The sequence below is a fragment of the Engystomops pustulosus genome, chromosome 9 (genome assembly GCF_040894005.1).
Source record: "Engystomops pustulosus chromosome 9, aEngPut4.maternal, whole genome shotgun sequence".
In the NCBI taxonomy this organism is placed as follows: domain Eukaryota; kingdom Metazoa; phylum Chordata; class Amphibia; order Anura; family Leptodactylidae; genus Engystomops; species Engystomops pustulosus.
In genome coordinates, this window is record NC_092419.1 from 2,445,926 (window position 1) to 2,556,652 (window position 110,727).

A 110,727-nucleotide genomic window follows, 5' to 3' on the forward strand; every position below is an offset into this window, starting at 1 on the left:
GAGAAACCCCCGAGCAAGAGGAGAGCCCCCCAGCAGAGGGGGGGATGAAACTAGAGGGGGAGACCCACAAGCAGAGGAGAGACCCCAAGCAGAGAGGGATGGAAACTAGAGGAGAAACCCCCGAGCAGAGGAGAGACCCCCAAGCAGAGGGGGGATGGAAACTAGAGGAGAAACCCCCGAGCAGAGGAGAGGACCCCAAGCAGAGGGGGGATGGAAACTAGAGGAGAAACCCCAGAGAGAAGGAGAGACCCCCAAGCAGAGGGGGATGGAAACTAGAGGAAGAAACCCCGAGCAGAGAGAGACCCCCAAGCAGAGGGGGATGGAAACTAGAGGAGAAACCCCCGAGCAGAGGAGAGACCCCCAAGCAGAGGGGGGATGGAAACTGAGGAGAAACCCCCGAGCAGAGGAGAGACCCCAAGCAGAGGGGATGGAAACTAGAGGAAGAACCCCCGAGCAGGAGGAAACCCCCAAGCAGAGGGGGATGGAAACTAGAGGAGAAACCCCCGAGCAGAGGAGAGACCCCCAAGCAGAGGAGATGGAAACTAGATGAACCCCGCAAGAAGACACACCCCAAACAGAGGGGGATGGAAACTAGAGGAGAGACCCCCAAGCAGATGGGGTTGGAAACTAGAGGGGAGACTCCAAGCAGAGGAGAGACCCCAGAGCAGAGGGGGATGGAAACTAGAGGGGAGACCCCAACAGAGGAGAGACCCCCAAGCAGAGGGGGATGGAAACTAGAGAGAGAGACCACCAACAGAGGGGGATGGAAACTAGAGGGGAGACCCCCGAGCAGAGGGGGATGGAAACTAAACCTTATGGAGTATACAGGACACCCCTTTATTGACAGCAAGCAGAGATCTTCAAACCAAGAAAGAATGGGTGCAGACTACACGCAGCTTATCATGGAGAAGGGGGAAAGGGGAAGGTCAGGAAGGAATTAGTTCTCCTTATGGAGATGAACGTTTCCTGTGTAGCTCCGCTGGGGATTCTGGGTAAGGAAATGCAAATATATATATCTAGACAAATCACTTGGACAAACAATAAAAACAATTAAAACACAACAGAAGCAGAAGAACTGCTTCCGTGATAAAACGTAGCAGGTGCAGTCATGCGATAGTGACTGACCCCCTGCAAAAGGACCCCCTAGGACCAACACTTGTGGAAAAAATAAGTATATCACTGAAGTATTCCAGTATGAGCCAGCATGAAACAGCACAATGAAATCAATGGACAAAAAAGTCTCAAAAAGCGAGTAAGAAAAATAGCAAGGTGCAAGCTGCTGAAGACTAAACTGGAAGGTGTACAGTTACCCAAATGTAGGAGGTCCAAGGAGGGTCCAAAACAGTGCCCCACGCGTATCGCCGCAGAACGCGGCTTCCTCAGGGGTGCCCAAATGACAGGATGTCTGAGTTTAAATACCTGTGGATTGATGAACCGTACAGCGCTGCTGGTGTGTGGGCCTGGTGTAATGGCGGCGCCCGTAACGGAACACGCCAGGGCAGGTCACATGATCTAATGATGTCACTTCCGGTGACATGTGTGCTCGCGCATGCGCACCTGCGTGAGGTGGCCGGGCCCAATGTAGTATGAGTGCCGAAAGGAGGCGGAGCCTGACGATCGGTAAAATGAAAAAATTAATAAAGTGCCAGTGCAGTTTGCAGCTGGAAAATAGCCCAGCATAACAAATGATAATAAATAGTGGTCGATTTATACAACAAAGTGTAAATAAAAAGATGTGATAACGCTAAAAGTATGTACCGGACCGAATGGCAAAAAAAATATAAAGAATTAAATCAACATGAAAATAGCATAAATAGAGACCAGACACAAAAACATTACATGAATAAATAAATAACTATATAATAGATAAATAAATTATTAGTGCAAGTAATCAAAACCATTCATACAAAACACTCACACGCATGGGCCCATGCACAACCATACCCACACACTCAAGTAGCGCATAACCGGACACCCAATCCTTATAAAAATGGAGAAGTGTAAAAATGTAGTTTTTGCTTCTTGTCGCCGTGTGCACCAAGGCAGATGAGAAGAGTAGGTTGAGAGGCGGAGAACCATATTATTATTAGTGGATGGATGGCATGGAGAGTAGAAAATGCCATGGCAATAGCCTAAGAATGAAAAGCAATTATGGATAAGAAATGGGTATAAACTTGAGGATTGGAAATAAACTTGAATATTTGATGAATATTGGTGAAGAGAATTGGGACGAGCCAATATGCTATGTGAGGAACAAAGAGTGCTGTGATATGTGATTAGAATGGCCAACTAGTAATAAGTGGTGAGTGATGGGAGTGACGTGAGATACATAAATTATAGAATAGAACTGGAGTATAAATGCTAAGGAAAAGGGGAGGAAGGGCAGGGGAGGGAGGGGGGAAAGGGGGGGGGGCGAGGGGAAGAAAGGGGGGGGAGGGAAAAGAGGGGGGGGAAGGGGGAGGGAAAGAGGGAAAGGAGGGGGGGGGGGTGGGGGAAGGAATGTGAGGGAGTGACGTAGAAAGAAGTGAGGAAAGAGAGGTGAGGGGGCCTGTAAAAAAGGAGTTATATGCAGGATGAGTGCGTGTGCCCGAACTGTGTCAGGTGGTGAGTGTAGGTGCCAAAAGTGTGTGAGTGGTGCCAAACCGAGTATGGGTCAAAGGAGAAAGAAATGTTTGACCAGTTGTGGAAAGTGATGCAAAGAAAAAATAACTGTGAACGTGAAAAAACGTGCATGGAAGATGAGAATAAATAAATGTAAATGAGCCATACCTCATTGAGAACTTGTGAATGGCTACTTTCAATTCTTTTATTTCTTGTAGTAACCAGAAAAAAGCATGTCCTCGTTCAGCCCGTCTGGGGCCAAGGAGGAAAGGTCAAAAATCCATTTTGCTTCCAGACGCAGGAGTGCTGGTGTGACATCCCCACCACGTATATTTTGTTGGAACTTGTCCAGACCCACAACTCGTAAGCCCACTGGATTTCCCCGATGGGTTTGGAGAAAATGTTTCGCCACTGTAGATAGCTGTTTGCCATTTGAGGCATCTTGTGCTGCCTTGTTAATGGTCGAGACGTGCTTTTGAATTCTTTTGCGCAGCTCTTGGCCAGTTTGCCCCACGTAGAGCTTCGGACATGGACACAGTAGACCGTAGATGATATTACGGGATCGGCAATTTATATAGGATCGCAGTCGTATGTTTTTGGAGTTAGCAGGATTCACAAATTCCGTTCCACCCAAAATGAGGGGGCATACAGTACAATCACCACAGGGATACGATCCCACTACTCGCTGTCCGTGGCCAAGGGCTCTGGATGGTCTCTGAAAATGACTCCTCGTCAAATTGTCGCGTAAGTTTCTGGCTCGTCTGGCTATCATTCTAGGCCCAGATGGAATATGTGGCTGCAATCTCGGGTCACTCCTGAGAATCCCCCAATTCTTATGTAGCAACTTGTAAATATCTGACCACTGATTGTGGTAAGGTGTTATGATGCAGGGCTTTCCCTCCACAGCTCTCGGCTTGGAAATGAAAGTGTCTTCTCTGCGGGTTCTTTTGGCCCGCATGAAGGCCTTGGATATAACTTTTTTCGGGTAAGCTCGTTCTCTGAATCTCTGTGTTAGCTCCTCCGCATGTCGTGCGAACTCCTTTTGTGTCGTACAATTTCTTTTTACTCGTAAGAACTGACCAATCGGTATCCCATTTTTGAGGTGATGGGGGTGAAAACTTTTGTAATGCAGCAAGCTATTCGTTGCGGTCTCTTTTCTGTACAGCGTGGTCTCCACTTTTTTCTGATGGATCGAAATGCGCAGGTCAAGGAAGCTAACTTCTGCTTGGGAGAAAACAGGTGTTAGGCGTATCTGCCAAGGATTGGTGTTGAGTTCGTCCACAAAGGCTTGACAGGTCTCGAGTGTGCCCCTCCAAAAAACGAGCACGTCGTCAATATAGCGGAACCAACCGACGACATGTCGTTGGAAGGGCCCGGATGGGTACACGCTGGTCTCCTCCCACCAACCCAAAAAAAGGTTGGCGTAGGAAGGAGCACAGCGTGCACCCATCGCGGTACCCGAGACCTGTCTGTAGTATGTACGATCAAAAATGAAGTAGTTATGCCTCAGGACAAAACTCAAGAGATCCAATAGGAACATGTGATGACGTTCATCCCCCATCTGATCCTGTTGTAGAAAAAAGGCCACTGCATTGATACCAACCTCATGAAGTATGTTGGTATAGAGTGACTCCACGTCCATGGAAATAATCCAAATGTCGTCTTCAATGGTCGCCAACTCCATCTGTTCCAAGCGTCTAAGTAGATGAGACGAATCTCTCACGTAGGAGGTCAATTTGGTGACGCGTTCCTGCAGGAAAAAATCAATGTAAATACACGCCTTCTCAGATAAGCCGCCGATCCCCGCCACGATAGGTCTACCTGGAGGGTTCTGTAAGGTCTTATGCACCTTTGGTAGCATATAGAAGGTGGGTGTTACCGGAGTTTTGACCGTGAGGAAGTTTTTTTCCCGTTGAGAGATAGTGCCCTGCCTCCATGTTGTTTCGACAAGGCAATCAAATTTAGCTTTGAAAATGCTGGTGGGGTCTGAGGGTAAAGAGGAATAATAACTTTGATTACACAATTGACGCTTAGCTTCCTGAATATACAAGAAACGGGGATTACGGAATCGGTGGTCACCGAACTACAAGAGGGATCCTCAGCGCCACAAGCACAACAACCAATAAGGGAAGGTAAGGACAATTTGGAAATTATTAATCTTTCTTCTTACCAATTGTCTGATGTTGAGCGCTTGGTCCTAAGTAAAGGTCTAAATTTGTCCCCCATGCAAAGGCTGGACAAGTTCTCTCTGGTCAAAGACATCTACCTCTACTGTAGGCAGTTATGTTTTAAATTACTTTACCACCAACCATCTATTATTGACGCACTTTCGGACGTGGATCGGAGGACTTTTACGGATCTTATGGACCTGCTCCGGGAAAATGAACAAGACGCAACAGGTAGGCCACAATTCACACTTCGTACCCCCTCCCAGGCTACCCCTAATCTACGTTTATTCCCAGCAGTACAGATATTTTTTGACTGCATGGTTCGGGATATTCGCGATCTGAAGGAAGAACCACGGATGCACGAAAATCTGACCAGAACTGAACGTCAAGCCATCACTGCTCTACGTAATAACACCACTTTTATCATTAAAGAGGCAGACAAGGGGGGGAACGTGGTATTGTGGCCTACCGAACTATATATTCAGGAAGCTAAGCGTCAATTGTGTAATCAAAGTTATTATTCCTCTTTACCCTCAGACCCCACCAGCATTTTCAAAGCTAAATTTGATTGCCTTGTCGAAACAACATGGAGGCAGGGCACTATCTCTCAACGGGAAAAAAACTTCCTCACGGTCAAAACTCCGGTAACACCCACCTTCTATATGCTACCAAAGGTGCATAAGACCTTACAGAACCCTCCAGGTAGACCTATCGTGGCGGGGATCGGCGGCTTATCTGAGAAGGCGTGTATTTACATTGATTTTTTCCTGCAGGAACGCGTCACCAAATTGACCTCCTACGTGAGAGATTCGTCTCATCTACTTAGACGCTTGGAACAGATGGAGTTGGCGACCATTGAAGACGACATTTGGATTATTTCCATGGACGTGGAGTCACTCTATACCAACATACTTCATGAGGTTGGTATCAATGCAGTGGCCTTTTTTCTACAACAGGATCAGATGGGGGATGAACGTCATCACATGTTCCTATTGGATCTCTTGAGTTTTGTCCTGAGGCATAACTACTTCATTTTTGATCGTACATACTACAGACAGGTCTCGGGTACCGCGATGGGTGCACGCTGTGCTCCTTCCTACGCCAACCTTTTTTTGGGTTGGTGGGAGGAGACCAGCGTGTACCCATCCGGGCCCTTCCAACGACATGTCGTCGGTTGGTTCCGCTATATTGACGACGTGCTCGTTTTTTGGAGGGGCACACTCGAGACCTGTCAAGCCTTTGTGGACGAACTCAACACCAATCCTTGGCAGATACGCCTAACACCTGTTTTCTCCCAAGCAGAAGTTAGCTTCCTTGACCTGCGCATTTCGATCCATCAGAAAAAAGTGGAGACCACGCTGTACAGAAAAGAGACCGCAACGAATAGCTTGCTGCATTACAAAAGTTTTCACCCCCATCACCTCAAAAATGGGATACCGATTGGTCAGTTCTTACGAGTAAAAAGAAATTGTACGACACAAAAGGAGTTCGCACGACATGCGGAGGAGCTAACACAGAGATTCAGAGAACGAGCTTACCCGAAAAAAGTTATATCCAAGGCCTTCATGCGGGCCAAAAGAACCCGCAGAGAAGACACTTTCATTTCCAAGCCGAGAGCTGTGGAGGGAAAGCCCTGCATCATAACACCTTACCACAATCAGTGGTCAGATATTTACAAGTTGCTACATAAGAATTGGGGGATTCTCAGGAGTGACCCGAGATTGCAGCCACATATTCCATCTGGGCCTAGAATGATAGCCAGACGAGCCAGAAACTTACGCGACAATTTGACGAGGAGTCATTTTCAGAGACCATCCAGAGCCCTTGGCCACGGACAGCGAGTAGTGGGATCGTATCCCTGTGGTGATTGTACTGTATGCCCCCTCATTTTGGGTGGAACGGAATTTGTGAATCCTGCTAACTCCAAAAACATACGACTGCGATCCTATATAAATTGCCGATCCCGTAATATCATCTACGGTCTACTGTGTCCATGTCCGAAGCTCTACGTGGGGCAAACTGGCCAAGAGCTGCGCAAAAGAATTCAAAAGCACGTCTCGACCATTAACAAGGCAGCACAAGATGCCTCAAATGGCAAACAGCTATCTACAGTGGCGAAACATTTTCTCCAAACCCATCGGGGAAATCCAGTGGGCTTACGAGTTGTGGGTCTGGACAAGTTCCAACAAAATATACGTGGTGGGGATGTCACACCAGCACTCCTGCGTCTGGAAGCAAAATGGATTTTTGACCTTTCCTCCTTGGCCCCAGACGGGCTGAACGAGGACATGCTTTTTTCTGGTTACTACAAGAAATAAAAGAATTGAAAGTAGCCATTCACAAGTTCTCAATGAGGTATGGCTCATTTACATTTATTTATTCTCATCTTCCATGCACGTTTTTTCACGTTCACAGTTATTTTTTCTTTGCATCACTTTCCACAACTGGTCAAACATTTCTTTCTCCTTTGACCCATACTCGGTTTGGCACCACTCACACACTTTTGGCACCTACACTCACCACCTGACACAGTTCGGGCACACGCACTCATCCTGCATATAACTCCTTTTTTACAGGCCCCCTCACCTCTCTTTCCTCACTTCTTTCTACGTCACTCCCTCACATTCCTTCCCCCACCCCCACCCCCTCCTTTCCCTCTTTCCCTCCCCCTTCCCCCCCCCTCTTTTCCCTCCCCCCCCCTTTCTTCCCCTCGCCCCCCCCCCTTTCCCCCTCCCTCCCCTGCCCTTCCTCCCCTTTTCCTTAGCATTTATACTCCAGTTCTATTCTATAATTTATGTATCTCACGTCACTCCCATCACTCACCACTTATTACTAGTTGGCCATTCTAATCACATATCACAGCACTCTTTGTTCCTCACATAGCATATTGGCTCGTCCCAATTCTCTTCACCAATATTCATCAAATATTCAAGTTTATTTCCAATCCTCAAGTTTATACCCATTTCTTATCCATAATTGCTTTTCATTCTTAGGCTATTGCCATGGCATTTTCTACTCTCCATGCCATCCATCCACTAATAATAATATGGTTCTCCGCCTCTCAACCTACTCTTCTCATCTGCCTTGGTGCACACGGCGACAAGAAGCAAAAACTACATTTTTACACTTCTCCATTTTTATAAGGATTGGGTGTCCGGTTATGCGCTACTTGAGTGTGTGGGTATGGTTGTGCATGGGCCCATGCGTGTGAGTGTTTTGTATGAATGGTTTTGATTACTTGCACTAATAATTTATTTATCTATTATATAGTTATTTATTTATTCATGTAATGTTTTTGTGTCTGGTCTCTATTTATGCTATTTTCATGTTGATTTAATTCTTTATATTTTTTTTGGCCATTCGGTCCGGTACATACTTTTAGCGTTATCACATCTTTTTATTTACACTTTGTTGTATAAATCGACCACTATTTATTATCATTTGTTATGCTGGGCTATTTTCCAGCTGCAAACTGCACTGGCACTTTATTAATTTTTTCATTTTACCGATCGTCAGGCTCCGCCTCCTTTCGGCACTCATACTACATTGGGCCCGGCCACCTCACGCAGGTGCGCATGCGCGAGCACACATGTCACCGGAAGTGACATCATTAGATCATGTGACCTGCCCTGGCGTGTTCCGTTACGGGCGCCGCCATTACACCAGGCCCACACACCAGCAGCGCTGTACGGTTCATCAATCCACAGGTATTTAAACTCAGACATCCTGTCATTTGGGCACCCCTGAGGAAGCCGCGTTCTGCGGCGATACGCGTGGGGCACTGTTTTGGACCCTCCTTGGACCTCCTACATTTGGGTAACTGTACACCTTCCAGTTTAGTCTTCAGCAGCTTGCACCTTGCTATTTTTCTTACTCGCTTTTTGAGACTTTTTTGTCCATTGATTTCATTGTGCTGTTTCATGCTGGCTCATACTGGAATACTTCAGTGATATACTTATTTTTTCCACAAGTGTTGGTCCTAGGGGGTCCTTTTGCAGGGGGTCAGTCACTATCGCATGACTGCACCTGCTACGTTTTATCACGGAAGCAGTTCTTCTGCTTCTGTTGTGTTTTAATTGTTTTTATTGTTTGTCCAAGTGATTTGTCTAGATATATATTTGTAATAAAGGATTTTCTTAGCTACTTGACACATGTGTTCTTTTTCTATTTTCATGTGCTACCTTGTTCATGTGTGTAGCATTATTTCTGTGGCTATTGCATCAGGATTTGATTCCGTTCTGAACCAATTAGGAAATGCAAATATGCGACTTCCAAGACCCCGTCCATAAGAACAAGGACATAATAGCCAGGGGTCCTGGAGCGCACCCTCCAGCAGCAGTGACAGCCGGCCCCTTCATGACTACAGGCCCTGCAAGTGGCGTCACTGTCTACGGGACGTGTCTTATGTACAGAGAAATCTCAGATTATCAGAGTTTATGGCTGATCCGGCAGAAGACTCCAATTTCTGTTCTTTTCATTTTTTATTCTAGGAATATTCCGGGATACAAACGTGTAAATGATCAGGACATGAGTCGGGACATGACGGCGGAGGAGCAGATTATACATCACGGATATGAAGAGCGCACGCTAATGTGGTAGAATTGTCAGCTGGTTACAGTAACACGGAGGATCATTGGTACACCCCCCCCCCCCTCCTCCTCTCTTCAGGTTATTCCATGTCCATTAGCTGGATGGTTTCTTCCACCACATGGAAATGGGTTGTGGTCTCTCCCAGGATGGCGGTGGTGCCGCGCTTGTAGCGGTATGAAGAGGACCTGGAATAAGAGCGGGCAGGATTATACACAGGTTACACACAGTCCTGCTTAGAGAGGTAGATACTCGGGCAGCAGATCTCTCTCTAGTATATGGTCTCCTGAGGTTTAACTTGAAGCCTCAGTGGCTCCTTCTACCGTCTCTATCATATGTGGGAGCCCCGGTGTGTGCAGGTGCCAGTGTCTGCCCTTCCTTTAGTGAGGGACGTTATATATGTACATAATACAGCGAATAAGCTTCATATACATAAAACTTGAATATCCACTAATCTGATGATGTGACAGTCCTGCACCCGTGAAGCCATCATGAGGCCTCCTAAAAAGAGAGGGTTCCCTTATAAACATGTCCGGATACATATTACCTTTTTCAGGAACTTACCTTGGCCCTTTAGTCTCCGCCTGAGTGTAACCCCTGAATATCTGTGCCCCTTCTTTTGTGATGATGCATAGATCCACCCCGCTGCCGGATCCGAGGTCACACATGATGCCCGCCGTCACTGAATCCGTCACCAGCCTCTTTGCCTCCTCCAGCTGAGAGAGAGGGGGAATATAGATGTGAATAGGAAAACCACTGGCGGCTAATCCCTATCCCTAACCCGGCCGCCTTAACCAATGACACTGCCATCTGTTATGGAAATGTTCACTGGACTCTGACTGTTAGCAGGATACGGACTGCAGCTCATGGCCTCACAGGCAGCATGTGACCTGTTGCTGAGGCTTGTGCACCTTCTTCCAGACTTTTAGGTGAATGTGGCTGCACTTTATGTACATGCTCAGTAGTGAAGCTCCTCCGCCGCAGATCAGAAAAATAATTCACTGAGAAGGATTTCCCGGAGTCAGAGTAGGGGAACATTTTGGTTGGAGTCGGAAATGTGGCTAACCAACTTCATAGCCCTGCTGTACTCACCCCAATATTTCATACATTCATAGAGTCATGTGGGGGTGCTGAGAGTGCCCAGGCCCAGGAGCCTTATGGTCTATAGGGTCTCTATTCCCCATTTGGGGGTTAGGGCTTTACCTGAATGGTAAAATACCAGGATGATTTTTCGGTCCTGACTTGCTTGTGCTGAGGGACTTTGCTAAGCAGAGCAGGGACCAGTGATACACAGGGGTCACAGGCCATCAGAGACTAGGGGACCCCTGACCCTACAGGGTGAATCCCTTTATAATTGCAGGGGTTCCCTGGATGTGGCACAGAATGTAGGACGTGTGTATGTGTGAACGTGGCCTTGATCTGGGGTGATGTGTATGTGGCTCCCTGTATGAATATTACATGACATGAGGACAGACGGTAGATATGAGGCGCTCACCTCCAGGCCAGGTTTGTATTCATCCTCTAAAACAGCGATGGCGGCACTCGCTCCGGATCCTAGAAGCAATGGCGGACATGTAAAACTAGTGCAAGAGGAAACATAACCTCCAATCACCCTGCAGCTTTCATTCAAAAATAAGGTCTATGAAAGACCTGACTGTTCCCAAAAAGTATCTTACAGAAGTGATCTCAATTACAATATATGTCCCCCCTTGTAAGGGAGGGGAGTAAGCAGGATGAGGGGCACAGTGGGGGTGTAAGCAGGGGTAGGGTTATAGCAGGGGGGTAAGAAGGGGAAGGGGCACAGCTGGGGGTGTAAGCAGTGTGAGGGGCACAGCTGGGGGTGTAAGAAGGGTGAGGGGCACAGCTGGGGATGTAAGGAGGGTGAGGGGCACAGCTTGGGGTGTAAGGAGGGTGCGGGGCACAGCTGGGGGTGTAAGCACTGTGAGGGGCACAGTTAGGGTGTAAGGAGGGTGAGGGGCACAGCTGGGGGTGTAAGCAGTGTGAGGGGCACAGCTGGGGGTGTATGCACTGTGAGGGGCACAGCTGGGGGTGTAAGAAGGGTGAGGGGCACAGCTGGGGATGTAAGAAGGGTGAGGGGCACAGCTGGGGATGTAAGCAGTGTGAGGGGCACAGCTGGGGGTGTAAGAAGGGTGAGGGGCACAGCTGGGGGTGTAAGCAGTGTGAGGGGCACAGCTGGGGGTGTAAGCAGTGTGAGGGGCACAGCTGGGGGTGTAAGAAGGGTGAGGGGCACAGCTGGGGATGTAAGCAGGGGTAGGGTTACAGCAGGGGGGTAAGAGGGGTGAGGGGCACAGCTGGGGGTGTAAGCAGTGTGAGGGGCACAGCTGGGGGTGTAAGAAGGGTGAGGGGCACAGCTGGGGGTGTAAGCAGTGTGAGGGGCACAGCTGGGGGTGTAAGCAGTGTGAGGGGCACAGCTGGGGGTGTAAGAAGGGTGAGGGGCACAGCTGGGGATGTAAGCAGGGGTAGGGTTACAGCAGGGGGGTAAGAAGGGTGAGGGGCACAGCTGGGGGTGTAAGGAGGGTGAGGGGCACAGCTGGGGACGTAAGGAGGGTGAGGGGCACAGCTGGGGGTGTAAGCAGTGTGAGGGGCACAGCTGGGGGGGTAAGAAGGGTGAGGGGCACAGCTGGGGATGTAAGGAGGGTGAGGGGCACAGCTGGGGGTGTAAGGAGATTGAGGGGCACAGCTGGGGATGTAAAGAGGGTGAGGGGCACAGCTGGGGGTGTAAGAAGGGTGAGGGGCACAGCTGGGGGTGTAAGGAGGGTGCAGGGCACAGCCGGGGGTGTAAGTAAGGTGAGGGGCACAGCTGTGGGTGTAAGTAAGGTGAGGGGCACAGTGGGGGCTGCTCCCTATCTTGTCTCACCTAGAGCCGTGTAGAGAATGGTGTCGGTGGATCCATGTGGATGGACACTGGTGAGATGAGGTCCATGTGCATCCACCCCCCCTATGATGATGGAGGCTCCGATGTGACCCTGATATCTGTGGGACATGAAGAGAGAAAAACATAAGGCTGGACCAGCATCATGGCAGCCACGTCCTCCGGAATTACACATTTGGCCACAGTTTGTGCTCCAGAAATGTTCTTCCTTAAAACAGAAAGTGTCACCTACCTTCGCCCCCTCTATTTCACTACTTTTGGTCAGTGTCACCTACCTTCGCCCCTCTATTTCACTCCTTTTGGTCAGTGTCACCTACCTTCGCCCCTCTATTTCACTCCTTTTGGTCAGTGTCACCTACCTTCGCCCCTCTATCTCACTCCTTTTGGTCAGTGTCACCTACCTTCATCCATCTATTTCTTTGGTCATTGTCGCCTCCTGTACCCACCTGAACAGCTGCTGTTTCAGCATGCGGGTTGCAGTGCATACACGTGGCGGTCTTCCCGTGGACAAAGCATGCAGCTCCAGGTTGGAGGACAAAACCTGGGTTACATTTTCGGCATCGGCAGCCACCCCCGCTCCACAGCAACTGGGCAAGAGGTCAAATATTCCATGTTAGGTGTGATAAAGGAGACCTGTTTACGAGCCCCATGTCATTGTCTCTGTATTCCTTTTTAGTAAAATCCTTCCCCGTTGAGTTATGGCCCCATAAGTTTATATGTGAATTAGCGCCTAAAAGCCAAGGGGGAGGTTCTTGTCCCCCCGAGGAGTCTAATATTTGGTGCCCATTAGACCAGATCTGTGATCTCCAGCCACCCCTTTAAGAGATGGGGCGTGTGTGAGCAGTGTCCCAGTATCGGGTTGTACTTACTATATCTGCTTTGAGAGGTAGTGGATCTTGGCGCAGTTTTTATCGGCCACCACCATGTCGTCGGTGGCTCTTCTATCTGCTCCTAGGACAACACCGTCCTACATAATCAACCAAACATCAGTCAGGAACCCTCAGTCCCTGGACAACCCGACCTTGACCGTTCCAACCTACCTTGAATATGATCCCAGCAATGGTGGTCCCCGTTTTACGAGCTTTTGGAGGCTTCATCCCAAGACCTTCCCCAGTTGCCTCTAGGGCGCTATTCCTGGTGACATACACAGGGCACACATAAGGTACATCCCCAATAAAGCCACATAATCCCGCCCACCGATATTTGTCTCATGGTCTCATTGGTTGTTATGAAGTCCATGGAAACAGACTACAGTTCAGTCCCATCTTGTTGTCAGATTTGTGACCTGTGTAGGAACTTTCAAGTGATTACAGAAAATAAATGTTCCTTATGATAAATACAAGAGGAAACCAAATAGTATGTGCAACACCCCTGCCAATGCATCGGGTGGGTGGTTGTTGCAAATAGCGCCCTCTCCTGGTCATGATCTATCTGCTGAGTCTTGGGTCTTAGTCTGGTTCAGTCTAGTCAGAGAGAGCAGCACATGCCAGTGCTGCTACAGCCAGTGTCCACTACCAGGAACCACAGGTGCCTCAGGCCATTGCCTGGCACCCAGGGTAAGTCCGGAGACTAAGGCCCAGAGCCGAGATCCACCACCCAGACTCTGCTCCATCTCTACCAGCCCAACCTGAAGCTTGTACCAGGCTGCGGGTAACCTTCCTGCGGACCAGGAATCTGCTGTTTATCATTGCCTGCTGTAAGAACTGTAAGTTGATTTGCACAATGTTGCCTCCGTCTGATCCCTAGATACAGCTGTTACCACCACGGGCTCCCCATCCATTACCCAGGGACCTATCTTACAGACACTCAGGGGCTGCCCCAGGGAGAACCAGTACATCAGCCTCTCCCTCCATATTTCTTGCGCACACCACCTGCACCGTGACCACAGCGTGCCCTAGGCCGCAACCGCCAGCCACTCTAGGCCACCGAGGAAAAGCTAGGATCCGGTGGGGGGTGTTGCATATATATCAGTCAGTGTTAGGTATTGTCCCTGGATAGATGTGTAATCAGACCTTTGTGTATGTTGTTAGTAGCAGCAGGACTGTGATATATGATTTATATTCTAGGATTGTGCTTCGGTCATTTCCTCACACTGCTGTTCCCTTGTGCTATACTCTCATCTCTCACATCGTACCCTCCACAGCTCCTCCCTGCTAAATAGAAGCAGTAGCTGGACTAGAGTAGAGGGGAGGGCTACTAAGCAGAGAGCTCAGAGCACAGCAGTGTGAGGACAAAGCCTACTACAATCCTGGAACACACAGACTAACAGATTCCCCTTATAGGCAGACCGGAGCGTATAGTCTGAGGACGCGGCATTCAGCAGGAGCCGCCATTTTGATACCTGATGCGGGGGACATTTTGTGGCTGAGGTGAAAGTGAAACTGCTGAGAGCTGAAGACTGAGACCTCTTCTGCCAGGACCGGATGGAGACCCCAAACCTTGCATTGTCGTGTTGGGCCACACCAATATGAGGAGACCCCCGGCCTGTCACCGGCCCTGCCAGTATATCTTCCGTTAGTCAGTATTATACACGGGGGCTAATCCCGGATTGAGGATCCTCCATTGCCCCTCTATATACTGCCCCCTCCCCATTGTCCGGGGCAGGGGGGGGGCACCCTGTACATGGCATTGTGGCCCCTGTCATTGGAATCATCTACAGGAGGGGATCCCTATTTTTCCATGTACCCCTCCCATAATGGCGCCCCAGGAGCCTGCCCCCTTCGCTGTTCTGTTACCCATCAATGTGACCCCCCTCCTGACACCTCAGAACTACCTGCTCCTAGTTAAAGGGATTTTCCATGTCGTACCTCAAGCAGTTCTCGAAACTGAACCCTCCTTGTGGGGTGTCGTATTTGGCAGCTGCTGACAACATTTCGGCTGTCGGGTGCCGTCCTCGCTGTCGCCCTCTTGGGTGCTCGGTATTAACCCTTTCTTTTCTCTCCTCTCAGCTCCTTCTCTATCGTCTCATCTCCCTCCCCTTCGATTCAGAACAACGAATTCTGCTTTCACTTTCATCTTCTTGGCATTAACCTGATGTGTACAGACATATCGTATCACACGCCGCGCTCCGAGGTGACTCCCCCAGAGTATATTACAATGGCGTAACCCTTTCATGACCGGGGGGGGGGGGGGAGGGTGTCTGGTTATTTCTGACAGAGCGACATCACCTTTTTCTTACACTTTGCTTTAAAGATGAAATTCTTACATAACTAGCGCCACCCCTGAGCAGTGGCCATGTGTGGTATTGCCAGCCCGACTCTTTTGTTGCAGTATAAGGTTCAGTTTCATGCACAACCTACGGACGGGTTTGGCCGAGTTTATGGAAGGAAGCAGCCAAAAAAATCCCTTTACAGCCCCCCCTCCCAACCCAAGGTTGGACATGATTATAGTGACATGGATTGATTTTTTCCCTAAACAGCGCCACATCTGTCTACAGGCTCGGTCAGGTATTGCACCTACCTCTACTGTAGTTAATGTGGCTGAGCTGCAATACCGCACACAACCTGTGGACATGGGTGGCAGTGTTTATCAGATCCCTGTATAGGCTGTGGATGTACCAGGCTCAGGGTCCTGGATAAAGTTCTTAAAGGGCTTTTTTCTCTCACTTTGGATCTTTTCCCTGTGATATTTATAAAGGACTGCAGGTCAGAGGCGCTGTATGACCCGGCCATAAAGGGTTAACGTCGCACGGCCAAATCGGAGGTGGAGAAATTATTTATGGCCTTGATCTGGAGACGCGTCCTGGCAGGGGGTTTCCACAAAAGTGACTTTCGGTTTTGCAGGAGAAGGAGGAAGTGTGAGCTAAAGTATAAAATCTGTGCAGTGATTGTGCGATGATGGAGGAGGAGGAGGAGTCACTGTCTCTACATTTCCCTCATTACGCCGCCGTGTAAGGGAACCTGTCAGCTATGCAGTAACATATGACCTTGTAGGCGAGGTCACCTGCATCACAACGCTGTCTCCTGTGACCTGAATCCAGAGAAATCGCAGGTGTATTTTATATGCAAATTAGAATTTTGGTGCACTATGGGTGTGGCTTCAAGCTCAGGTGCACCCTCTCTCTGGTCTAGAAAGGGGGAGGGGCAAGCCACTACCAATCAGGCAAAGAAACTAGGGGAAAGGGTGCACCTGACCTTCTGGCCACGCCCACAGTGCACCAAAATGCTAATATTCATAAAAATAAAAATGAAGACTCCTCTTCAGGCCAAATCATTTCTCTGGAAAGACTTGATGAGGGACATTTTTAAGGGTATTGGGTGACTTCCTCCTCATAATATTGAGGCTGCAGGTGTTTGAACTTTACTCCGAAGGGGTTTTTAGGTTTTTAGGAGTTATCCTGCTGGGAGGTCCGACACCTTGCATAAAGATTGGACCTAATATCTACAACCTGAAAAATCCCTTTAAATAGCCCTTCCCATGATGCATTCTGGCGCCCGTCAGATGCTTTCTGAGCCTCATGTCTGGCGTCCTGTTAGTGCCCGTCCTATAAGGTCTGAGGCGAGGTTGTCATGGTAACACAGGCCTCGGCTGCGGCCCAGTAGGACAGTCATGGAGCTTCTGTATTTGGGGAACGAGGCAGAACAAGCCAAAGCAAAAATACTGCCATGTCTTTTTTAATCTGTATCATGATGTAAAAAGTTTGTACTAAGGGTACATTCACACAGCGGTATGCCCGCCGTGCGGGCATACCGCCGTGTGCTGGAGAGGAGGAGGAGGTGACCCCTCCTCCCTCCATAGAGAATAGCGCCGCATGGCCGCACACACGCCAAAAGATAGAGCATGCTCTATCTTTTTGCGGTGTGCGGGCCGGATCGGTGCCACACATGTGTGGCACCGCATCTGCGCCGCGCCGCTATTGCCGTCTATGGGGACGTACATGCGGCCGCAAATTTGCGGCCGCATGTACGTCCCCGCAGACTGCCATGTGAATGTGCCCTAAGGGCCCGAATCGCGTTTTTTCGTCGGTTTGCACGGAAATTACCGATTTGTGCCGAATTGCCCCGGGTTTTTGGCGCACGCGATCAGATTGTGGCGCATCGGCGCCAGCATGCACGCGACGGAAATCGGGGGGGCGTGGCCATCGGAAAACCAGACGGATTCTGAAAAAACGCAGTATTTAAAAAAAAAAAAATGTGTCGCTCGACATGCACTTACCTGCACCCAGGATAGGAAGGTGAACTTCAGTGAACTCCGACGGACTTCAGCGCAGCAGCGACACCTGGTGGACATCGGGTGCACAACCTGGCCGGACCCGAATCAACGTCAGAGAACGCGCCGCTGGATCGCGAATGGACTGGGTAAGTAAATGTGCCCCAATAAGTCTTCTAGGATCACCAAGATGGTGGCCAGGTGGGCTGTTGTTGAGTTACTAATAAGATGCAGCCCACCGGATCCCCAAGATGCCATAGTTAGTATTGACAGCGGCATCCAAGGGGTTGAACGGCCAATATAAGTGTCATCTCTGATCTCTGCAGCAGGAAACTGGCTGAATCTAAAAGCCAATAGCCAACTTCCACTCTGCATGGAGGGGCGCAGCGCCTGTGCCAGGTGCCATGCTCGAGACCAAATCTGTGAGGCAGAGCTAGCCGGGCACCAGATATTGGGGGCAGAGCCACGACGGGCACCAGATATCGGGGCAGAGCCACGACGGGCACCAGATATCGGGGCAGAGCCACGCCGGGCACCAGATATCGGGGCAGAGCCACGCCGGGCACCAGATATCGGGACAGAGCCACGCCGGGCACCAGATATCGGGGCAGAGCCACGCCGGGCACCAGATATCGGGGCAGAGCCATGCCAGGCACCAGATATCGGAGGCAGAGCCACGCCGGGCCCAAGATATCAGATGTAGACGAGTGATAGAACAAATTCAACAAGAAAATGGAGAGGTCACCACAATGTTGAAAGAGAGGGCGCCCCTTTTGGTTATAAGTTGGCTCAGATGATTTGTATACTAATCTGGGTCAGGCTCTGTGTAATATGCTGATGTGATTCGGTGACCAAAAGTATTGGCACCCCTGCAATTCTGTCAGATAATTTCTGCAATCAGAAATTCTTGGGTATTAATTTAATTTAATCATTTAATTTGTCTTCAATGGAAAACCACAAAAAGAATTGTCAAAAAGCCAAATTGGATATAATTCCAGACCAAACATAAAAAGGGGGTGGACAGAAGTATCGGCATTGTCTGAGAAATCCTGTGATGCTTCTGTAATTGGTGTAATTACCAGCGCTTGTAACTTACCTGTGGCACCTACCAGGTGGTGGCAATAACTACATCACACTTGCAGTCAGAAGAAATGGATTAAAGTTGACTCAACCTCGTCCTGTGTCCTTGTGTGTCCCACATTGAGCATGGAGAAAAGAAAGACCAAAGAAGGACTTGTGAGGAAGCCTGAGCAACCTCAAGGCTACAAGTCCATCTCCAAAGACCTGAAGTGTAGAGCAACTGGCACTGTGGCTCCTCCCTAGATGAAGAAGTGTAAAGCCCCTGGCGCTGTGGCCCCTCCCTAGATGAAGAAGTGTAAAGCCCCTTGCACTGTGGCTCCTCCCTAGATGAACAAGTGTAAAGCTCCTGGCGCTGTGGCCCCTCCCTAGATGAAGAAGTGTAAAGCCCCTTGCACTGTGGCTCCTCCCTAGATGAACAAGTGTAAAGCTCCTGGCACTGTGGTACCTCCCTAGATGAAGAAGTGTAAAGCCCCTGGCACTGTGGCTCCTCCCTAGATGAACAAGTGTAAAGCCCCTGGCACTGTGGCTCCTCCCTAGATGAACAAGTGTAAAGCTCCTGGCACTGTGGCTCCTCCCTAGATGAAGAAGTGTAAAGCTCCTGGCACTGTGGCTCCTCCCTAGATGAACAAGTGTAAAGCTCCTGGCACTGTGGCTCCTCCCTAGATGAAGAAGTGTAAAGCCCCTGGCACTGTGGCTCCTCCCTAGATGAAGAAGTGTAAAGCCCCTTGGAACTGCGGTACTATCCACCGGTGTCTGAATGAGAAGAGACTGTATGGTGGGACACCCAGGAAGACCCCACTTCTTACACAGAAACATAAAAAGCCAAAACTTACCTGAAAACCTAAAACGTTTTGGGAGAACGTTTACAGGAAAAAAAAGAGGCCTTCAAAGAAAAGACCCCGGTCAGACATGGCAGAGGGTCCCTGATGTTTTGGGGAGACTTTGCTGCCTCTGGACTGTGTGACCGTGTGCCGGGCATTATGAAGCCTGCAGCATAATGTAGGGCCCAGCATGAGAAAGCTGGGGCTCCCTCAGAGGTCATGGGGATCCCCCAGAGGTCATGGGGCTCCCCCAGAGGTCATGGCGCTTCCCCAGAGGTCATGGCGCTCCCCCAGAGGTCATGGGGCTTCCAGCAGGACAATGACCCAAAACATACATCAAAGAGCCCTAGAATGTGGTGTGAGAGAAAGCGCTGGAGACTTGTGAAGTTGCAGCGATGAGTCCAGACCTGAATCCCATAGAACCAGTGGAGAGATCTCACAGCCTGGAGAAGTCACCTTTAACCTTTTATACCTTTTTGGTTTGAGAGCACCCCCCCCCCCCCATAAAAGACAAGATTTTATCGACTCCACAGTTGATGGTTCTGATCTTACGTACTTGGATCTGTAGAAGAATGAGATGTAGAGGCCCAAATCAAGCAGACAACCTGGAGGCCATCCTGACCACAGAAGAGACCACAGACGAGACCACACCAGAGACCACACAAGAGACCACACCATAGACCACACCAGAGACCACACCAGAGACCCCACTAGAGACCCCACAAGAGATTACACCATAGACCACACCAGAGACCACACCAGAGACCACACAAGAGACCACACCATAGACCACACCAGAGACCACACCAGAGACCCACCAGAGACCCCACAAGAGATTACACCATAGACCACACCAGAGACCACACCAGAGACCACACAAGAGACCACACCAGAGACCACACCAGAGACCACACCAGAGACCACACCAGAGACCACACAAGAGACCCCACTAGAGACCCCACTAGAGACCACACAAGAGACCACACAAGAGACCACACCAGAGACCACACTAGAGACCACACCAGAGACCACACTAGAGACCCCACAAGAGATTACACAAGAGACCACACTAGAGATTGTTAGTTTATTGAAGTGATAACAAGTAAAGAAGAAATCTACAATAATACTGAGATATTGCTGAGATGATAAGTCCATGGTCACCTCATGTGGTCACCCTCTCCCGCTCTGTGGTCACCCTCTGCCGCTCTGTGGTTACCCTCTGCTGCTCTGTGGTCATCCTCTGCCGCTCGCACGTTACCACCCTGCGGTTACACCTTACATCCATGCTCTCGGTAGTCATCTATGAAGTTGGTCATCTCGTTGCATGCGTTCCGGTTACGGGTAGCTTTACACACTTGGGGTCCTGCTAGTTCCTCGACCCATGAGTTGCTTTCCAGTAAGTATCTCATTCTACAGGAGAGAAAGTGTATAAAGGAAAACGTTAGAAAGAAGAAGTGACAATCAGGTCCCAAAGTAGAGCTTAAAAATTGTAGGTCCCTTTAAGTTACCAACATCTGTATAGGAGGTGCCTCCAACCCATTTCCTAGACCATGCAAAACAGTACGTGAGTGTGTCCTCACACTGCTGTGCCCTTATCTCTCTGCATTGAGCTGATTCACAGCCCCTCCCCTCTGCTCTGAGTAAACGCTGTTGCAGACTCCTGGTTGAATAAGAAAGGAATTAGAGGAGAGTTGCAGTGAAGTAGTTTGGTCCTTACAGCCGTGAACACAGCAGTGTGAGGACAAGCCCACAGTACAATTTTTCCACAGTCCTGCTGCTACTACAACATACACAAAGATATGATGACACATCTCTCCAGGGACAATACCACTGGACCAGATTCCTTTTAATATTGTCCCCTCTCTATCCAGGACCACACGGGAGAGACCATCATGATGACCATGGAGCCACCACCCACCGTCCTTCCTGGTCCTTGGTTTGCCCGTCTTGACCCATGATCAGATACTCCTTGTTGTTACTGAGTTGCATCTTGCAGGATGAGCGCTGGTAGAAGTATCGGGTCTCTCCTTCTCTGATCTTCTCATCTGCATCTGAGGGGGGAAATATAAAACATATAAAGCAAAGATCTTACTGTATGAAGGGTCCCCACATCCGCTCATGATTCGGGTACATACATCATACACGCTCACGGCAGCACAGAGTATTTCAGGAGGACATTGTATACTGATGTCTCTTGCCTTGGGCTCTGCTCAGTTTATGTAAAAAGTTTGGAAGTCAAGCAACTTTCTAAAATACTCTTTAGATTTAACTCTTTAGATCTCTGCTTGCTGTCAGTGAGAAGAACATACAAGGATATTTAGCAATTCTTCCTGTTGTCCCACTGAAACGGCTCAGTTGGAATTTATTCTCTAGCGTCGACCATTCCCGAGAAATCAGGGCTGTTAGTTTTGGCTACAAATATGCTAATTAGGTGGGCGGGGCCAGGATGACAGCATCACCCCCGGGACCACCCATCTTAGAAAGTAGAGGCCAATTAGAATATTTGGTGTTGAAACTAATGGCTTATAATGGAATATAACTAAAGCTGTGCTGCCCTAGGCAGGAGCCTGTGTTGCCTCCATGATGATCAGGTGATGGCAGCCGGTGACTCACGTTTCTGCAGAACTTCATTAATGTGAACAGTGTAGACAGTAAACGCTTCCTCCTTTCTGGTATCCACCACAGTCACGCGGTATCCTGTATTATAGAGGAAAGATGGCGCCGGGTGATACGGATGTACATAGTGGTCCACACTCTCCCCAATCCCCGCCCCAGTTACTCCTCTCACCAAATACCACTCGGGGGGAGTAACAGGCAAATTGTCGCCGATCTTCCTTCAAGTCCACAGAGCGTCGCCTTGTAGGACATGAACCTGTGCAGGAGGGAGAAGTTATCAGTCACAGAGAACCTTCACACGTGGAAATGTTGCGGCTCTCACAACAATCACTTCCTGTTCTGTGTTCTTTTAGCTTTGTTGAATAGACTGGGACATAGGGTGCAGAGCCACCTCATCAACTAGAAGTGTAGAATATGATGGGATAGTATTCAGCTCTCCTGATTTTGGGGTAGGGTTAGGGTTACTTCATCACTTCAGCTGCAATAATCATACACAGCGCTGCCTATAAACCTCCCACCGAGCTCTGAACTTGCAGCTCCACAAGCTGACACTAAGCTGCAGTACCAGACACAGCCTATCTACAAGGGTGGCACTGTTTATGGAGAGACAAATAGACCATCTCATACAATCCCTAAAAAACAGCAATTAATGTGGGAGATGCGATCATGGAGGGTTCTCAGAGATCTGTCGCAGTTGTATCCACTTTATGTTTTTGCTATCTTTTAGTTTTGTGGAACTTCTCCCAACCTTCCCCAAGAGCCCCAGCTGTTCCAGTCCAGCATTAGTAACCTATACACTTACCCTCTGCACACTGACACACAGCCCCCGAGCACAGTGTGCTTATGGAGATGGATTTATCTGGACCCCCATAGAAAACTCTGCATTGATTTTCTGTAGGATGACAATTTTTGTACATAATTAACCATAACAATCTGTATGAGTACAGGATAAGTAATGTCATGTATGTACAGTGACTGCACCAGCAGCAGAATAGTGAGTGCAGCTCTGGGGTATAATACAGGATGTAACTCAGGATCAGTACAGGATAAGTAATGTCATGTATGTACACAGTGACTGCACCAGCAGCAGAATAGTGAGTGCAGCTCTGGAGTATAATACAGGATGTAACTCAGGATCAGTACAGGATAAGTAATGTCATGTATGTACACAGTGACTGCACCAGCAGCAGATAGTGAGTGCATCTCTGGAGCTCGTTAGCTCGTTATCTCTGTCTGTTGCTGTGAGAGGCTGTGTGCTGCTGCTGCTCTGAGCTCCAGGAATAATCCACCTCCACCTGGGACCTGCTCTCTCCCTTCCCAGGGAGGGGGTGGGTTTCCAGGCATGAGCCAGAGCGGCAAGCCCCAGGCTCCTGCTTCCCGGGCCAGGCCGGCGGGGGGCAGGGGTAGCCAGGAACCGGCCAGTGCTATGGAGGACTCAGGGGTGAGACGTTCCACCAGGAGTCGTAGTAATACTGCTCCTGCTCCCCCTGAGTCTGGTGTGAGGCGGCGCGGCAAGAACCTGGATGTCCATGATGGTGCGGGTGACAGCGGTCCTTCCGGGGCTGGAACTATGAAGCGGAGTGCTCACAGAGGTATCGCTGACCATGCGGGGGGAGGCTGGGCGGTGCAGGGGCCCCGGGAGTTTTTGTCCACCTATGCCTCCCGGGTCCAGAGCCACCTCTGTGAGTACGAAGAGGCAACCAAGACCATCAGGAGGCTCCGGGAGGAGCTGCGATGTGCCCGCGCCAGGGCGAACACGGCGCCAAAGAAGCGCAAGACGGAGGTTAAAGGAGAGATTAATCACCTAAAGGCAGAGATTGACAAGCTGACAAAAAGAAAGACCTTTATTTGTGATAACAGCGGACCATTTAAGGAAAAACTGATTAATGATGACCGATTTGCTCAGATGGCTGATAACAGAGAGCAAAGGCTGATGGGGTTGCAGCCTGCAAGCCAGGTGGAGGAGGAGGAGGATGATGATGATGATGACGATCAGCAGGACACACCTGGCGGCCTGCAGGAAGATCAGCAGGCCTCGTGCAGTGGGCCCCCTGCAGGACAGCCAGCAGTAACACCTCGCTCGGGGGAGGACAGTGACACCGGCAGCCAGGGAGGGGCGCTCATGGCGGAGATCGGCTGCTCGAGTCCCCAGTGCGCATGGAAAACTTTTCTTTTGGCGATGAACTCCCAGAGGAAGCCGCTGGGGGGAGCAGCCGGAGGAAGGCGAAGAAGACCAGGCCAAAGCAGCAAGAAGAGGTATGTTTCATCTTTACCCCCCTCCCTGTAAACCCCCCCGGGCAAAGCGCAGGGTCAGCTCACTGTGCAAGCCCTGCTACCCAAACCCCCCCGAGTTCTGCTGTGGACCCGGTGCAAAGGTGCAGGGAGATTACAGGTGTGACATCTGATGTGGCGATGGGCTCCGTCTCTGTTTGTGGTAACAGTGGGGGAGCAGGGGAGGCATCGGCCGCAAGGCCGGACAGTCAGGACGGCTCGGCAGTGGCGATAACATCAAAATCCAGTGCTGTGGTTCGTCCCCCGCTGGGAAGGGGGGACAGCCCGGCACTGGTGGCAGCTTCCGGTGCCTCGGCGCCTCTTCATGCTGTTGCTGCTGATCACTTGGTTATGGAGCGGCGGCAGTGTGGAGGGGTCGCTGAGGCTGAGGGCTCCGGACCTCCCAGACAAAAAGTGTTATTCTGTGTTGGTGTTGGGGATAATTTGAATTCTGTGGAAATTGAAGATCAGCGGCGCCTCACACCAGCTAAAGAGCAGCGGCGAATGTTACCAAGCCCCAGGAGAAGTAAAATAACATCTGCTACCGATGATGCGGAGGGCACAAGTGTGACAAGAGTTGTGGTCCCCTCTGGGCGATGCGCTGCGGGGGGACCCCCGTCCCTTGTGCCTGAAGATGCGGAGGTGGTCATGTCCCCTGATGTTGGTGCTGGTCCAGCCAGTGTGAGTGGAGTCAGTAATGTTGTGGTGGATAATGTGAATGGTGTGAGTGGTGCTGAATCTTTTCCAGCTTTGGGGGTGGGTGATGGAGGGACTGGTGGTGTGAGTGGCGCGGCTGAGTGTAACATGCAGGTGGGTAGTGTTAATGTGGTGGGTGCAGGGGTTGGTCCGGTTGCTCCCCCAGTGGCGGCCCCTATTAAGAGCTATGCCAGTGTCGCTGCTGGGGGAAGTAGGGGTCCATCATCCTCGTCTCTGGGCTCTGGGGACGGCTTTTTGCAACGGCGCCTCCTGCAGGCCTTACAGAAGGGAGAAAGGACGATCAATGTAGCGGGGCAGGAGGTTGATTTGTCGTTTTGGATAGAGAGGCACGGCCTGTCTGCCTTCCGAGAGCAAAGAGGCAGGGAGACATCATGGTCGCTCCCGACAACCGGGCCGGGTGCTAACCGTAGGAATGTGGTCCGTCTTCGGTGGCGTGGCAGTGATGTGTGTCCCCCTCGGGCACGGGTAGTTGAGCTGCTGCTGAAGATGGACTTCAAGGCGGCTGACATCTTTGCCTTGATCCATCCCTATGGTACATCTGAGTTTGATGTCAGCTTTGTTCGGCCGGAGGGGCTTGAGCTCTTCTGGTCCAACTATGAGCTGAGATACAACGAGCCCGAGTGGCGGGACTTTGCTGTGCAAGCAGTGTCCCGCCAGAGCGAACTCAAGAAAGTGACCGTTCTTACCCGTAACGAATCACTATCTTGCTTTGACATCATGACCTGGATGAATCGTTATGGAGAGGTACTGGAAGTACCCGAGAAAAATCGTGATGAGTATGGTATCTGGTCAGGGGCCTGGACCTTCATGGTGAAGTTGAGGCGTTCAGGTAACTCAGTCGCCCACATCCCTTCATCAGCCTTCCTGGGGAGGGATCGGATCCTGATCTTCTACCGGGGGCAGCCTAAGCTGTGTCACAGGTGCGGTGACCCCACACATTTCAGCGCAAACTGCACCGTGCAGAAGTGTGCGTTGTGTGGGGGTGTCGGCCATCTCGCTGCATCCTGTACAGGGCAGATTAGGTGTAACCTGTGTGGTGATCTCGGTCACCCGTACAGTCGTTGTCCTCTTTCCTTCGCTAATGCGGGCTCAGCCTCAGCGGATGAAAGCCATGAGGCTGAATCTGCTGGGGAGGGGACTAGCAGAGGTGGAGGAATGGAGGGGCCAGGGAAGAAAGACAGGAAAAAGACGCCTGCCCAGCTAAGGCGTCTAGAGAAGCGTCAACAGGAGAGAGAGCGGGGGGAGTCTCGGGCTACTCGGACAACCTCTGGCGCTCTCCTGGAGACCACACCTGTCGCTGAGGCCCCAGGGGATGATGTACTGGATGAGGAGGTCAGGAGGATCGAGAGAGAGGAAGGTGCCACGTCCTCAGACTCCTCCCATTATGAGAGTATGGATGAGGATAATAGGGCGTGGCTAGAGGAAAAGCGTAAGCGTGGCGCCAAAAAGAAGAAAAAGGGTAAAAAGAAGGGAGGTGTAAGATCTTCTCCCTCCCTGACTAAGGTACCCAAGGAAGGTGCAACCAACCCCCCGCTGGTCGAACTTTCAAATCGATTCCTGGCCCTGGATGGAGCCTCTCCTGCCGATGGAGGGGCTGAGGGTGAAGGGCCAGAGGTGGCGGAGCCTGCAGGGGGTGCCGAGTCTCCCCCTGGGGAGTCAGGGTCCTCAGGAGGGGAGACTGGCCCAGAGTCTGGAGACGAGGATGAGGGGGCAGGTCCTGAATCTGCCCCTGAAGCATCAGAGGTGCGGGAGATGGATACCACAATATGTCTAAAAAGGGGGTGTTCATTTCCCGAGGGTGGTGGTAAGATGGGTAAAAAGAAAGCCGTCTAACTCAATCACTCATGATGGCGGCACCCACTCCGTTGACGCTGGCGTCCATTAATGTCGCCAGCATTAAGTCTGATGCGGCTAGATTTGCGGCCTTTGATTTTCTCGGCCGTGTTGAAGCCGACATTTTATTTTTGCAGGAGACCAGGCTGCCAGATTTGGCGGCCGTGTTTAAAGCTAAGAGGGAATGGAGACACGGGCCTTCCTATTGGTCTCTTGCGGCCGAGCCGTATAGCGGAGTGGCGGTCCTTTTTACCGCACCGGTAGAATGCCGACGAGTTATTGAGTTAGAAATGGGGAGGTGCCTGATCCTGGATGTCCTCATGAAGGGACAAGAACTTCGTCTTATTAACATCTATGGTCCCCAGTCCAAGTGGGACAGGAAGTGTCTCTTTATGAGGATCAAGCCCTACCTTTTTACAAGTCGGCAGGTGGTCTTTGGAGGGGACTTCAATGCTGTCACGAGGTCCCAGGATAGGGGAGGTTCCAGAGACAAGCTGACTTATGATAGCGTCGCTCTTAATAGCATAGCTAGTGAGGCTCGCCTGGTGGATGTCCACATCCGGCACACCCCAGGCCACGCGGGGTTCACCTATTATAGGGGTATCTGCAGGTCTAGAATAGACAGGTTTTATTTAAAGGAGGAAGCCATCTCTTCAGCAGTGTCCGTTGTTGAGGTGGAGTTCTCCGACCACTGTTTAATTTTGTTTTCTCTGAATGTTACAGAGACCCCCCGGATAGGAAGAGGCTACTGGAAGCTCAATTCGTCTCTCCTGGAAGAAGCAGAGATAAGACAATCCTTTGAGGACTTTCTTCAGAGCCAGGTACCATTGCTGGGCCTTTGTAGCAGTAAGTCAGAGTGGTGGGAGATGCTCAAGAAAAGGGTGGCGAGATTCTTCCGCCAGCTCTCGAGCCTCAGGAGCCTGGACAGGTACCGCCTGTATCAGGGCCTGAGGAGGAAACTCGAGCATCTCGTCTCGACTGGAGTGAAATCCTTGCTGAAGAGGTGTCAGTACGATAGACACGCATCTTTGGTTTTTGAGAGGGATTACGGGAAATACCGCTCGCCCGACCCTTACAGAAACTGCAAGATGTCAGTGAATGGTAAAGTTGTCACGGGACTGGTTGACAGTACGGGATCCCTGAAAAGGTCCAGATCAGGGATTCTGGAGGTCGTCAGATCCTTCTACTCGCACCTCTTGGGCAGGAAGGATCTAGATCGGGATGTGATGTCGGCTTTCCTGGCTGACACTGTCCCTGAGCCAGGAGTAGACCCCTCTCTTGATGTTTTGACAGAGATGATCAGGGAAGAGGAAGTCAGCCGGGCGATTGAAGGGCTCGCCCTCAAGAAATCGCCGGGTCCGGATGGCTTAACATCTGAGTTCTATAAGACCTTTAAGGACGCCTTGGTTCCCCTCTTGACTGAGGTATTCAATGAGTGTCTTTCCTCGGGCGCTCTGCCGAAGTCAATGAGGAGGTCAGCCCTGATCATCCTGTCAAAGGGTAAGGACCGATCTCGTATTGAGAACTGGCGTCCCATAGCGCTTCTCAATACGGACAGAAAGGTTTTGGCAAAGGTGCTGTTTAATCGGCTGGTGCAGTTTGCGCCCCGGCTCCTTTCGGGGACCCAGCACTGCTCTGTTCCAGGCCGCAGTACATTTAGTGCTGTGCTGTGTGTCCGGGAGGCAGTGGAGCAGGGCAGGGCTGGTAACTGGAAGGGGTACTTGCTGTCCTTGGATCAGGCAAAAGCGTTTGATCGGGTTAACCACGAGTACCTCTGGTCTGTCCTTCTGAGGTATGGCCTGCCGGGGGAGTTTGTCAATTGGCTGAAAGTTTTGTACGCAGGGGCAGAGAGTTTCCCGCTTGTGAACGGTTGGATTGGCCGCTCTTTTGAGGTCGGGTCTGGTGTTCGCCAGGGTTGTCCTCTGAGCCCACTTTTATACGTGTTCGCGATTGACCCATTCCTTAGGAGGGTTGATCGTGGGCCGTTGGTGGGAGTCGGGATGGATCGGGCAGCACCGGAAGCCACTCTGAGGGTGGTAGCGTATGCCGATGATGTCACCGTTTTCGTGTCCTCGGGAGGGGAGGCGCAATGGGTGATGTCAGAGGTTGACCGCTACTCAGATGCTTCTGGGTCCAAGATCAACCGGGATAAGTGTGAGAGTCTCTGGCTGGGAGAGGGGGATCCAGGCTTTGATCTCCCGGACACTCTTCCAGGGCCCCAGGACTCCGCCAAAGTTCTCGGCATCGAATTTGGCCAGGGGGATTACCCCATGCAAAACTGGGACGGCAGGCTTAAGATCGCTGCTCAGAGGGTGGACCAGTGGAAGGGTTGGTCTTTGACCCTCAGAGAAAGGGTTAACCTGATTAAAACTTACCTGCTCCCGTTGCTGATATATCTGGGCAGTGTGTGCATGTTGCCGGAACCCCTCTGGACTCGGGTGTACAGTCTGTTCTTCCAGCTGTTATGGGGGAATAGGCTGAACCTAATCAAGAGGGAGGTTACTTACCGCACGAGGAGACAAGGAGGGTTGTGTATGGTCAACCCTGTGGTGTTCCTAGTGAATACCTTTCTTAAGATCAATATCGCCAACCTCTGGAAAGAGAGGGCTCCTCCGTGGGTATACTCCTGCAGGGGATGGTTTCGGCCTTTCTTCCAGGAATGGGAGACAGGAGGGCGAGTGAAGGATCTCCGTACACCGCATGGGCATCTTCCGGCTTACGCTACCCCGGTTCTGAAGGTGATTCGCCGGTGGGGTCTGGGAATGTGGGAGATCAGGACCATGTCGAGGAAAGTCCTTGACAAAAGGGTTCTGTTGACCCATTTCCAGAAGCCTCTGGCCCTCAGGGATTGCCCAAGTCGGGATCTTGGGGTGGGTTTGAGTTTATTGAATTCCATCAGGATCCCCTTGAAGTTTTGTGACGTGACTTGGCGCTGCTTCCATGGAAAGCTGTGTGTGAGGGACAATCTGAAGTGTAGGAGCTCTGAGGAAAGGGGTTGTCCCCGGGAGGAGTGCGGTGGTCTGCTGGAGAGCATGGACCACTTCCTGCTTCAGTGCCCCTTTAACACAGAGGTGTACAACCGGGTGGGCGCTTCCATCCATTGGCCCGGGTTGGCCGGTTTCTCCTATGCGGAGTGGGCCTATGGAGCATTCAGAGGCCTGGGTGGCCGGGACCGCTGCACGTTATTCTTAGTCAGTCTAGTGGTCAGGTACCACACGTGGAACGCACGGTGTTTAGTATCGACGCAGCGTAAAATCCTCCCGGTGGATGAGGTGGTTAGGAACATTCTGGGTGACCTGGTGAAGGTGCGCTCTCTGGAGTATGAGAGGCTGGGCACGGGGAGGGCCTCTCTCCTTTGGAGGGGGTTCTCCTTTAGTGTCCCTTAGTCTGTCGTCTCCTCTCCTGGTGTTGGGCTGATGCTGCACTGTAGATTTTTGTTTTGTGTTCTGAGGTTATAGTGATGTTGGGCTTGCAGGCACCGAACTTGGGCTTTATGTGGTTTTGATTGATGTTGTTGAGATTTTGAGATTTTATTTGTATTCTGTTTTCTTTATGTTGTGTTGTAAATACTGTATATATTGTATATATTGTATATAGTGGGGTTTGGGACATAGTGTTAGGTTGGGAGGGGGGTGATGGTGGTGGGATTTACGTTGACCTTGGACTCTATGACCCTGGGCACTGGTCTGGACTACTTAACGCAAACTTTGGACGTTAGACCAGTGTCTGGGGGGAAGGGGAGGGTGCGGGCGAGGGATTTAGTTTAGTGTAGTGTTGTGTGTATTTGTTATTATATATTTTAAAAAAAAATAAAATAAAAAAAAAATGGGTGTGGGATGTGATCTGTGTGGGGTGGTTTGTTATTAGAGGGTGTGGGTGGGTTTATGTATATTTATATTCATTTATGTTTTATTTGTGGTGTGGCTTGTTTTTGTTTATTGGTTTGGTTTAGGTTGTGATAATCGGTTGGGTGGGGGTTGTGGTATTTGGTGTTCATTCATTTCGGTGTATTTTAAGTTATTGTTTTTACTAGGTGTGAATGGGGCTGGACCAGCAAGTAAGATATTGTATGTTATGTTTTGTTTGTATTGTTATGTTTTTTACTTTTATATAAAATAAAAGATCTACAGGATGTAACTCAGGATCAGTACAGGATAAGTAATGTCATGTATGTACACAGTGACTGCACCAGCAGCAGAATAGTGAGTGCAGCTCTGGGGTATAATACAGGATGTAACTCAGGATCAGTACAGGATAAGTAATGTCATGTATGTACACAGTGACTGCACCAGCAGCAGAATAGTGAGTGCAGCTCTGGAGTATAATACAGGATGTAACTCAGGATCAGTACAGGATAAGTAATGTCATGTATGTACACAGTGACTGCACCAGCAGCAGAATAGTGAGTGCGGCTCTGGGGTATAATACAGGATGTATCTCAGGATCAGTACAGGATAAATAATGTCATGTATGTACAGTGGCTGCACCAGCAGCAGAATAGTGAGTGCAGCTCTGGGGTATAATACAGGATGTATCTCAGGATCAGTACAGGATAAATAATGTCATGTATGTACACAGTGACTGCACCAGCAGCAGCAGAATAGTGAGTGCAGCTCTGGGGTATAATACAGGATGTAACTCAGGATCAGTACAGGATAAGTAATGTCATGTATGTACACAGTGACTGCACCAGCAGCAGAATAGTGAGTGCAGCTCTGGGGTATAATACAGGATGTAACTCAGGATCAGTACAGGATAAGTAATGTCATGTATGTACACAGTGACTACACCAGCAGCAGAATAGTGAGTGCAGCTCTGGAGTATAATACAGGATGTAACTCAGGATCAGTACAGGATAAGTAATGTCATGTATGTACACAGTAACTGTACCAGCAGCAGAATAGTGAGTGCAGCTCTGGAGGTGGTTACCTCGTTAGAGGAGGGTGTGACTGTGTGTGGAGCTGCTCTGTGCTTGTGCTTCTGAGCTCCTGGAGGATCCATCTATCCACCCAGGGCCTGCTCTCTCCTCTCCCAGGGAGGGAGTTAGGTTGGGGATGAGCGAGGGAGCCGACTCCCAGGCTCCTGCTTCCCGGGCCAGGCCAGCGGGGGGCAGGAGAGGACAGCAACTGGCCAGCGCTATGGAGGACTCAGGGGTGAGACGTTCCACTAGGAGTCGCAGCAATGCGGCTCCTACTCCCCCTGGGTCTAATGTGAAGCAACACCATAAGAAGCTGGATGTCGGTGCGGATGAGAGCGGTCCTTCCGGGGCTGGAGATATGAAGCGGAGTGCTCACAGAGGTAAGGCTCACCATGCAGGGGGGGGGGGGTAGGCTGGGCGGTGCAGGGGCCCCGGGAGTCTCTGTCCACCTATGCCTCCCAGGTCCAGAGCCACCTCTGTGAGTATGAAGAGGCGACTAAGCCCATCAGGAGGCTCCGGGAGGAGCTGCGTTTTGCCCGCGCCAGGGCGAACACAGCGCAAAAGAAGCGCAAGACAGAAATTTATAAAAAGTTACTGCTGAGATTGCTAAGCTGATTGAAAGAAAAAGCTTTATTTGTGAGAACAGCGCTCCATTTAAAGAAAAACTTTTGAATGACGACAGATTTTCAGAAATGGCTGATAACAGAGAGCAAAGGCTGATGGGGTTGCAGCCTGCGAGCCAGGTGGAGGAGGAGGAGGATGATGAGGAGGATGATGATGATGACGAGCAGCAGGACACACCTGGCGGCCTGCAGGAAGATCAGCAGGCCTCGTGCAGTGGGCCCCCTGCAGGACAGCCAGCAGTAACACCTCGCTCGGGGGAGGACAGTGACACCGGCAGCCAGGGAGGGGCGCTCATGTACAGCCCGCAGGCTGTTTAAGCCGGGGGGCTGCAGGACTGGCTGTGCTCCTTACATCAGGAGTACAGCCCCTCCTGCTGCCCTTTAACCCGGGCCACTGATTGGTCGCCTAATTTGGCCACTGGGTGGCAGTGGCCTGGTGATATTAAAGCTTGAGCGCGGAGCTAGCCCTTCCTCTTTGGACTGCTCCGCGCTCAAGAGACACCCGCCCACCCTCCCTAGTTTTTGTATTTTGTATTACAAGTTATGTTTTATTTGGTTATTGTTATTAATTGGTGTTGGGATTTGTTGGTAGTCACAGCTTGGCCTGTGGTGGAATTTTGACCCTCTCGGTTTTAGCCCAAATCACCTGACAGATCAACTAGGACATGCCCCCGCGGAGGCGGGGCCCGGCATGCAAGGTGAAAAATTTGGGTAAAGGGTCCGAGTTCCCCCCACAGGTCGGTGATTTTATTTCTGTTAAGCAATAAAGCTGTGGCCGACCCCCACCTTTTTTCCTTCCAAAACGGTGTCTTGTGTCCTCTTTTTGGGTTGTGGGACGGGTGGTATTTTAAGTCGGGGGCTTAGGCATTAGTACAGTCAGTCTGGCAGAGATCCGGCTGCTCGAGTCCCCAGTGCGCATGGAGAACTTTTCTTTTGGTGACGAACTCCCAGAGGAAGCCACTGGGGGGAGCAGCCGGAGGAAGAGTAAGAAGACCAGGCCAAAGCAGCAAGAAGAGGTACGTTTCATCTTTACCCCCTCCCTGTACACCCCCCCGGGCAAAGCGCAGGGTCAGCTCACTGTGCAAGCCCTGCTACCCAAACCCCCCCGAGTTCTGCTGTGGACCCGGTGCAAAGGAGCAGGGAGATTACAGGTGTGACATCTGATGTGGCGATGGGCTCCGTCTCTGTTTGTGGTAACAGTCGGGGAGCAGGGGAGGCATCGGCCGCAAGGCCGGACAGTCAGGGCGGCTCGGATGTGGCGATACCATCAAAATCCAGTGCTGTGGTGCGTCCCCCGGTGGGAGGGGGGGATAGCCCCGCACTGGTGGCAGCTTCCGGTGCCTCGGCGCCTCTTCGTGCTGTCGCCGCTGATCACTTAGGTGGGGGGCGGCGGCAGTGTGGAGGGGTCGGTGAGGCTGAGGGCTCCGGACCTCCCAGACAGAAAGTATTGTTCTGTGTCGTGTTGGGGATAATGCACATTCTGTGGAGACTGGAGATCAGCGGCGCCTCACACCGGCTAAAGAGCAGCGGCGAATGTTACCAAGCCCCAGAAAAAGTGAAATAACATCTGCTACCGATGATGTGGAGGGCACAAGTGCGACAAGAGTTGGGGTCCCCTTTGGGTGATGCTCTGCGAGGGGACCCCCGTCCCTTGTGTCTGAAGATGCGGAGGTGGTCATGTCCCCTGATGTTGTTGCTGGTCCAGCCATTGCGAATGGTGTCAGTAATGTTGTGGTGGCTGGTGTGAGTGGCGTGAGTGGTGCAGAACCATTACCAGTTATGGGAGTCAGTGATGGAGTGACTGGTGGTGTGGGTGGCGCGGCTGAGTGTAGCATGCAGGTGGGTAGTGTTAATGTGGTGGGTGCAGGGGTATGGTCCGGTTGCTCCCCCAGTGGCGGCCCCTGTTAAGAGCTATGCCAGTGTCGCTGCTGGGGGAAGTAGGGTTCCATCATCCTCGTCTCTGTGCTCTGGGGACGGCTTTTTGCAACGGCGCCTCCTGTAGGCCTTACAGAAGGGAGAAAGGACGATCAATGTAGCGGGGCAGGAGGTTGATTTGTCAATTTGGATAGAGAGGCACGGCCTGTCTGCCTTCCGAGAGCAAAGAGGCAGGGAGACACCATGGTCGCTCCCGACAACCGGGCCGGGTGCTAACCGTAGGAATGTGGTCCGTCTTCGGTGGCGTGGCAGTAATGTGTGTCCCCCTCGGGCACGGGTAGTTGAGCTGCTGCTGAAGATGGACTTCAGGGCGGCTGACATCTTTGCCTTGATCCATCCCTATGGTACATCTGAGTTTGATGTCAGCTTTGTTCGGCTGGAGGGGCTTGAGCTCTTCTGGTCCAACTATGAGCTGAGATACAACGAGCCCGAGTGGTGGGACTTTGCTGTGCAAGCAGTGTCCCGCCAGAGCGAACTCAAGAAAGCCCTACCTTTTTACAAGTCGGCAGGTGGTCTTTGGAGGAGACTTCAATGCTGTCACGAGGTCCCAAGATAGGGGAGGTTCCAGAGACAAGCTGACTTATGATAGCGTCGCTCTTAATAGCATAGCTAGTGAGGCTCGCCTGGTGGATGTCCACATCCGGCACACCCCAGGCCACGCGGGGTTCACCTATTATAGGGGTAGCTGCAGGTCTAGAATAGACAGGTTTTATTTAAAGGAGGAAGCCATCTCTTCAGCAGTGTCCGTTGTTGAGGTGGAATTCTCCGACCACTGTCTAATTTTGTTTTCTCTGAATGTTACAGATACCCCCCGGATGGGAAGAGGCTACTGGAAGCTCAATTCGTCTCTCCTGGAAGAAGCGGAGATCAGACAATCCTTTGAGGACTTTCTTCAGAGCCAGGTACCATTGCTGGGCCTTTGTAGCAGTAAGTCAGAGTGGTGGGAGATGCTCAAGAAAAGGGTGGCGAGATTCTTCCGCCAGCTCTCGAGCCTCAGGAGCCTGGACAGGTACCGCCTGTATCAGGGCCTGAGGAGGAAACTCGAGCATCTCGTCTTGACTGGAGGTAGTCGTGAGGACATCTCCAGAGTGAAATCCTTGCTGAAGAGGTGTCAGTACGATAGACACGCATCTTTGGTTTTTGAGAGGGATTATGGGAAATACCGCTCGCCTGACCCTTACAGAAACTGCAAGATGTCAGTGAATGGTAAAGTTGTCACAGGACTGGTTGACAGTACGGGATCCCTGAAAAGGTCCAGATCAGGGATTCTGGAGGTCGTCAGATCCTTCTACTCGCACCTCTTGGGCAGGAAGGATCTAGATCGGGATGTGATGTCGGCTTTCCTGGCTGAAACTGTCCCTGAGCCAGGAGTAGACCCCTCTCTTGATGTTTTGACAGAGATGAACAGGGAAGAGGAAGTCAGCCTGGGGATTGAAGGGCTCGCCCTCAAGAAATCGCCAGGTCCGGATGGCTTAACATCTGAGTTTTAAAAGACCTTTAAGGACGCCTTGGTTCCCCTCTTGACTGAGGTATTCAATGAGTGTCTTTCCTCGGGCGCTCTGCCGAAGTCAATGAGGAGGTCTGCCCTGATCATTCTGTCAAAGGGTAAGGACCGATCTCGTATTGAGAACTGGCGTCCCATAGCGCTTCTCAATATGGACAGAAAGGTTTTGGCAAAGGTGCTGTTTAATCGTCTGGTGCAGTTTGCACCCCGGCTCCTTTCGGGGACCCAGCACTACTCTGTTCCAGGCCGCAGTACATTTAGTGCTGTGCTTTATGTCCGGGAGGCAGTGGAGCAGGGCAGGGCTGGTAACTGGAAGGGGTACTTGCTGTCCTTGGATCAGGCAAAAGCATTTGATCGGGTTAACCACGAGTACTTCTGGTCTGTCCTTCTGAGGTATGGCCTGCCGGGGGAGTTTGTCAATTGGCTAAAGGTTTTGTACGCAGGGGCAGAGAGTTTCCCGCTTGTGAACGGTTGGATTGGCCACTCTTCGAGGTTGGGTCTGGTGTTCGCCAGGGTTTTCCTCTGAGCCCACTACTGTACGTGTTCGCGAATGACCCATTCCTTAGGAGGGTTGATCGTGGGCCAGGCGACACCGGAAGCCACTCTTAGAGTGGTAGCGTATGCCGATGATGTCACTGTTTTTGTGTCCTCGCGAGAGGAGGCGCAATGGGTGATGTCAGAGCTTGACCGCTACTCAGAGGCTTCTGGGTCCAAGATCAACCGGGATAAGTGTGAGAGTCTCCTGGGCTGGGAGAGGGGGATCCAGGCTTTGATCTCCCGGACACTCTTCCAGGGCCCCTGGACTCTGCCAAAGTTCTCCACATTGAATTTGGCCAGGGGGATTACCCCATGCAAAACAGGGATGGCAGGCTTAAGATCGCCGCTCAGAGGGTGGACCAGTGGAAGGGTTGGTCTTTGACCCTCAGAGAAAGGGTAAATCTGATCAAAACCTTTCTGCTCCCGCTGCTGATTTATCTGGGCAGTGTGTGCATGTTGCCAGAACCCCTCTGGACTCGGGTGTACAGTCTGTTCTTCCAGCTGTTATGGGGGAATAGGCTGAACTTAATCAAGAGGGAGGTTACTTACTGCACGAGGAGACAAGGGGGGTTGTGTATGGTCAACCCTGTGGTGTTCCTAGTGAATACCTTTCTTAAAATCAATGTAGCAAACCTCTGGAAAGAGAGGGCTCCTCCGTGGGTATACTCCTGCAGGGGATAGTTTCAGCCTTTCTTCCAGGAATGGGAGACAGGAGGGCAAGTGAAGGATCTCCGTACACCGCATGGGCATCTTCCGGCTTACGCTACCCCGGTTCTGAAGGTGATTCGCCGGTGGGGTCTGGGAATGTGGGAGATCAGGACCATGTCGAGGAAACTCCTTGACAGGAGGGTTCTGTTGGCCCGTTTCCAGAAGCCTCTGGCCCTCAGGGATTGCCCAAGTCAGGATCTGAGGGTGGGTTTGAGTTTGTTTAATTCCATCAGGATCCCCTTGAAGTTTTGGGACGTGACTTGGCGCTGCTTCCATGGAAAGCTGTGTGTGAGGGACAATCTGAAGTGTAGGAGCTCTGAGGAAAGGGGTTGTCCCCGGGAGGAGTGCGGTGGCCTGCTGGAGTGCATGGACCACTTCCTGCTTCGGTGCCCCTTTAACACAGAGGTGTACAACCGGGTGGGCGCTTCCATCCATTGGCCCGGGTTGGCCGGTCTCTCCTATGCGGAGTGGGCCTATGGAGCATTCAGAGGCCTGGGTGGCCGGGACCGCTGCACGTTATTCCTAGTTAGTCTAGTGGTCAGGTACCACATGTGGAACGCACGGTGTTTAGTATCGACGCAGCGTAAAATCCTCCCGGTGGATGAGGTGGTTAGGAACATTCTGGGTGACCTGGTGAAGGTGCGCTCTCTGGAGTATGAGAGGCTGGGCACGGGGAGGACCTCTCTCCTTAGTGTCCCTTAGTCTGTCCTCTCCCTCCTGGTGAAGGTGCGCTCTCTGGAGTATGAGAGGCTGGGCACGGGGAGGACCTCTCTCCTTAGTGTCCCTTAGTCTGTCCTCTCCCCTCCTGGTGAAGGTGCGCTCTCTGGAGTATGAGAGGCTGGGCAGGGGGAGGACCTCTCTCCTTAGTGTCCCTTAGTCTGTCCTCTCCCTCCTGGTGAAGGTGCGCTCTCTGGAGTATGAGAGGCTGGGCACGGGGAGGGCCTCTCTCCTTAGTGTCCCTTAGTCTGTCCTCTCCCCTCCTGGTGAAGGTGCGCTCTCTGGAGTATGAGAGGCTGGGCACGGGGAGGGCCTCTCTCCTTAGTGTCCCTTAGTCTATCCTCTCCCCTCCTGGTGAAGGTGCGCTCTCTGGAGTATGAGAGGCTGGGCACGGGGAGGGCCTCTCTCCTTAGTGTCCCTTAGTCTGTCATCTCCTCTCCTGGTGAAGGTGCGCTCTCTGGAGTATGAGAGGCTGGGCACGGGGAGGACCTCTCTCCTTAGTGTCCCTTAGTCTGTCCTCTCCCTCCTGGTGAAGGTGCACTCTCTGGAGTATGAGAGGCTGGGCACGGGAGGGCCTCTCTCCTTAGTGTCCCTTAGTCTGTCCTCTCCCTCCTGGTGAAGGTGCGCTCTCTGGAGTATGAGAGGCTGGGCACGGGAAGGGCCTCTCTCCTTAGTGTCCCTTAGTCTGTCCTCTCCCTCCTGGTGACGGTGCGCTCTCTGGAGTATGAGAGGCTGGGCACGGGGAGGGCCTCTCTCCTTAGTGTCCCTTAGTCTATCCTCTCCCTCCTGGTGAAGGTGCGCTCTCTGGATTATGAGAGGCTGGGCACGGGAAGGGCCTCTCTCCTTAGTGTCCCTTAGTCTGTCCTCTCCCTCCTGGGGAAGGTGCGCTCTCTGGAGTATGAGAGGCTGGGCACGGGGAGGACCTCTCTCCTTAGTGTCCCTTAGTCTGTCATCTCCCTCCTGGTGAAGGTGCGCTCTCTGGAGTATGAGAGGCTGGGCACGGGGAGGGCCTCTCTCCTTAGTGTCCCTTAGTCTGTCCTCTCCCCTCCTAGTGAAGGTGCGCTCTCTGGAGTATGAGAGGCTGGGCACGGGGACGGCCTCTCTCCTTAGTGTCCCTTAGTCTGTCCTCTCCCCCCTGGTGAAGGTGCGCTCTCTGGAGTATGAGAGGCTGGGCACGGGGAGGACCTCTCACCTTAGTGTCCCTTAGTCTGTCCTCTCCCTCCTGGTGAAGGTGCGCTCTCTGGAGTATGAGAGGCTGGGCACGGGGAGGGCCGCTCTCCTTAGTGTCCCTTAGTCTATCCTCTCCCTCCTGGTGAAGGTGCGCTCTCTGGAGTATGAGAGGCTGGGCACGGGGAGGGCCTCTCTCCTTAGTGTCCCTTAGTCTGTCCTCTCCCTCCTGGGGAAGGTGCGCTCTCTGGAGTATGAGAGGCTGGGCACGGGGAGGGCCTCTCTCCTTAGTGTCCCTTAGTCTATCCTCTCCCTCCTGGTGAAGGTGCGCTCTCTGGAGTATGAGAGGCTGGGCACGGGGAGGACCTCTCTCCTTAGTGTCCCTTAGTCTGTCATCTCCTCTCCTGGTGAAGGTGCGCTCTCTGGAGTATGAGAGGCTGGGCACGGGGAGGACCTCTCTCCTTAGTGTCCCTTAGTCTGTCCTCTCCCTCCTGGTGAAGGTGCGCTCTCTGGAGTATGAGAGGCTGGGCACGGGGAGGACCTCTCTCCTTAGTGTCCCTTAGTCTGTCCTGTCCCTCCTGGTGAAGGTGCGCTCTCTGGAGTATGAGAGGCTGGGCACGGGGAGGGCCTCTCTCCTTAGTGTCCCTTAGTCTGTCCTCTCCCTCCTGGTGAAGGTGCGCTCTCTGGAGTATGAGAGGCCGGGCACGGGGAGGGCCTCTCTCCTTAGTGTCACTTAGTCTGTCCTCCCCCCCCCCCCTGGTGAAGGTGCGCTCTCTGGAGTATGAGAGGCTGGGCACGGGGAGGGCCTCTCTCCTTAGTGTCCCTTAGTCTGTCATCTCCTCTCCTGGTGAAGGTGCGCTCTCTGGAGTATGAGAGGCTGGGCACGGGGAGGACCTCTCTCCTTAGTGTCCCTTAGTCTGTCCTCTCCCTCCTGGTGAAGGTGCACTCTCTGGAGTATGAGAGGCTGGGCACGGGAGGGCCTCTCTCCTTAGTGTCCCTTAGTCTGTCCTCTCCTTCCTGGTGAAGGTGCGCTCTCTGGAGTATGAGAGGCTGGGCACGGGAAGGGCCTCTCTCCTTAGTGTCCCTTAGTCTGTCCTCTCCCTCCTGGTGAAGGTGCGCTCTCTGGAGTATGAGAGGCTGGGCACGGGGAGGGCCTCTCTCCTTAGTGTCCCTTAGTCTATCCTCTCCCTCCTGGTGAAGGTGCGCTCTCTGGAGTATGAGAGGCTGGGCACGGGAAGGGCCTCTCTCCTTAGTGTCCCTTAGTCTGTCCTCTCCCTCCTGGTGAAGGTGCGCTCTCTGGAGTATGAGAGGCTGGGCACGGGGACGGCCTCTCTCCTTAGTGTCCCTTAGTCTGTCCTCTCCCCCCTGGTGAAGGTGCGCTCTCTGGAGTATGAGAGGCTGGGCACGGGGAGGACCTCTCTCCTTAGTGTCCCTTAGTCTGTCCTCTCCCTCCTGGTGAAGGTGCGCTCTCTGGAGTATGAGAGGCTGGGCACGGGGAGGGCCTCTCTCCTTAGTGTCCCTTAGTCTATCCTCTCCCTCCTGGTGAAGGTGCGCTCTCTGGAGTATGAGAGGCTGGGCACGGGGAGGGCCTCTCTCCTTAGTGTCCCTTAGTCTGTCCTCTCCCTCCTGGGGAAGGTGCGCTCTCTGGAGTATAAGAGGCTGGGCGCGGGGAGGGCCTCTCTCCTTAGTGTCCCTTAGTCTATCCTCTCCCTCCTGGTGAAGGTGCGCTCTCTGGAGTATGAGAGGCTGGGCACGGGGAGGGCCTCTCTCCTTAGTGTCCCTTAGTCTGTCCTCTCCCTCCTGGGGAAGGTGCGCTCTCTGGAGTATGAGAGGCTGGGCACGCGGAGGACCTCTCTCCTTAGTGTCCCTTAGTCTGTCATCTCCTCTCCTGGTGAAGGTGCGCTCTCTGGAGTATGAGAGGCTGGGCACGGGGAGGACCTCTCTCCTTAGTGTCCCTTAGTCTGTCCTCTCCCTCCTGGTGAAGGTGCGCTCTCTGGAGTATGAGAGGCTGGGCACGGGGAGGACCTCTCTCCTTAGTGTCCCTTAGTCTGTCCTCTCCCTCCTGGTGAAGGTGCGCTCTCTGGAGTATGAGAGGCTGGGCACGGGGAGGGCCTCTCTCCTTAGTGTCCCTTAGTCTGTCCTCTCCCTCCTGGTGAAGGTGCGCTCTCTGGAGTATGAGAGGCTGGGCACGGGGAGGGCCTCTCTCCTTAGTGTCCCTTAGTCTGTCCTCCCCCCCCCCCCCTGGTAAAGGTGCGCTCTCTGGAGTATGAGGGGCTGGGCACGGGGAGGACCTCTCTCCTTAGTGTCCCTTAGTCTGTCCTCTCCCCCCTGGTGAAGGCGCCCTCTCTGGAGTATGAGAGGCTGGGCACGGGGAGGACCTCTCTCCTTAGTGTCCCTTAGTCTGTCCTCTCCCCCCCTGGTGAAGGTGCGCTCTCTGGAGTATGAGAGGCTGGGCACGGGGAGGGCCTCTCTCCTTAGTGTCCCTTAGTCTGTCCTCTCCCCTCCTGGTGAAGGTGCGCTCTCTGGAGTATGAGGGGCTGGGCACGGGGAGGACCTCTCTCCTTAGTGTCCCTTAGTCTGTCCTCTCCCTCCTGGTGAAGGTGCGCTCTCTGGAGTATGAGAGGCTGGGCACGGGGAGGGCCTCTCTCCTTAGTGTCCCTTAGTCTGTCCTCTCCCCTCCTGGTGAAGGTGCGCTCTCTGGAGTATGAGAGGCTGGGCACGGGGAGGGCCTCTCTCCTTAGTGTCCCTTAGTCTGTCCTCTCCCCATCCTGGTGAAGGTGCGCTCTCTGGAGTATGAGAGGCTGGGCACGGGGAGGGCCTCTCTCCTTTGGAGGGGCTTCTCCTTTAGTGTCCCTTAGTCTGTCCTCTCCCCTCCTGGTGTTGGGCTGATGCTGCACAGTAGATTTTAGTTTTGTGTTCTGGGCATGTAGTGATGTAGGGCTTGCAGGCGCCGAACCTGAGCTTTATGTGGTTGGTTTATATGATTGTATTCATCATGTTGTAAATAGTGTTTATATTGTATGTATATATTGTATATATTGTATATAGTGTATATAGTGTGGTCTGGGATATAGTGTTAGGTTGGGAGGGGGATGATGGTGGTGGGATTTTGGAACTGATATTGGGCACTGGTCTGGACTTCTTAATGCAAACTTTGGACATTAGACCAGTGCCTGGGGGGAGGGTGATGGGCGTGGGATTAAGTTTAGTGTAGGACGTATTTTGTGATTGTTTAAAAAAAAAATGTTTTTGGCTGGGGGATGTGTTATATGTGTGGGGTGTTCTGTTATTAGAGGGTGGAGGGTGTGTTCATGTTCATTTATGTTAATTTTCTGGGTGTGATTTGTTTTCAAGTGTTGGTTTATGATGTGGTTGGGGCTGGAGGATGTTGTGTTATTTAATTTAGATGTATATGTTCTGTTTTTGTTATGTTTTACGTTATACATTGTAATATAAGATCTACAGGATGTAACTGTAAAATTCTGCCTCTTACCTGGCTCATAAAAATCGTACAGGATGGCAGACGCCGGCTGCAGGGGCGAGATCCTCACTGTCTGGGCGGCTTCAAATGTCACACATTCTTTGATGTTGGAGACCTTTAATAAAGAGACATTAAAGGGGTCGTCCGCTTTTAGCAAATAATTGATGTGGTTTGGGGAAGGAAAAGTTATACAATTTTCCAATATACTTTCTGAATGACTTCCTCATGGTTTTCTAGATCTCTGCTTACTGTCAGTCCATAGAAAGCTGGTGTGTTTACATCCAGGGGATAGAAATCTGACCATGGTCACACAGGTGCACGGCTCGTTATATCACACAGGTGCACGGCTCGTTATATCACACAGGTGCACGGCTCGTTATATCACACAGGTGCGCGGCTCGTTATATCACACAGGTGCACGGCTCGTTATATATCACACAGGTGCATGGCCCGTTATATCACACAGGTGCACGGCTCGTTATATATCACACAGGTGCACAGCTCGTTATATATCACACAGGTGCACGGCTCGTTATATATCACACAGGTGCACGGCCCGTTATATATCACACAGGTGCGCGGCTCGTTATATATCACACAGGTGCACGGCTCGATATATCACACAGGTGCACGGCTCGTTATATCACACAGGGGCGCGGCTCGTTATATATCACACAGGTGCACAGCTCGTTATATATCACACAGGTGCACGGCTCGTTATATATCACACAGGTGCACGGCCCGTTATATATCACACAGGTGCGCGGCTCGTTATATATCACACAGGTGCGCGGCTCGTTATATATCACACAGGTGCACGGCTCGTTATATCACATAGGTGCACGGCCCGTTATATATCACACAGGGGCGCGGCTCGTTATATATCACACAGGTATTATACACATCATCACCACTAAGAACCAGATCCGATATGTCTGATCTTATGAGACTCGTGAGGATGATTGGATTGTTACTGATTGTGTCTATGGAGACGTCTTGTCTGTTCTTCTGACCTTATCGAAGTACAGGATGAGTCTTCCGCCCTGGATCTCATAGTGACTGATGTAATTCTCGGATGGATCCTTAAGCTGGAAGGAAGAAAAAAATGGTGAAAATCCTCGTACATGATGTAGTCCTAGAGATGTGGTGTAGCCGGGATGATCCCACCACCAACAATCCCACAATCCTACATTCTGTCATCCCATATCCCAGAAATACATAATCCAGAGCTTCCAATACTCCAAGACACGGATAATAATGTCGGATAATTCTCCCGGACCAGGACTATGATGGCCTCTCCTTGGGTTGGAGGGTTGTGCTGCTACCTCTGAGATCTCTTCTCTTGTACTAGTGAGGGGCTTATTGTTGCCCCCCCCCACTTATCACACATTGATGACCCCATATCTGCGTAGGAGAAGCCGTCCCTGGTGAGACTGGACATCCTGGGCCTGGTAAGTCATTGGTCGGGCCCAGAGAGAGGACACAAAAGGAGCCTTGAGATAGGAGATTGTGAGAAGAGGCCTCCTAGGGTTGGGTAGGTGACCCCCGTGGAGAGTAGTTGCACTCTATCGGCTGATAGTATAAGGCGGCAGAGATTGGGAGGGTAACGATCCCTTCTACAATCCATCATCACTCACCTTGTTCAGATCCTGAGTGCTGGGCTCAAATCCGCTCAGCATGGTGACGTCTACGATGGCCATGCCGGAGGCCGCGCCCTGGGACTTCCTCCTGGAAACATAAAGATTTATTAGAAATGTTTAAAGCTCTTCCCCTAAAGATCACAATGAGAAAGGGGAAATGTCTTGTAGGTAAAGTAGAGCTCCGAGCTCCGTGCAGGAAAGGTCTCTAAATCCTGGATTATCGGGGGGAGAGAAGTAGAGTAGGGTTACAGTATGGACCCACAGACCACCATGGATGACCACTACATGAATACTATATGACGGTCTTACCAGAGACACACTTCATACAGGACCTTCACCTCCTTCTCTTTGGGTTGGGAGACCTCTCTCCGCGCTCTGCTCCTCAGGTCATGCCAGTCAATATTGGACCTGGTTCCTACACTTTCGATCTCTTCTTCATAGTCATCTTCATCCTCATAATCCTCATCTTCCTTTTCTGCTGAAAGTAAAGAATAGTCACCAAGAAGATCCGAGGGTCAAAATTTCGGAGGTCAGTCTTGCCTGTGGCCCTCCAGTATGTGGTAAGTCAGGAGACCTCTGTATAGTGTAAAAGTATTGCCCCCCCCCCCCCCTATGCAACCAGGACAAAGCCATTGATCCAGAGTCTCCGGGGAACTCACCGTCTCTTATATCACCGTGCACCTTGACGGAGAGCTCCAGCTGTGAGCAGGTCGTATTCTCCACCCTTATGATGTTGTACATCTTCAGAACCTAAGGGCACATGGACGTGAAGCAGCAGAAGTCTTGGTCCACCCACATTTGACCATATTATTATTTTTACCTTTAAGACTCCGGTTCCTTTCCCAGAAACTTTCACTCTAAATTTGGTTCCCATTGATCTCTAGAAAACAGAATAAACCGTTGTCTTTTATTTTACTTCTTAATGTCAAAGATTAGATCAGCAATGACCAGCGGCTACGGATTGGGATTGAGCTGCAATACCAGACAAAGCCGGTAGTGAGGAGTGGCGCTGTTTCCTGATCTATAAGAGCAGAAAATGCTCCCTTTACCCATCACAGAACAGAGCGGTGATCCCTATAGTCATATAACAGAGAATAGAAAGAACAGGAAAAAAACTGACATGATGTAGACATAGACAACCTACCATAGTCCACCAATGTTCTAGTCCAACCATAGAACCTACAAAGGCCATAATAAATTTACTTGTCTGGGAACTATCACTCTGGAGCAGCCTCGGTCACTCTCTTGGCTGAGCTCTAATAGACTTTTGATGTATCTAACACTGTCTGGACTTACCAGTCTCCAAAGAAGATGCTATCACTCTACTGGGAATCATCTGTCTCCTGTCCGATGCCTGCAGTCTCTTGTGGGGGATCTACACTCACGGCCACTTTATTAGGTACACCTGTCCAACTGCTCGTTAACACTTAATTTCTAATCAGCCAATCACATGGCGGCAGTGCATTTAGGCATGTAGACATGGTCAAGACAATCTCCTGCAGTTCTCTCGAGCATCAGTATGGGGGAGAAAGGTGATTTGTGGCCTTTGAACGTGGCATGGTTGTTGGTGCCAGAAGGGCTGGTCTGAGTATTTCAGAAACTGCTGATCTACTGGGATTTTCACGCACAACCATCTCTAGGGTTTACAGAGAATGGTCCGAAAAAGAAAAAACATCCAGTGAGCTACAGTTCTGTGGGCGGAAATGCCTTGTTGATGCCAGAGGTCAGAGGAGAATGGGCAAACTGGTTCGAGCTGATAGAAAGGCAACAGTGACTCAAATCGCCACCCGTTACAACCAAGGTAGGCAGAAGAGCATCTCTGAACGCACAGTACGTCCAACTTTGAGGCAGATGGGCTACAGCAGCAGAAGACCACACCAGGTGCCACTCCTTTCAGCTAAGAACAGGAAACTGAGGCTACAATTTGCACAAGCTCATCGAAATTGGACAGTAGAAGATTGGAAAAACGTTGCCTGGTCTGATGAGTCGATTTCTGCTGCGACATTCGGATGGTAGGGTCAGAATTTGGTACAACAACATGAAAGCGCGGATCCATCCTGCCTTGTATCAGCGGGTCAGGCTGGTGGTGGTGGTGCCATGGATCCATCCTGCCTTGTATCAGCGGCTCAGGCTGGTGGTGGTGGTGTCATGGATCCATCCTGCCTTGTATCAGCGGCTCAGGCTGGTGGTGGTGGTGTCATGGATCCATCCTGCCTTGTATCAGCGGCTCAGGCTGGTGGTGGTGGTGTCATGGATCCATCCTGCCTTGTATCAGCGGCTCAGGCTGGTGGTGCTGGTGTCATAGATCCATCCTGCCTTGTATCAGCGGGTCAGGCTGGTGGTGGTGGTGTCATGGATCCATCCTGCCTTGTATCAGCGGGTCAGGCTGGTGGTGGTGGTGTCATGGATCCATCCTGCCTTGTATCAGCGGCTCAGGCTGGTGGTGGTGGTGTCATGGATCCATCCTGCCTTGTATCAGCGGGTCAGGCTGGTGGTGGTGGTGTCATGGATCCATCCTGCCTTGTATCAGCGGGTCAGGCTGGTGCTGGTGTCATGGATCCATCCTGCCTTGTATCAGCGGCTCAGGCTGGTGGTGATGGTGTCATGGATCCATCCTGCCTTGTATCAGCGGCTCAGGCTGGTGGTGGTGGTGTCATGGATCCATCCTGCCTTGTATCAGCGGGTCAGGCTGGTGGTGGTGGTGTCATGGATCCATCCTGCCTTGTATCAGCGGGTCAGGCTGGTGGTGGTGGTGTCATGGATCCATCCTGCCTTGTATCAGCGGGTCAGGCTGGTGGTGGTGGTGTCATGGATCCATCCTGCCTTGTATCAGCGGCTCAGGCTGGTGGTGGTGTCATGGATCCATCCTGCCTTGTATCAGCGGGTCAGGCTGGTGCTGGTGGTGTCATGGATCCATCCTGCCTTGTATCAGCGGGTCAGGCTGGTGGTGGTGGTGTCATGGATCCATCCTGCCTTGTATCAGCGGGTCAGGCTGGTGGTGGTGGTGTCATGGATCCATCCTGCCTTGTATCAGCGGGTCAGGCTGGTGGTGGTGGTGTCATGGATCCATCCTGCCTTGTATCAGCGGGTCAGGCTGGTGGTGGTGGTGTCATGGATCCATCCTGCCTTGTATCAGCGGGTCAGGCTGGTGGTGGTGGTGTCATGGATCCATCCTGCCTTGTATCAGCGGGTCAGGCTGGTGCTGGTGGTGTCATGGATCCATCCTGCCTTGTATCAGTGGGTCAGGCTGGTGGTGGTGGTGCCATGGATCCATCCTGCCTTGTATCAGCGGGTCAGGCTGGTGGTGGTGGGGTCATGGATCCATCCTGCCTTGTATCAGCGGGTCAGGCTGGTGCTGGTGGTGTCATGGATCCATCCTGCCTTGTATCAGTGGGTCAGGCTGGTGGTGGTGGTGTCATGGATCCATCCTGCCTTGTATCAGCGGGTCAGGCTGGTGGTGGTGGTGTCATGGATCCATCCTGCCTTGTATCAGTGGGTCAGGCTGGTGGTGGTGGTGTCATGGATCCATCCTGCCTTGTATCAGTGGGTCAGGCTGGTGGTGCTGGTGTCATGGATCCATCCTGCCTTGTATCAGCGGGTCAGGCTGGTGGTGGTGGTGTCATGGATCCATCCTGCCTTGTATCAGCGGCTCAGGCTGGTGGTGGTGGTGTCATGGTATTGTTGCTGACCATGTCCATCCCTTTATGAGCACAATGTACCCTGTAACATCTGATGGCTACTTTCAGCAGGATAATGCGCCATGTCATAAAGCTGGAATCATCTCAGACTGGTTTCTTGAACATGACAATGAGGTCACTGGACACAAATGGCTCCACAGTCACCAGATCTCAGTCCAATAGAGCATCTTTGGGATGTGGTGGAACGGGAGATTCGCATCATGGATGTGCAGCCGACAAATCTGCGGCAACTGTGTGATGCCATCATGTCAATATGGACCAAAATCTCTGAGGAGCTTCCAGCACCTTGTTGTATCTATGCCACGAAGAATTGAGGCAGTTCTGAAGGCAAAAGGGGGTCCAACCCGTTACTAGCATGGTGGACCTAATAAAGTGGCCGCTGAGTGTATGACTATGTGGGATCTATAACTATGTAGGATCTATGACTATGTGGGGCTTATGACTATGTGGGGCCTATGACTATGTGGGATCTATGACTATGTAGGACCTATGACTATGTAGGATCTATGACTATGTGGGACCTATGACTACGTAAGATCCATGACTATGTGGACCTACGACTATGTGGGACCTATGACTATGTGGGACTTATGAATGGAAACTAAGTGGCTTGACCAGGACCCATGAATCTCTTAAGGAGAATCTATCGCTTGTCAAGACTCGTCATCAACGCTGTAGGTTTATAGGTTGGACTTGAAGGACCTGCATTTACATTCAAGCTTCTCTACTTTGATACAACCCAATACTCTAACGATGGGAGACTGTCACTCTATGACCGGACTATAACACTGTGGACCTCACATTCTCTAGAGTATCGATCTGTTGGGTGAGACCAATGTCTTCTTTGTGGCCTACAATCTCTTGATTAGATCTATCACTCTCTCTTCGCATGGACCTAGCACTCTGTAGAGAAGTACAGATCAATCACGTGAGTTGGACTTGTAAATCTGGTTTGCTGTCTACAATCTATTGACTGGGACAATCATTCTCTTCATCAGGACCTATCAGTTTCTTCACTTGGAGCTACCACTCGCCTTGTGGTGGATCTGAAGATGTGTCAAGACGTGAATTGTGCAAGAAGAGCAACTTAGAAAGAGAAGATTTGTTGTGTTGAGGTTTGTCTTTGCTGTATCTAACCATCACATCCTCTACATACGAGGTCTCTCACCAGTTCCTCCTGGACACTCTCATCACTCCGGAGCCTAAACTTCTGCTGCAGAGACCTCTCCAGGGAGTTCACCTCCACCTGTAATTCCATCTTTTCATTTGTGTAAGTCTTAATCCAATATTCAGAGAGAGCTTCCAGTGCCATCACCGTGTCCTGAAGACGAAGCAAAACGGGAGGAGATCTATATATTGCAAATTATACATATATGCAAATTACCTTCTCGGTCCACCAGGGGCGGGGCCATGACTATTGTTCTCCATTCTGCAAAGGATTGGTAGTCATTGTGCTAAGTTTTGGTGGGTTTGAAATTATGACTGTAATATTGTAATAGGGATGATGGAGCGCCTGTGGTTTCACAGTATGGACTGATGGGGGCGCTGTGCACCGCCAGATAGGTTCCCATTAAGAATTGACAAGGCCGTGATCTACCGTGACCCTAGAAAGTTCACATCTCCACAGGACCAAATCTTCACAGGCCAAATATCTGGTTGTCCACACGCACACACATATATATATATACTTCATCAGACTGACCTGGGTAGACTTAAATCCACCGCCGTAATTCTCCTGCTCCGACAGCCAAACGTACATGTTCTTGGCGCTGCGTAAATCCCCCTGGAGCAGGGCAGCGAGTAACGCATACGACGTTGCCTCAACCGCAAGCGCTGTCCCCTTAGGACCGAAGTGTATACTGTCCTTGTCTCGAGAGGAAAAAATGCAGAAAATTCAGCATTTTAATAATTTTCATAGAAAAGTTCCCCTAAAATTTCAGAAAAACACTAAAACTTTACAATCCTATATACACACACATATATATATATAATGACCCTGTACTTTACAGGCCCTTGCACTGGTAACCCCAAGAATTATACTATTTATCAACCACAGGAATTTTCAAAAAAGGGCAAAAAAGCTCTTAAAAAAATAAAAGTAATAATGATAGGTGTCATATAGATTATATAAGAGGCTTGTGAAGAAAACTGCTGTATCTTCCTCTAGCACAGCAGAAAATCCCAGCACACTGACATTATTATGATGTCTCATTCTGCTACTTACTGGGATCATGAATCATGTAACACTGGGAGAACAGCCGCCACGTGGTCATAGAAAACGTGGAATGTTCTTTATTTCTTACCAACCCTAATTAGGGCTGGTAAATCAGAGACCCCTCTGTGTGCACATTATATATATAGAAACATTCTGATACATTTCTATAGTGTAACACCTTTAGGTCTGTATTGTGCACCCCATAAAGTCCTGTTCACATTCTATACATGTAACACAGGAGACTACATTGTATGGACTGCAACTTATAAAGTCTGTAATGTTGTGTATAGTCTCATCAATGTTACTGCCAACATTTACATATATTTGCTCCGCATATAAAAAGACTTGGACAAGTGTCAGTGTTATCAGGTCCGCCAATTATACTGGGAGATATAAGGTGACCCAAAGCCGGCGCCTTCTAGTGGAAACATTATTAAGATTCTTCATCCTGGAATAATACAGGTTTATTTTTAATGATATTTTGTATTATTTTAATTTCTTTACTGTAGGTTGTAATGAATGTTAAGAGAAAAATATATGTCTGGTTCGCTCACCCAATCACCTAGATTCTCCTCCGAACAGTAAGTCCATGCGGTGGTGCACGCCTTCAAGTCCTCGACTCCATGGCCAAGAGTGCAAAAATGAAGAGAAAAGCGGCACTCCACATACCCACCCCGGTACTGTCCAATGAAAGGCTTGTCTTTACTAAGAAAAAGTGGGGAACATCATGTGCGAGACAACGAATACGGATTGACGCGTTTCGACACTTATAGCGTCTCAATCATAATCCCCATTTGATGTCCCCCACTTTTTGTTAGTAAAGACAAGCCTTTTATTGGACAGTACCAGGTGGGTATTTGGAGTGCCACTTTTTTTTCTTCATTTTTGTAACGAATGTTGGTTTATTCGGATACTTCTCTCTACATTTCCGTTAATTTTGTGGGGGGAGAAGTTCTGAACGGGTTTTGTTGGTGCAAATGGTTTTGGCTCTGGTGATATTATAAATAGCATTTCCATGGCTCTTCTGTCATCCCACAGACACACGGAAGGGGATTCCAGTAGGAGAATTGCTCAGAGCTAAACGTAATTGTTCTACTAATTCATTATATGAAAAAGGAAGAGATTTGATAGAAACTAAAAGCTCAAGGTCATAGCAACTGGAATCTCACCAGAACCAAACAAAACCCGTTCAGAATTTCTCTCCCCACAAAATAAACGGAAATGTAGAGAGAAGTATCTGAATAAACCAACATTCGTTACAACCTACAGCAAAGAAATTAAAATAATACAAAATATCCTAAAATAAACTACACAAAGTCTTAGTAATGTTCCCACTAGAAGGCGCCGGCTTTGGGTCACCTTATATCTGCCAGTATAATTGGCGGACCTGATAACACTGACACTTGGCCAAGTCTTTTTATATGCGGAGCAAATCTATGTAAATGTTGGCAGTAACATTGATGAGACTATACACAACATTACAGACTTTATAAGTTGCAGTCCATACAATGTAGTCTCCTGCGTTACATGTATAGAATGTGAACTGGACTTTATGGGGTGCACAATACAGAACATATTAGTGTTTCTCCTAAAGGTCTGTAAGAAATGATCTGGTGTTACACTATAGAAATGTATCAGAATGTTTCTATATATATAATGTGCACACGGAGGGGTCTCTGATTTACCAGCCCTGATTTTCGGCTGGGATCGCTCGCTGTGCTTCCGGGGTGCTGGTATCAGACAACACTAGTCCATATCAAGTATCTATGACTAGGGACCACAACTGGTCTGAAACGCGTAGATAATTTTGCTGTATTCTTGTAGTGTTATATCCTGAAGAAATAAAGAACATTCCACGTTTTATATGACCACGTGGCGGCCGATCTCTCATGTTTACAAGAAGTGGGAAGGGCGTCCCTTATGATCAAGCACCCGAGGTAGAGCGGATTTCTCTCGGTTACCTTGGCGGATTACTTACTGGGATCCTTCTCAGCAGTAAACATGAGTTTTTTATATGCTTTGCCCTTCAACATGGAGTCACTAGAAGCGAGACTGAGGGCGTAGGCAGTGACGGCCAATGAGTACGGCTGTTGGACTTTCTCCAGGTTCAGACGTAGGTAGTCTATGGCTTTACTAATGCTTCGTGCCTACAATAGATGAAAGGAATGATGTCCTATGATGCGGTCGTAATATGTTTACAACGAGGGACATTGAAGATTACGCACCACTATGGTATCATCTTCCGGCATGGAACCCTTGGCATGATGGAGGGCCACCAAAACATAGGCAGTAAGAGACACATCTGCAGTCATCCCGGCAACACCACCCTATGTAGACAGAGATTATAGCACTAAATAATGAAACACAGTCCTCGGGTTCTCAGACTACGTTACTCTATGTCACAGATCATTGAAAACCAACGGATATATAGCAAATATGGAAGAAGCCCGGATATCCAGGTCCATGTTACCATCATATCTTGGTGGACTACTGGTGTGGTCTCCTTGAACGCTCCGTCGTCAGACTGTTTCGTGGTTAGGTATGTGGCAGATTGTCGTATTTCTTCTACCACCATTTCTTCAAGATATTTACGGGAGAAGGACATGACTTTAACCACAAAAGCTGTCAGCCTAAAATACAACAAAGGGTTTTCTTGTAGACCACCGGACAACCATAGACCATCTTCTGTATACAGTGCAGCATGGAGATCCCTACAATACAGAGGCTGAATGACAGCCTTCTCCCTATAGTCAACCAAAGGATCTACACTCTAGGAGACATGGAGTTAAGGTCTACCCCCAGACAAATAGGAAACAGATGTTGTGAAGCCATGGCCAGATCTTGCTCATTAACTATAGTGGTACCAGTAGATCTTATGACGTTATCAGGAACATTTTCTCTTGCTTATGCCCTTTAAATGCGAGGACTAGAGATGTCTCCACCTTACCACGTACTACTGGGCCTGTGCAGCCACGCACCATAGGATCCATCAGGCTTCCTGTACTGCAATATCCTCGAATATCCTGGGGACAACAAGATAGTCTATTTGTACAATGAAGCCACCAGTCATGTATTGTGTATACTCCATATTAGTTGTAGTATAGTTGGGAACCAACCAAAGTAATGGTGGCTATGGGCAGCTGAGCAGGACTCGAAACACATTCTGGAGGCCATAAATATCTCTAATGCAACAATTCTATACCAATTCCAATTCTCTAATGTTATTCCATACCATTTCTCATGTTCTCCAGGCCCTCGTCTTTGCGGTCAGGTGGTAGCATTGCCCACTTATCTGTATGGTCGAGGTATCGCAGAGCATAGACCCCTGGAGCCGTGGAGATCATTGTTTGCTCAGCACAACCGTATGGAACCCGAATCAGTCTGCTGACCCCATCGCTGCTCAGGGTGCTGTTTATGGTGTTTATGGGAGAGTCCACTGGGAAATATGATAAAAAAACATGCAAATGGTAATGTGAGGAGAGCAAAGATGGAGAAATTAGCAATTATGTAAGTATGAGGATCCATGAGGATGAGAATTTTTTAAAAATTCCCCTGAGAAGTCGTCAATTCGTTTGTTACCTTGCAGTTCATACAATGAGCAACTTCCATGAGGACACGAGGCGCGACCCAAGATGTACCATGGTCTCCAGCTCATTGCTGTTCTACTTACCGCTCATCTTGATACTGGACCGGAAATCTCCATCGGGGATCATATTTGAAGGAAGCTCCTCATCAAATGTGAACTCTCTTCTTCTCGAATCTGCAAGATGAACAGAAATATTAAGTAAATGGCAGGAGATACAATATTAGACGTCTTCTTTAACTCTCATTTGGTCTTGTTGTTTCTTCACATCCGAACGACTCCTTGAAGGCAAGAAAGTATTTGTTCAAGGGGATGTCATGTAAAACATCATATTAGGGGTTTTCCGGGGTCATTGATGATCTTGTTTAAGGCCATCAGACGAGTGAAGAAACAAACCGAACCCTCGCACCAATCGACCTGCTTAAAGTGACCAAGGACCTGAGGCAAGTGAAGTGGCCTCTGTATTACCAGGTGCCGTACATCATGTCTTGCCTGGTCCTTCACGTAACTAAGCTCCAGAAAGCTACAGAACACACACAGCCATGGGCAACAGAGAGGCCTCACTACTTATCAAACACCAAAGCTTCTTCAAGTCATTGATGGACAGATGTATGAAGAATTGTGTGTTACCAACATCCAATGACCATGTCTTACCCTTAGGGTCTACGATGAACGTTCGCTCTTCAAGTACTGAGACCCCTTCCCTCTAAGGAGAAGAAAACACAATGATTCTTATCTTAAAATAAAAATGTGTTGGATAATAAGAGATAACCTATAATCGTACCAGAATTTTGAGAGGTTTCTTCACAATGTCAGATATTCCGTATTGTCCCAGGGCCTTCACGATCAGCGTAGGGTTGGACTGTCCAATGGGCACCACAACAAATGGGATGGATATAGCGGAATTATTTGGCACTGTTACTATGTGTTCCACAGGGGCCCCTTCATCTGTGGTGGCGCTACATAAGTCTTCTGTCTTGTCTAGGAACACTCTAACCTGCACCAGGGAAGAAGAGCAAACAGGTCTGTCAAATATTCAGAACACCCTGATGATAAAGCGGGTCCTGGCCACGACCCATTACAGCATAATAACTACTGTGCAATAATCCTCTAGAGCACTGGGTTCCCTACAATGCCGGAGGGGTTGTCACGATTGGCGCACAGGGGTATTTATACAACCAGGAGGTTTAGTATAAAAAACATTTTTTATACTATCTCAGAAACACGACGCGTTTCGGTTTTAACTGTGACTCCTTTATCAAGTCAAAAGAGACTGCAGTGTCGGTTGAAGGGTTAACTAGCTGAGGCTTACCATACAATAACACCCACCAAAGCACCAGAGACTCTATAATCAACAACCAGATTACCGGGGACTAAACTATAACCCAGTAGAGCAACCAAATCACCAGAGACACATACAAAGCCGGATAGGGAGGACATGATAACCCACTAGAGCACCAGGGACACATACAAAGCCGGATAGGGAGGACATGATAACCCACTAGAGCACCAGGGACACATCCAAAGCCGGATAGGGAGTGCATGATAACCCACTAGAGCACCAGGGACTGAACTCTTTGGGTTCTATAGGTGACATTCTCTGGACCTATGTGACCGCACCCTAGTGAGGAGTCCCACTTACCTTCAGAGGATTCTCATGGTAATTATACAAGACCGGCCTCAGCTCCATCTGCTCAAACCTCTTCACAGAATATGGGACCCGGAGATGTACATGGAATCTCTTGAAGACTGTGACCTTGACAGGGTCGGCCACGCAGAATCCTATGGACAATAGAAGCCTCAGATTTTACTTACCCAAACCAACCTCAAAACAAGAGAATATCTGGAAATTGTCTCACCTCTTCCTTTAGACATCCCGACGCCTTGTATCTCCCAGGTGGTGAGAGAGTCAGGAACAGCTACAGTTTCTCTATTGGAGGAGAATTGAGCTTATATCATGCTGCTATCATTTATATAATAGGTAAAGAACATGTGAAACCTGATGATATCTGGTCCCTATTGGCGTAGACTTTCTACTACACCAGGTCAAAGGGTTTTGAGTTCTCCGGTGTTAGGTCAAAGATATTCCTTTATTCTGAAGTTACCGATGAGAACATCGAGTGTAATCACAGGTATGTCTACTCAGAACTCTACTCAGGGGCTTACAGAGGCCTGGGGACATCCAACACCACAGTAGGTCCCACCAGAGTCTGTCCATATCTAGTCGCTGTCCATTGACAATATTGGTTACCTCCGTCAACACAAGATCCCTGGTGGTTACCTGATCAATGGGGATCCAAATACTCCGTCCCCTTTACCAGGCCTAGGGCACCAACCTAATTGAGTGGTGGCTTTGGGCCTCCATTCTGCTTTTTGGAACTGATGAGTGTAGTCAAGCACTCAACTTGGCTTCTCTATGAAAGTCCCATAGCGTTGAATGGAGCACCAACACATATGCAGGAAAATTATTGCTCCGATTTTAACTATTTTTGTGGTTGTTGTATTGAATCCTAAAAATCCACAATGGAAAAAAATGAATTACGAAACACAATACCGGTGCATCTTGTTGACGTTTATGCTTCTCCAAAACCAGCTTTCTGGAAAAAATGCTCGGACCATGGCGTCCCCTTCATCTGTGAAGTCCTCCTCTTCTTCCTCTACTTGTGCTGAAGGGAGGCAGATGGAATGATGGTCATTACTTTCCTGACACGTGTATTCAAGGCCAGTGATTGGCTGCATAAGGAGGTGAAATATGCAAATATATTTTCCAGGATGGAAATCCCCGCTTTAATCCCATCATGTCATTAGGCTTCCTGAAAGTCATGCTTGATGATAATGGAGCTGCTATACAAGGGAGCAAAAGAGGAATGGTATTCTACGTCCCACCCTGACATTTTTTGGGGCATATTTCCCAGAATCCCCTAGTGGAGCATCAATAGCTATAAGTCTCCACTCGCCTGCAAGGCAGCCTTAATAGGCAAAGTCTCTGTAAGGAGAACACTCAATTCCTGAGCCTGGAACTGTATTACTTAGACGTATTAGATGTAAACATTGCACATCAGGCTCCATTGTAAGCAGCGGCTCTCTACCGGTGGAGACCCATATGACCGGGTAACATTATCCATTACATGCAGCCATCACATTATATCCAATAAATCTCTTTAGAATAACCATATATATTTAATAACATTCCTTACTTCTCCCGATGACGTCCTTCCGCTTCTTCTTCTGGATTTCCTTTCGCAGGTTCTCGGCGTATTTGCAGCAGTCAGTGAACGCTTTACGGCATTCAAGATCTTCGATGCGGCCGGCTCGATTTTCACACTTCTTTTCCATACGTGGAGGCAGGGCCTTCATCCCGGTCACACAACATTGCTTCAGCTTCTGGGTGGGGAATCGGTTTACTGCAACGATATAAGAAGATGACATGAGATCGATCAGAATAAAATGGAAAGAATCCAAGATTAGTGAATGAGAATTTCTCCATGGACATTCACCACAGTGGGCCGGTTCTATCTCCAGTGACTTCCATTGATGTGGAAGTAAAGTTATCGCAAAGCTTCTGCTCTGTCCAGGTCCTCCATAACATAGATGAATCTACTTCCCCATCCAGGACAGGAGCCATGGTGTCCGCTTCCCCTACACAACTCTTCATTTTTTCCCAATTTCCCTCCGAACTTTGCCAAAAACATATTTCTTTGTGAGATGGATGTCTACATGAGGTGTCACCTACCAGTCTTACTGGGTCTTGTTCATTACATGTAGGTCATAAATTGTGTCCCATACTTAGGCCAGATCCTAAACCTATTAAGACCTGTATGAACTGAGGACATTTTAAAAGAAGAAGCTAAAAGTGTAACTCCCAGGACCCCACGGCAGGGCCACGGTCTCCAGATTTACCTTTCTGGTTGGCAAGTGCATTAAATTCTGCAGATCTCCTCTTCCTTTGAGAAACCTTACAGCCAAGTTCTACAAGAAAGTAATAGGAAAAGTCCAGTCACTTCTATATCCATAGTCCATCCTCTGTTCATTGAACTGGAGAACCTTTGTTCTGTATCATTGGTGCCACCATTTCCTACTTGAAGAGAGAACATTAGGAATAAGGTGACCTGATATGAGTTGTACCACAATATGGTCGTGTGAAGGAGGACCACCTCTACGACACTCGGCTTAGAAGAAAGTTTGTGAGTTTTAAGAAGTAACGGAAGTCGGAGAAAAGTCTAGGATGGGTCTCCTATAGTCAGGGACCATCAATTCTCTTTCATCCTACACTTTACCATTTAAAGCACATAAATATAAAATGTAATTGGAAATTTTCCATTTGACTCAATTTTGAGAAAATAAATGTATGGAATGTACAGAATAATTGCCGTTTTAGTTGACAATCACCGTTCATGTGGCTGTATCCGGCCGAGGAGATGAATGCCAATCCTGCATCCATGAAGACGGATTTATAGTCCTTTCCGCTTCCAGCGGAGCAGCCCAGGTCATAGTCATTCATGGACTTAAAAACCTGGAAGACAGGAAGATCAGCACCAGAAGAAAGACATAAAAGTGACACTGACCTGGTTATCCAGTACATGTCGGGGCCCACCTTGCCTTGGGTCAGCTTGTTCTTGGAGTTTAGGATGTACACGGCCGTATCTACGGCATTGAGCGACACCGATGTCACATCATCTGTCTCTATGGTGAGCTGAAATGTTTTTCCAGGTTCTATACTGTCATCCAGGTTGGTCCTAAGTTGTAGCTGAAAATAAGAGATAAATTCACACACAATTTCCAGCCTGGGTTCGGGGGGCACCTGAGGACACTGGGGTTACCTTTCCTTCACAGACATCAGTGACGTCCACCCAGGCAGAATTGGCCACAATCTCAGATCCCAGGTAATAGTAGGCGAGAATTCGGAAGGAGGGAACCATTTTGGCTGTGACATGGACGTTGGTGACCATGAAATCTGCTCTGTTAATGGACTTCAAATCAAGGATCTGCCCTTTATTAAGAATCTAAGAAGAAGATATAAAAGATGAATAATGCGTCACAGTATCATTGTCAGCTCAATTATTGTGGGGAGACACATTTCAAGAATTACTAAGAAATAGACCCCAGCGGCCTGTACATTAGGTTATTGTCTGCTGAACCTCTGGGGTCCAGGATTGGGGGAGAGCAAGGTCCGAGCTGAGGTTCCTCTGGTTCTCTGGTGGACTTGTATGGATACATAGATCGCACTTGTCAATTCTACAGGAATGATCCATAAAAAGAACGTCTAGAAGTCCCGGAGGAGTGGACAGATCCCCAGGGCTTTCAGTTATTAGATATCACGACGCTCTCACATCACAACAATTGGTTTCTAATTACCCCAAGAGACCTGGTCCATACAAAATGGGGTCACACTCAAAAAGTTTTGCACCCAATTCCAGGAATTTTGGATGTTGGAAAATAAAGCATAGATTACCACCGGGGAAGTCACATAGCGCCGGCGCTTCCCTTATACTGTAGCTCACTTGTCGGCTTTGCTGTATAGACTAGGACACTATGAGCGGAGTCATCTCTTTGTCTTAGAGGACAAAGATGTAATAAAAGCTGGACTGTGCTCCATGTTACACACACACAATACCTGGGTAGGTGGCCACTAGAGATGGAAGTTGTTGTTAGATCCTATAATCCCTTATCTGCTCACCATGTAATAAACCTTCTTCACTCTTCCAGGATCGGGTGTTAAGACCTTCATTGCAATCCGAACACTTTCTCCGGGGTTCAGTATTTGGTTTGGGAATTCCAGATGGAGGAAGCTGTTTGCTTTGGATGTATATGATATAAGGTGCAGCAGCTCCTCCTGACTGGCCCCGACATCTCCTGCTGTCACCTGTAGGATAAAATGCAGCAATGTCCACCATGATATCATAAAATATCTCTATTAAGTGAAAGTTGTTTAACATGTTCCTAATTCCCAATGTTGTGACCCTTAAACAGATCGTGCCACACTGATCCCATGACTATGAGCGTATGAAGGCTCCAGAATACATAGGAAGCCCCTAGAAGCCCCTATGGATGGGGGGATGATATACATGTAGGCCATTACCTTAAGATCAATGGTTTTCTGTTTGGTGTTTGTGTTGATTTGGAAGAAAGTTGCCCCGTTGTTGTCAGACCTGGAGGAACCTAATTCAACATTATCTTGTAAGAGCTTGACCACGACGCCAGGAGCTGGGGAGCCGTCTGTATGAGTGACCTCTGCCTGTCAACGAAAGCGACCTCGATTTATGAATGTCTTATTTTTGAATGGCATCTTGCCCTCTTTATAAGGTGGTAGGACATATTAGATGTTTGTCAACCAACACAAGCAACTGGCCACATCCCAACAGACTGCTCCATCTTTATCTGATAGGACATCCCAATACCAGTGATTAACTGGTCCCAACACTGTGCTTTCTACCAATGATAAGGGGAAAATTGTAAATCAGTGACGGTGCGAGACCTGGGCCCCACACTAAGAGTTGTCTATTATTAGCCCTGTACGCCCCAACATAGACTGGACGCCCCCGCCCCCCCTGCAGTTGTCTATTCCAGGTGGAATTTTGGATCAAACATCAGATTTGTCTTCAAGTTTTATCCTCAGTAGACAAAAAGACTCCATCCTCTTACCATGACGGCCGCCGGAGCCCCAGGGACAAAGTATCGCCTTGTTTTGGACAAATCCAAGATGTACGGGGACCGGACAAATTTCACATAGGTGACCTCATTCTCTTCTAATGTCCCAGCTAGAAGAAGAAGGGACTAAATCAAAGTGGGCATCAGGTCACGAGGAAGAACAGCAATGAGGTCTAGATAAAGGCGACCTTTCCTTATAACTTGTGTGTGAAATTGTAGCTCCGCTCTGGTCACTTCAGTGAAGGTGACCTGCAATACCTGGCATAACCTGCATTGGAAGAAAGCAGCAATATCTTCTAAGAGAAGATTGTGGGACTTACACGCGGCCTCCATCACACTGACTGCAATGTAAAAGATGGACCCCACCAGGTTTTCTTCTGGCTGGTTAATCTTCTTCACAATGTCATCTTTCTTCACTCTGACGGTTCCCTCTCCCTCTGTCAGCTGAAATATGAGGAAAAGTAAAACTCAATATTCCATGAAACGCAAACATTTTGCCTCCCGCTGATCCTAAAGATCACATTTGAAGAGCCCGGAAAGGAAGTGTTCAATTCCTCTGCAGCGCCACCACAGGAGAAGTGAAGTATTTCATGTACCAGGTCCTCCAAAGCGGGGGACACCCCATGTAGCATCGATGAGGAATGAGACAGAAGTGTAATAATCTGTCAGCTACAGTAATATAGAAGTAACGCACCTTTACATTCTGCTCCAATCCTTGCAGCATAGTCTTCTGCCCGTCCTGACCTATGACCCCCAGGCGCACATAAGTGATGCCTTTAACGGCCTCTCCATACACATATCTGAATCAATCACAAAGAGACAAAAGACATTGTAAGTGAAGTTATGGTGCTCAGGATAGAAAACATTGCATGAGGATTATGCCGGAAATCATTTGTAGCAGAGCCTGCGGTAGTCCTATCCAGCCCCATATTCTGGGGAATCATTTGTGAGCTACAGCCTCAGCCAGCCCTGCCCCAGCCTGCCCGCTACCAGGCTCCTGCACTGTCTACTGCACTGCTGCTGGATGCTTGTACCTGAATGAAGTTCTGTGAGTTTGGACCATTAGCATCCACAGATGAGCCTCGGCTAGCAGCATTACTATCAAGGGCATCCCCGATACCATCAGCCGGGGATGGTTACCCATAAGGGGGTGGACCAGGTGGATCTTTACAGACCCCTTATTACACATCCCTATGAGCCCTGATGGATTTGTAAGAAACAACACCAGCTAGAAGACGGCCACCGGGAAAATCCAGCTAGGCCTCATGACCAAGACCACTCCACTCCTGGACTAAAGCTCCTCGAAACCTGTTAGGACCTGGTGGGCATATTATAGGTCCGACACCCAGCAACTTCACGTATCAGAAGACAGAAGAGTGCTCACCAAGCACAGCGCCATAGATTCTATTGTGGCTGTGATTAGTTTTGCAGTGGGATAGAACGGCAATCAGGAGCAGCAACACAGAACATCATGAGGCTGAAGCAGTTGATCAGGGTGGGGGCCATTACGATCAATTGTAAGGATCCTGCAGGGTTACCCCTCAGAGGCCAGAGCCCCCGAGTCCAGCAGTCACTGCAAGGGACACGTCTACACAAGTCTCCATGTATTATAGTCATCAGGTACCTGGCTTCAATTTTGATTTGTAATTCTTTTGAAAAAATCAAGAAATAGGGAAGTTCTGGAATAATCTTCACCTCAAAGTTTGGCAAAACTGAAAGTGAAAAAGAAAAGAATTAAGAAGTGACATAAGGACCAATCACCAATGATGTGATGTTTGTAGGGTCACATGACAGCTGGAGCGGTGACGGTGCCCGTCCAGGACCTCACCCTGATCCGCCCCAGGACCTCGCCCTGCTCCGCCCAGGACCTCGCCCTGATCCGCCCAGGACCTCGCCCTGATCCATCCAGGACCTCACCCTGATCCGCCCAGGACCTCGCCCTGCTCCGCCCAGGACCTCGCCCTGATCCGCCCAGGACCTCGCCCTGATCCTTCCAGGACCTCAGCCTGATCCACCCGGAACCCCTCGCCCTGATCCGCCCAGGACCTCACCCTGATCCGCCCAGGACCTCGCCCTGATCCGCCCAGGACCTCGCCCTGATCCGCCCAGGACCTCGCTCTGATCCGCCCAGGACCTCGCCCTGATCAGCCCAGGACCTCGCCCTGATCCGTCTAGGACCCCGCCCTGATCCGCCCAGGACCTCGCCCTGATCCATCCAGGACCTCAGCCTGATCCACCCGGAACCCCTCGCCCTGATCCGCCCAGGACCTCACCCTGATCCGCCCCAGGACCTCGCCCTGCTCCGCCCAGGACCTCGCCCTGATCCGCCCAGGACCTCGCCCTGATCCATCCAGGACCTCGCCCTGATCCGCCCAGGACCTCGCCCTGCTCCGCCCAGGACCTCGCCCTGATCCGCCCAGGACCTCGCCCTGATCCATCCAGGACCTCAGCCTGATCCACCCGGAACCCCTCGCCCTGATCCGCCCAGGACCTCACCCTGATCCGCCCAGGACCTCGCCCTGATCCGCCCAGGACCTCACCCTGATCCGCCCAGGACCTCGCCCTGATCAGCCCAGGACCTCGCCCTGATCCGTCTAGGACCCCGCCCTGATCCGCCCAGGACCTCGCCCTGATCCATCCAGGACCTCAGCCTGATCCACCCGGAACCCCTCGCCCTGATCCGCCCAGGACCTCACCCTGATCCGCCCCAGGACCTCACCCTGATCCGCCCAGGACCTCGCCCTGATCAGCCCAGGACCTCGCCCTGATCCGTCTAGGACCCCGCCCTGATCCGCCCAGGACCTCGCCCTGATCCATCCAGGACCTCAGCCTGATCCACCCGGAACCCCTCGCCCTGATCCGCCCAGGACCTCACCCTGATCCGCCCAGGACCTCGCCCTGATCCGTCTAGGACCCCACCCTGATCCGCCCAGGACCTCGCCCTGATCCGTCTAGGACCCCGCCCTGATCCGCCCAGGACCTCGCCCTGATCCGCCCAGGACCTCGCCCTGATCCATCCAGGACCTCAGCCTGATCCTCCCGGAACCCTTCGCCCTGATCCGCCCAGGACCTTGCCCTGATCCGCCCAGGACCTTGCCCTGATCCGCCCAGGACCTCGCCCTGATCACCCAGGATCTCGCCCTGATCCCTCAAGGACCTCGCCCTGATCCGCCCAGGACCGCAACCTGATCCACCCAGGACCTGACGTTGATCCGTCCAGGACCTCAACCTGATCCGCCCAGGACCTCGCCCTGATCTGCCCAGGACCTCGCCCTGATCCGTCTAGGACCCCGCCCTGATCCGCCCAGGACCTCGCCCTGATCCGCCCAGGACCTCGCCCTGATCCATCCAGGACCTCAGCCTGATCCTCCCGGAACCCTTCGCCCTGATCCGCCCAGGACCTTGCCCTGATCCGCCCAGGACCTCGCCCTGATCACCCAGGAACTCGCCCTGATCCGCCCAGGACCTCAACCTGATCCACCCAGGACCTGACGTTGATCCGTCCAGGACCTCAACCTGATCCGCCCAGGACCTCGCCCTGATCTGCCCAGGACCTTGACCTCTCCCTGATGCGTCCAGGACCTTGACCCATGTGGTAGCGATGCTCTGTACTAGATACTCACCGTATTTCTTAACTTCAAATTCTGTGGTGAAGTTGGTTTCTGGGGCCTTGTTGTAATAAGCGGAAATCTTCCAGGCTCCGGGACTGGGGGGGAAAGATGAGAATCAAGACAACATTTCTATATATTATATGTTACTACATACACGGGGGGTGTACCTGCGCCTTGGCACATGACCGTTTGTATTTTTTGGTCTAAAACTTGCGGTGGCCATATATGCTTGTAAAATCTACGGTTGTGTCCCTGAGGCTTCCCTTACGTGTAGTTATTTTCCTCCTTTTTCCTGCACTTTACACCACAAAACTGCTGTGAAAATTTACTAACATCTGTACAACCAAAACTATATACAGGGGGAACGGAAAGTATCCACACCCCTCTAAATCTGTCACTCGTTGTTTCATTGCAGCCAATTGATAAGATCAAAAAATCTGTTTTTTTTTGCTCTTTTATGTGCCCTCTGCCCCCCAGCAATGTGCACTCTGCCCCCCATAATGTGCCCTCTGCCCCCCAGTAATGTGCCCTCTGCCCCCCAGTAATGTGCCCTCTGCCCCCCAGTAATGTGCCCTCTTCCCCCAGTAATGTGCACTGTGCTCCCAAGTAATGTGCCCTCTGCCCCCCAGCAATGTGCCCTCTGCCCCCCAGTAATGTGCCCTCTGCCCCCCAGTAATGTGCCCTCTGCCCCACAGTAATGTGCCCTCTGCCCCACAGTAATGTGCACTGTGCTCCCAAGTAATGTGCCCTCTGCCCCCCAGCAATGTGCCCTCTGCCCCCCCCAGTAATGTGCCCTCTGCCTCCCAGTAATGTGCCCTCTGCCCTCCCAGTAATGTGCCCACTGCCCCCCAGTAATGTGCCCTCTGTCCCCCCAGTAATGTGCACTCACCCCCCCAGTAATGTGCCCTCTGCTCCCCCAGTAATGTGCCCTCTGCTCCCCAGTAATGTGCACTCTGCCCCCCAGTAATGTGCACTCTGCCCCCAGGTAATGTGCCCTCTGTCCCCCCAATAATGTGCTTTCTGCTCCCCAGTAATCTGCACTCTGCCCCTCTAGTAATGTGCCCTCTGCCCCACCAGTCATATGCCCTCTGCCTCCCAGTAATGTGCCCTCTGCCCCCAGTAATATGCCCACTGCCCCCAGTAATATGCCCTCTGCCCCCAGTAATATGCCCTCTGCCCCCAGTAATATGCCCTCTGCCCCCAGTAATATGCCCTCTGCCCCCAGTAATGTGCCCTCTGCCCCCAGTAATGTGCCCTCTGCCCCCAGTAATATGCCCTCTGCCCCCAGTAATATGCCCTCTGCCCCCAGTAATGTGCCCTCTGCCCCCAGTAATATGCCCTCTGCCCCCAGCAATGTGCCCTCCCCCCCAGTAATGTGCCCTCTGCCCCCCCCAGTAATATGCCCTTTGCCCCCAGTAATGTGCCCTCTTCCCCCAGTAATATGCCCTCTGCCCCCAGTAATGTGCCCTCTGCCCCCAGTAATATGCCCTCTGCCCCCAGTAATATGCCCTCTGCCCCCAGTAGTGTGCCCTCTGCCCCCAGTAGTGTGCCCTCTGCACCCCCAGTAATGTGCCCTCTGCACCCCCAGTAATGTGCCCTCTGCACCCCCAGTAATGTGCACTGTGCCCCCATCTTGACAGAATAAAAACTGAAATGTATTCAGACCCTTTGCTGTGACATGCCCTTCTTATCCTCCTTGAGATGGTTCTACTCCTCCATTGGAGTCCAGCTGTGTTTAAACTGATTGGACTTGTTTAGGAAAGGCTACACCTGTCTATAGACCTCACAGCTCACAGTGCATGTCAGATCACAAGAGAATCATGAGGTCTAAGGAACTGTCCAGGGAGCTCTGAGACGGAATTGTGGCACAGATCTGGCCAAGGTTACAAAAGAATTTGTGCAGCACTCAAGTTTCCTAAGAACACAGTGGCCTCCATAATGCTTAAATTGAAGAAGTTTGGGACGACCACAAATCTTCCTCTCCCTGGCTGTCCAGACAAACTAAGCAATGGTGTGAGAAGAGTCATGGTGAGTTGTAAAGAAGACCCCGGGATCCCTGTGTCTGAGCTCCAGAGATACAGGAGGGAAATGGGAGAAAGTTCTACAAAGTCAACTATCACTGCAGGATCCAGCAGTGTGGAGAAAACCAGCTCATGACCTGCCAGATACAATCCCAGCAGTGCCGCATGGTGGGGACAGCATCAGGCTATGGGGGGGCAAGACCACTGGGTGTCATAGAAGGAAAGATGAATGCGGCCAAGTACAGAGATATCCTGGATGAAAACCTCTTCCAGATGCTCTGGACCTCAGACTGGGCCGAACCTTCCAAAAAGACAATGACCCCAAGCCCACAGCTAAAAAGCCAAAGCAGAAGCTTCAGAACATCTCTGTGATCATTCCTGACTGGCCCAGACAGAACCCGGAACTAAAACCAATGGAGAATCTCTGGAAAGACCTGAAAATGTCTCCACCAATGTTCACCATACAACCTGAGGGACCTGGAGAGGATCTGAAAGGAAGAGGCAGAGGATCCCCAAATCCAGGGTTGAGGAACATGTAGCATCTACCCAAGTATCTTCCAGGCTGCTCCAGCTCCAAAACTTATACTCAACATCGAGCAAAGGGGCCGAATACTCACCCCGGGGGCTGAATACTCATCACCATGTGATATTTCAGTTTTTCGTATTTTATAATTGAGCAAAAATATCAACATTTCAGTTTTTTTCAATCCAGATGGGGGCAGAGGTTCAAATTAATGAGCAAAAAAATAACTTGAAAGGGTGTGAATACTTTCCGTACCCGCAGATAGATAATCGACAGACGTGATATAGTGTAGATTTATGGACGGATTATATAAATAGATAAAAGATACAATAAATCTGGTGGAGAATGTGACGAGGACACAGACGGAGGCGGCAGGTGACCCGGTAGATGTGATGTCGCCCGACATGTAGGCGGGGTCAGGACTTACGTGGAGATATCGGGAATCTGGATATTTAGGTTTATGACAGACGCCATCTTCTGAAAACTCGCTATTTGTAGCCCCTCGGCATTCTGGGTAATATCAACGACAGGAAAAGAAAAACGTGTGAGGAAAAACAGGAAACAAATCAACAATGAGATTCACATTCCAAAATCCACGGTCACCAAAAAATAAGCACCATGTCCTACAAAACACAAGTCCTGGAGGGCAAAATCTGACAAATCTCCTGCCGCTGCCAGAAATGTTCCCCATACGCTGGGACCTAGCAGTGTTCACTGCCAAATAAAACCGAAAACCGTCAAAGGTCGTCCGAAAAAAACAGAGCAGACGACAAACAAAAACGGGTCAACAAGGAAGTTACAACCCAGAAGGAGTTCTGCATAATTAGCTCAGATTGCCTGCAGAGCCTCCACAGGAGGAGTGAAGTATTACATATTCCCCATCTACATGGGGCAAGACAAATCCTCCTGGAGAAACTCCTCCCTCTACATATTCTGTGGCTTTATAGAGATACTGCCCATGTTACGTCCTGCGCTCGTCTACGAGACCCCTCTAGAGTCATAGAGTCATCTGCTACATCCACGACTACTCACAGACACGGAGATGGTGGTCATTTCTGTAGCCGGTCTCATCATGTGATCCAAATTAAACACCCGAAATTGTACTAGAAAGACAAGAATCAACCATGAAAGATACACAATAGATGATAGAGAGGAGATAGAGAGAAGATAGTGAGGAAATAGACCGGAGATAGACAGGAGATAGGCCGGAGATAGAGAGGAGATAGACAGGAGATAGTCAGGAGATAGGGAGGAGATAGTCAGGAGATAGAGAGGAGATAGGGAGGAGATATTCAGGAGATAGAGAGGAGATAGACAGGAGATAGTCAGGAGATAGAGAGGAGATAGGGAGGAGATATTCAGGAGATAGAGAGGAGATAGTCATGAGATAGGGAGGAGATAGGGAGGAGATAGACAGGAGATAGACAGGAGATAGAGAGGAGATAGACAGGAGATAGCAGGAGATAGACAGGAGATAGAGAGGAGATAGTCAGGAGATAGTCAGGAGATAGCGAGGAGATAGGGAGGAGATAGTCAGGAGATAGGGAGGAGATAGTCAGGAGATAGAGAGGAGATAGGGAGGAGATAGAGAGGAGATAGGGAGGAGATAGAGAGGAGATAGAGAGGAGATAGACAGGTGATAGACAGGAGATAGAGAGGAGATAGTCAGGAGATAGACAGGAGATAGACAGGAGATAGAGAGGAGATAGGGAGGAGATAGTCAGGAGATAGCGACGAGATAGGGAGGAGATAGACAGGAGATAGAAGGGAGATAGTCAGGAGATAGAGAGGAGATAGTCAGGAGATAGACAGGTGATAGTCAGGAGATAGAGAGGAGATAGACAGAAGATAGGCCAGAGATAGTCAGGAGATAGTCAGGAGATAGCGAGGAGATAGGGAGGAGATAGACAGGAGATAGATAGGAGATAGAGAGGAGATAGTCAGGAGATAGAGAGGACATAGTCAGGAGATAGAGGGGAGATAGTCAGGAGATAGTCCGGAGATAGACAGGAGATAGTCAGGAGATAGACAGGAGATAGTCAGGAGATAGACAGGAAATAGAAAGGAGATACACAGGAAATAGATAGGAGATAGACAGGTGATAGACAGGAGATAGAGAGGAGATAGAGAGGAGATGGTCAGGAAATAGACAAGAGATAGGGAGGAGATAGACAGGAGATAGATAGGAGATAGAGAGGAGATAGTCAGGAGATAGAGAGGAGATAGTCAGGAGATAGACAGGAGATAGTCAGGAGATAGACAGGAGATAGAGAGGAGATGGTCAGGAAATAGACAGGAGATAGGGAGGAGATAGACAGGAGATAGATAGGAGATAGAGAGGAGATAGTCAGGAGATAGAGAGGAGATAGTCAGGAGATAGAGAGGAGATAGTCAGGAGATAGAGGGGAGATAGTCAGGAGATAGTCCGGAGATAGACAGGAGATAGAGAGGAGATATTCAGGAGATAGAGGGGAGATAGTCAGGAGATAGTCAGGAGATAGATAGGAGATAGTCAGGAGATAGACAGGAAATAGAAAGGAGATACACAGGAAATAGATAGGAGATAGACAGGTGATAGACAGGAGATAGAGAGGAGATAGAGAGGAGATGGTCAGGAAATAGACAGGAGATAGACAGGAGATAGATAAGGAGATAGAGAGGAGATAGAGAGGAGATAGTCAGGAGATAGAGAGGAGATAGTCAGGAGATAGACAGGAGATAGTCAGGAGATAGAGAGGAGATGGTCAGGAAATAGACAGGAGATAGGGAGGAGATAGACAGGAGATAGATAGGAGATAGAGAGGAGATAGTCAGGAGATAGGGAGGAGATATTCAGGAGATAGAGAGGAGATAGTCATGAGATAGGGAGGAGATAGGGAGGAGATAGAGAGGAGATAGACAGGAGATAGAGAGGAGATAGACAGGAGATAGAGAGGAGATAGTCAGGAAATAGACAGGAGATAGGCCGGAGATAGGCCGGAGATAGACAGGAGATAGAGAGGAGATAGACAGGAGATAGTCAGGAGATAGAGAGGAGATAGGGAGGAGATATTCAGGAGATAGAGAGGAGATAGTCATGAGATAGGGAGGAGATAGGGAGGAGATAGACAGGAGATAGACAGGAGATAGAGAGGAGATAGACAGGAGATAGCAGGAGATAGACAGGAGATAGAGAGGAGATAGTCAGGAGATAGTCAGGAGATAGCGAGGAGATAGGGAGGAGATAGTCAGGAGATAGGGAGGAGATAGTCAGGAGATAGAGAGGAGATAGACAGGTGATAGACAGGAGATAGGGAGGAGATAGAGAGGAGATAGAGAGGAGATAGACAGGTGATAGACAGGAGATAGAGAGGAGATAGTCAGGAGATAGACAGGAGATAGAGAGGAGATAGGGAGGAGATAGTCAGGAGATAGCGAGGAGATAGGGAGGAGATAGACAGGAGATAGAAGGGAGATAGTCAGGAGATAGAGAGGAGATAGTCAGGAGATAGACAGGTGATAGTCAGGAGATAGAGAGGAGATAGACAGAAGATAGGCCAGAGATAGGCAGGAGATAGTCAGGAGATAGCGAGGAGATAGGGAGGAGATAGACAGGAGATAGATAGGAGATAGAGAGGAGATAGTCAGGAGATAGAGGGGAGATAGTCAGGAGATAGTCCGGAGATAGACAGGAGATAGTCAGGAGATAGACAGGAGATAGTCAGGAGATAGACAGGAAATAGAAAGGAGATACACAGGAAATAGATAGGAGATAGACAGGTGATAGACAGGAGATAGAGAGGAGATAGAGAGGAGATGGTCAGGAAATAGACAAGAGATAGGGAGGAGATAGACAGGAGATAGAGAGGAGATAGTCAGGAGATAGACAGGAGATAGTCAGGAGATAGACAGGAGATAGAGAGGAGATGGTCAGGAAATAGACAGGAGATAGGGAGGAGATAGACAGGAGATAGATAGGAGATAGAGAGGAGATAGTCAGGAGATAGAGAGGAGATAGTCAGGAGATAGAGAGGAGATAGTCAGGAGATAGAGGGGAGATAGTCAGGAGATAGTCCGGAGATAGACAGGAGATAGAGAGGAGATATTCAGGAGATAGAGGGGAGATAGTCAGGAGATAGTCAGGAGATAGATAGGAGATAGTCAGGAGATAGACAGGAAATAGAAAGGAGATACACAGGAAATAGATAGGAGATAGACAGGTGATGGACAGGAGATAGAGAGGAGATAGATAAGGAGATAGAGAGGAGATAGAGAGGAGATAGTCAGGAGATAGAGAGGAGATAGTCAGGAGATAGACAGGAGATAGTCAGGAGATAGATAGGAGATGGTCAGGAAATAGACAGGAGATAGACAGGAGATAGATAAGGAGATAGAGAGGAGATAGAGAGGAGATAGTCAGGAGATAGAGAGGAGATAGTCAGGAGATAGACAGGAGATAGTCAGGAGATAGAGAGGAGATAGTCAGGAGATAGAGAGGAGATAGTCAGGAGATAGACAGGAGATGGTCAGGAAATAGACAGGAGATAGGGAGGAGATAGACAGGAGATAGATAGGAGATAGAGAGGAGATAGTCAGGAGATAGAGAGGAGATAGTCAGGAGATAGAGAGGAGATAGAGGGGAGATAGTCAGGAGATAGAGAGGAGATAGTCAGGAGATAGAGAGGAGATAGTCAGGAGATAGAGAGGAGATAGTCAGGAGATAGAGGGGAGATAGTCAGGAGATAGTCCGGAGATAGACAGGAGATAGAGAGGAGATATTCAGGAGATAGAGGGGAGATAGTCAGGAGATAGTCAGGAGATAGGAGATAGAGAGGAGATAGACAGGAGATAGGAGATAGAGAGGAGATAGACAGGAGATAGAGAGGAGATAGTCAGGAGATAGACAGGAGATAGAGAGGAGATGGTCAGGAAATAGACAGGAGATAGAGAGGAGATAGTCAGGAGATAGACAGGAGATAGTCCGGAGATAGAGAGGAGATAGGGAGGAGATAGAGAGGAGATAGGGAGGAGATAGAGAGGAGATAGAGAGGAGATAGTCAGGAGATAGAGAGGAGATAGTCAGGAGATAGAGGGGAGATAGTCAGGAGATAGAGAGGAGATAGAGAGGAGATAGTCAGGAGATAGAGAGGAGATAGTCAGGAGATAGAGGGGAGATAGTCAGGAGATAGTCAGGAGATAGAGAGGAGATAGTCAGGAGATAGAGGGGAGATAGTCAGGAGATAGTCCGGAGATAGGGAAGAGATAGAAAGGAGATAGACAGGAGATAGTCAGGAGATAGAGGGGAGATAGTCAGGAGATAGAGGGGAGATAGTCAGGAGATAGAAAGGAGATAGTCAGGAGATAGAGGGGAGATAGTCAGGAGATGAAGGGGAGATAGTCAGGAGATAGTCAGGAGATAGTCCGGAGATAGACAGGAGATAGTCAGGAGATAGAGAGGAGATAGTCAGGAGATAGACAGGAGATAGTCAGGAGATAGTCAGGAGATAGTCAGGAGATAGTCAGATAGACAAGAGATAGACTGGAGATAGTCAGGAGATAGACAGGAAATAGAGAGGAGATAGACAGGAGATAGACAGGAGATAGTCAGGAGATAGGGAGGAGATAGAGAGGAGATAGAGAGGAGATAGTCAGGAGATAGACAGGAGATAGACAAGAGATAGACTGGAGATAGTCAGGAGATAGACAGGAGATAGTCAGGAGATAGATAGATAGGAGATAGTCAGGAGATAGCGAGGAGATAGTCAGGAGATAGACAGGAGGTAGGTTATAGGTTGGACTTGATGGACTTTTTCTAACCATATTTAATACAATAGAAATAATTAATGAATAGATAAAGTACAGAGGACGCGGCTCCACCCACTGATGTTTTTACTTGGACCTGTTGGGTTACGGTTCCTTCTATTCTCCACTATCGGGGGACCTGAAGCCCCTGCCCAATAACTTGCGCCCATTTTTTGTGCTGGTTTCTATAGATACCTTTCTCCTTGGGGGTGTATATGCTCTTGTCGGTCTGGATGAAGATGTAGCCACTTTTGTAGGACACGGGGATGGAGACCACTTGAGGTTTGGCTGAGATGGAGGCGCCATTCACTACCAGCTGGACGTAGCGGCCGTTCCTCCTCTCGTCCAGCTTACACTTGGTGGCCATGTCAGCGGTGAGCTGAGGACACAAGTGAGATGTAAGATGTACACAGCCCCGGGGAGGTGACCCCTCTCTGGCGGCCATGTTGGTTGTGTGCTCCTCACCTCTATGGTCTGTCTGTAGATGTGGTCTTTCCTTTGGCTCAGTGTTACGGTATATCTCGGGCTGCAGTCGTCATAGTTTATCTGGTTCCTCAGGTAGATTTCCACTTTTGCTTCTTTATCTGGCTGAGCACCCTGGGGCCACTCCACCTGCACCCACACCTCCTCGAGCACCCCCAGGTGCAGCAGACGTGGGGCAGTGATGAGGAAGCTGTAAGTAATGGACAGATATCAGGAGCCGTTACACATTATTGCACCTTTTATGTGTTTTCTTATAAAAGGATTTCCTGAAAGGACTTGGGTCATCAGAGAGGGGGCCCCACAGCTCAGCTTCAGCGCTGGAGGACTCATGGACATCAGAGCGGGGGCCCCACAGCTCAGCTTCAGCGTTGGAGGACTCGGGACATCAGAGCGGGGGCCCCACAGCTCAGCTTCAGCGCTGGAGGACTCGGGGACATCAGAGCGGGGGCCCCACAGCTCAGCTTCAGCACTGGAGGACTCGGGGACATCAGAGCGGATGACCCACAGCTCAGCTTCAGCGCTGGAGGACTCGGGACATCAGAGCGGGGGCCCCACAGCTCAGCTTCAGCGCTGGAGGACTCGGGGACATCAGAGCGGGGGCCCCACAGCTCAGCTTCAGCACTGGAGGACTCGGGGACATCTGAGCGGGGGCCCCACAGCTCAGCTTCAGCGCTGGAGGACTGAGGGGCATCTGAGCGGGGGCCCCACAGCTCAGCTTCAGCGCTGGAGGACTCATAGACATCAGAGCAGGGGCCCCACAGCTCAGCTTCAGCGCTGGAGGACTTACCATACTCAGATGACCACCTCGGTATTATTATATCACTGTGTGCAGAGGAACCAGCGTCCTGACAACAACAATATCCCAGGAGGTGCAAATAATTATAATGATGTAAATATCCACCACATTTCTGCCCACGTGAAATTATTAACATTGATTTGTTATCTCTATTATTATCACATTATGTATACACATTATTATTATACTACACTATATGGCGCTTATTATTATTACACACTGTATATTATGGGTAAAGCGCTATAGAAATACAGATTATTATTATTATTATTGTGCACTTTCTGTTACTATTGGGCAGAGCATAGAATTATTATCACTGTGCACTATAGGACAATGTTACAATGTTGCACTGTATGAGATGTAACATTACACACTGTATAGCGCTATTATTATGATATAATGTAACACAACCTGCTGCTGCGTCTTCTGTTATAATTAGCGGTAAAGTAGATGGGGCACAGGGGGGGGGGGGCAGGGGGGGTACAGAGAGGATTAGTAGAGACATACAATATATTTGGGGTCAGGGACTTACGAGGGGCTCTGGGCATCGCTGATGTAGGACACGGTCGTCCATAGTAGACAGCACAGCAGAGCAGATCTCCCCATGGTGCAGGACCCAGGACTGAGCGACACCGGAGAGCAGCCAAATATTTAAACAAGAGAGGACGGACTAAGATAAGAGAAGATGAGAACATCAGGGGGAAGGAAATGAGACAGAAAGGGAAAAATCCAAAATGTAGAAAATGCTGAATCGTCAGATTCTTATAGCGGATGATGGAGCCGCCGCCTGTGGCTGATCCTCATGGTCGTCGCATGGTCCCTGATAGTCGGGGTACGGCACCAGAACGTCGGGGTCTGCGTCATGGGGGCTCTGCAAGGGTCCATCACTCTGCCTTCACATACACATTGGGCCACATTTATTAAGGTCCTTGCGCCAGTACTTTACACGTTCTTTCTAGCCACATGTCATACGTGACTCTCTTGCGGCTGCACTGCTCTTCATGCAACACATGCAGGTCATGTGACCGGACCAGTCGGACTGTGCACCAGATATGTCCGACAGAAGTATGTTGCACACCCCATGGTAAAGATGCACCAAAAAAGGTGTTGCCCTCTGTCGGGGGAGTGCAGGGGGCGCCAGATTCATGAAGAACGTGCACCAGAAATCCTGAATCTGGTGCCCCCTGCACTATACACAGGACACTGCATATAATACACACTACACATAGTACACAGGACACTGCACATAGTACACCCCCTGCACATAGTACACACTGCACATAGTACACAGGACACTGCACATAGCACACAGGACACCCTGCACATAGTACACAGGACACTGCACATAGTACACAGGACACTGCACATAGTACACAGGACACTGCACATAGCACACAGGACTCTGCACATAGTACACAGGACCCTGCACATAGTACACAGGACCCTGCACATAGTACACCCCCTGCACATAGTACACACCCTGCACATAGTACACCCTCTGCACATAGTACACAGGACACTGCACATAGTACACCCCGCACATAGTACACACCCTGCACATAGTACACACTGCACATAGTACACACCCCGCACATAGTACACACCCTGCACATAGTACACAGGACACTGCACATAGTACACAGGACACTGCACATAGCACACAGGACTCTGCACATAGTACACAGGACCCTGCACATAGTACACAGGACCCTGCACATAGTACACCCCCTGCACATAGTACACACCCTGCACATAGTACACCCTCTGCACATAGTACACAGGACACTGCACATAGTACACCCCGCACATAGTACACACCCTGCACATAGTACACACTGCACATAGTACACACCCCGCACATAGTACACACCCTGCACATAGTACATACTGCACTGCTCTTAGTAAATCTGGCCCATTGCATCCGATGAGGGACATTTATTATCGGCTTTCCGTCAGTTTTCTTTCTTTGTTGGTGCCACAATATTGGTCCTTTCCCAACAGTCTTTTTTCATTTTGGCTGCAGCTTGGTAATCCCGACACTTTTTTGTCATAATTTTGGCAAGTTTATAGCTGATCTACCAAGTTCCATTTCACCTTCATGAATGTGGAGACAGTCCAGACCATTTGGGTCGTGCGCCATTAAGTCTAAACTACTGCGCTATTTGTGCGCCTGCACCACAACTGCTGCATAGTCCCCAATATGTCTACTGTATGTACAGCTACTCCATTGATCCCTATTTTTTATGTCAGACTCCTTTGTGTATGATACAGGATGTAACCCTGAGATCCTGAGTGAATATTGTGCCTGTTACTGTACATAGTCCCAGCCAAGTGAATGGATCTGAGCTGCAGTATCAAGCACGGCCACTATACAATGTTTGGCGCTGTGCTTAGAAAAGATATCATCATGGGCTCTGAGTGTGGGACCCCCACTCATCCAAAAATCATCAACTCTCAGAATTCCCCTTTAATTCCCAGAAGTTTGTCCTGGATTTGTGTTCTGTGAAGGTGAATGGGAGGACAAAGACTTCTCATACAAAGTAACAGATCAGAGTGGAAAGTCTCGTACAATACGATGGATTCAGTCATGTAACTGGGAATGACTCAATATCAGCGGCAGAAACCGCAGCAAGACGCACGAGGCGGCTCCACCAATGGCGGGTTAAAGGGACGTCTGTTCAATATTTGTACAAAATAGAGAATATAAATCTTTTGGAGGAGAGAAGTGACCCCCATGCGGGTAGATCTAGTATCTGCAGGCTTATGGGAAATCATTAACCCTTATTCTGTGCCATAAATGTCTGGTATAATAAGATGTCAGACCTGCACCTGTACAATGGCACCAGGAGGGGTGTAACTAACCAGCTCACATATGCAACATCCCCCCACGGGGGCAAACGGTGCATGAGGGCAACAGAATCCCAGGAACGGAGAGGTTGGATTGGGTGCGGCCTCGCAGCGGATGTCACAGTAGATCAGTCCTAGTACGAGTTCACTACTTGGACTACTAGTTTAGTACTTGGTCCTAGTACACTAGGTCCACGTCCTCACCTGTCAGGGCCAGGAGAGTGAAGAACAAAGGGGGGAAGGCCATGTGACAGTGAAGAACGAAGGGGCAGGTAAGAAGTAAGAAGGGCGGAAGGCAAGGTGACAGTGAAGAAGGTTTCCCCCTGGGGCACCCCCAGTGTAGGTGACAGGGCCCGGCAAATAATAAGAGGAAGGCCCATGATGGTACCAGAGACTACATGGAAAACAGAGATGAAAATTCAGCAGGTAACATGCATTGCAGAACTCATCAGGGCTGTTCACTCGGCTAGCTGTAGTTACAGCAAAGATCAACCTCCTGGGAGCTGCCTCGGCTCTGATGCATCAGCAGCACTAAATCATGATTCAGTTTTTTAGGAGTCACAAAGAATCAGTCCACTAAAAATAACCAAAAGGCCCTGAACCCCAGAGCTGAGCCTAGATTTATAGACTTTCTGACTCTGCCCTGGAAGATTCCTGGGTGCTAGCAAATCACAGCCTGCCTTACCTCAGGAGAGATACATGTAATATTAATAAAAGCATTTAGTAATAACGCTTCATACATGGAAAATAATGCACGGTATAAATAACTCTCTCTGTCTCAGGGCAGAAGTGACCATAGGGACATGGAATGCTGCACTTTCTGCGCCCTGGAAAGATGAGTTGGGGTCTCTAAATGGGTCAGAGAGCCCAGCAGGGGGATCATTCCTATCAGGTCCATTAAACAAGGACTTTGGGACATTACAGATACAGTAGTTCATATCTATGTAAGGTGGATATCCATATAATGGCGGCTTAGATAATGTAGCGCTACAACCTCTGCAGGTGCTATGCCGCTCCCCCTGACTCGTCTTGTACTGCTGTATCCGAGGGGAATGTAATCTGTAGGGAGCAGACCGGAGCTCTGATGTGATTTATGTCTCACAGGATTCTGGATCTTGGGTAATAGGTGACGGCTCGTGCAGTTCCAGAAGGTAAACATCTGCTTCTCTGTGTATTGCGGCTGTGCCAAGGCCAAAACTCTGCGCCCCCCCTGTGTACACACTGCGAGCTTACAGGAACCCATCATGTGATAGCGGGGAAATGAAAGAAAACAGACGAGGAAACACTGAAACAAACCTCCTGCTGTGGAAGAGATAGAATACACAGATATAGGGGGGTCTGTGCCTCTGTACGGGTATATATGTATATTATGCTGGCTATTATATATTATATTATATTCTGCTGGTACATCCCCAGGCTGCACCTCCACCTGCCATTTCTCTAGGTCGCAGATGTGACCCCTTAGATTTTAGCATCTTTACTGGTTAGATCTGTGTCACTCCCTACATCCTGACACTGTCTACTTACTGTCTCCTGCCTCTAGGATCAGACTACGAACCAAAGTATTTGTAGTTTGTTACCACTGAGACACATGACTGTATAGGAACAGTGTAAGAAAATTATTTACAGCTATTAGCTACCAGAGGTGCTGCAGTGTGTATGCTGCTTCTAGGGAGGTATATTGTGCTGTATCCCGGTGACTGGTGTCATTGGGGAGGTATATTGTGCTGTATCCTGGTGACTGGTGCCATTGGGGAAGTATATTGTGCTGTATTCTGCTGATTGGGATCACTGGGGAGGTATTATATGCTGTATCCTGGTGACTGGTGTCATTGAGGAGGTATTATATGCTGTATCCTGGTGACTGGTGTCATTGGGGAGGTATTATATGCTGTATCCTGGTGACTGGTGTCATTGGGGAGGTATTATATGCTGTATCCTGGTGATTGGTGTCATTGGGGAGGTATATTGTGCTGTATTCTGCTGATTGGGATCACTGGGGAGGTATTATATGCTGTATCCTGGTGACTGGTGTCATTGGGGAGGTATTATATGCTGTATTCTGGCATACCTCCCAACTTTTGGGCGAGAGAAAGAGGGACAAAAGCCCCTCCCCCTTTTTCTAAACCACACCCATTGCCCCAGCCACAAGCATAGTCCATAGTACGATGCCCCTAACTTTGGCAACCCCCCCCAGCCTCCTCCTGTGGTCTCCTGTCCTCCAGCTCCTGCTGTAGCCCCCTGATCTCCAGCTTCCTCCTGTAGTCTCCTGTCATCCAGCCTCCTCCTGTGGTCTCCTATCCTCCAGACCCTCCTGTAGCACTGTGGCCTCCTGTCCTCCAGCCTCCTCCTGTCCTCCAGCCTCCTTATCCTGTGACCTCCTGTCCTCCAGCCTCCTTATCCTGTGACCTCCTGTCCTCCAGCCTCCTTATCCTGTGGCCTCCTGTCCTCCAGCCTCCTTATCCTGTGACCTCCTGTCCTCCAGCCTCCTTATCCTGTGACCTCCTGTCCTCCAGCCTCCTTATCCTGTGGCCTCCTGTCCTCCAGCCTCCTCCTGTCCTCCAGCCTCCTTATCCTGTGGCCTCCTGTCCTCCAGCCTCCTTATCCTGTGGCCTCCTGTCCTCCAGCCTCCTTCTCCCTTCCCCCAGCCACCTCCTCCCATCCTCCAGCCTCCTCCTGTTCTCCAGCCCCTCTGCACTTTATTCTCCTCCTGTTCTCCAGTCTCCTCCTGCTGTCCCTCAGCTTCCTCTTATCCTCCAGCCCACACTGTCCTCTATCCTCCTCCTCCTTCAGCGACCTCATCCTGTTCCCCAGCCTCCACCTCCAGCATCCTCCTCCTGTGCTCCCTTCTTTCCACCAGCCCCACTGTCCTCTATCCTTCTCCTGTCCCACAGCCTCCTCCTGTAGCCCCCTGTCCTCCAGCCTCTTCATCCTGTAGCCCCTTGTCCTCCAGCCTCCTCAGCTTGTGGCCCCCTGTCCCCCAGCCTCTTCACCCTGTGGCCTCCTGTCCCCCAGCCTCTTCACCCTGTGGCCTCCTGTCCCCCAGCCTCCTCACCCTGTGCCCTCCTGTCCCCCAGCCTTCTCACCCTGTACCCTCCTGCCTCCTCCTGTCCTCCAGCCTCCTCATCCTGTGGCCTCCTGTCCTCCAGCCTCCTGCTCCCGTCCCCAGCCCCTCTGTCATCTATCCTTCTCCTGCCCCCCAGCATCCTGTCCTCCAGCCTCCTTCTCCCGTCCTCCAGCATCCTGCTCCTGTCCTCCAGCCCCTCCGTCGTCTATCCTCATCCTGTCATCCAGCCTGCTCCTGTCCGAAGCCTCATCCTCCTGTCACACAACCTCATCCTCCTGTCACCCAGCATCCTCCTATCCTCCATCCCTCCTCCTCCTGTCCTCCAGCCTCATCCTATTGTCCCCCAGCATCCTCCAGCCTCATCCTATTGTCCCCCAGCATCCTCCAGCCTCAACCTATTGTCCCCCAGCATCCTCCAGCCTCATCCTATTGTCCCCCAGCCTCCTCCTATTGTCCCCCAGCCTCATCCTCCTAACCTCTTGCCTCCTCCTGTCCTCCCACCTCCTCCTATAGTCCTTTACACATTTACTCCTCCTTGGCCGCACCAATCTGGGGTGTTAGCTGCAATACTTACCCCTGCTGTATGGAGAACGCTCTGTCTGTGACCCCTCTCCATACCCCCCTTGCCTCCTGCTGACGTACTGTTACTCCAGTCAGTGGCAATGGGTTAATAGCTTATCTCCATAACAACCCCTTCAGGTTACACACACCTACACATATAAATACACTCTAGTCACACATAGACACATGTACTCCACCATACACTGACATGTTACACTATGACATAAGTGGCAGTCACCTATTCAGTTATTTATTGGTGTCTCCTGTGGAGCCCTCAGTCAACAGAGGGTTAAATGTGGGGGAAGAGAGGACACAGCACGGAGCAGGAATAAGAGGAGTCAGAGCACATGGAGTACAGAGCAGGAATACTTCTTACTTGTGAGGCTGCTCCCACCTGCAGCCCTGGTGTCAGACATCTCTCCCTCTGTCCTCTCTGTGACCCGACAACTGAACGGAGCTGCAGAGGAAACACCTCACACTGTGCCCCATATCAGCTCATCTCCTGCTGCCGTGACCCGGGAGATTGTGTCTCCACTCTGTGTCATCCCCCGGCAGAGACTGACACTGGGGGCGGAGCCGGCACTGAGGAGGCAGAAGACTCCGCTCTGCCAGGTAGTACATCCTGCAGCTCCTGCCTCGTGTTCTCCGCTCTGCATTGTGTCGGAACCACAAACCAGTTGGTCCGGGACAATGCAGAACTTATCGGGACATTTTCTTCTCTATCCGGGGCAGCGGGGCTGGTCTGAAAAACCGTGACTGTCCCGTCAAAAGCGGGACGGTTGGGAGCTATGTTCTGGTGATTGGGATCACTGGGGAGGTATTATATGCTGTATCCTGGTGATTGGTGTCATTGGGAAGTATATTGTTCTGTATTCTGCTGATTGGGATCACTGGGGAGGTATTATATGCTGTATCCTGGTGACTGGTGTCATTGGGGAGGTATATTGTGCTGTATTCTGCTGATTGGGATCACTGGGGAGGTATTATATGCTGTATCCTGGTGACTGGTGTCATTGGGGAAGTATATTGTGCTGTATTCTGCTGATTGCGATCACTGGGGAGGTATTATATGCTGTATCCTGGTGACTGGTGCCATTGGGGAAGTATATTGTGCTGTATTCTGCTGATTGCGATCACTGGGGAGGTATTATATGCTGTATCCTGGTGACTGGTGCCATTGGGGAGGTATATTGTGCTGTATTCTGCTGATTGGGATCACTGGGGAGGTATTATATGCTGTATCCTGGTGATTGGTGTCATTGGGGAGGTATATTGTGCTGTATTCTGCTGATTGGGATCACTGGGGAGGTATTATATGCTGTATCCTGGTGACTGGTGTCATTGGGGAGGTATATTGTGCTGTATTCTGCTGATTGGGATCACTGGGGAGGTATTATATGCTGTATCCTGGTGATTGGTGTCATTGGGGAGGTATATTGTGCTGTATTCTGCTGATTGGGATCACTGGGGAGGTATTATATGCTGTATCCTGGTGACTGGTGTCATTGTGGAGGTATATTGTGCTGTATTCTGCTGATTGGGATCACTGGGGAGGTATTATATGCTGTATCCTGGTGATTGGTGTCATTGGGGAGGTATATTGTGCTGTATTCTGCTGATTGGGATCACTGGGGAGGTATTATATGCTGTATCCTGGTGACTGGTGTCATTGGGGAAGTATATTGTGCTGTATTCTGCTGATTGGGATCACTGGGGAGGTATTATATGCTGTATCCTGGTGACTGGTGTCATTGGGGAAGTATATTGTGCTGTATTCTGCTGATTGGGATCACTGGGGAGGTATTATATGCTGTATCCTGGTGACTGGTGTCATTGGGGAGGTATATTGTGCTGTATTCTGCTGATTGGGATCACTGGGGAGGTATTATATGCTGTATCCTGGTGATTGGAATCACTGGGGAGGTATTATATGCTGTATCCTGGTGACTGGTGTCATTGGGGAGTATATTGTGCTGTATTCTGCTGATTGGGATCACTGGGGAGGTATTATATGCTGTATCCTGGTGACTGGTGTCATTGGGGAAGTATATTGTGCTGTATTCTGCTGATTGGGATCACTGGGGAGGTATTATATGCTGTATCCTGGTGACTGGTGTCATTGGGGATTATATTGTGCTGTATTCTGATTGGGATCACTGGGGAGGTATTATTGTCACGGTTACACCCGCGATCCTCGGTACGGATTGTGGGTGTACCCGTGCTTGCTGCCGCGGTCCCCGCTCCCCCAGCTCTCACTTACCTCTCCAGGCTCCGGCCTGCACTCTTGCTCCCAGTGTGTAGGCCGCATGCTGCTTCCATGCAGTCGTGTGCTCCTGCCACTAGAGGGAGTGCGCGCGGACTTCTCCCAGCCTTAAAGGGCCAGCGTCCTCCTTATTGGCTCTGGCATTCCAGGCTCGGCTATATAGCCTGGCGACTCCCAGCATCCCCTGCCGGATCTTCAGCTCATTCTACTGAGGAGAAAGCCTTTTTGAGCGTTTCCAGACGCCTCTGATTCCCCGTGTTCCCGAGCGTTTCCAGACGCCTCTGTGTATTCTGCTATTCCCGTGTTCCTGGTTTCTTGTGTTCCCTTGTTCCATGTTAGCCTTCCCGTGGTCCTGCCTGCCTGCCTTCCCGTGGTCCTGCCTGCCTGCCTTCCCGTGGTCCTGCCTGCCTGCCTTCCCGTGGTCCCCGTGCCCCTACCTTGGCTGCCACCATGGGCCTAGTCGCACCCGCGGAGCGACCTGGTGACTCCCGCCGCAGCAAGACCATCCCGCTTTGCGGCGGGCTCTGGCGAAGACCAGGAGTTCACTTAGACTCCGCTCCCGGGTGCGGCTAAGGTTGTTATCTCCCGCGGTGGTCCAGGGAGTCCACTCACTTAGTCCTAAGGGACTATTCCCCATAGACTGTGACAATTATATGCTGTATCCCGGTGACTGGTGTCATTGGGGAGTATATTGTGCTGTATTCTTCTGATTGGGGTCACTGGGGACGTATTATATGTTGTATCCTGGTGACTGGTGTCATTGGGGAGGTATATTGTGCTGTATTCTGGTGATTGGGATCTCTGGGGAGGTATTATATGCTGTATCCTGGTGACTGGTGTCACTGGGGAGGTATTATATGCTGTATCCTGGTGACTGGTGTCATTGGGGAGGTATATTGTGCTGTATTCTGCTGATTGGGATCACTGGGGAGGTAGTATATGCTGTATCCTGGTGACTGGTGTCATTGGGGAGGTATATTGTGCTGTATTCTGGTGATTGGGATCACTGGGGAGGTATTATATGCTGTATCCTGGTGACTGGTGTCATTGGGGAGTATATTGTGTTGTATTCTGCTGATTGGGATCACTGGGGAGGTATTATATGCTGTATCCTGGTGATTGGTGTCATTGGGGAGGTATATTGTCCTGTATTCTGCTGATTGGGATCACTGGGGAGGTATTATATGCTGTTTCCTGGTGACTGGTGTCATTGGGGAAGTATATTGTGCTGTATTCTGCTGATTGGGATCTCTGGGGAGGTATTATATGCTGTATCCTGGTGACTGGTGTCATTGGGGAAGTATATTGTGCTGTATCCTGGTGATTGGAATCACTGGGGAGGTATTATATGCTGTATCCTGGTGACTGGTGTCATTGGGGAGGTATATTGTGCTGTATTCTGCTGATTGGGATCACTGGGGAGGTATTATATGCTGTATCCTGGTGACTGGTGTCATTGGGGAGGTATTATATGCTGTATCCTGGTGATTGGGATCACTGGGGAGGTATTATATGCTGTATCCTGGTGACTGGTGTCATTGGGGAGGTATATTGTGCTGTATTCTGCTGATTGGGATCACTGGGGAGGTATTATATACTGTATCCTGGTGACTGGTGTCATTGGGGAGGTATATTGTGCTGTATTCTGCTGATTAGGATCACTGGGGAGGTATTATATGCTGTATCCCGGTGACTGGTGTCATTGGGGAGTATATTGTGTTGTATTCTGCTGATTGGGATCACTGGGGAGGTATTATATGCTGTATCCCGGTGACTGGTGTCATTGGGGAGTATATTGTGTTGTATTCTGCTGATTGGGATCACTGGGGAGGTATTATATGCTGTATCCTGGTGACTGGTGTCATTGGGGAGTATATTGTGTTGTATTCTGCTGATTGGGATCACTGGGGAGGTATTATATACAGTATCCTGGTGACTGGTGTCATTGGGGAGGTATTATATGCTGTATCCTGGTGACTGGTGTCATTGGGGAGGTAATATATGCTGTATCCTGGTGACTGGTGTCATTGGGGAGGTAATATATGCTGTATCCTGGTGACTGGTGTCATTGTGGAGGTATATTGTGCTGTATTCTGCTGATTGGAATCACTGGGGAGGTATTATATGCTGTATCCTGGTGATTGGGATCACTGGGGAGGTATTATATGCTGTATCCTGGTGACTGGTGTCATTGGGGAGTATATTGTGCTGTATTCTGCTGATTGTGATCACTGGGGAGGTATTATATGCTGTATCCTGGTGACTGGTGTCATTGGGGAGGTATATTGTGCTGTATTCTGCTGATTGGGATCACCGGGGAGGTATTATATGCTGTATCCTGGTGACTGGTGTCATTGGGGAGGTATATTGTGCTGTATTCTGCTGATTGGGATCTCTGGGGAGGTATTATATGCTGTATCCTGGTGACTGGTGTCATTGGGGAGTATATTGTGCTGTATTCTGGTGATTGGGATCACTGGGGAGGTATTATATGCTGTATCCTGGTGACTGGTGTCATTGGGGAGGTATATTGTGCTGTATTCTGCTGATTGGGATTACTGGGGAGGTATTATATGCTGTATCCTGGTGACTTGGGTCATTGGGGAGGTATATTGTGCTGTATTCTGCTGATTGGGATCACTGGGGGGGTATTATATGCTGTATCCTGGTGACTGGTGTCATTGGGGAGGTATATTGTGCTGTATTCTGCTGATTGTGATCACTGGGGAGGTATTATATGCTGTATCCTGGTGACTGGTGTCATTGAGGAGGTATTATATGCTGTATCCTGGTGACTGGTGTCATTGGGGAGGTATTATATGCTGTATCCTGGTGACTGGTGTCATTGGGGAGGTATTATATGATGTATCCTGGTGACTGGTGTCATTGTGGAGGTATATTGTGCTGTATTCTGCTGATTGGAATCACTGGGGAGGTATTATATGCTGTAACCTGGTGACTGGTGTCATTGGGGAGGTATATTGTGCTGTATTCTGCTGATTGTGATCACTGGGGAGGTATTATATGCTGTATCCTGGTGACTGGGGTCATTGGGGAGTATATTGTGCTGTATTCTGCTGATTGGGATCACTGGGGAGGTATTATATGCTGTATCCTGGTGACTGGTGTCATTGGGGAGGTATATTGTGCTGTATTCTGCTGATTGGGATCACTGGGGAGGTATTATATGCTGTATCCTGGTGACTGGTGTCATTGGGGAGGTATATTGTGCTGTATTCTGCTGATTGGGAATGTTATTTGTGCTGCATTCTGTACGGCACCAGCTGTGGATCCTGGGTAAATATGGGTCACTAGGGTTCATGGGTCACTAGGGTCCATAGAAATACACAGGTCCGGGCTGAGAGATTTTACCTCTGAATCCTCAGGAATTGTAAATGGACTCGAAAGCAGAACCTCCCATCTGTCTGATGACTTGTGATCGGGTCCAGAGATGAGAGAAGAACATCTGGAGGAAGTAAATAGAAAAAGAGGGAAGAAAAAGGTAGAAACTGCTGAATTTGGTTTTGTGCTCAGTAAATAGAGATCTGGGGGAAGTGCTGATGGGACATTTATTCTGCTGTTTAATCTGGATCTATTTAGGACCCACGGGTGATGGATCAGCCCCCAGGTCCAAGCTCTGACATAGTAATGGCCGCCAGAGCCATAACCTTATGGTGAGAATTTTTGGATAACTTTTAATGTGCTCATGCAAGAGAGGCAGGGGTGAAAAGGGGAACCAGCTCCGAGTGAGAGAGGGTGCAATGTGCGGGTGGTGAGACTGCTGCTGCCAGTAAGGGAGGGGGACACTGCTGCTGTCAGTAAGGGAGGGGGACACTGCTGCTGTCAGTAAGGGAGGGGGACACTGCTGCTGTCAGTAAGGGAGGAGGACACTGCTGCTGTCAGTAAGGGAGGGGGACGCTGCTGCTGTCAGTAAGGGAGGGGGACACTGCTGCTGTCAGTAAGGGAGGGGGACACTGCTGCTGTCAGTAAGGGAGGGGGACACTGCTGCTGTCAGTAAGGGAGGGGGACGCTGCTGCTGTCAGTAAGGGAGGGGGACACTGCTGCTGCCAGTAAGGGAGGGGACACTGCTGCTGTCAGTAAGGGAGGAGGACACTGCTGCTGTCAGTAAGGGAGGGGACACTGCTGCTGTCAGTAAGGGAGGGGGACACTGCTGCTGCCAGTAAGGGAGGGGACACTGCTGCTGTCAGTAAGGGAGGGGACACTGCTGCTGTCAGTAAGGGAGGGGGACACTGCTGCTGTCAGTAAGGGAGGGGGACACTGCTGCTGTCAGTAAGGGAGGGGGACACTGCTGCTGTCAGTAAGGGAGGGGGACACTGCTGCTGCCAGTAAGGGAGGGGGACACTGCTGCTGTCAGTAATGGAGGGGGACACTGCTGCTGTCAGTAATGGAGGGGGACACTGCTGCTGTTAGTAAGGGAGGAGGACACTGCTGCTGTCAGTAAGGGAGGGGGGCGCTGCTGCTGTCAGTAAGGGAGGAGGACACTGCTGCTGTCAGTAAGGGAGGGGGACACTGCTGCTGTCAGTAAGGGGGGGGGACACTGCTGCTGTCAGTAAGGGAGGAGGACACTGCTGCTGTCAGTAAGGGAGGAGGACACTGCTGCTGTCAGTAAGGGAGGGGGACACTGCTGCTGTCAGTAAGGGAGGTGGGCGCTGCTGTTGTCAGTAAGGGAGGGGACACTGCTGCTGTCAGTAAGGAAGGAGGACACTGCTGTTGTCAGTAAGGGAGGGGGACACTGCTGCTGTCAGTAAGGGAGGAGGACACTGCTGCTGTTAGTAAGGGAGGGGACACTGCTGCTGTCAGTAAGGGAGGAGGACACTGCTGCTGTCAGTAAGGGAGGAGGACACTGCTGCTGTCAGTAAGGGAGGGGACACTGCTGCTGTCAGTAAGGGAGGGGGACGCTGCTGCTGTCAGTAAGGGAGGGGGACGCTGCTGCTGTCAGTAAGGGAGGGGGACACTGCTGCTGTCAGTAAGGGAGGGGGACACTGCTGCTGTCAGTAAGGGAGGGGGACACTGCTGCTGTCAGTAAGGGAGGAGGACACTGCTGCTGTCAGTAAGGGAGGGGTACACTGCTGCTGTCAGTAAGGGAGGGGACACTGCTGCTGTCAGTAAGGGAGGAGGACACTGCTGCTGTCAGTAAGGGAGGGGACACTGCTGCTGTCAGTAAGGGAGGGGGACGCTGCTGCTGTCAGTAAGGGAGGGGGACACTGCTGCTGTCAGTAAGGGAGGAGGACACTGCTGCTGTCAGTAAGGGAGGGGACACTGCTGCTGCCAGTAAGGGAGGGGGACACTGCTGCTGTCAGTAAGGGAGGGGACACTGCTGCTGTCAGTAAGGGAGGAGGACACTGCTGCTGTCAGTAAGGGAGGGGACACTGCTGCTGTCAGTAAGGGAGGGGGACACTGCTGCTGTCAGTAAGGGAGGGGACACTGCTGCTGTCAGTAAGGGAGGGGGACACTGCTGCTGTCAGTAAGGGAGGGGACGCTGCTGCTGTCAGTAAGGGAGGGGGACGCTGCTGTTGTCAGTAAGGGGGGGGGGGCGCTGCTGTTGTCAGTAAGGGAGGAGGACACTGCTGCTGTCAGTAAGGGAGGGGACACTGCTGCTGTCAGTAAGGGAGGGGACACTGCTGCTGTCAGTAAGGGAGGGGACACTGCGGCTGTCAGTAAGGGAGGAGGACACTGCGGCTGTCAGTAAGGGAGGAGGACACTGCTGCTGCCAGTAAGGGAGGAGGACACTGCTGCTGCCAGTAAGGGAGGAGGACACTGCTGCTGCCAGTAAGGGAGGGGGACACTGCTGCTGTCAGTAAGAGAGGGGACACTGCGTCTGTCAGTAAGGGAGGAGGACACTGCTGCTGTTAGTAAGGGAGGAGGACACTGCTGCTGTCAGTAAGGGAGGAGGACACTGCGTCTGTCAGTAAGAGAGGGGACACTGCGTCTGTCAGTAAGAGAGGGGACACTGCGTCTGTCAGTAAGAGAGGAGGACACTGCTGCTGTCAGTAATGGAGGGGGACACTGCTGCTGTCAGTAAGGGAGGAGGACACTGCTGCTGTCAGTAAGGGAGGGGGACACTGCTGCTGCCAGTAAGGGAGGAGGACACTGCTGCTGTCAGTAAGGGAAGGGGGCACTGCTGCTGTCAGTAATGGAGGGGGACACTGCTGCTGTCAGTAAGGGAGGGGGACACTGCTGCTGCCAGTAAGGGAGGAGGACACTGCTGCTGTCAGTAAGGGAAGGGGGCACTGCTGCTGTCAGTAATGGAGGGGGACACTGCTGCTGTCAGTAAGGGAGGAGGACACTGCTGCTGTCAGTAAGGGAAGGGGGCACTGCTGCTGTCAGTAAGGGAGGGGGACACTGCTGCTGTCAGTAAGGGAGGAGGACACTGCTGCTGTCAGTAAGGGAGGAGGACACTGCTGCTGTCAGTAAGGGAGGGGACGCTGCTGCTGTCAGTAAGGGAGGGGGACGCTGCTGCTGTCAGTAAGGGAGGGGGACGCTGCTGCTGTCAGTAAGGGAGGGGACACTGCTGCTGTCAGTAAGGGAGGAGGACACTGCGTCTGTCAGTAAGAGAGGGGACACTGCGTCTGTCAGTAAGAGAGGAGGACACTGCTGCTGTCAGTAATGGAGGGGGACACTGCTGCTGTCAGTAAGGGAGGAGGACACTGCTGCTGCCAGTAAGGGAGGAGGACACTGCTGCTGTCAGTAAGGGAAGGGGGCACTGCTGCTGTCAGTAATGGAGGGGGACACTGCTGCTGTCAGTAAGGGAGGAGGACACTGCTGCTGTCAGTAAGGGAAGGGGGCACTGCTGCTGTCAGTAAGGGAGGGGGCACTGCTGCTGTCAGTAAGGGAAGGGGGCACTGCTGCTGTCAGTAAGGGAGGGGACACTGCTGCTGTCAGTAAGGGAGGAGGACACTGCTGCTGTCAGTAAGGGAAGGGGGCACTGCTGCTGTCAGTAATGGAGGGGGACACTGCTGCTGTCAGTAAGGGAGGAGGACACTGCTGCTGTCAGTAAGGGAAGGGGGCACTGCTGCTGTCAGTAAGGGAGGGGACACTGCGGCTGTCAGTAAGGGAGGGGGACACTGCTGCTGTCAGTAAGGGAGGGGACACTGCTGCTGTCAGTAAGGGAGGAGGACACTGCTGCTGTCAGTAAGGGAGGAGGACACTGCTGCTGTCAGTAAGGGAGGAGGACACTGCTGCTGTCAGTAAGGGAAGGGGGCACTGCTGCTGTCAGTAATGGAGGGGGACACTGCTGCTGTCAGTAAGGGAGGGGACACTGCTGCTGTCAGTAAGGGAGGGGGACACTGCTGCTGCCAGTAAGGGAGGGGACACTGCTGCTGTCAGTAAGGGAGGAGGACACTGCTGCTGTCAGTAAGGGAGGGGGGCGCTGCTGTTGTCAGTAAGGGAGGAGGACACTGCTGTTGTCAGTAAGGGAGGAGGACACTGCTGTTGTCAGTAAGGGAGGAGGACACTGCTGCTGTCAGTAAGGGAGGGGGACACTGCTGCTGTCAGTAAGGGAGGAGGACACTGCTGCTGTCAGTAATGGAGGGGGACACTGCTGCATTTAGTAAGGGAGGAGGACACTGCTGCTGTCAGTAAGGGAGGGGACACTGCTGCTGTCAGTAAGGGAGGGGGACACTGCTGCATTTAGTAAGGGAGGAGGACACTGCTGCTGTCAGTAAGGGAGGAGGACACTGCTGCTGTCAGTAAGGGAGGGGGACACTGCTGCATTTAGTAAGGGAGGAGGACACTGCTGCTGTCAGTAAGGGAGGAGGACACTGCTGCTGTCAGTAAGGGAGGAGGACACTGCTGCTGTCAGTAAGGGAGGGGGACACTGCTGCTGCCAGTAAGGGAGGGGACACTGCTGCTGCCAGTAAGGGAGGGGACACTGCTGCATTTAGTAAGGGAGGAGGACACTGCTGCTGTCAGTAAGGGAGGGGACACTGCTGCTGTCAGTAAGGGAGGAGGACACTGCTGCTGTCAGTAAGGGAGGAGGACACTGCTGCTGTTAGTAAGGGAGGGGACACTGCTGCTGTCAGTAAGGGAGGAGGACACTGCTGCTGTTAGTAAGGGAGGGGGACACTGCTGCTGTCAGTAAGGGAGGGGACACTGCTGCTGTCAGTAAGGGAGGGGGGCACTGCTGCTGTCAGTAAGGGAGGGGGCACTGCTGCTGTCAGTAAGGGAAGGGGGCACTGCTGCTGTCAGTAAGGGAGGGGACACTGCTGCTGTCAGTAAGGGAGGAGGACACTGCTGCTGTCAGTAAGGGAAGGGGGCACTGCTGCTGTCAGTAATGGAGGGGGACACTGCTGCTGTCAGTAAGGGAGGAGGACACTGCTGCTGTCAGTAAGGGAAGGGGGCACTGCTGCTGTCAGTAAGGGAGGGGGCACTGCTGCTGTCAGTAAGGGAAGGGGGCACTGCTGCTGTCAGTAAGGGAGGGGACACTGCTGCTGTCAGTAAGGGAGGAGGACACTGCTGCTGTCAGTAAGGGAAGGGGGCACTGCTGCTGTCAGTAATGGAGGGGGACACTGCTGCTGTCAGTAAGGGAGGAGGACACTGCTGCTGTCAGTAAGGGAAGGGGGCACTGCTGCTGTCAGTAAGGGAGGGGACACTGCGGCTGTCAGTAAGGGAGGGGGACACTGCTGCTGTCAGTAAGGGAGGGGACACTGCTGCTGTCAGTAAGGGAGGAGGACACTGCTGCTGTCAGTAAGGGAGGAGGACACTGCTGCTGTCAGTAAGGGAGGAGGACACTGCTGCTGTCAGTAAGGGAAGGGGGCACTGCTGCTGTCAGTAATGGAGGGGGACACTGCTGCTGTCAGTAAGGGAGGGGACACTGCTGCTGTCAGTAAGGGAGGGGGACACTGCTGCTGCCAGTAAGGGAGGGGACACTGCTGCTGTCAGTAAGGGAGGAGGACACTGCTGCTGTCAGTAAGGGAGGGGGGCGCTGCTGTTGTCAGTAAGGGAGGAGGACACTGCTGTTGTCAGTAAGGGAGGAGGACACTGCTGTTGTCAGTAAGGGAGGAGGACACTGCTGCTGTCAGTAAGGGAGGGGGACACTGCTGCTGTCAGTAAGGGAGGAGGACACTGCTGCTGTCAGTAATGGAGGGGGACACTGCTGCATTTAGTAAGGGAGGAGGACACTGCTGCTGTCAGTAAGGGAGGGGACACTGCTGCTGTCAGTAAGGGAGGGGGACACTGCTGCATTTAGTAAGGGAGGAGGACACTGCTGCTGTCAGTAAGGGAGGAGGACACTGCTGCTGTCAGTAAGGGAGGGGGACACTGCTGCATTTAGTAAGGGAGGAGGACACTGCTGCTGTCAGTAAGGGAGGAGGACACTGCTGCTGTCAGTAAGGGAGGAGGACACTGCTGCTGTCAGTAAGGGAGGGGGACACTGCTGCTGCCAGTAAGGGAGGGGACACTGCTGCTGCCAGTAAGGGAGGGGACACTGCTGCATTTAGTAAGGGAGGAGGACACTGCTGCTGTCAGTAAGGGAGGGGACACTGCTGCTGTCAGTAAGGGAGGAGGACACTGCTGCTGTCAGTAAGGGAGGAGGACACTGCTGCTGTTAGTAAGGGAGGGGACACTGCTGCTGTCAGTAAGGGAGGAGGACACTGCTGCTGTTAGTAAGGGAGGGGGACACTGCTGCTGTCAGTAAGGGAGGGGACACTGCTGCTGTCAGTAAGGGAGGGGACACTGCTGCTGTCAGTAAGGGAGGAGGACACTGCTGCTGTCAGTAAGGGAGGAGGACACTGCTGCTGTTAGTAAGGGAGGGGACACTGCTGCTGTCAGTAAGGGAGGGGGGCGTTGCTGTTGTCAGTAAGGGAGGGGACACTGCTGCTGTCAGTAAGGAAGGAGGACACTGCTGCAATTAGTAAGGGAGGAGGACACTGCTGCTGTCAGTAAGGGAGGGGACACTGCTGCTGTCAGTAAGGGAGGGGGACACTGCTGCTGTCAGTAAGGGAGGGGGACACTGCTGCTATCAGTAAGGGAGGGGGACACTGCTGCTGTCAGTAAGGGAGGGGACACTGCTGCTGTCAGTAAGGGAGGAGGACACTGCTGCTGTCAGTAAGGGAGGGGGGCGCTGCTGTTGTCAGTAAGGGAGGGGACACTGCTGCTGTCAGTAAGGAAGGAGGACACTGCTGCAATTAGTAAGGGAGGGGTACACTGCTGCTGTCAGTAAGGGAGGAGGACACTGCTGTTGTCAGTAAGGGAGGAGGACACTGCTGCTGTCAGTAAGGGAGGGGGACACTGCGGCTGTCAGTAAGGAAGGAGGACGCTGCTGTTGTCAGTAAGGGAGGGGACACTGCTGCATTTAGTAAGGGAGGAGGACACTGCTGCTGTCAGTAAGGGAGGAGGACACTGCTGCTGTCAGTAAGGGAGGAGGACACTGCTGCTGTCAGTAAGGGAGGAGGACTCTGCTGCTGTCAGTAAGGGAGGAGGACACTGCTGCATTTAGTAAGGGAGGAGGACACTGCGGCTGTCAGTAAGGAAGGAGGACGCTGCTGTTGTCAGTAAGGGAGGGGACACTGCTGCATTTAGTAAGGGAGGAGGACACTGCTGCTGTCAGTAAGGGAGGAGGACACTGCTGCTGTCAGTAAGGGAGGGGACGCTGCTGCTGTCAGTAAGGGAGGGGGACGCTGCTGCTGTCAGTAAGGGAGGGGGACGCTGCTGCTGTCAGTAAGGGAGGGGGACACTGCTGTTGTCAGTAAGGTAGGGGGACGCTGCTGCTGTCAGTAAGGGAGGGGGACACTGCTGGATATCGGGGGCAGGACCTTAGTGCCTCCCCGCACAGCGCATTATACACGGACAATGCACTTACATGCACCGGGAAGAAGAAGGTGAACTCCAGGCACCTGAGGGGGGAAGCGACACATGCAGGATATCGGACGCACAATCTTAGTGACTCCCCCCGCACAGCGCATTATACACGGACAATGCACTTACATGCACCAGGAATAAGAAGGTGAACTCCTGGGACCTGAGCGGGGGAAGAGACACATGCAGGATATCGGGCGCACGATCTTAGTGACTCCCTGCACAGCGCATTATACACGGACAATGCACTTACATGCACCAGGAAGAAGAAGGTGAACTCCTGGGACCTGAGCGGGGAAGCGACACATGCAGGATATCGGGGCAGGATCTTAGTGACTCCCTGCTCAGCGCATTATACACGGACAATGCACTTACATGCACCAGGAACAAGAAGGTGAACTCCTGGGACCTGAGCGGGGAAGCGACACATGCAGGATATCGGGCACAGGATCTTAGTGACTCCCTGCACAGCGCATTATACACGGACAATGCACTTACATGCACCAGGAAGAAGAAGGTGAACTCCTGGGACCTGAGCGGGGAAGCGACACATGCAGGATATCGGGCGCAGGATCGTAGTGACTCCCTGCACATCGCATTATACATGGACAATGCACTTACATGCACCAGGAAGAAGAAGGTGAACTCCGGGGACCTGAGCGGGGAAGCGACACATGCAGGATATCGGGCACAGGATCTTAGTGACTCCCCGCACAGCGCATTATACACGGACAATGCACTTACATGCACCAGACGGAAGAAGGTGAACTCCGGGGACCTGAGCGGGGAAGCGACACATGCAGGATATCAGGCGCACAATCTTAGTGACTCCCTGCACAGCGCATTATACACGGACAATGCACTTACATGCACCAGGAAGAAGAAGGTGAACTCCAGGGACCTGAGCGGGGAAGCGACACATGCAGGATATCGGGCACAGGATCTTAGTGACTCCCCGCACAGCGCATTATACACGGACAATGCACTTACATGCACCAGGAAGAAGAGGGTGAACTCCAGGGACCTGAGCGGGGAAGCGACACATGCAGGATATCGGGCACAGGATCTTAGTGACTCCCCGCACAGCGCATTATACACGGACAATGCACTTACATGCACCAGGAAGAAGAGGGTGAACTCCAGGGACCTGAGCGGGGCAGCGACACATGCAGGATATCGGGCGCACGATCTTAGTGACTCCCCGCACAGCGCATTATACACGGACAATGCACTTACATGCACCAGGAAGAAGAAGGTGAACTCCAGGGACCTGAGCGGGGAAGCGACACATGCAGGATATCGGGCGCAGGATCTTAGTGAATCGCGGCAGCTCCAAATCCTGGTCGGACATCCCGGATCGGCGGCCTCAACAGGACGGGTCAGTAAATGTGCCCAGTGTGAGCTGCAGGGAGTAGATGTGGTCGCTGGTATCTTGTTCACCTTCCTCTTCTTTCCTTCTGTTCCCTTTATACCTAACAAACCCCAAAATCAAAAACTTACCGAAAAAAACTGTTTGCAGGTAAAGCCGCCATTATTACAGGCAGTCCCCGGGTTACATACAAGATCGGGTCTGTAGGTTTGTTCTTAAGTTGAATTTGTATGTAAGTCGGAACTGTATATTCTATCATTGTAATCCCAGACAGATATTTTTGGTCTCTGTGACAATTGGATTTTAAAAATGTTGGGTTGTCATAAGAACCAGGAATAACACTAAATCTTCATTACAGACGCCTGTGATAACTGTTACAGCTGATTATTGTATCCTAGGGCTAAAGTACAGTAACTTACCAATATCCAGAGGTGCGTCTGTAACTAGGGGTCGTCTGTAAGTCGAGTGTTCTTAAGTAGGGGACCATCTGTATTGTGAATGAGCTGCTGGAGTCCAATCATGGACATCTGTTATTGTGACTGCGCCACTTTTCTGTCTTTGCATTGGGTTTGCGCCAGTTTTGTGTCGCGCCTGCGCCGTGTCCAGTCTTACTGATTAGTCGGAGTTAAAGTTCAATACAGCGACTCAGAATATAATATATAAAGGTGCAGTACACAGAGGCGGCCACTAGGGGGGCGCAGAGGCTCATGTAGCATCTCACTGCATGTGACTCCACTATCATCCCATTATTGTTCTTGGGATTTAAAGGGGTTGTCCTAGTCCTGTAGACCAGTCCTGACATAACTCCATGGGGCTTATTTACTAAGGTCCCGCTGCCGCATTTCCGTTGGGTTTTCCGCCATTTTCGGGGATCGCGCCGTCGGGACGATCCGATGGATTTGGACTGTGGTTTGTGTGATGAAAAGTTCTACAATTATCCAATCTACTTTCTCTGCTAATTCCTCGTGGTTTTCTAGATCTCTGCTTGCTGTCCTGCTATAGAAGCTTCTATGTTTTCTTCCACTAGATAGAAGTCTGCTCATGGTCATGTGATGTCACACAGGTGCACGGCTCGTTATATCCGTGGTCATGTGATGTCACACAGGTGCACAGCTCGTTATATCCCTGGTCATGTGATGTCACACAGGTGCACGGCTCGTTATATCCGTGGTCATGTGATGTCACACAGGTGCACGGCTCGTTATATCCCTGGTCATGTGATGTCACACAGGTGCACGGCTCGTTATATCCCTGGTCATGTGATGTCACACTGGTGCACGGCTCGTTATATCCCTGGTCATGTGATGTCACACTGGTGCACAGCTCGTTATATCCCTGGTCATGTGATGTCATACAGGTGCACGGCTCGTTATATCCCTGGTCATGTGATGTCACACAGGTGCACGGCTCATTATATCCCTGGTCATGTGATGTCACACAGGTGCACGGCTCGTTATATCCCTGGTCATGTGATGTCACACAGGTGCACGGCTCGTTATATCCCTGGTCATGTGATGTCACACAGGTGCACGGCTCGTTATATCCCTGGTCATGTGATGTCACACAGGTGCACGGCTCGTTATATCCCTGATCATGTGATGTCACACAGGTGCACGGCTCGTTATATCCCTGGTCATGTGATGTCACACAGGTGCACGGCTCGTTATATCCCTGGTCATGTGATGTCACACAGGTGCACGGCTCGTTATATCCCTGGTCATGTGATGTCACACAGGTGCACGGCTCGTTATATCCCTGGTCATGTGATGTCACACAGGTGCACGGCTCGTTATATCCCTGGTCATGTGATGTCACACAGGTGCACGGCTCGTTATATCCCTGGTCATGTGATGTCACACAGGTGCACGGCTCGTTATATCCCTGGTCATGTGATGTCACACTGGTGCACAGCTCGTTATATCCCTGGTCATGTGATGTCACACAGGTGCACGGCTCGTTATATCCACAGTCATGTGATGTCACACAGGTGCACGGCTCGTTATATCCCTGGTCATGTGATGTCATACAGGTGCACGGCTCGTTATATCCACAGTCATGTGATGTCACACAGGTGCACGGCTCATTATATCCCTGGTCATGTGATGTCACACAGGTACACGGCTCGTTATATCCCTGGTCATGTGATGTCACACAGGTGCACGACTCGTTATATCCCTGGTCATGTAATGTCACACAGGTGCACGACTCGTTATATCCCTGATCATGTGATGTCACACAGGTGCACGACTCGTTATATTCCTGATCATGTGATGTCACACAGGTGCACGACTCGTTATATCCCTGATCATGTGATATCACACAGGTGCACGGCTCGTTATATCCCTGGTCATGCGATGTCACACAGGTGCACGGCTCGTTATATCCCTGGTCATGTGATGTCATACAGGTGCACGGCTCGTTATATCCCTGGTCATGTGATGTCACACTGGTGCACGGCTCGTTATATCCCTGCTCATGTGATGTCACACAGGTGCACGGCTCCTTATATCCCTGGTCATGTGATGTCACACAGGTGCACGGCTCGTTATATCCCTGGTCATGTGATGTCATACAGGTGCACGGCTCGTTATATCCCTGCTCATGTGATGTCACACAGGTGCCAGACTCGTTATGTCACATAGAGTAATCAGAGCGGTGTGACGCGCACCTGTGTGATATATAACGAGCCGTGCACATGTGTGATATAACGAGCCGTGCACCTGTGTGATATATAACGGGCCGTGCACCTGTGTGATACATAACGAGCCGCGCACCTGTGTGATATATAACGAGCCGCGCACCTGTGTGATACATAACGAGCCGCGCACCTGTGTGATACATAACGAGCCGCACACCTGTGTGATATAACGAGAAGTGCACCTGTGTGATATAACGAGCCGTGCACCTGTGTGATATATAACGAGTCGTGCTCCTGTGTGATATAACGAGCCGTGCACCTGTGTGATACATAACGAGCCGCGCACCTGTGTGATATAACGAGCCGCACACCTGTGTGATATAACGAGAAGTGCACCTGTGTGATATAACGAGCCGTGCACCTGTGTGATATATAACGAGACGTGCTCCTGTGTGATATAACGAGCCGTGCACCTGTGCGATATAACGAGCCGTGCACCTGTGCGATATAACGAGCCGTGCACCTGTGTGATATATAACGAGTCGTGCTCCTGTGTGATATAACGAGCCGTGCACCTGTGTGACATATAAACAGCCGTGCACCTGTGTGATATATAACGAGTCGTGCTCCTGTGTGATATAACGAGCAGTGCACCTGTGTGATATAACGAGCCGTGCACCTGTGTGATATATAAAGAGCCGTGCACCTGTGTGATATATAACGAGCCATGCAGCTGTGTGATATAACGAGCCGTGCACCTGTGTGATATATAACGAGCCGTGCACCTGTGTGATATATAACGAGCCGTGCACCTGTGTGATATATAACAAGCCGTGCACCTGTGTGATATAACGAGCCGTGCACCTGTGTGATATATAAAGAGCCGCGCACCTGTGTGATTCCTCCAGGGGCCTTTTATGACCTCATGGAGATTACATAAAATGACACACATAAGACAAATACATTTATAAAAATCATAGTTTAATCTCTCATAGACATCGGTGCAGCCTCTCGTAGACATCAGTGCAGCCTCCCGTAGACATCAGTGCAGCCTCTCGTAGACATCAGTGCAGCCTCTCGTAGACATCAGTGCAGCCTCTCGTAGACATCAGTGCAGCCTCTCATAGACATCGGTGCAGCCTCTCGTAGACATCGGTGCAGCCTCTCATAGACATCAGTGCAGCCTCTCGTAGACATCAGTGCAGCCTCTCGTAGACATCAGTGCAGCCTCTCATAGACATCAGTGCAGCCTCTCATAGACATCGGTGCAGCCTCTCGTAGACATCGGTGCAGCCTCTCGTAGACATCAGTGCAGCCTCTCGTAGACATCAGTGCAGCCTCTCGTAGACATCAGTGCAGCCTCTCGTAGACATCAGTGCAGCCTCTCATAGACATCAGCGCAGCCTCTCATAGACATCAGTGCAGCCTCTCGTAGACATCAGTGCAGCCTCTCATAGACATCGGTGCAGCCTCTCGTAGACATCGGTGCAGCCTCTCGTAGACATCAGTGCAGCCTCTCGTAGACATCAGTGCAGCCTCTCGTAGACATCAGTGCAGCCTCTCGTAGACATCAGTGCAGCCTCTCGTAGATATCAGTGCAGCCTCTCGTAGACATCAGTGCAGCCTCTCGTAGACATCAGTGCAGCCTCTCGTAGACATCAGTGCAGCCTCTCGTAGACATCAGTGCAGCCTCTCGTAGACATCAGTGCAGCCTCTCATAGACATCAGTGCAGCCTCTCGTAGACATCAGTGCAGCCTCTCATAGACATCAGTGCAGCCTCTCGTAGACATCAGTGCAGCCTCTCGTAGACATCAGTGCAGCCTCTCATAGACATCAGTGCAGCCTCTCGTAGACATCAGTGCAGTCTGTGACTATTATTGTCTCGTTTCCGGTGCCGTGATCCAGACATTTGAGTCTACACATGGACATGGGAAAAGCATAATCCAGTAAATATGTTACTACGGTTCTTACTTGGGTTCTGGAGTTTTGCAGTTTGGACCTGTGATTGGTAATAACTCGCATTAACCCCTTCCCTCCCAGGTCCTGCAGGACGTCGCTTTCTCTCATTTCAGTTCCTTTTTTCGCTGTCAGATAGAAATGTCCTTGTGCGGTTCCCTCCTCATTGTGCGGCTTCCTCCGGACCTTCCTGTCACACGCAGCGCACAGTGATGTCACGTCTCCCCTGGGAAGGAGGATGACATCATCACCCACATGACATCAGCGTTTCCCTCTTCACCTCGGCCCGATCCTTCCGTCCTGTCCCTATAATCACCTTAACGAGGCTCAAGATTCCACAAAGTGTAAAGTAATAGACTAGACAGCCCTATTATATACTGTGTATTATACCGCCCTATTATATACTGTGTATTATACCGCCCTATTATATACTGTGTATTATACCGCCCTATTATATACTGTGTATTATACCGCCCTATTATATACTGTGTATTATACCGCCCAATTATATACTGTGTATTACACCGCCCTAATATATACTGTGTATTACACCGCCCTATTATATACTGTGTATTATACCGCCCTATTATATACTGTGTAATATACCGCCCTATTATATACTGTGTATTACACCGCCCTAATATATACTGTGTATTACACCGCCCTATTATATACTGTGTATTATACCGCCCTATTATATACTGTGTAATATACCGCCCTATTATATACTGTGTATTATACCGCCCTATTATATACTGTGCATTGTACCGCCCTATTATATACTGTGCATTGTACCGCCCTATTATATACTGTGCATTACACCGCCCAATTATATACTGTGCATTATACCTCCCTATTATATACTGTGTATTATACCGCCCTATTATAAACTGTGTATTATACCGCCCTATTATATACTGTGTATTATACCGCCCTATTATATACTGTGTATTATACCGCCCTGTTATATACTGTGCATTATACCTCCCTATTATATACTGTGTATTATACCGCCCTATTATATACTGTGCATTATACCGCCCTATTATATACTGTGTATTATACCGCCCTATTATATACTGTGTAATATACCGCCCTATTATATACTGTGTATTATACCGCCCTATTATATACTGTGTATTATACCGCCCTATTATATACTGTGCATTACACCGCCCAATTATATACTGTGCATTACACCGCCCAATTATATACTGTGCATTATACCTCCCTATTATATACTGTGTATTATACCGCCCTATTATAAACTGTGTATTATACCTCCCTATTATATACTGTGTATTATACCGCCCTATTATATACTGTGTATTATACCGCCCAATTATATACTGTGCATTACACCGCCCAATTATATACTGTGCATTATACCTCCCTATTATATACTGTGTATTACACCGCCCAATTATATACTGTGCATTATACCTCCCTATTATATACTGTGCATTATACCGCCCTATTATATACTGTGCATTACACCGCCCAATTATATACTGTGCATTATACCTCCCTATTATATACTGTGTATTATACCGCCCTATTATATACTGTGCATTATACCGCCCTATTATATACTGTGCATTATACCTCCCTATTATATACTGTGCATTATACCGCCCTATTATATACTGTGCATTACACCGCCCAATTATATACTGTGCATTATACCTCCCTATTATATACTGTGCATTACACCGCCCAATTATATACTGTGCATTATACCTCCCTATTATATACTGTGCATTATACCGCCCTATTATATACTGTGCATTACACCGCCCAATTATATACTGTGCATTATACCTCCCTATTATATACTGTGTATTATACCGCCCTATTATATACTGTGTATTATACCGCCCAATTATATACTGTGCATTACACCGCCCAATTATATACTGTGCATTATACCTCCCTATTATATACTGTGTATTATACCGCCCTATTATATACTGTGTATTATACCGCCCAATTATATACTGTGCATTACACCGCCCAATTATATACTGTGCATTATACCTCCCTATTATATACTGTGTATTATACCGCCCTATTATATACTGTGTATTATACCGCCCTATTATATACTGTGTATTATACCGCCCTATTATATACTGTGTATTATACCGCCCTATTATATACTGTGTATTATACCGCCCTATTATATACTGTGCATTATACCGCCCTATTTATACTGTGTATTATACCTCCCTATTATATACTGTGCATTATACCGCCCTATTATATACTGTGCATTATACCGCCCTGGCATATACTGTGTATTATACCGCCCTATTATATACTGTGCATTGTACCGCCCTGTTATATACTGTGCATTATACCGCCCTGTTATATACTGTGTATTATACCGCCCTGTTATATACTGTGTATTATATCGCCCTATTATATACTGTGTATTATACCGCCCTATTATATACTGTGTAATACACCGCCCTATTATATACTGTGTATTATACCGCCCTATTATATACTGTGTAATACACCGCCCTATTATATACTGTGCATTATACCGCCCTATTATATACTGTGTATTATACCGCCCTGTTATATACTGTGTATTATACCGCCCGTTTATATACTGTGTAATACACCGCCCTGTTATATACTGTGTAATATACCGCCCTGTTATATACTGTGCATTATACCGCCCTGTTATATACTGTGTATTATACCGCCCTGTTATATACTGTGTATTATACCGCCCGTTTATATACTGTGTATTATACCGCCCGTTTATATACTGTGTAATACACCGCCCTATTATATACTGTGTATTATACCGCCCTATTATATACTGTGTATTATACCGCCCTGTTATATACTGTGTATTATACCGCCCTGTTATATACTGTGTATTATATCGCCCTATTATATACTGTGTATTATACCGCCCTATTATATACTGTGTATTATACCGCCCTATTATATACTGTGCATTATACCGCCCTTTTATATACTGTGTATTATACCGCCCTGTTATATACTGTGTATTATACCGCCCTATTATATACTGTGTATTATACCGCCCTGTTATATACTGTGTATTATACCGCCCTATTATATACTGTGCATTATACCGCCCTTTTATATACTGTGTATTATACCGCCCTGTTATATACTGTGTATTATACCGCCCTGTTATATACTGTGTAATACACCGCCCTATTATATACTGTGTATTATACCGCCCTATTATATACTGTGTATTATACCGCCCTTTTATATACTGTGTATTATACCGCCCTATTATATACTGTGCATTATACCGCCCTATTATATACTGTGCATTATACCGCCCTTTTATATACTGTGTATTATACCGCCCTTTTATATACTGTGTATTATACCGCCCTTTTATATACTGTGTATTATACCGCCCTATTATATACTGTGTATTATACCGCCCTTTTATATACTGTGTATTATACCGCCCTATTATATACTGTGCATTATACCGCCCTATTATATACTGTGCATTATACCGCCCTATTATATACTGTGTATTATACCGCCCTTTTATATACTGTGTATTATACCGCCCTTTTATATACTGTGCATTATACCGCCCTGTTATATACTGTGTAATATACCGCCCTGTTATATACTGTGTATTATACCGCCCTGTTATATACTGTGTATTATACCGCCCTGTTATATACTGTGTATTATACCGCCCTGTTATATACTGTGTATTATACCGCCCTGTTATATACTGTGTATTATACCGCCCTGTTATATACTGTGTATTATACCGCCCTGTTATATACTGTGTATTATACCGCCCTGTTATATACTGTGTATTATACCGCCCTGTTATATACTGTGTAATACACCGCCCTATTATATACTGTGTATTATACCGCCCTGTTATATACTGTGTATTATACCGCCCTGTTATATACTGTGTATTATACCGCCCTGTTATATACTGTGTATTATACCGCCCTGTTATATACTGTGTAATACACCGCCCTATTATATACTGTGTATTATACCGCCCTATTATATACTGTTTATATACCCCTCTACCAACTCTTTCCTCGTGCCACCCCCTGCACTGTTCCTCTGCTATCCATAGTGTATATGGACACCCCTCTATATACCATCCCTGTGCCCACCAGTTACACGCTGTGCCCCGCGGGTGACCCGTATCAGTGGGAGACGCCGTGCGAGTCCAGTATAAGAAATGATTATCTGCTCGGACACATGAGCGCAGGAAAACTCCCATTGTGTGTGATACAAAGAAAGGGATTAATCCGCACAGACTTGACCTTTACAGCGAGAGAGATGGAGACAGAGCGGAGGCCTAAGGGGGGGCAACGAGGGACAGGGGCCGAGGACACGCTCAGGACAGGGGCCGAGGACACGCTCAGGACAGGGGCCGAGGACACGCTCAGGACAGGGGCCGAGGAAAAGCTCAGGACAGGGGCAGAGGAATAGCTCAGGACAGGGGCCGAGGACACGCTCAGGACAGGGGCCGAGGAGGACAAGCTCAGGACAGGGGCCGAGGAGGACAAGCTCAGGACAGGGGCCGAGGACACGCTCAGGACAGGGGCCGAGGACACGCTCAGGACAGGGGCCGAGGACACGCTCAGGACATGGGCCGAGGACACGCTCAGGACAGGGGCCGAGGACACGCTCAGGACAGGGGCCGAGGACACGCTCAGGACAGGGGCCGAGGACACGCTCAGGACAGGGGCCGAGGACACGCTCAGGACAGGGGCCGAGGACACGCTCAGGACAGGGGCAGAGGAATAGCTCAGGACAGGGGCAGAGGAATAGCTCAGGACAGGGGCAGAGGAATAGCTCAGGACAGGGGCCGAGGACACGCTCAGGACAGGGGCCGAGGACACGCTCAGGACAGGGGCCGAGGACACGCTCAGGACAGGGGCCGAGGACACGCTCAGGACAGGGGCCGAGGACACGCTCAGGACAGGGGCCGAGGACACGCTCAGGACAGGGGCCGAGGACACGCTCAGGACAGGGGCCGAGGACACGCTCAGGACAGGGGCCGAGGACAAGCTCAGGACAGGGGCCGAGGACAAGCTCAGGACAGGGGCCGAGGACAAGCTCAGGACAGGGGCCGAGGACACGCTCAGGACAGGGGCCGAGGACACGCTCAGGACAGGGGCCGAGGACACGCTCAGGACAGGGGCCGAGGACACGCTCAGGACAGGGGCCGAGGACACGCTCAGGACAGGGGCCGAGGACACGCTCAGGACAGGGGCCGAGGACACGCTCAGGACAGGGGCCGAGGACACGCTCAGGACAGGGGCCGAGGACAAGCTCAGGACAGGGGCCGAGGACACGCTCAGGACAGGGGCCGAGGACACGCTCAGGACAGGGGCCGAGGACACGCTCAGGACAGGGGCCGAGGACACGCTCAGGACAGGGGCCGAGGACACGCTCAGGACAGGGGCCGAGGAAAAGCTCAGGACAGGGGCAGAGGAATAGCTCAGGACAGGGGCAGAGGAATAGCTCAGGACAGGGGCCGAGGACACGCTCAGGACAGGGGCCGAGGACACGCTCAGGACAGGGGCCGAGGAAAAGCTCAGGACAGGGGCCGAGGACACGCTCAGGACAGGGGCCGAGGACAAGCTCAGGACAGGGGCCGAGGACAAGCTCAGGACAGGGGCCGAGGACAAGCTCAGGACAGGGGCCGAGGACAAGCTCAGGACAGGGGCCGAGGAAAAGCTCAGGACAGGGGCCGAGGAAAAGCTCAGGACAGGGGCCGAGGACACGCTCAGGACAGGGGCCGAGGAAAAGCTCAGGACAGGGGCCGAGGACACGCTCAGGACAGGGGCCGAGGACACGTTCAGGACGGGCCGAGGAAAAGCTCAGGACAGGGGCCGAGGAAAAGCTCAGGACAGGGGCCGAGGAAAAGCTCAGGACAGGGGCCGAGGACACGCTCAGGACAGGGGCCGAGGAAAAGCTCAGGACAGGGGTCGAGGAAAAGCTCAGGACAGGGGCCGAGGACACGCTCAGGACAGGGGCCGAGGAAAAGCTCAGGACAGGGGCCGAGGAAAAGCTCAGGACAGGGGCCGAGGAAAAGCTCAGGACAGGGGCCGAGGAAAAGCTCAGGACAGGGGCCGAGGACACGCTCAGGACAGGGGCCGAGGACACGCTCAGGACAGGGGCCGAGGAAAAGCTCAGGACAGGGGCCGAGGAAAAGCTCAGGACAGGGGCCGAGGACACGCTCAGGACGGAGGCGCCGAGGACGCGCCCAGGACGGAGGTGCCAAGGACACACTCAGGACAGACCCACCATGTCCACCACATCCCACGAAGTCCCACTATGTCTCGGTTTCTATGTGTCGCACAAGACAGAGAGAATGTGCACCTAAAGGGGTTGTTACTGCTTATTGGGACCGTGCACCACAATTCTGCAGCATGATCAAAGTGCAGTAAAAAAAAGTGCACACTCCCCGAGCCGCGCAGGGGGCGCCACATTCATGAAGACCCGGCGCCACGTGATAAATGTGTTTATTTACATCCTGACATCCAAACCAGCAAAACCTCTGCCCTGCAGACACTGAATCACGCAGAGTCATATGATGTCAGATCCTGCGGACTGGAAACTTACACAAAGCAGATTCTTAGGAAATGAACCCTGAGACATGAGACTTCAGCCTCAGCCCAGGACTGTATCTAAGCAACTCAGCGAGCGTGATACAGTGTCCTCTCAATGGGTCACACACTCCAAGTGATCAACCACTTCTCCTGTACAATCACTATAATATGACTGTACTGATCCTGAGTTACATCCTGTATTATACCCCAGAGCTGCACTCACTATTCTGCTGCTGGTGCAGTCACTGTGTACATACATGACATTACTTATCCTGTACTGATCCTGAGTTACATCCTGTATTATACCCCAGAGCTGCACTCACTATTCTGCTGCTGGTGCAGTCACTGTGTACATACATGACATTACTTATCCTGTACTGATCCTGAGTTACATCCTGTAGATCTTTTATTTTATATAAAAGTGAAAAACATAACAATAATAAACATAAATGAAGCCATAACTTCTGACAAAAGAAATACAAAAGAACAAATACAAATGAAAAAATAAACTTACAAAACCTCCTGGCCCAGCCACACACACACCACACACTCAGCATAAGAACAAACAAAACCATCACCCAGGCCCACCACCTAAATTTTTATTTATTTTTTTTTAATTGAAATACACAGCAAAATACACATAAACACAGAAATAACAATTAATATAACTGAAATAACATTAATAACATTAAATATAACTAACTAAATCCCACGCCCATCACCCTCCCCCCCAGACACTGGTCTAACGTCCAAAGTTTGCATTATATAGTCCAGACCAGCGTCCATACTAAACACTGTGCGTTCCACGTGTGGTACCTGACCACTAGACTGACTAAGAATAACGTGCATCGGTCCCGGCCACCCAGGCCTCTGAATGCTCCATAGGCCCACTCCGCATAGGAGAGACCGGCCAACCCGGGCCAATGGATGGAAGCGCCCACCCGGTTGTACACCTCTGTGTTAAAGGGGCACTGAAGCAGGAAGTGGTCCATGCTCTCCAGCAGGCCACCGCACTCCTCCCGGGGACAACCCCTTTCCTCAGAGCTCCTACACTTCAGATTGTCCCTCACACACAGCTTTCCATGGAAGCAGCGCCAAGCCAAGTCCCAAAACTTCAAGGGGATCCTGATGGAATTCAATAAACTCAAACCCACCCCCAGATCCCGACTTGGGCAATCCCTGAGGGCCAGAGGCTTCTGGAAATGGGTCAACAGAACCCTCTTGTCAAGGACTTTCCTCGACATGGTCCTGATCTCCCACATTCCCAGACCCCACCGGCGAATCACCTTCAGAACCGGGGTAGCGTAAGCCGGAAGATGCCCATGCGGTGTACGGAGATCCTTCACTCGCCCTCCTGTCTCCCATTCCTGGAAGAAAGGCCGAAACCATCCCCTGCAGGAGTATACCCACGGAGGAGCCCATCCCCTACAGGAGTATACCCACGGAGGAGCCCATCCCCTGCAGGAGTATACCCACGGAGGAGCCCATCCCCTGCAGGAGTATACCCACGGAGGAGCCCATCCCCTGCAGGAGTATACCCACGGAGGAGCCCATCCCCTACAGGAGCATACCCACGGAGGAGCCCTCTCTTTCCAGAGGTTTGCTACATTGATCTTAAGAAAGGTATTCACTAGGAACACCACAGGGTTGACCATACACAACCCTCCTTGTCTCCTCGTGCGGTAAGTAACCTCCCTCTTGATAAGGTTCAGCCTATTGCCCCATAACAGCTGGAAGAACAGACTGTACACCCGAGTCCAGAGGGGTTCTGGCAACATGCACACACTGCCCAGATATATCAGCAACGGGAGCAGGTAAGTTTTGATCAGATTAACCCTTTCTCTGAGGGTCAAAGACAAACCCTTCCACTGGTCCACCCTCTGAGCGGCGATCTTAAGCCTGCCGTCCCAGTTTTGCATGGGGTAATCCCCCTGGCCAAATTCGATGCCGAGAACTTTGGCAGAGTCCTGGGGCCCTGGAAGAGTGTCCGGGAGATCAAAGCCTGGATCCCCCTCTCCCAGCCAGAGACTCTCACACTTATCCCGGTTGATCTTGGACCCAGAAGCCTCTGAGTAGCGGTCAACCTCTGACATCACCCATTGCGCCTCCCCTCCCGAGGACACGAAAACGGTGACATCATCGGCATACGCTACCACTCTAAGAGTGGCTTCCGGTGCTGCCCGATCCATTCCGACTCCCACCAACGGCCCACGATCAACCCTCCTAAGGAATGGGTCGATCGCGAACACGTACAGTAGTGGGCTCAGAGGACAACCCTGGCGAACACCAGACCCGACCTCAAAAGAGCGGCCAATCCAACCGTTCACAAGCGGGAAACTCTCTGCCCCTGCGTACAAAACCTTAAGCCAATTGACAAACCCACCCGGCAGGCCATACCTCAGAAGGACAGACCAGAGGTACTCGTGGCTAACCCGATCAAACGCTTTTGCCTGATCCAAGGACAGCAAGTACCCCTTCCAGTTACCAGCCCTTCCCTGCTCCACTGCCTCCCGGACACAAAGCACAGCACTAAATGTACTGCGGCCTGGAACAGAGCAGTGCTGGGTCCCCGAAAGGAGCCGGGGTGCAAACTGCTCCAGCCGATTAAACAGCACCTTTGCCAAAACCTTTCTGTCCGTATTGAGAAGCGCTAGGGGACGCCAGTTCTCAATACGAGATCGGTCCTTACCCTTTGACAGGATGATCAGGGCTGACCTCCTCATTGACTTCGGCAGAGCGCCCGAGGAAAGACACTCATTGAATACCTCAGTCAAGAGGGGAACCAAGGCGTCCTTAAAGGTCTTATAAAACTCGGATGTTAAGCCATCCGGACCCGGCGATTTCTTGAGGGCGAGCCCTTCAATCGCCCGGCTGACTTCCTCTTCCCTGATCATCTCTGTCAAAACATCAAGAGAGGGGTCTACTCCTGGCTCAGGGACAGTTTCAGCCAGGAAAGCCGACATCACATCCCGATCTAGATCCCTCCTGCACAAGAGGTGTGAGTAGAAGGATCTGACGACCTCCAGAATCCCTGATCTGGACCTTTTCAGGGATCCCGTACTGTCAACCAGTCCTGTGACAACTTTACCATTCACTGACATCTTGCAGTTTCTGTAAGGGTCGGGCGAGCGGTATTTCCCGTGTCTATCGTACTGACACCTCTTCAGCAAGGATTTCACTCTGGAGATGTCCTCACGACTACCTCCAGTCGAGACGAGATGCTCGAGTTTCCTCCTCAGGCCCTGATACAGGCGGTACCTGTCCAGGCTCCTGAGGCTCGAGAGCTGGCGGAAGAATCTCGCCACCCTTTTCTTGAGCATCTCCCACCACTCTGACTTACTGCTACAAAGGCCCAGCAATGGTACCTGGCTCTGAAGAAAGTCCTCAAAGGATTGTCTGATCTCCGCTTCTTCCAGGAGAGACGAATTGAGCTTCCAGTAGCCTCTTCCCATCGGGGGGGTCTCTGTAACATTCAGAGAAAACAAAATTAAACAGTGGTCGGAGAACTCCACCTCAACAACAGAAACTGGTGAAGAAATGGCTTCCTCCTTTAAATAAAACCTGTCTATTCTAGACCTGCAGCTACCCCTATAATAGGTGAACCCCGCGTGTCCTGGGGTGTGCCGGATGTGGACATCCACCAGGCGAGCCTCACTGGCTATGCTATTAAGAGCGACGCTATCATAAGTCAGCTTGTCTCTGGAACCTCCCCTATCCTGGGACCTCGTGACAGCATTGAAATCCCCTCCAAAGACCACCTGCCGACTTGTAAAAAGGTAGGGCTCGATCCTCATAAAGAGACACTTCCTGTCCCACTTGGACTGGGGACCATAGATGTTAATTAGGCGAAGTTCTTGTCCCTTCATGAGGACATCCAGGATCAGGCACCTCCCCATTTCTAACTCAATAACTCGTCGGCATTCTACCGGTGCGGTAAAAAGGACCGCCACTCCGCTATACGGCTCGGCCGCAAGAGACCAATAGGAAGGCCCGTTTCTCCATTCCCTCTTAGCTTTAAACACGGCCGCCAAATCTGGCAGCCTGGTCTCCTGCAAAAATAAAATGTCGGCTTCAACGCGGCCGAGAAAATCAAAGGCCGCAAATCTAGCCGCATCAGACTTAATGCTGGCGACATTAATGGACGCCAGCGTCAACGGAGTGGGTGCCGCCATCATGAGTGATTGAGTTAGACGGCTTTCTTTTTACCCATCTTACCACCACCATCGGGAAATGAACACCCCCTTTTTAGACATATTGTGGTGTCCATCTCCCGCACCTCTGATGCTTCAGGGGCAGATCCAGGACCTACCCCCTCATCCTCGTCTCCAGACTCTGGGCCAGTCTCCCCTCCTGAGGACCCTGACTCCCCAGGGGGAGACTCGGCACCCCCTGCAGGCCCCTCCGCCACCTCTGGCCCTTCACCCTCAGCCCCTCCATCGGCAGGAGGCGCTCCATCCAGGGCCAGGAATCGATTTGAAAGTTCGACCAGCGGGGGGTCGGTTGCACCTTCCTTGGGTACCTTAGTCAGGGTGGGAGGAGATCTTACACCTCCCTTCTTTTTACCCTTTTTCTTCTTTTTGGCGCCACGCTTACGCTTTTCCTCTAGCCACGCCCTATTATCCTCGTCCATACTCTCATAATGGGAGGAGTCTGAGGACGTGGCACCTTCCTCTCTCTCGATCCTCCTAACCTCCTCATCCAGTACATCATCCCCTGGGGCCTCAGCGACAGGTGTGGTCTCCAGGATAGCGCCAGAGGTTGTCCCAGCAGCCCGAGACTCCCACCGCTCTCTCTCCTGTTGACGCTTCTCTAGACGCCTTAGCTGGGCAGGCGTCTTTTTCCTGTCTTTCTTCCCTGGCCCCTCCATTCCTCCACCTCTGCTAGTCCCCTCCCCAGCAGATTCAGCCTCATGGCTTTCATCCGCTGAGGTTGAGCCCGCATTAGCGAAGGAAAGAGGACAGGTGACCGAGATCACCACACAGGTTACACCTAATCTGCCCTGTACACGATGCAGCGAGATGGCCGACACCCCCACACAACGCACACTTCTGCACGGTGCAGTTTGCGCTGAAATGTGTGGGGTCACCGCACCTGTGACACAGCTTAGGCTGCCCCCGGTAGAAGATCAGGATCCGATCCCTCCCCAGGAAGGCTGATGAAGGGATGTGGGCGACTGAGTTACCTGAACGTCTCAACTTTACCATGAAGGTCCAGGCCCCTGACCAGATACCAAACTCGTCTCGATTTTTCTCTGGTACTCCCATTACCTCTCCATAAC

General features: G+C 50.6%; 2 protein-coding genes across 2 annotated transcripts; both read right to left on the bottom strand.

The window, feature by feature from the left end:
- Positions 1-9,231: 9,231 nt before the first annotated feature.
- On the bottom strand, positions 9,232-15,244 carry LOC140077573 (proteasome subunit beta type-7-like). The gene is made up of 8 exons (XM_072124844.1): positions 15,057-15,244; positions 13,290-13,383; positions 13,119-13,216; positions 12,696-12,836; positions 12,235-12,350; positions 10,852-10,910; positions 9,921-10,072; positions 9,232-9,544 (listed from the first exon to the last, which is right to left on the bottom strand). Exons 1-8 carry the CDS (start codon positions 15,119-15,121, stop codon positions 9,439-9,441), a joined length of 831 nt encoding a protein of 276 aa, XP_071980945.1. The 5' UTR covers positions 15,122-15,244; the 3' UTR covers positions 9,232-9,438.
- Positions 15,245-20,370: 5,126 nt separating this feature from the next.
- Positions 20,371-73,945, bottom strand: LOC140077579 (complement C4-B-like). Its single transcript, XM_072124851.1, has 41 exons — positions 73,857-73,945; positions 72,511-72,718; positions 72,241-72,424; positions 67,297-67,367; positions 66,692-66,774; positions 63,733-63,815; positions 61,734-61,821; positions 60,804-60,909; positions 60,430-60,553; positions 60,104-60,219; positions 59,541-59,696; positions 59,139-59,324; positions 58,282-58,464; positions 58,056-58,208; positions 57,851-57,974; positions 57,362-57,430; positions 56,659-56,865; positions 56,016-56,127; positions 55,321-55,391; positions 55,104-55,243; positions 54,246-54,458; positions 54,116-54,167; positions 53,549-53,638; positions 53,111-53,314; positions 52,826-52,901; positions 52,349-52,508; positions 52,104-52,205; positions 51,857-52,025; positions 49,366-49,532; positions 48,832-48,984; positions 44,786-44,845; positions 44,625-44,715; positions 44,275-44,440; positions 43,963-44,053; positions 43,339-43,413; positions 42,338-42,440; positions 22,717-22,806; positions 22,087-22,170; positions 21,912-21,995; positions 21,217-21,349; positions 20,371-20,708 (listed from the first exon to the last, which is right to left on the bottom strand). The coding sequence occupies exons 1-41, from the start codon at positions 73,928-73,930 to the stop codon at positions 20,567-20,569; spliced, it is 5,043 nt and encodes a 1,680-aa protein (XP_071980952.1). The 5' UTR covers positions 73,931-73,945; the 3' UTR covers positions 20,371-20,566.
- Between the last annotated feature and the right edge of the window lie 36,782 nt (positions 73,946-110,727).

Coding starts and splice junctions, on each gene's coding strand:
- LOC140077573 (XM_072124844.1), bottom strand. CDS start 15,121: ATGTTGTCAGCAGCTGCCAAATACGACACCCCACAAGGAGGGTTCAGT. Junction 12,837..13,118: donor TACCTCTCAAAGCAGATATA/GTAAGTACAACC, acceptor CCTCTTGCCCAG/TTGCTGTGGAGCGGGGGTGG. Junction 9,545..9,920: donor GCGGAGACTAAAGGGCCAAG/GTAAGTTCCTGA, acceptor CTCTTATTCCAG/GTCCTCTTCATACCGCTACA.
- LOC140077579 (XM_072124851.1), bottom strand. CDS start 73,930: ATGGGGAGATCTGCTCTGCTGTGCTGTCTACTATGGACGACCGTGTCC. Junction 63,816..66,691: donor CAGATTCCCGATATCTCCAC/GTAAGTCCTGAC, acceptor TTTCCCCCCCAG/TCCCGGAGCCTGGAAGATTT. Junction 60,554..60,803: donor GATTGGAGCAGAATGTAAAG/GTGCGTTACTTC, acceptor CTCATATTTCAG/CTGACAGAGGGAGAGGGAAC.